The sequence below is a fragment of the Phodopus roborovskii genome, unplaced genomic scaffold, assembly GCF_943737965.1.
Source record: "Phodopus roborovskii unplaced genomic scaffold, PHOROB, whole genome shotgun sequence".
Lineage (NCBI taxonomy): Eukaryota > Metazoa > Chordata > Mammalia > Rodentia > Cricetidae > Phodopus > Phodopus roborovskii.
Window position 1 is genome coordinate 24,231,330 of NW_026126482.1, and position 144,179 is coordinate 24,375,508.

The window sequence follows — 144,179 nt, forward strand, 5'->3', positions numbered from 1 at the left end:
TAAAAAAAAAGGTAAATCTAACTGAGCCAGTCAATCTTTAGGCCAAAGGCTCAGGAAGGCAGGCTCATATTAAACCATGATAAGAATATAGGAGGAATAATTATGCAATTAATTAATAATAAGTAATGCCTTTAATCTCTGCCCTCTTATTAGTCCCTTAGGACTGCAGAGAGGCATACCCCTTCCTTCTATTCCTACCTCTTTTCTGAGTGTGCTTTCTTTAACACATTGAGTATTATGCTTTCTCTCAACCTCCTCTCTCCACCATGTGACTGCTTGTCTGCCACATGGCTGAACTTCATGCCAGCTTAACTCAAGTGACATGGCTTTCTTGCCTCCGAGTCTCTGTCTCCCTTCTCCAGGAAGCTGCAGAGATTTGCAGCTTGCCTGCTCTGGAGTTTTTCTGTTAAACTCTAATAAAATTGTCCTTGAACTTAAGGGTGGAAAAAAGTGGCTGAGCACAGAGCCTTCTGCTCACATGTGTCAAAGGAGATCGTCAGGAGCCAGCATGATGTGAGCAGTCGTCATGTTTTGCTTCCCCATAGATCCAACCAGCTAACCTTGGATTGAAAGCTCCAAAAATGTGAGCCCAAATAAACCTCTTCTCTTTATAATCAGATTGTCTGTGGTCTTGCTTATAGTATTGGAAAGCTGCTCAATACACCTTCTCACAGAGATAAGAACAAGGTACTAAGAGTTGGCTGGAAGCAGGGTAGATGTTGACACCCAAGTCTCCAGAGTTAAGCATGCAGTGTCAGAAGGGAGCATCTTCTGATAAGAATGAGTTTCTTGCTCATTTTCAATACTTAAATGCTGTTCTCATCTGTCAATGGAAAGTACCTTGCAGTGAGAGGAAGCTACAACTTAAGTTGATGAAGACCAATTGTATCGCCGTTTCCCTTGATCTCCTTAGAGGTTCTCTTTCTCTCAATTGCTATAGAATTAGAAATTTTTGTAGAAAGTGCAAGGAATCAGTGATGGGCCCACTGAATGAATGGAGTCCAGAGAATAATTTGAGGTGTGACCATCTTTCTTCTTGTTTGTAGTTAAATCACCCAGCTTTCTCATGATGCTCTTGATGGACCCCTTTGCTTCCTGGGATTGCTGGCTCCCTCTTCTCCTGTCTCCTCTCTGGGCCCCATTCTGCATTCCTGCATTTGTTTGTGGGTGGATTTGCTCTACATTGAGAATGTCAGGGCCTTCCTCTAGCCATGGGTCTGGCTTGGGATCACATTATTAGAAAGACGCTTTCTGTGTTCCATTGTTCTGAGGAAGTTGAGACCTCATTTCTTACATCCGTGACCTTGGGGCTTTCTTTTCTCCATAAGGAAAGGGCCCATTTTATGTCCCTTCTATGTCTAGTTCTTCAGCCTAAGCTGGGGCAGGTTCCACATCTGTGAGTGCACTTGTCGACTGGAAAACCATAGGAAGTCATTCAATCAACTCGGCTTTCCTACTTGCTAACTCAGTCGGGGACAAGGAAAGATCTCAATCCATCTTGTCATTAGTGTGTGTCGAGAAGAGTTGAAAAGGAAGCAGAAACTATTTGAAAATATGATTGGAAGAAAAGCTAGGTAGCTCTCATGTTGGCCTAGACCCCAGCTCCATCTATGTGATCATGGGTTAACAGTCCAAAAGTGCATACGTCTCAGGAGTGCAGAACTGTTGGGAATCTCAGAACTTGGCCCATGGTTGAAGTCTCTGCTTTCTTGCCACGTATCCTCATTTTCTCACTGTCCGTATGAGACACATTTTTCTTCTTTCACTTGATGTGCTATGTGTCAGCACTTTGAATTCCTCCACAACAGTCCGAACCCTTGACAGTGGAAAATACGCGGTCATGAACCAAGAACTAAACAATTGTCTAGTATTAGAGAGCCTGTGAATAATCATACATACACAGCTGAGCAGATCTCCACAATGTGTCCTCCAGCTGTGGGCACAAACCCTTGCTTCCATTGGGGGCTAGATACAAGGCCATGGCTTCAGCACCAGCACCCTGAACCTTTGGGACTAGACCAGAATGTTCACAGAGACAAGCACAAGACTGTCCACTACCAACTGCTGATTAAGTCTTCTGTAGATGCCAACAGCTCTTTTCCTCAGGGAATTAAGAGTGGCTTTTAAGAAAGACTTCTTTTCATCATGTCCTCTTTTTTTGCTCTCTCTAAACAATATACTCAAAGGCAAACTGAAGCCCAGAATCCCGGGATCTGTTTGAAAACACAGCTGATTTCTTCAGATCTCAGGACGTGGCTGCTGAATGTTGTGGAATGTTTCAGTCTTCTGGATCCTCTGTAGAGAGACAATTATGTATGTGGAGGTGTGTGTGTGAGAGGGAGGGAGAGAGAGAGAGAGAGAGAGAGAGAGAGAGAGAGAGTAGGTGTGTGTAGTGTTACTCCCTTGCTCAGCATCTTTGAGGCTTGGCTCGGTAGAACCATGAAGTGGGACCCAGATGTGAGACTGTTTGCTGACCACCTTTCCATGCAGGCTGCTCCTGAAGGTGAACTTCTGTTTGCTGCTGTGTTTGCTGCAATCAGATGTCAGGACAATGCAGACCCTGCAATTCAAGAGTCATAATTCATAGGGGGATGTGCTCCTCTTGTCTCTAGCACCCCAACTTTTGCAGTTGCATTTGCTAATCTAGAGCCTTCTATAGCTGATATTGATGTGAACAAGGGTGGATCGGGGTGAATTTTGTGAATGCTTTCATGAAACATTTTTAGACCATAACGGCCCATGTTTTTCCCCACTTCTACGGTGGGTGTGGAAGAGCTCTGTTCTGACTTTCACAGTGGGTGTGGAAGGGCTGTTCTGACTTCCACAGTGGGAATGAACTTGAGCCTGTAAACATCCCAGGGTACCACAGCTCATGTTCCCCCTTCTACATCTGCTGCTGTGGCTGCCTCCACAATCCTTGTATTTTAAAAGTCAATACCAAATTTTGATGGAAGGTCCATGCCTGGAGAGGGTGACATTTTTGGTGGAAACAAAGAAAACCTGATGTTCTAACTGCATTTATTTTTCTGGGCTTTTCTGTATTATTGCTTAAGGAGTTGGGTGTGCAGAAACCTTTAGAAAGACAAATCTGGGTGCTTTAACGGCATATGAGTGGATCTTCAAGTCATCCGTCCTCCAGCTTGTCTGTGTTTGAGAACTGTGAAGCCAAATAGAGCTATAAAAAGCATTTTACACTGTGGTCCCCCACAGCCAACCAGCATACCCTCCTGCCCTTCAGAGGTCTAGTGAGTCCTGGCTGCTGGGTTCCTGCAAGCCATCATAGCTCATTTTTGCATGCAAACTCGCAGCAGCAGCTCTCTCCGAAAAGAAAACACACTCAAGCCTCTGGGCCTGGCCTCTGTCTTCCAGGGCAGTTTCAGGCCTCTACTTGGCCAGTGCTTTTCCTTGGGTCTCCTCCCCAGGCTGCTGGTGTGGGCAGCTCAGGCCGGTAGCAGTGGGTACTTGAGCGTCAGTGGGGAGGGCTGGGTGGCTGCAATGTCTTCCCTGTCACCTTGCCCTGTTTTTCTCCTCTCCTGCCTTCTTGGCTTTTACCTCATTTCCTAACAGATTTCCACACTACAAGTTTAATTCAGGCCAAGAGAGCAGCCCTAAAAGGGGGTAGGGTGGGGGTCAGAACATACACTAATGAGGCTGGGCTCTAGTTCCCAGCAGATTCTCTTTGTGGATCTCTGCTGGCTCCTAGGAAGCCTTCCCACCCCCCCACCCCACCCCCGCCCGCTGCCACTTCCCACTGGGCCCAGAGCCCCAGGGAGGCTTGCCCCTTGCTCATCTCCACCCGGTTGGGAAAGCAGCCCCTTTGCTTTGCTTTCAACATGTCCACCTTTGTTACAAAACCAGAGGAGTTCAAATGCCAACTTTCCTGGGGGTTAATGGGACTCCAGTGCCCCCCAGAGGAGAGTTAGATGCAAAATATTATCAGATGCAAGGGGCTTCCACATCTAACAGGCATTTTTCATGGGGTGGGGGGTTTGTCCAAGATCACAGGTAGATAAATCTCCACTGTGCAAACAAGGAGAGTGATGTCCAAAGCACACAGGAGCCAGCCTCTGCTGGTGTGTCTGTGGGAGGGAGAGCTTGATGGGCACCTGGGGAGAACTTCCTGCTCACTTGCCTTCAGGCCTTCCTTGATGGACAGAACACAAAGAGGAGGAAGGATGGAAAGTCAGGGAATCAAATGACATGGGAACTGAAAGGCAAGCCTCACCCAGATCTTTCCCCAGCCTCAAGTCAAGAACTCCAGCACAATTAGCATTTAATGTGAGGACTGAGTACATAGAGAAGATGTTCCCTTTATGTATGTCATATTAAGTTTCAAAAAGACTGTTAAAATAGCCATAAATCATGCCTAAGGGCAATGTACATATGATCTCCAGTATAGGTCTACTCTTTTCTCAATTGCAAATCTGTACTTTTCTAGGACCCTCCCAAGATACCCCATTTTCAGTCTTTACTCTCTCGTGCAACCTTATTGCCCCATGGCTTGCTTTATTGGACTGCAACCCTATCCCAGGCACCTCCAGGGACTCCCTGTAATTTCATTATCTATGAGGGAGGAAAGGAGATAAAGGATCAATTTTGTAGTGGTTTGAAAGAAAATGGCCCCCCAAAGGGAGTGGAAGTATTAGAAAGTATGGCCTTGTGGAGTGGGTTTGGTCTTGTTGGAGGATGTCACTGTGGAGGCAAGCTTTGAGGTCCTGACACCCAGTGTCAGAGACCATTTCCTATTGCCTGCACAAGATGTAGACCTCTCAGTTACTTCACCAGCACCATGTCTGCCTGCATGCCACCATGTCAAACCACGATGATAACTGACTAAACCTCTAAACTGTAAGCCATCCCCAATTAAATGTTTTCCTATAAGAGTTACCGTGGTCATTTGTCTCTTCACAGCAATAGAAACCCTAATTAAGACAACATGAAATTGTTAAAAAATTCTCCCAACAGCAAGACTATGGAAGGGTTTAGTGATGATTCAGCTAGGTTGTCAGGGGGTCCCCTCCTGATAGCAATGTCCATAACTCTCAGTGGGCCCATATAGATTATCTCATCATTTGAAAAGGCCAAGTGGTATTGTTCTGTTCTTCATGAAGTTTTCACAGGAATCAGAAAGACCCTAAGAGTTATGGAATACACCCCTTCAGAAAACAATTTAGAATCTATTCCAACTGATTCCTTTGGTCAAGTGTGTGAGAGTGCAAGCAATAGAGATGAGCCCAACTCTAACTGCAGACAGAATAGAAAGCACTGGAAGGGAAGACTCCTTCATGGCTCTTGAGGACTCAATTACTCTGTCTCTGTTATTTTCTGTTTGCTGTTGAGCTGTAAGATAACTGGTTAGATAACAAGGCAATAGAGGTTTATTGGTTCACCATTTAGGAGTCCCATGACATGTAAGAACATAGAAAAGTAGCCAAACACACCCTTTATATGTAGGACATCATTCTGAGATAACTAACCTACTTATTCCTTTGATATGAGCACTGACCTATTCATGAGGTAGAACTCTCATGCCTTAAATACCCCTGAAAGGTCTCAATTCCTAATATTGTTACCATGGCAGTTGAGATCCACAGACATTATGGAGGAGATGTTCACACCATACCCATCACTAATTTTGCTAATGGCTTATAGCAAGAAAATAGGGGTATTATCTAAAAATATAACATCTGTTTTCACAGAATGCCCTTGCAAAAACATGAAGACTCCATTGCAGAATGGGCCGGGTCAACACAGTGCAAATGAATATCTTATAGAACATAACTGTGTACAGGACATCTAACCAAGGCAAGAACCTCCTGAAGTAAGAGACACTTGGAGATACTGTAAACAAAAGGAACATTGACTTTAATACATAAAAGCATAAAAAGTCCATTAAGTCTATCTCTCCTATGACTTTGTTGAAGGGACCATTCCTCTTATGTCCACACTAACATGCAAGAAGAGACAGCCAGCTCTACCTGTAGGTGCCCCACTGCTTTCCTGGTATACCAAAAGTAATGCGGCACATTGTTATCACTTTTTATTTCTGGCCATCTTCCCTAGGAATTCATAAGCCATATCTATGGTGAAGAATTTGGTAATTAATTATGTAAAGCTTGTGTCTGAAACTTTTCTATTTCTCATGACAGCCCCATGCTATGAGGCACAGTTTTCCGTTTAGCTGAACTAGTTGAACTTCTGAAAAAATATTCTCCACCTGGGCTGTTAGCATTCTTTGTGTCCCTAAAGGGTACAGTCTTGATGTCCCTGACTTCCTGCCTTGCGTATTTGTCCTTTTATGGTTGTCCTTGACCGTCTCATTGTTCATGCTCTTCTCAAAATCTCCAATGTATTAAACTTTCTTGTCAGACAAACAGTGACATGAATTATTATTATTTATGAAAGCTTGGCCTTGAGCTTAGACTTATTCCCTATTAGCTCTTATAACTTAAATTAACCTGGTTTTATTGATGTTTGTTCTGCCATGTGGCTTTTTACCTTTCTTTCCTTGTGTATGTCCAACTCCCTCTGTTTCACTGGCATCTCTCATATGCCTAGATTTATCTACCATGCCTCTCTCTCTCCCCTGAAGTCCTGCCTATTGTCTACTACCTAGCATTGTCCTCTCATCTAGAAAATGCTAATGCCAGGTCATTCTCTAGTCTAGAGGTAAATGAACAGATGTGTTCCATTTTGCTGACAGGGACTGAGTCTTATAGCAATTCTCTGCTCTAATGAGATGCAATGAGGAAATGAAGACAGAATAGTTATCTGGTATGGTTTCTGGATAAGAATTGTTCTTGTTGGTTATGGGAATATAAATTAGTCCAGCAACTATGGAAATTAGTATAAATCTTATAAAAAAAAAAAGGAAAACAAACTGAAAAATAGAACTACCAAATGATTTAGCTACACCAGTCCTGGATATGACCTAGAGGAATCTGAATCATCACACAAAGACTCTTGCACACCCATAATAATCAAATTATAGACTTATCCTAGTGCCTGTCAATGGACAAAGGAAATATAAAATACATATACATAGTTTTTAATTCAGTCATAACGAATGAAATTGTATTGTCTCTAGGAAAACAGGTGGGCTGGAAGATCTTTGTGTTAAATGAAATCACTAGACTCTGGAAGTCAAATGCTGCATGCTTTCTCTTGTATGTAGAACATACATGTAAAATGGGAGACACGAGAGAAGATGGTGGTTGTATTAGTGACTTTTATATCAGAGTGACAAAAGTTGTGACAGAGATAATGTTAGTGGAGGAAGATTTGTTTTGACTCATGGATTCTTAAGCATCACTCCATCATAACAGGGAAGATAGGGAGTGACCCGGTCTACAGTGGTAGAAGTCATATAGAGGTGGGCTTGGAAGCAGAGGGAATGCAACCAGAGCCAGAAATGCATATAACCTTCCAAAGTCCACTGGTAGGGATCTGCTTCTGCCAGTTGGACCCTACTTCTTATGGGTTCCACAGCCTTCCAACATAAGAGGGACTATTTGAATAGAGTAAGGGGGCCAATGGGGTGGAGAATGGGAGGTAAGAGAGCTTAATGGGCTTGTAAATATGATCTAAGTATACTAGAAATGTATGATAAATACATTATTTTGTATGAGCAGTATTCAATAATTTAAAAGTCTTTAAAATATTTGTCTCATCACACCATGAAGGGTGATTCTCGGGAATAAGGTAGTGCTGTTGAAACAGACCACAGGAGCACACTGTGAGCATGGTGGCCTGGGTCTTGGCTCTGGCTTCCCTGGAGCCCTTCGCTGGCTTAAACAGAATTTAATTCTAGAAGAGGCCCACTCTTGAATCAGCTTGGAAAATTACAAAACTGAAAGAAATAGGAAGAAGAAACCATTACAGCTCTGTCCTTCCAACGCTTGCTGTGGGCGTGTCCACCCCTAGCATGTGCTTGGCGTGTGACCCACTTCCTTTCCTCTGCATGGGCTGGCAAGCCAGTTGTTGGGAAAGAAGGAGGTCTGGCAGGCAGCAAGGCCAGCCAGGGGTGAGGCTCTGGGTGTGTGAGGATGGGCTGGCAAAGGGAGTTCTTTGGCATTTGCTTTCAAAATGAGGGCTTGGGATGAGCAGTGACTCAGTTGGCATGCTGTACCCACAGGCTCCATTTTTGCACACCCAACCATCTGTGGATTGAAAGTAAACAGAAAAAAAATTGCCTGTATACTAGACATGCAGTTTTTCCTTCGCCGGCTTTCATTGGACAGTATAGAGGTGATTTGAAGCAAATAAGAAGACATACTAGGTCGTAAGAGGATACAACACCACAAGCCCACATGCTTGTACACTTTGTGCATTGCCTGTGGGGCCAGAAGCAGGCACTGGATTCCCTGGAACTGGAGTTATAGCTGGTTATTAGCTGCCACGTGGGTGTTGGGAATCTAAGCAGAGTCCTCTGAAGAGCAGCCAATGCTCTTAACCATGGAGCCATCCCTCCAGCCCCAATTATGGAAGTTCTAATCAATCAGCCTTTGTAGAATGCTTAGGATAGGTATGCTTTCTTTCTGGGAACATGGGTTCATAGTGATAATAGAACACCTTTTTCTCTGTATGTCTTTAATGCTGTGTCTGTCTGTTTGTTTATTTGAGATAAGGTTCCCCTCTGTAGCTCAAGCTGATCTTGAACTTGCACCCCTTCCTCTCAAGTGTTGGGATTATCGGTGTCTATCACCATGTCCAGCTGTTCTATGTGTTTGACAAGGGTGGATATTTGGTGCTGGGAGCCATGTAACACTTTGGAGGGAGGGAGGGAGGAAGGAAAGAAGGAGAAAAGGAAAGAAAGGAAGGAAGGGAAGGAAGGAAGGAATAAAGAAAGGAAGGAAGGGAAGAATCAATTCCATCACACCTAGGATAAAGTTAACCCTGGAGTCTCAGTACTTCTCTGTGTTAATTCTTCATAGATTTCACTCACGGTCATTGAAGACAGACCTGGCAATGTGACCCCAGAAGCCATTGACTTTTCCATAGGCTGTAACAAGCAAATCCATGCAGATAATTCTATCAGCCTACAAATTTGCCTTCCTTAGACTTGATAAGCACCCACCTGTGCCAGGATTGCTTTAACACAGTGCATGGTACAAAGGCCTCTGGGAGTACTGCTCAGAGTGATTTTACAGACTCAAAGCCGGCCCTTCAAAGATTGTAGGAGCAGTCTGGTTACAACCCTATGTGTGGCCTAAATTGGCTGCTAGTGTCACAGCTGAGGAATTATTTATAGGTAACAAACACGTCTGGAAAATGCTAACACTCCAAATTGATAACACTGCTGTCAACATTAAGTGACTGCAGTTCTCAGAACCAGAGAGGTGCATGGCTGCGTGTGCCTGATGGAAGGTACCCAGCCTAGCCCTTCCATTGAGGAAGAAACAGGTGTGATTTGCTCACGATCAAGCAGTTACTGCTGCCCTGGGATTAGGTGTCCTCCCTTCTTACCCAGTGCCCTCTTGGCCCACCACTTCCTATTGTTCATCCGAAATTATTGCAGGTCCTCTGGCTGTGGGGCCTTTTAATTGGTTCATGTTCGTAGGACATCATCTTGAGGATAAGATTACACTTTTATTTTCCCTCATTTACTTCCCACTCCTCCCTGACCCACAAAGCTCCAACACTGTCAGTCACAGCCACTGAAACTCTGGTTGAAACCAGTCAGAAAGGCTTCCTGCCAAGTGACTTTTGGCCAGGCAGCATGATGGGCTGAGTACAAAGGAGAGCTTCCCTGGTTTTCTCGTGTATGTCCCACATCAGCCCTGAGCTAATTTGATCCAGCTCAAAAATGTGCCCCAGTTATTCCACAAATGCTTAGAAGGACCGGACGTCAGGTCTTGGAAAGGCAGGAGAGAGAATTGAGGCCAAAGCTCTCTAACTGTGCTCCGAAGAGCTCTAGAAGCTTCCTTGGGAGAGTCTTCCCTTCCACTCAGCGCCTAAGCCTAGGTGAGCTGGGAGATTGAGCAGACCCGTTCTATGCTTTGCACAGTTCTTTAACTGGCGCTCCATGCCAGAGCACTTGTGTGTGCTGAGCTTGAGGACAGACAATTAGTGACAGCTGCAGTTGTAACCCAGGGCTTCCATTTGAAGGGTACAAACAGTGGTTTATTCAGGCTGGGGGAGGGGTGGAGAGGGGAGAGACAGTGATCATCACCCTGTCTAGTTACAGGGGACACTTTGCTAGCCACACGATGGGCTGGAAGCCAGCTGTAGGTACTGCCCCTTAGTACTTTGCAGGGATGGCCTGTCCCCCCCCCCAAGAACCTGTGTTTTGGGCCCCACTGAGGCTGGAGCTTCAGAAAACACACTACACTATGGAGGCTGCTTAGCTGGCCAAGGAAAGGGACAAAATCAGCACCTACAGATCTGTACCATGTGCACAGAAAATATCTGCACTCATTCAGGGCAGATTATTCAGTTTGAAGAGTTATGGCTGCTGTTGCTGCTTCCTTCTCCTCCTCTTCCTCCTCCTCTTCCTCCTCCTCCTTCTCCTTTGCAAGTGGAAAGTAACACATTTTTTAAAAGATAATTTATTTCTATTTTATGTATGTGCGTTTGTGTTTTGGCTGCATGTATGTCTTTGTGGGGGTGTCAGAACCCCTGGAACTAGAGTTATAGACAGGTGTGAGCTGCCATGTGGATGCTAGGACTTGAACCTGAGTCTTCTGGAAGCACAGCCAGAATTCCTAACCTCTGAGCCTTCTCTCAAGTCCAGTTTGAAATGTTTCAAATGAAGTGGAATTTTGTTTGTTTTTTCCCCCCAGGAGCCTGAAGAAGCACTACCAAGTTTCAAAGAGAAGTGGCCAACAGGGCAATGTTGCTCTAAGAAGCAGGGCCATCCCCATTGGACATCCTCTTAACTCTGCATCTGCTATGTGAGGCATTATTTTGGATGGTAATAGGAGTTTAATTTTTCTTGAAGGCCCAGGAAATCAGGAGCTGCATGCAAACAAACGATGGCAAGGAGTTGAAACTCAGTTCAAACAAAAACAGAACTTGGGATTCTCCGTTTGGAAAATGTCTGGGTCCCCTCTGTGCCTGTTCTCCCGGGGACATAGTCTTTGTTAAGTATAGCTCCAGTCGCTTCCTTTTCAGGGTGTTGCGGTTCATGACTTGCAATGTTAGCCCTGCCTTCTGCTTGAAGTGGAAAATACTATTCATCTCGTTGCTCAGCTGCTGGGTGGATCCTGGAGCAGCTGTCCCTCGGGGACATGGGTGAGGCAGAGTGCTATGCCTGTGAATGCCAGTGATGGAGAGATAACAAATGTATCACAGAAAGAGGAGCCATCACAGACATCACAGTATCAACCTTCATCGGTATAAGACATTTTCAATTGCCTTTATCTTTTGAAGACCCCCCCCCCACCTCTCTCTCGAGTAACAGGAGTTCAGAAGCAATTTTGGGTCTTTTTAATCATGTGCTGGGGATTTTCATAAGAGTGTTCAGCTTCTAGTTACCTAAAACTTCCTCCTAAAAAGAGGGAGTCACTTGGAACAAACTGGACAGTGTACATGTTGAAAACCCTGAACCCACTGATGAGACTGATAGGTTAAACATGGGATTGGTGTCAACTCTTGCCAGGACCCCAGACACGTCATTCAGGGTGTGTTCCAGTTGCTGGATTCCATCGAGGGAAATATGGTACCTTCTGTCCTTCTGAATATTTATGTTTCAGCCTTAGGTAGGACCCCTGTCTATATCTCTTGCTCTTAGATACATACCTAAAAGTTGGTTGGTGACTTTAGCTTGCTCTTGTAAGCTGAATATTAAAGTTTATTCTCAAGACCTTTTCAGTTTTAGTGAGCTGTAAGATAAAATAGTAACCACCCTTCTGTGTCAAAACTAAACCCAAACTCTTTTTGAAAACATTTGACTCTAAATAGTAAAGTGAAGAAATTGTTTCAACAGGTAAAAAAGTTGTTTTCTTTTTTGTTTGTTTGTTTTTTGTTTTTGTTTTTTTTCAGGCACAAAAGTGATACATTAAAGCCTCATCATCACTTGGCATCTTCCTCCTTGACTTTGAATTATTGCTTATGGTTATATTTAACCTGCTTTAAAGGGGTAATTCTCTATATTTCACTTTTAAGTTTTATTTCTTTTTAGAGAGAAGGTCTTGCTGTGTAGTAGGGTTCCCCAGGGCTTGCTATGGAGACCAGGCTGGTTTTGAACTTCTAGTGTACTGTGGTCTCTGACTCATTGGTGCTGAGACTGTAGGTGTGTGTCACCATGTCCAACCTCTATATTACTTTCATTTATTCATTTTTATATCACTTTTGAAGAAGAGGAAAACACCTTCTTTTCTCAAGCATCTACATCTAAATAGTACTTAAATTCTTTTTCTTTTTCTTTTAATTTTACAGCATCTTAGAAAAACATGAAGCAAAGACTCTCTGGGCAGATCAGAGTCTTCTCTCATCTGAACGCTGGGACACTGTGGGCATTTGCCCTGGAGCAGGTCCTCAGGGTTTTTCTTACTTGGCATGCACCATTAGAGGGGCAGAGGGAAAACCACATTGCATTTTGATGGGTCCTGCATCCTCACTGCCTACCCTAAAGTGTTTTCATGGTGGAGGATTCCAGGGAGCATCCTGGAGCAGACAAAGCAGACTATCTACTCCGAGGAATAGATGCTAGCTGGCAGTGTTGCCATCCATGGACCACTCCTGATATTCTCCCCTTCTCTGTTGTTGGAGCAAGCTCAAGCATCGGCCAAAACAAATGATCCAGGGAGGAACCATGCTTTCATGGTGTGCTACACACCCGGGAAGGGTTTTCTGTTTGTTTTAGAAAGAGATTGAATCTCTGTCCTTTGGTGATGGGATCAGCGCTCCCTCTGTGTTTGATTTCTTTCTCTCTGGGAGAGCCATTTTAGATCACAGGATGGGTACTGTTGAAAAGAACATGCCAGAGCATCAGGGGATAGGCCTGGAACTCCAGGGACAGCAAGCATTCTTCATGCTCTCTTAAGAGCTTAGAGGTTTGGAACTGGTGGCAACTGGTAGTTTTCAGTGTTTGGTAAACAGCCAGGATCCGGAGCCCTGGGAACAGCCTTGCTCAGCTCTTTGTTTAAGTTTTGGGCTAGAGGCTCTGAGAAGTTGGTGCAAGGGAGGGAAATTAACAACCACTACTCATTCACAGCTGGGCAGCCAAGTGGGCAGCCCTGAAAGACCTGAGCAGACAGCAGAGAGAGAGGCCCCTGACCTGTCTTGGACCAACAGCTTTGAGAGGAGGGCACTCCCTCACCCCACCCCCCACTGCTCTGCATCTGCCTGGCCTCTGTCCAAAGATCTGTGCACACTGCAGTGTTGGTATGCTTTGGGTGAGGCTTGTGGCCATGGCAACAGGATGGGAGAGACCCAGTTCCTGGGAGTAAGAACTGTGGCCAAGATACAGATTGGGCAGGCAAGGGGTAGGGAGGGAAGGTCAAGGTTGGCTTTTCCTGAAGAATGGAGCCCTTCATTGTTGTGAACTGAGCTACTTCAGCCAGGGGCTACTAGTGGTCCATCTCAAGCCCCTCCTTTCTCCAAGCAGGTGTGGCTCAAGCCAAGAGTTTGTTAAACTCTGGTGAATGTGATCCACCTACTGATCTGCGGATTTCAGAGAGATTTAACCACTGATCTACTGACAGTATGAAACGAAGTCACATTTAAATATCCATGCACCTAATTCTTATTCAAGGTATTTCTTCACTCTAGGAAAAAGAGATGTTCTGTGCATGTGTGGCCTGTGATTGAAGCTCTGGGCTCATACTTAAGGAGCTGAGTTCTAATCCTAGCACTGACTCATCCTCCCATACTTGACTTCTCTGCACATTAACTTCCTCTTCTATGAAATGAAGGTGTTTGGTGTTGAGGACCAGCTCCAGTTCTGACCTTCTGAATCTATAGAGAATGGACTAAAGGACCAGAAGATAAGTCTGTTGTTAAAGATAAGTCAATAGATTTCCTTTTCAACTTTCCCATTCTTAACTTCTATTAGAGCAGTTTTAAGCTCCTACACAACTGAAAAGGAAATGCACAGAGATTTCCCACATAACCCTCATGCACACCCTCCCCCATTATTGCCATCCTAACAGAGTGGTCAATTTGTTACAACTGATAAACAGGTTGACAGACTGTGATCATGCAAAGGCCATAGTTTACAGCAGGGTTCCTATCCTGGTGGTGTTGATTCTATGTATGGGTCTGCAAAGAATGGATTAAGCTATGTATCCACCAGGGTTTAGTGGATAAGAGTGCTTGCAGCATAAGCATGAGGCTCTGAGTTCAAAACCCCAGTACAGGCATAAAAATCTGGATGTGGCTACATGCATGCCTATATCTTGTGTGGTGAGGAAGGGAAGATAGGATTGCTGGGGCTTGTTGGCCATCAGCCTAACTCCAGTTGCAGTGAAGGGACCTGATTCAAATGAATAAGGCAGAAAAAGATAAAGAGATGGATATCCAACATCATCTCCTGGTCTCTGCACATGAGTATAGGAACACACAGCAAAACATAGGCATGCACATACAACACACACACACACACACACACACACACACCATAAAAAAATTAAAAGAAAAAAAGATAAGTATCAACCACCATTAAATTCCCGTTTGTTCCTCTCTCCCTCTCCCTAAGCCTCTGGCCATCAGAGATCTTTCCTGTCTCCATGGTTTTGCCTCTTCCAGAACATCGTGTGGTTGGAATCATAGCGTGTGGCCTCTGCAGCTTGGCTTCAGATAACTTTCTATTTTGTTATTTTTTTTTTGCTTGTTTTGACACAGGGTCTCGCTGATCTGGAGCTCACTATGGAGCCCAGGCTGCCTTTGAATTTAGCAATCTTCCTGCCCAAGTGCTGGAATATAATCATGACCTAACATGCCCAGCCCACACAGTCTTCTTCCCTCCCACCCTTCTTACCCATCCTTTATTTCTCTTCTGATTCTTGCAGGTGTCACCTGCCATCACAACTCTCTGGTGGCCTTGTTTTGGGGCAATTGTAGCAACTTACTCTTCTTCTGCTTTCTTATCTGCTTATCCCCTAAATGTCCAGGACTCCTTAAGGTTTGATATTCTCCCATCCCCACTGGCCACTCATGGAAGTCTAAACTCCCAGGGCTCACGTCTTCTCCCTCAGTGATTATCATCACAGCCACAGAAGTTAATTATCATTTAAAACTGTCATCTCAATCCCTGTGCAAAAGAACCAGGTAGGAAATTTAAAAAGAAACAGCAAGATCAAGAAAATGATCCACACCTGGAGATTCTGATTCAAGGGCCTTGGGTGGGGCCTAGACATTGGTTCTTTTTAGTTCCCTAGATAGTCTAATGTGGAGTTGCCGCTTGCCTCCCGCTACCACACCCTAGGGGTGGGGGTAAGATGGCACAGAGTCAATGTCATGGACTCTGGGAGTCAGGCAAGTAGCAAAGCAGACTTGTTTACTTCGGGTGTTAGGCAGACCTTTATACCCCCTCCCAGGACCCAGGGGGGTGGGGTCATCTGGACTGATGTGTTGTCTCTCCTTCATTGGCTCAGGCCATCTGATGTCATGATATCCTCAGTCTCCAGGCTCTGCAGTGGGCTCCCAATTGGCTCATGGAGAAGTTGAGAATGCATATGCTCTGCTGGCTCCAGGTAGCTATTAGCCCCGCATGTGGAAAGTCACTGTTAAAGGAGAATCATTGTACTGTTACAGGTTGTATGTAGGGTGTCCTCTCCCTGTGACAGCAGAGATTAGAGATTATGTTCTTGTGTGCTGATGTGGTTGCCCTGTTGAGGCATGGCCCTAGCTGTGAGATAACTCCCTAAAGTAAGAGGACTTGAACATGGCCCTGTGAGCCCCAATTCCCAGTATTTAGGATTTTGTGTAATTTCCTCTCTTTAAGTCTGGGCTGCACTTAATGACTCACAGCTAACCAGCGGCATATGTTAGAATGGATGGGAAGTTACTTTCGAGATTTTGTGTCTTGTGCCTCTTGCTTGGCTTCAGGACCCCTTCCCCGGCTCTGAGGGACAACGGCTAACCATTAGGAACAGCTCTGTGGTAGGGAAGTGAGGTAGAGATGTCCTGAAGCTTGCCCACACCCGGGTGAATGAGTTGAAATTCACATGAGCTGCCCTCTGGTCCAGCCCTGTCCTGACTACAGCCCCAACCTATGCAGATTGCAGCCCTCATCAGAGTTCTCCAGCTTAACCACACCTAGATTCCTGACTCAGAGAAGCCATGATATGATAAATGTTTCTCACTTTGAAGCATTCCGTTTTGGGGGTTGTTATGGTCTGCTTGTAATGTCCTCCACAGGCTCATATGTTTGAAGACTTGGTTTCCAGCTGTTTGGAAGCTGTAGAACCTTTGAACAAAAAGCCCCAGCTGGTGGATGGGCTGGGAGGGAGCAGACCTTGACAGCTGCAGCTCAGTCTGCCCATCTCTGCATCCCGTTCAAGATGCGATGATGGGCCACCTTGAGCTCCTGCTGCCTGCCTCCCTTGTCCAGCTGGACTGTCTTCTGAAGTTAAACCCAAATCAACCTCTCCTCCTCTAAGGTGTCTTTGTCCCATGCTGTCACAGCCACAAGAAAAGTACCTAAAGTTACAGCAAAAGTAACTAATCCACTCCTGGGGGTGGGGGTGGCAATGACTTTTTAAAAGAGATTGCCTTCCTCCTGGAAGGGACTGACTAAATTTGAGCTGTGGTGGGTCTGAAATAATGCTTCCGGGAGTGACTGCTATAGAGTCAGTACCCAAGTTTCTGGGGCAAGGAAAGGGCAGGTGACCAATGAACAGCATCTTGTTGTTTAGGCCATTGTATATAGAGGTTCCAGGGCAGGGGGTAGGGTTTGGGAGGAGCTTTGTCAGGATGCTCATTATTTCAAACAGAAGCCTCTGGAAATAGTAGTAGGGGAGTATTCTGCAAGCTTTGGGTTGGTTTGACCATTTGCTTCTGTGGGGACCATGGGTAAGAAGACAAGCAAAGAGCTCAGGACTTGTATTCTTGTTTCTTCCTGTGTTTCCCTTTAAATGTTTTTGCTGGAGTTTTTTTTTTTTTTTGAGGGCAAGGCCTCTGGAACATGTCATTAGGAAATGGAGCAGCACCCATTTCCTAATGATGAGGTGAGCTGAATCGAGCCAGGTAGCCACCTACAAGCCACAGGCTGTTTCAGCTGGTTTTCTCAAGTTGCCTTTACCATAGGAGGACACAGAATCTTGAGAAACAGCCTCAGAAAAATATTTGCAAGGTTGTTTTGTTTGTTTGTTGTTCTTGTCCATTTCTTGAAAGTCAGTAGAATGTACTCATTGCCATATAAATGGAATTTCTTCCCTAAACCTGACCCAGCAAGGTGTTAATTGGTTGTTCCTGGGACTATGCCCCTCCTAGACAATGGGGACCACCTGCACATCCTGCTCCCCAACTCTGAGATTCCACCTCCGACCTTGCTTCTTCATCTTCCTTGGCTTCTCTGTCTCAACTTTCCTCCTAGCCTGGCAGACCTCTTTTGCCTTCACTTTGGTTGCTGCTAAGGGTGGCCCAAGGTCAAACACGTCAAATGCAACATCCCAGAACTCCAGCCATACCACTCTGGAGAGACTGGTCCTCTTGTGCAGACCGTATCTTCCTGGAGATAGAGTTCCAGTTCTACCTACCATTTCGGTTGAGTTCCATCCTCCTGGCTAGACCTCATGCCCTCACTAGACACTGCCCCTTCCCCCATCTAGGGCAATCTCTTTCCAGACTTCTGAAAACTTCTGACTCAGTTCCACCCTCCTGGCTAGGCCACACTCCATTTTCTAGGCTCTGCTGTCTTGGCTAGACCCCTTCCTCCAGGATGTACTTCACCTTCCTGGGCAGACCTGGTTACACTCATCCTTTCTGGATGGATACACAGACACACAGATAGACTTCACTTCGGGTTTTTTCCCCTAACAGCTTCCTGGTGGAGGAGTTTGGTCCAGGAAAGGTTTCAAAGTGATTCCCTCAGGGTCGTGCTTTCCAGCCATTTATGGCTCTCCTTGAGTACAGTGGTTCTCACACCCATGGGTTCTCTGTAGAGCATGAAGACAAGTATACTCTGAATCCACCCCCATGACTCCGGTCCACCCCAGTTCTACAGAATGCAGTCCCCCGGGAGGAGTTTGAGGATCTGCACTGCCACACTGTTAGCTACTCTGTTCACAGGGAGGCTTGAGAAGCACAGCTGTGGTTGGCCCAGGACCCAGCCCAGACCCCAGTGGCCATTAGGGACTTCTTCAGCCCTGTCTCCCATCATCGCCAAGCCTAACTTTCTCACTTAGAAGATTGAGGCCATCTGTTGAGAGCTGCCTGGATTTCCTGCCCCCACCCTCAACATTCTGCACATTTCCCAGTCTGCCTCCTTCTCTCTCTTTTCTTAGAAAATAAACATCTTCCCATGACTGGATTTCTACCCTCCTTGATCATCTCCTCTGGAACAATGACCCTCTTGATCCTCTGTACATTTTGGTCTTTTTCTCACCAATGGGTTTTTATTTTTCTTCCTTTTTTGATTTAAATTTTTTTTATTGGAACATATGTCTTTTCTTTCTTAAATCACAAAACATTTCCCAGTAACTTGGCTTCTCCCTCAAGCTGCCAGTTCTCCTACTTCCTTCTTCCTGAGTGTGTCTCATCTCTGTGTGGGCCTTAGCCTAGAACTTTCCCTTTCTAACCTCACAGGCAGGCCTGTACAATGCTGTACAAAACTTTTGCAATGAGCCTAGTAGAGTGCCGTGCAGCATCAGGCTAGAGGTCTTGCTCACAAAGTCGAAAGTTCTGGGCTTGCCCTCAGACGGGGTACTACAGGGATTTTGCTGTTGTAGACATTGCTGCTCAGACCCAAAGCTGTATCCTTAGAGACTCTTTACAAGCACATGCCATGTATCACTGTGTGTCTATCCACCAGCTTTCTGTTACCATCACAAAATACCTGAGCTGATGAATTTATAGGGAGCAAATGTTTATTTTGGTTCGTGATTTCAGTTTGTGATTACTTGGTCCTGCTGTCTTTGGGTCTATAGCAAAGCAGTGCAATGCAGCAGGGACATTTAGGGACTAATCTGCACATTGTCTAGTGACTAGGAAGCAAAAAAAGGAGACAGAAAGAGGATAAGATCCTAATGTCCCCTTCAAAGATACCTTGCCCCACCTGATAACTGCTTCTCACCAAATTACACCTCTTAAATACTACCAGGAGTCAGAGACCAAGCTGTCAATAAACTAGCCTCTTGGGTGACACAGATCAAAACCACAGCAATGTGAATAACTAAAGAGAATGGGAAAATGACTGTTCCACGTGGGTATGAAAGCTTCTGAGCCTGTGTCTTGTTAATTTCAGGAACTTCCCAAAACTTGGGAGTTGTCTAACCCCCATCTCTTGTCCCCTGCAAGGATTTTTCCCTCCAGGATGGAATATTGAAATGTAGAGAAAATTGCTATACAGGATGTTCCAATCTAATTATTTAGAGTTCTGGATAAGAAAGCTGTGAATTTCTTTGCACAGACTTCTATGTGAGAAGAACTAACAAGAGCTATGGGATATCTAGACCAATTCCACTTCCAGGTGCTCCCACCTATATCCACTAACACCATCAGCCTTTCCTTCTGTTTTTTTTTTTTTTTTTTCCTGAGACTGAATCTCACTGTGCATTCTTGGCTGGTCTGGAGCTTGTAGAGCAGGCTGGCCTTGAACCCACAGAGATCCATCTGTCTCAGCCTCCCAAGTGCTGGGATTAAATGTCTGTGCCACTACACCCAGCTTGGCATTTCTTGAAGGGCAGATGGACTCTCTGTGCCCTTGATCAGCCCTGCAGCTTAGCCTCCCCTCCCCCAACCTGCCTGTTGGCAAGCATCTTTGAGGCTTCTACAACACAGAATGAGAAATGATCTAGGAAACCCATGTCAATGATGACATCTTGCTTATTCTGATCAGGATTGCAGGTAAAAATTAAGATGTCCCAGTACCTTGAACTTTCCCTTGATGCTTCACACTTTCTTCCAAATGACCTTCTATTGTAGTTTCCTCTCTATGATCTACAGGGTGTGCTTTGGAGAATTCTTTGATAAAGACCCTTTAATCGACATCAGATTCTAGAATGAGAACAAGCAGAAAGGAAGGAGGCTGTCTGATTGATAATTTGGTGGGTGCAGAGTAGACTGTTGGGACAGGCAGAATCAGGAGTCTCTTATGTCATTCCACATGCATCCTATGAAACACCTGTTAATGAAGATTCAAAGAGAAGCTTAAGAGATGAAGAAACTTGGCTGAGAAATCTCAATAAATAAGCACCTCAAAAGAGTTATGGTTCTCCGGGTTGCCCTTACCATGACCTCACATAGAGCCATCAAATGTGTTCTTGCCATCATCTCTTGCATCTCTATGGGTATGTCTGCAAGATTAGACACCAGTGTACTTTACAGCTTACTTTTTTCAGTGTCTGTGGTATCTAGCACATTTCTTACTCATATTAAAGTAGGGCAAACATCATTGATTAATTCAGGAAAGCTATTTTTTGTGGATAGCAGAAAGGATTTTATTTCAAAAATGTATGGAAAAATTCACAGCTTGTGTGTAATGAACAGTGACTGATTGACTTAGAGTTATGAGTGGACAAGTGCTGGGTAACACATTTGCTAGGGAGAGTCAAGCAAATGTCTTCTTACCCCAAGACATAACTAATAACAGACCCAAGTAATGATTACACCAAAGCTCAACTTGGTGAATGGACTAATTTATTAGGGCTCCTTAGAGTAGCATCAGTGAGAGGTGACTCACAGGAACAGGGATAACTCCAAAGAAGCTGCATCATCAAAACGCCAACTCCAGCTTAGCTACAGACTCATAAAAGCTACATCCCTACAGCCATTGCTAGGATGTGCAGGCAGATTGACAGGACAGAACATCTCCCGGTAGTTCTCCTGATTGAGGAGCCCCCCTCCCCTAGCAGCTATCTATTGCTTCCGTAATGTTGGGAAGGGTCCTGTGTATCTTTTTGATTTCAAGAACTTCTCAACACTTGTGAGTTGTTTTAAGACACCCTTACCCTGACCTCCTGTCCCCTGCAAGGATTTTTCCCTCCAGGATGGAATATTGAAATTTAGAGGAAACAATAAGACATCCAAATCTAATGATTTCGAGTTCTGGGTAGACAAGATGTACTTACATATGTGTCTAATGTACTTTTGATGTGAAGATTCCTTCCTCATGACCAAGCACTCTCTTATCTCTTTCTGCCCTGGTCCAGGAAGCATCAGTTTGATAGTTAAATTGATAGTTCTTTAAGGTCAATAGTCCTTAATATAGTTCTCTCATGGGAACCTTCATGTTGATGGCTTGGAAATCCCGAGTGAGCTACTCAACCTTATTCCTAGGTCTTGCCACATTCAATCTATGCCTTCCTTCCACATCTTGCCTTCAAAGAGGCCCTGTGAGGAGTAATCAGGGAGATCCCACTTAGCAAAAAAAATGCCATCTCTTTTCCTACACAGCCTTCAACTTTGGGAGAGCATGATGCCACCTCATTTGTTATAACTTAGAGCACACTGGTCATAGTGGCTCATGATTTTCAGTACTGGGGAGACAGGCAGGTGAATCTTTGAGTTTGAGGCCAAAAATTCTGATAAAAAAAGTTGGCTAGAAACAAGTCAAGCTAATGCTGGATATGTATTTATTTGGGAGTTGAGTGGTAGGCCCCCAAAGATCAGTGAGTAAATAAATAAATAACAAGAAAAAAACCTATATTTTGGCATCCAACATCAGGCTTAAACCCATGATACTGTGTAGTCTGTCACTTTCTCTGTTTCTCTTGGTCCCTCTGGACCAGTTTCTCTCCACCTACCCAGTCTCAGCAGCCACTTATGAAATAACCACTCAGTGACTTTATATATATAATATATACATATATATTATATATATATAATTGGCCATTGGCTTAGGCTTCTTACTAACTGGCTCTCTTTTAATTGCTAACCCATTACTATTAATCTATGTACCACCACATAGCCTTGGCCCGGTGATACCCGGGCCTCTTCTTGAACCCTGAGATTAAGAGTCTCATGCTCTACTGACTGAGCTATCATTATTGCTGTTTATATAGTATCTTGACATTTGGGGAATTCCCAAGGGTTTCTATTGGTATCTTTTACTATGCTAGATCTTAGACCATAGCCCATGGAATTGATACAGAAGCTAACCAACTACTGAGTATGCTAATTGCAATTGTGTACTTAGGGCTCAGGGTTTGTCTACCACATGCTACTGGATCTAATAGGAGCATTATGAGCAGGACATTAGCCGTGATTCTATCTAGTGCCTGGCTTGGTGTATTCATTGTAATGTGGGGGTAGAGGGCCATAATGACACTTATGGCCTTCACGTGTCAATGTTAACTAAGACTGACCACTAGTTTGAGGTCTGTCTGAGTCCTCCCCTTTTCTGGTGACATGAGCGAATGTCCAACATTTACCTTTTGTATGAGGACTATTATAGGTTGATTTATGTTCTCCAGAAGATGATCCACTGAAACCCTTCTCCCCAGGACCTGTGAGTGGGGCTTCACTTGCAAACAGCCTTTGCAGCTATAATTAAGTGGAGATAAGGTCATCAGGGTGGATCCTGTTTCAGTTTGACTGTGTCTTTGCAAAATGGTGAAATATGGGCTGTTACCATAAAGGAAGCCATGTGAGCTATACAAGGCAAGACCCGAGGTTGCATTTTACTGAGAATGGAAAACATGGGCACTTTTTCTAGGGTTAGCCTTGGCCTGCCAGGGCTTTCAGACCTTGAAACATTCTTAGCACAATACAGAACTGGTGGTTTCCAAATGAAACGTTACTCTCTAGCAGAAGTTAGGTTTTTTGCCTGCCCTTTTCTCAAAAAATAAAACAAACAAACAAACAAACAAAAAACCCCACCTCTTTGTTAGGAATCCTAAGTATTTCCAGGGATTAACTGGCAGTTATGTTTAATGAGTATATTCCATGACTTCTGGGTATTCTGTTAGGATTTATTATCCAAATAGTACATCACAAATGTTGGGCCCATTGGAAAGACATTTTTTGATTTAGGAAAGTCAAGGGTGGAGGCTTTGGTAACCATGACAAAGAGAGCAAGGAGTTGGATGTGCATGTGTAGAAATAGAATGGGTGGGGAGATGGGTGTGTATGAAGGAGCTATGGGACAAGGGAAATGGTGTGTGCTCTTCCAAGGGTCCCAGTCCCATGGGTCATGGATCTGATAGAGGTGAAAGTCACAAACACCATGCCGTGACATTTAAGCCCTCTAAGATGAAGATGAAGGGATGAAGGGAATATTTTTTTCTGCTTCCCTTTACTAATTAGAATTGTATGGGGCATCTCTGGGCAGTCTGATGTCTACCAAGATACACTACACTCACACCAACACACTTGAATATACACATGCATATGCTGACATCAGTATTCGCAGTAGTGGGGTTGTGAAGAGGATAGAAATTCCTAGAATTCATAAAGCTCCAGGTTATTCCATGAATTAAAGCCTATGTGCTAATGTACAAGGTCTGATAGACATTATCTCATTGTTATATTTAAGATTTTCCTTCCTTCTTTTTTCCTTCTCCCTCACCCTCCCTTCCCTTTTCCTTCCTCCCTCCCTCCTTCTTTCCCTCCCTCTCCTCCCCCTTCTTCCCCTAATCCTTTTTCATTTTGAAGACAGTCTCATTGGCATGACCCTCCAGACTTTGTTCTTCCTTAGCTGTGCAAGTATTGTGGGTACAGGGATCCAGCAAAGATATTGCTAGCAGTGACGTCATTAACAGTGACGATTGTTGGAATCTGAAGATAATATTGATGGCTCATTTATATTTTTCTAAAGCTTACTGCATTTCCTTTGCAATAGCTCACCCCTAGAAATGTGTTCACATGAAGTAGAAGAAAGATACAGAAAAGAATTCTTAGCATTCACAAAAGTAGGCTTCTTGGAGGTTCTGATGTTATACAGTGATGGAAAGGCTGTAACACAAGTGGATCCTGTGATCAGCACAGTATTGTCTTCTCAAGTGGTCCCCATGACTGGTACAGACCTTATGCCTCACACCATCCTTGAATCTGTGTTGGGGCCTGGTCTGTACATGTGGAAAGAAAAGATGGTTTCTGCTTTATCAGAGAGCCTATCTGGACACAGAACAGGGTTCTCTCACATAGATGGGGAGCAACCATACTTCCAGAAACAGCTTCTCAGTGGCTCAAACAACCCATAACATTTTAACAATATAATGTGCCTTTCACCTTGGAATTTGGATCCCGTACATCACTCTGCTATGCATGTGCCAAGTGATTATGAGCTGGAGAGTAGGGCTCTGTATCATAGTGTCCCAAATGATCTTTGCTTTGCACAGTAGCCCACTACTGTAGAAAGGGCCATACAATTTGAAATCGTGGGGAACAATTTTACAAAGCAGTGAAGAAAATTATGAGTGACCTCATGAGAACTAAAAGTGACACTGTTCAAAATCTCTGTTAAAACAATAAAAATCCTCTCGCTGGTAGTTGTAAATATATATGGAAATAAAAGGAAGTAAATTAACCTTTAATAATCATTAGAGAAGTGGTTCTCAGCATGTGGGTCATGACTCCTTTGGGGTTGAACTACCCTTTCATGGGGTCACCTAAGAACACTAGAAAACACAGATATTTCCATTATGATTCCTAACAGTAGCAAAATTGCAGTTATGAAGTAGCAATGAAGGTAATGTTATGGCTGGGTGTCACTGCAGCATGAGGAACTGTATTAAAGGGTTACAGCATTAGGAAGGTTGAGAACCACTGCATGAGAGACATTAAAAAAGTAGTGACCCCTGCCCCAGAATCACTTTAGGCTTTATAATAACATATTATTTAACAGAACTTAGCATCATAACATACCAAAGACCCCTTAGGCCTTTTAGATTATGTTCCTGGTAGGATGCTTAGAGATGTCACACGGAAATATCCAAACGCCTGCCTCATTCACGTTCCCTTCCCTGGGAAGAGGAGCAATTGGATTTAAGGCATATGGAGAAGGATGAGCGCAGTAATCAAGTGTAGTGTTTTCCTTTCTTTCCCACCCTTTCCCTTTGCTCTTTCCCTTACCTTCCTTTCAATAGTGTCTCACTATGAAACCAAGCTAGACTCACAGTCCTGCTGCCTCAGGTCATAAACTGGGATTACAGAGAGAATTTGTGTTTATCTATAGTCAAAAGGGCATATGTATGTTATTCCTAGAATGGGTAGTGCACATCTAGACTCTAGATTATGTAATGTGTAATCTATAATGTACATCTGGACTCTGGCCCTATAGCCTCAGACATAGAGCAAGAGCTGGCAATAAATCCATTTTCTGAGCTAGCAGACACAGTAGAAGAAGACATTAACAGATACATCTATACTGGATTTTTTTTTCACCCGAATTTTCCCAATAAGCAGGTCGATAACCCTTAATCTGTACTGGTAATAATTTAGAGTTCTAATTGCAGAATTTTATCCAGTCCTTACTAACATGTATTTATTGCATGTGTTAATGGGGTAGGTGATGTTTCAGCACTTAGCACAATGCTGATCAGGTGACCAGGGCCATTCCCATTTCCCTGTTTATGTTTGGCACCCCTGAGCATTTTTCTTCTGGAGTCTGTAGCCTCTCATTGTGAGCTTTAGTCAGAGCACCAGGATGTATTCCTTCTCTGTAGCTGTGGTTTGCTATTCTTTCAATTCTTTGTGAAGACTTTATTGAGAATAAACTGAACAGCACCTTCCCCTCACCATAGAACTCATGGTAGGAACAGACCAATTAGCATCCCAGTGGCTTGGGGGATTGTCACATTCTTCTACATTTGGGTAAGCCAATAGCATTTTGTCCTTTGTGTTTTTAGTGCTGTGAAACAACCCCAGAACTCCATTAATGTGAGCTGCTGTGGCAGCATCTTTAGTCAGAGTCCTCTGGCTTCACTTCAGAATCCCACAAAAGACAGCCCCTTCGCTCTGGGGGTGGGGGGAAGGGGAGCTAGAAATCGTGAAATTCCATTTCACTCATTGTTCACTCCCAGTAGAATCAGAATCACTTTTCTCTTTGGCCACAATTTTTTCTTTAGATTTCCCATTTAAAAACAAAACCAAAAAGCCTCATGTGGATTTGCTATTTGGAGCCAAGAAGGGAGTATACACTTCTGTTTGCTGTCTGTGCATGAACTGGACGCTGACTGGTTATCAACAGACTTGGAAGGAAGCGTATGTGATGTGGTTGGTCACTGATCATGATCCATACCTATTGTTTATGTACTGATTTGTGGGCTAAGATGTGCGGCAGAATCTGTGACTGCTCGTGGCTAATGTGACTTCCTACATGGTCTCTCATTGGTGACCAGGTGCTCAGCTTTCCGCCTTGTCATGATATGGCCTGTCCATTGGAAATGAGCATCTCTGGTGTCCCTGTCTAAGTTTCCTCTTTTTAGCAGATTGCCACTCAAGTTGGCTCACAGGTCACCTTTGTGATATCATTTTAACAGAATTGCCCCTTCAAAGGCACAAATACAGCCACATTCTGAGGTTCCGGGAGATGGAATCTTAGTTAAGGTTTCTATTGCTGTGAAGAGACACCATGGTCATGGCAACTCTGAGAAAGAAAACATTTCATTGGGGTGGCTCACTTACAGTTTCATTATCAACATGGCGGGAAGCATGGCGGCATGCAGGCTCACATGGTGCTGGAGTAGTAGTTGTAAGTCCTACATCTTGCAGGCAACAGGGAGGCGACTGAGACACTGGGTGATTTCCTGAGCATAGGACACACTTCCTCCAAGGCTATACTCACTCCAACAAAGCCACACCTTCTAAGTGTGCCACACCCTATGAGATTATGGGGGACAATTACATTCGAACTACCCCAGAATCTACATAATGAGTTTTGAGGGTGGCACAGGTCAGGCCATAACTCTCAGTATGGAAACCTGGCACACACACTCCAAGGTGAATTATGATTTTAGACATGTGGAAGAAAGGGGAAGCGTGGGCGGTGTTGATATCCTGGCATCACGCTGACCCCACCCCCTGACAACTGACAGGGTACACACACCAGCGTTCAGGCAGATACTTAGACAGCTCAAAGAGCCCTGTGTTGTGTGGCTACTGCGTTTATGTGGCTGTGTAAGGACTGTGTAGGCATGTGCAAGCTTTCCCTTACATCTCTGTTCCTGGTGGGCCAACACCTACCTTCCCTTTGTTCCCTTTCCCCAATAAACTCCATGTGGGTCTTGTTGAGTTTCAGCTGCAGCAAACAATAGGCCTTAAAGCCAAGGGATGCAGGGACCTGCAGGATTGGTTAGAGTTACTGAACTCTGGTACTTTTCATCCATTACCTCAGGCCTAATACCAATGCTTGGGAGGATGATGCAGGGGATTGACAAAAATTCAAGGCCAATCTGGTTTACTCTGTTAGTTCTAGGCCACCCAGGGCTGCTTAATGAGATTCTGTCCCCTTCCCACCTAAAAGGTTGTGTCTATGAGCATACATCATAAGAAGCATTGAAGTGGCTGTTAAATATGGAGTAAGAAATAGATCTGTCATTTTTGTAAAGTGTAGATAAATATAAGTAGTAAAATAAGATTTTGTTTGGGGTTTCTAAACATGTGTACTGAGACCCAACCGCAAGAGCCAGAAGTTGAAACCCTTGAGTTCTTTCGAAAGACAAGTTTAAAAAGGGCTCCTTTAATTGCTGCTTGCAAAACAGTCCTCCCAAGGGGGGTGGGGAGGGGCTGGGCTTCCTTTAATGGTGTTCTGACCCTGTGTGCTGTTTGGGGAGCAGTGTCAACACTCCACTGTCAGGGTTCTCCAGGGTTGCACATAAAACAAGTGCTGACTGCGACTAGTATGGGAACAAAAGGACATTACCAGAAAGATGACCCAGGGATTGTATTCCTACATAGAGCTTTGATGATGTGTTGAATTAATCGGATTTCTATCACTGTAATGAAATACTTCATACACAGCTTTTCTGGTTTGTTTGTTAGTACTAAGGGTTGAACTCTGGACTTTAAACATCATATCATGTACCATATCCCTAGGTTTTCTCTCTTCCTCCTCCCTCTCCCTCTCCTCCTCCTTCTTCCTCCTTTTAATTTTGGAGACAAAGTCTCATTTAGTTATCCAAGCTGGCCTTGAACTCACTTTGCAGTTCAGCAGGTCTTGAAGTTTGGATCTTTCTGCCCCACATTTCCTAAACATCTGGGATTGCAGGTCTAAAAAGTCGCCTTGACTGAGATAAGGGCCTTAAAGAATACCGTTTGTTTTGGCTCAGATGTCACAGTCTGTGGTCCCCAGGCTTCATTGTTTTTAAGCCTGTGGAAAGTCATGATAAGGAGGCCATTCAACTCCTGACAGCCAAGTAGAGAAAGAGGGGGGGGGGGGGGAGGGGAGGGAGAGAGAAGGGAAGGGGGAGGAAGGAGAGGGGGAGGGAGAGGATCAGCCAGTGGTCCCAGTAGACCATCAAGGACACATCCACAAACCTAACTTCTACTCTATCTACCTTTCAAAAGTTTTAAAACTTTCTACAGCCTTGAAAGAGACTCAAGCTGCAAATGCAACCTGTAACATACAGGACTCTGGGAGACATTTAAGATCCAAACTCCAGTGTCTGCCTTGTGTTGTCTCAGATTCATGCCTTATCTCAGGCACAGGTTTGGCTGAGAGCGCCTCACTGAGCCCTGTTTACCAACCTGACACCCTTTCCATCACACAAAGGAAGCTAAGAGACCCCACATCCTCATCCTGGAATCAGGAGCCAAAAGGGTCTGGGGTCAGTAGCCAAGGGATGGATCCCCCTCCCCTTGTGGATCCCCCCCCTTGCCCCTCTGGCTGGTGATGCTAAGGTGCATAAGATAGGTTGCTTTGAACTCCCAGATGTCCCCAGACAGTCCTCGGTGGCCAATGTGACAAGTCACCTATGCCTCTGTTTCTCCTTGCTCTCGCTCGCTCGCCGTCCTGCCTTCCTGAGTTGATTGTCCATCCACTCTGTGGTAAAGCCTGTCTCAGGCAGACCGGGCAGGCTTGATCCTGCGTCTTTGGGCCCTCTAAATAGGAAAAAGATGTAATGGGATATTTTGGGGGGTACCGAAAAAGATGCAGATGCTCAAAGGGAAAGGATGCTGCTACCACAGTGGAGAAACAAACCAACATGGGCTAAAAATAGCGTGAGGAAAGGAAGGGGGAAGAGATGGATCGACTATATTTAAAACAGCAGAGAGCAATGGTGGAAAGCGGTCTCCCAGGAATATGGTTTGCTAAAGGGTGGGGTTGGTAGTTTGCCCACAATTATGCCTTAGTGGTACTTACTACTCCCTCTGCATTCCATCCATCAGCGCATGCAAAACAGTCACCCTCCCACATTCCTAGTTCTACAACACACTTGTAAAGGAGGTAAGACCTGTAGCTCCCATTACAGAGATGGGAAACCAAGGCGAAATGATTGGTTCATCTGCCAAAGCCATAAGAGAAAAATCTTGCTGAATTTGGGATTACACTTTGGGCTTCCCACCCTCTGTGGCTGAGGCTGTGGCCTGGCCCCACCTTTTACTGGATCTGACTCTGGGGCAGATGGTTTGCTAGGTTCCTGGAAGGCAGAGGTTTGCATTTGTACGCCTTGCAGTGGACTGGGGCATTTCACAAGACAGGAGGAGAAAGCTACAGTTGGCATGTCTGAGAAAGGGAGGGGAGAGAAGCTATGAGAGCAAGCTGCACTGGGGTGTGGTGGGTCGAGTTCCTGCCTTCTCCCTTCCCATGACTGGACTTGCCTCTGCCACAGAAGAAGCCGGTGACTCCATCATCAACAACAGAGGGCAGGACTCAGTCTTGTCCAAATACTGCTCTTTGAAACACCACCGTTCACAGTCAAATGCAAAAGATAACGAGATAACAATACTAAATTGCCCCCAATGTTTAAGCTGCTGTTTTCTATACATATTAGGGAAAAAGAGAACATAACTATCAAGACCATTCGGGCCCTCCCACCTGTGAAGCCCAGAGAACTAGACACAGGCAATGACGCCTGGCACTGCATTTGGAGTAGGGAATGTGGAGGGACCACAGTGTTCTTGGCATGTATTAATGACATTTGCATGCATTACTAACCCCTTATGACAGTCCTGTGAGACAGGTACTGGTGTCACCCATCCTCTATAGATGAGCAAGCAGGACTTCAGCAAAGTGAGCTGAGCTGAGTGTCATTGGGCAGCCCGCCCTAGCCTGTGCTGTTTCCACCCCCATGGAGAAGCCTCCCTGGCTTCTTAGCCATTGATGTTTAGCTTCCTGCACAGCCGACTCACCCTGCCTGTGAGCCAGAGATATCCTGGAGAGTCCTAGGCACGATGCTCTCAAATCATGGGTTTGTCTCTGATTCTTCCCACCTTTGATTATGGACGACAGGTTTTCCTCCCTTCCTAGAATTTGTCTTTGGGTTGCTGTCAATGTAGTGGAGGTAGAAAGCAAGAAGGAAGAATCTGTTGAACATGAGTGCTCAGTCTACTGAAGGTTTGAGGAATGCTTTCATGGTCTGAAGAATCCATATTGCTTTCAACCTGGTACTCTGTGACACAGCTGTAGCTGCTACTGGCCCTGAGAACATTAAAGCTCTGAGTGCTGGTGCCACAGGTTTGGAAGAAAATCCTGAAGAACATTCTGTAGCTCTTCAGCTTCGAATTTGCAGTCCTGTCTGTGGCTCCAAAATTCTGGGATCACTGTGGATCATTTTAACCAGGACACACACCCTTCTTAAAATCTCCAGGAAATGGCTGGGCATTGGTGGTATATGACTTAATCCCAGCATTTGGGAGGCAGAGGCAGGTGGATCTCTGTGAGTTTGAGCTAGTTCCAGGACAGGCTCCAAAGCAATAGAGAAACCCTGTCTCGAAAAACCAAAACCAAAACAAAACAAATCCCCAGGAAACTGTTAATGGCTCATAGACAGTGCAATGGCCTCTGGGAAGACATGGGTAAAAATTATCTTGAAGTGATTCAGCAGAGTTTGAATGTAAGGGCTTCAGTTATATTGTGCCCAGTTTGTTTAGCTGTATTTATTTCCCCTTTGTATGTGCAGAGAGTGGTATATAATTAACATTTTTCATAATCGAGGTCCAACGTGATTATTTATTTTGTGTATGTGCATGCATGGGTATGTGGGGGCACAGCACAGAGCGTGTGCAGAGGTCAGGGGACAGCTTGCAGGAATTGCTGCTACCCTTCTACCATATGAGGCTGGGAATCAAACCCAGGTCACCAAGCTAGGGGACAAGCACCTTTATCTGCTGAGAGCAGTCTCACCGTGGTCTCTGAAATGTTGAAAAGAAGAATCCTAAGCCCGAATGACGCCGTGTGACACACCTGTCTTTAGGGTCATCATTTCCCCTTCCTTGCACCTTCGGGAAATAATGGTATCTTACACAGATGGAGTTTTAGATTTCATGGAATGTAGTAGGATTTATGCCTTATGTTTCCATAGTTATCAATCTGTTTCTAATGTATTCATGGAAAAATATGGGCACCATCTTGCCATTAAGCTATTTTTTGAAACCTTGTGGAAAACTGCCAATGTTTTTGGCTAGCTAGCTAGGAAACACTCTTGCATGTGAGAGGGGATTGTCAGGGTATGTCTGTGGATATCTCTTTGATGAAGGCTTTGTTAAGCTACCATTATTCTAGAGTCAAAATAAGTACCCAAACAAGTAAATAACAGGGAGGCGATGAGAAAAACTAAAATTGTCGCTATTGCAAAATGTGCGACATAAGGAATGGCATTGGGGTAGCTTTTTCTTGCTTTGCATGTCAGGCTGGCCTGGAACTCAGGCTGACCTGGTTCATGAGTGCTGGGATGAGAGGCTCACACCACCATGCACAGCTTTGGTATGAGTTTCTTTTGTAAGAGCATTTATTTTTTGTTCCTGAGCCTGGACCATTTGCTGGCCTGGTGAGTGAATTATGATTGGTTTCTTTAGTTCTCTCCATTTGTCCCATGAGTATCCTTACACAATGTGTTTACTTTATCACTGGTGCTCCAGGTGTATATATGTGCACGACATTTGCTTTTAGAAAAACACTATTAGATCATAACGGTATTTCCGCCTGGACTTTCTTCCCCCAGACCTCGATTCCATGCAGCGTAAGTAAGTCTGAGCCTAAGAATCAGGCCCTGCTGACCTCATGGTGAGCTTAGGCTCTCGGCACATTCCGGAGAACAACCCGTCTTCCTCAAGAAAGGATCCAATCATTGGATTTGCAGCTTTACTTTGAGCAGCAGGTGTGACATTGGTGTCTGTCACGGTGGCTTTTCATTCTGTGGCTTCTGTGAGTTCCTGCCTCCCTCCTGATCTGAGCAGGACCCCTTCCTGCCTCCCAGTTAAAATGTTGTTTCATCCTTCCCTGTGTCTCCTGCTGCCCTGGAAGCCAACACTCCTCAGTGATGCTTATCCAAGTCAGCGGGGGACCTTTCTCTGATTACAATAAAAGGAAAGGCTTGCTGGGGGGGGCTGGAATTGGTCACCCCAGGAGCTGAATTTGAGAAGCTAAACTCCAGGGGTGCACTGATGTGTTTTCATGCAGAGAGAAAAGGGTGTCAGAAATTCTTGGCTGAAACAAAGAAGTCTTAGCAAGTCTTAGCAAAGGTGTGCAGGATGGGGGACAGACTCCAGGATGGGAAGGTAGCTGATTCCGGGCTAGGGGAGGGATGCTGCCTCTGTGTGCATGCGTGGGTGCATTTGTGTGTCTGTGTGTGGTATGTGCTTGTGTGTGAGTGTGTGTTCCTGTGTGTCTATGTGTCTCTCTCTCTCTGTGTGTGTAGTATTAGTGGCAATGGAATAGATTTAGGGCTTAAACGAGTGCCTACAAGACCTAATAAGATAAGAAATAAAACATTTTAGAAAATAATACAAGCATAAAATGGAAGTGAGAGTTAGAGACTCTGGGAGGCCCAATATTCTCCACCTCTTTTCTAAAGAAATCAGAAAGTCAGGGGATGTAGCTTGATGATAGTGTACTTGCCTACCCTATGCAAAACCTGGGCCCAACTCCTAGTCTCTCTCTCTCTCTCTCTCTCTCTCTCTCTCTCTCTCTCTCTCTCTCTCTCTCTCACTGCATCCAAGAATCAATAAAATGTTTTTTTCAAGGACAAATCTCTATGGCAGTTAAAAAAAAAAAAAGCCATTTGGTAAATACAGAGTAGTAACTACTTTAGGTGAAAATTAGAGGCAACGGTATGCTGAGGATCAAGATGCTTACACAGTTTGTAGCATTTTGGCCCAGGATCTTTTGGGGCACCATCCTAAACAAGTAACCAAAGTAACCAGTAATGCATAAGCCAACAGCAAGAGCTTCTGATGTGATGTGTTGGAATCTCACTCCTGTCAGACTCCAGGCAAAAAAGCCTGACTTGAATTTAATCAAGAGATTTACCTGAACTCAGACATAGTTTACAAAAAGACTGGTAGCAGTAACATTCAAGTTCAAGAGGACTGGAGAGATGCAGACAATAGATTCATTGTTTCACCCAGAAAAGGACACTCAGTAAAATTTAAGTGAGGCCTGACGTTTAGGTAATAGTCCCATATTAATGCTATTTTCTGATTTTGACATTGCTATGCTTTTGTTGTAACTTAATGTTTGGAGAACCTGTAAAAGGTACATAGGGATTCTTTGTATCATTACTGACAACCTCTTTTCTGATTCTCAAATTACAAAAACAGTTATCTACTGTTTTCTATCTGGCTCCAACATCATTTGGTGGCCAGTTTGTTCTGCCTCCTGACAAGTTTGCCAGTCAGGACTGCCATCTCTAATTAACATGCAAGGGAATGAGGAAATGGAGTTTCCAGAGCTTTCTCTGTTGTTCCAAACCCCAAAGCCAAGGCCCACTGGTGCTCCAGCTGCTTCCTTCCTGCAGGGGAGAGGGGAGCCTGAGTATACTCTAGGCTTCTCTCAGCACTCTTCATGACACACACTATCAGAGGCTCCATAGGAACGACCAAACGCCCAGACTCAAGGATAAAACGTGCTTGAGTTTTCATGGTCACTTCTAAGTTAAGTTAATGCGATCACGTGATGACTCCCCGCCCCCAATCCGGCATGCGTTTAACTTTGACTAGGTCTGGACACCTCACCATAGCTTCTCCAAAACTTCCCTGTCAGTGCTGCCCCGCAGCTGTTCTGCAGTGTTCCAGTTTGTGATAGCCATTCAAACGCCGTGAGACCTGTGTTTATTTGCGCAGGACAGCTGGGTGCTGCATCTGGGCAAGTGTCTGGATTAAACAGCTCAGGTCTCAGGAAAGTCGCTCTCACAGAATGGGCTATAAACTGCAGCATCCTTCCATCCGCTCTGCTTCCCGGAGTTGGGATCTGTATAGTGGCTGGATGGATGCTGCCCCTAGACACACCTTCCCACCAGCCCAGAGGAAGTCCAGAGTCTTTTCTCACTTTGCTTCCTGGAACAGACATGTAGCTACTGGGAAAATATTTGACAATCAAGCCATAGCTGGGAGGGTTCGACAACTGGAAAGGCACAAACATCCTTGATCTACAGGGTGAGGTTAGTTTCTGTTTGGGCTTGTGCTTTTGAAAGGAGGAAATGGTTTTCATAAGCATCAGATTAGATGCAGGAAATGTCCACAGGACAATGAGAAGCTAACGAGGCCGGAGTAACAGGATTTTGTCGTTGGTTACTATCGCCATCTCCTGGCAGAGTTTGAGAACTACAGGGCATTGAGGGTAAACTAAGCTTCCTTCTCCCAGCTTTCCATATGTTCAGAGCACGAAAGGGAAGTGGCAAGAATTGTTTTTCAAATAGAGTACTTACCAGCATCTTTCACTTATCCTTGAACTATAAACATAAGAATGAAGAAATTACAGCGGGCTTACCGAGGCAGCTTATTATATCTCTGCATTAGTTGCTTTGGTGACAAAAGCCAAGTTAGGGAAGAAAGGCTTTCTTTTCCTTCATCTTGAGGGTAGTAACGACAGAGCAAGAAAGGCTTGGGGGCAAGATCAGCTTTAGCTGGAGGCAACAGTGGCTGGAGGTAACTGGTGACCTCCTGTCCACAGTTAGGAGACAGAGAGAAGAGCGCTCAGCTGGCTCCAGCCCTGCCCCCTTTGTTTATGTTTTTTCAAGACAGGGTTTTCCTGTGTAGCAGCCCTGGCTGCCCTGGAACCCACCTCAGAGATCCACCTGCCTCTGCTTTCCAAGTGTTTGCACCATCCATTTTTTATTTGCCTTAGGCTGTCAGCTTGTGAGTTGGTGCTTCACATACATTTGGGTAGGTTCTCTCCTCTTAAGTTAAACCTCTCTGGAGGCCCTCAGCCATACATTTGCAGGTGTATGTCCTATGTGCTTCCAAATCCAGCAAGAGTGACCATCACACCTGCTACTCTCCTATATCCAAAGTAAGTGCTGGGCACACTCTGAATTTTCAAGACCTCTTAAAACAGTATAGGGAGATCTAGGAGTCATGTTGGAAAAATTAGTGCAAAAGTCAGGAATTGACTAAAAACTGCAGTATAAAATGGTATGTCTCTTTAGGCACACCTAAGGCAAGCAATGGAAATAATGTAAGATTTGGGATTGGTGGCCCCACAGATGTGAGGTGAAAGACCACTGACCAAAATCAGGGCCAAATTAATTAAATAGATCAAGCGTTATTTGTGTACACGGGCCCCAAAATGTAGGCTTCTTGTGCTCAGCACTGGGCATGGGGAGGAAAAGGTTTTTATAGCTCAGGTGTAGAGGGTTTCCAAATGGGGGATTTAGCTGGCAAATAAGCAGGGGTCACAGAAGCAGAACATAAGCATAATGAGTTGGTCATAACAACCTTCTGAAACAGAGGCATGATTGCAAGGTGGTCATATCAAGGTAGTCAGAGCTACCTTTCGAAATAAGCATGTTTGCCATTTCCTGGAACAGGCAGTACAGGACTATTCATAGTTAAGATTATAGGTGGAGCATAGCCCAATCCTTGAGAAATAAATTTAAGCATAAACAGGAATGGCTTCCAAACTCAAGATGGAGGCCGGCTGGCTTATCAGGACCTGCCCTCTTTATCGTTTGGTATTAGTTTTATACACTGGGCCATACTTACCTTCCAGGAATGTAAATTCTGTTAGGTAAAGGCTTAGTAGAGCAGACATCTCATACACATACCCTGGCAGACACGAAATGGCCTTTCCAGGTATTTCTTCCGTTTTGGGAAGGAATTGTGTTTTATATTTAACGGTTAAAGTGCTGCAATGAAGAGAAGAATTTCTGAACCGTGTTAGGGATACGGACACAGCTCCTTACTCTGCTTCCTTCTCACCTTCAACACACCTCAGGTTCGTCTCACAGGGCCACTATGGAATGACCTTGTAAGTCAGAGCTAACATTTTTATTACAGTAGCTGGCTCTCTGAAATGGGGGGGGGGGAATCAAAGTTTTATCTAGAGAGTCTGATGGTAAGTCAATCAAATGAAAAGCTGAGGACCAGTGATGGCGCTTACTGGTGGTGGAGCTTGTTTAGCCTCCCCTGGCCCTGAAAGAAAAAGAAGAGTTCACTTACCCAGAGCAATCACTGGAAGCTGGTATTTACTGTGCCTGTACCACCATGAAAGCGCTAGCAGATTCCCTCACGGACAGAGGGATACTCCTCCTAGTCAGACTTGAGGAGGTCTAGGAGAAAACAGCCCCCACCTCCCAACCTCAGCCAGGCTGAAAACATTGACTCTGTGGTTTGAGAGAGAGGGATGAAGGGGAGAAGGAAAGCAGCTTGATTAGAACTGTCAGTCAGGGCTGGAGAAAACCAACTCCCCCTACACTAATCCTTCTTGAAGCTCTTGGAGCTTAGGAATATAATAAACACAGCCGCCCTCAGTGTGGCTCGTCAGTCACCAAGCCCTGTGCTGTTTTCTTGGCCTGTGGTCCATCCAGGGGGATTTTCTGGAAAGATATGCTTATTCTTTGTGATGACTTTCAAAACATGCATTTAGCCAGCAAAGCATTTGGGTTGGGCACAAATCAGTGGCGGAGTGCTTGTCCAGAATGCACCAGAACCCTGGAAAAGCAATATAAAGTCAAGACAAAATCCAATTTGGTTATGTTGCTTATGAGGCATCAGCCAATGTGTGTGTGTGTGTGTGTGTGTGTGTGTTCAGTGCGTCAACCTGGGGTTATCAAGCTCTCAGAGGCTACTGTTTGGTTAACAACGCTGAGGAATGAGAAGCTGTGGGAGCCAGGAGTCTGGATCTAGTCGTCTCGGTTGCTTCTTCTGTCATCTTAGAAGAGTTCTTAGTCTGTGAGACTGTTTCCTCATCCTGAGTATGGACCTTAGACTATGAAGATTAAGTCTGAGGAGCACACAAAGCCTTGAGTGGTTAGTAGTGTAGGAGGCAGGCCATAAACACACAGCAACACTGTAGCGTGCAGTCATATCTGCTGTAACTGGTGTTACTTACAGGAGTGCCCAACCTCCATGCCTGTGCTAGCCAAAGTGGTGTCAGCTCCCAGCTGCCTGTGGCCACTGAGGCTGAAATGAGGCCAGACCAAAGTGACACGCGCTATAAATACAAAACACCTGAGGTCTCGGTATTTGGGAAGTGGAACCAGGAGGGCCAGGAGTTCAAGGCCATCCTTGCCTCCAAAGTGAGTTGGAGGTCAGCTTGAGCTACATAAGACCCTTCCACAAAGCAAAACAAAAGTGTCGAGTCAAAATACATAAAACTGGCTGGCTGTGATGGTGTGAGCCAGTACCTGTGAGGCAGAGGCAGGCAAAGTTCTGAGTTGGAGGCCAGCCTGCTCTACAGAGCAAGTTCCAGGGTAGCCAGGGCTACAGAGAGACCTGGGATTCTGTTTTTTAAACTTTTATAAAAAGATTTATTTTTATTTTGTGTACTTGATTGTTTGCCTGCTTGTATATATGTGCAGTGTGTGTGTGTGTGTGTGTGTGTGTGTGTGTGTGTGTGTGTGTGGCCAGCAGAGGCCAGAAGAGACCATCAAATCCCCTGGAACTGAAAGTCCCAGATGGCTGTAGCCTGCCACTTGGGTACTGTGAACTGAACCTGGGTCCTTTGTATGAGCAGCCTTAAAGTGCTGAGCCATCTCATACTGTCGTTTGAAATCTTAGTACAAAAACAAAAATGCAAAATAGCTTGCCAATGCTTTAGGAAAGTATTGATTGCATACTGGAGAAAACACTGTCTGCTTTCATGGCGCCCACTGGCTAGTGTCAAAGGGAGGGGGCTAAGCAGTTAGTTGCACACAATGACCATGGGCTAGAATAGAATGTAGCCGGAACTCTTGGCTGGGAAAAGAAATCTATTGATGGGTCAAAGAACAGTTTCCTAGAGAAGGCAAGGTCTCTTCTGAGACTTCCGGGACAGTAGCCAGGGGCAGAAGGGAAAAAGCACACCCTTGGCAAGGGAGCCGGCCACCAGTGCTGGGGTCCCCAAAGGAACTGTGTGCTGGGAGCTGCACATGGCTCAGTGACACTGCTAAGGACAAGAGTACTGGCCAGAAGCTGGAAAGAAAAGGAGATGTGTCAATCATGGAGGTTTAGAGACACTGGATGGGGGAGTCTCTATAGATCTTAAGCAGAGGACTGAGTGACTATGTTTGTGGCTTAGGGAGACCTCTCGGGTTAGATTGTAGCGTTCTTGTGAACTCAGTCCTGCGTCTGTCCTGTCCTGAAGCAGTTAGAAAATCTGGGCAGGATTGATGTCAATCAGCCACTCGAGGACTCTGGAAAGTACATAGTAGCAGACGGGCCAGGAAGAGATGATTTGAAATATTGACAAACCACCAGTGTGTCTCCATTTCCTTCTCCTCTAGGACTTTTCCTGGGTTTCATTAGAGCAACAACCCAGGAGGAGCATCTGGGGAGAGACAGATTGAGAAGTGTGATGAGTGGGAAAGGCGTTTCTGATATTAAAAAGGGTTGCAATCCCATCCGGAGAAAGGCTGAGGTGGCAGTAGGGACAGTGCTGACAACTCTGGCTTACAGCAGCTCAAAGTTCTGAGGAAGGAAAAACATCTGCTGGGATAGGAGGAACAGTGGTCCCCCGTGCATGGGAGGAACACTCATTGCTTTTAAAAATAATTCTTACGTTGTTTGGCCTCAGGTATGTGCTTGCATTCAGCAAATGTGCTGAAATGAGGTAGTCATGGTCCCACATTTCCATCTCGAGACTGGAAATGGTGAACCCCAAGGGACTCCCACTTGTGGCTGGGGCGGGGGCAACTCTGGGACGCAGCCTCATAAAGCAGGGTATTAACTCTTCCGTTCCTCATGCCTGGAGTTAATTCTACTCAGACTGCTGAAGACTTGGAGAAGCGAACTGTGGGCTAGACCATAGTCTGAGACCCACACTCACTGCAGGGTGTCTGGGCATGTGCAAACACCTTGGCTGTTGCCCTCTCATAGAAACCACTTGTAAATGGTATTGGCACTGAGATCCCATCTGTGGAAGGTTGATCAGAACTTGCAGTTTAGATCCAACATGGTCTGCTGAACAAAACAGTTTGCCTGCTGTGATAGAATTGAAAGAAAATGGCCCCTAAAGGGAGTGACACTGTTGGTAGGTGTGGTGGTGTTGCAGGAAGTGTGTCACTATGGAGGCGGGCTTTGAGGTCTCATTTATGCTCAAGCCACACCCAGTGTCTGAGATTACTCCTGTTGCCTGCACGATGTAGCTCTCTCAGCTCCCTCTCGAGCATCATGTCTTCTGCATGCTGCCGTGTCTCACCATGAGGACAATGGACTGAACCTCTAAGCGAGTCACCCCAATTAGATATTTTCCTTTATACGAGTTGCTGTGGTCATGGTGTCTCTTCAGAGCAGTAGAAACCCTAAGACACTGGCCTAAGTGAAAGCATCAACATGTTCCAAAGGGTTTAAATATTATCTAGGGTCCTGTGGCACAGTATTCAAAATAGTGACGGTCCAACATTTGTTAACACATAGCTTTCCTGGTCGAGGTGGGGGTTAGGGGGAGACTGTGAGAAATGCTAAGGCAGGGATGTTACAGAGTTGGATTTATCCAACAAAATTTTAGAGTTGTGATTAGAAAAAAGGTTCTTAGCAGTAGGGGCAAAGTTTCCTGAAACGAATGGAAAGATAGTCTCAGTGAAGAAAGGCCATACTAAAAGGGGGGGGGGGCAAGTGGCCATTTAAGGAGTGGAAAATTGCTGAATGGATTCCATAGAAACAGAAGAAAGACCCCGACTCAAAGGAACACACACACACACACACACACACACACACACACCTCAAAATAAAAAGCCCAGTCCAGTCACTCAGCTCTGCGGAGTGCATATCTGGCTGTTTGTGCCTTAATGCAAAGAAGATGTTCATGTAGGCTGTGCAACTTGCTGTTCTGGGTGGAAGAGGAGAAATGCAGTCTGTTTACACTGGGAGACAAGGGGTGAATCATTGGGAGGAAGGTGGTTGCAGTTCGTGCTTCAGAGGCAGAGAGTGGTGGTGGAGAGTGGAGAGGTAGCTCTGGCTTCCATCAGTTCTTGGCATCTCAGCGCTGATACTTCAGGAACTTGGTGAGCTGATTGTTAAATAGTAGTTCTGGATTGAGCACCATGCAATCTCTGGAGAGACTATTATTAGATTACCAGCATAACAATGGAGTCTGCTAAAAGAACACAAGACCATGTAGGGCATGGACCATGCAGTCCATGTTTACTGTTTAGAATACTGGACATTGTGGTGTATGAGGACTTATGCCATCGTAGGCATTCTATCCACAGGTGGATAGAAAATGAGCCTTCATTTTTATGAAATGCATGATTTACTTTGTGTGTGTGTGTGTGTGTGTGTGTGTGTGTGTGTAGGTAGGTACCATATCAGACAAACCCATTACTTTTCTGTGCCGGACTAGACATAGTCAAACTTACCTGGTATTGCTCTTACTTGATAGCAAAAATATTAAGTATTTTAATTGAATCATTAAAATCTCTTTTTCATTTAAAAAAATGTAGGCAGAGTCTTCGAAGAGTTCAGCTCTTCCTCTGGCTTGAAGCTGCCAGTACAATTGGTGAAAAACCAGAATGGCTTCCCATATGTCCACATGCCTCTTCCTGGTGCCTGCTACTTACGCAAGCAAAGAGACTTTGGATGTGATTAAAGTTGGGACCTTTGGATGTGCAGAGAATCCTGGGATACCCAGATGGGACTGCCATCATCATGAGGGTCCTTAGAGGTGAATGTGGGAACTAGAAGACATACAAGGGGGTTGACTGTGGCAAGAAGGCACAATGAGCTGCTACATTCTGAAGGTAGAGGAAGGGGTCGTGAGCCAAAAAGTATAGGTAGCCTTTAAGCAGCTGGCAAGGGCCAGTGCTTCCAGATGGTGCCAGTCCTACATGAGACCCGATTTTCATCCATTGAACCGATCTTGACTTTTTGATCTCTGGAACAAAAAGATGTTAAATTTGTGTTGAACAACTCATTGTGGTACTTTCTCACAGCAATGGCAGATAACTAACAAATAATGGGTGCTGTGGTTAAGACACAATTTTAGGCTGGTGTAGCACGAATTCTGGTTTATATTAATAATAAAAACCCTGAGACAGGTATTGGGGTTAAAGCTGAAGATCAAAGAAACAAAAACGGCCAGCCACTAGAGAGTTCTCATCTTTACCGATACTCAGACTGAAAGGGCAATCTTGTCTTCAGACTGTATCTGCAGACTGCATCTGTCTCCACCAAACCTCAGAGTGCACTGAGCTCCTGTCTCCTCCTGCTTTATATTTCCCTCTAGTACTGGGATTAAAGGTGAGGGATCCCAAGTGCTGAGATCACTTTTTATGAGCTCTGTTTCTCTTTAAGACGGGATCAACTTTGTGTAGCTCAGGGTGGCCTTGAATTGACAGAGATCCATCTGCCTCTGTCTCCCAAGTGCTGGGATTAAAGGCGTGTACCACCACTGCCTGGCATATATGTACTTTTAAAAGATATTATTTGTTCCCATCAGAGGTTACCTGGAAGCTTAGTTCCTGGTGCCATGGTGTGGAGAAGTGGTGGGGAAATCAGGAGGGAAATGGGGTTGTGAGCTCTCTCCTCATGGGTACCAGAATGTGTTATTGATTGGAAAAGTATGCCCCTGATTACTCTCTTCTGTATGTGCCCACTGGCCCGCCACACGAGGTCTTCACAAAAGGCCAAGCAAAGGCTAACTCCATGTTCTTGAACTTTCTTTTTCTATAATTTATTTATTGTTTTAAATTTTATTTTACATTCCAACCACATTTCTTCCTCCTGTTCCCCCTCACCCCCCCCCCACTAGCCCACCCCCACTCCACTTTTCCTCATGGGTAAGGGCTCCCATGAGGAGTCAACAAAATCTGATACAATAGCTTGGAGCAGGGTTGGGCCTCTCTCCCATGCCTTAAGGCTGAGCATGGCATCCCACCATAGGGAATGGACTCCAACAGTTCTTTCATAAACGTCAGCCAAGTAAATGTCTTTTCTTTTTAATTTTTCTCTACCAGCCCTGGTCTCAGGTTTTTCTGTTACACCAAGAGAAAAGAGAAGAGACATGCAATGTCATGTGCTTGTAGTTTGCCTATATCCTGGTGTCAGACTGGAAGGGCCCTTGCAGGCACTGCTCACGCAGTGTTCTTGGTCTCTTTTCATTGTGTACCTGGCTCAAGCCACACAGAAAGCAGCTTAATAAAGCAGCCCAGAGGAGATCGGAGTTCAGAGTGCTTGGTTATACTGTGTGTCAGCAGAAGGGCTGATGGATAATCCAGCCTGGCCATTCAGAACACACTGCCTCCCAAACTCTCTCTCTCTCTCTCTCTCTCTCACACACACACACACACCAGGGGTATAACAGCTACAGAATGCAGACCTGGTCTCAACACAGGCACACCTGGGCTCTTTGCTTCATCAGAAACATTTTTTTTCCGGGAGGAGTGTACCTTCTAAAGCCACCAATCTGACTTCAGTCCCAGTTAACAGGTAATTTACTTAACCTCTTTCAACCTTACCCCTCAAACAGGCTTTAATGAAGATAGTAGTTTGCACAGGGCAGTTACAACTTAGAAAGTACCTAGCCCAGTGCCTTCAAAAGCAAGCCAGAGGTAGTATTTTAGGAGGAATAGAAGAAATAAAGTGCTTCAGGTGAACGCAGGGCGGAGGTGCTTAGGTAGGAGAAAGCATCACTGTTAACGGCTCCTGGTGTTCGCTCATCTGAAACATTTTACTGGAACCAATTCATTTGCTTACAATTCATTTGTATCAGGGGTCATAGCACTTTCTTACTCTTCAAAGGATACACACCTACCTGCCTGTTCCATTGAGAGGCTTGAGTCCAAGCAGAGCCTTCCTTTTATAAAGAATAAATCATTTTGATAAAAAAATTAGAGAATGCACTTGAACAATTTTTTTGAAAAATATAGTCTAAACGCCTGCCGGGATTTCAGACTCAAAGAAATTTGAGACTAGTACAATTACAGACAGAAGGTTTGTAAAAAAAAAAAAAAAAAAGAGCAAGGACTGGGAGAGTCACAGCAGATGAGACAAAATCAGGAACCCATTTCCTTTTCTTGCCCTTCAAGGAAAAGAAATAAAGAAATGCAGATCAAATTTGCTCTTACTTAAAGAAATTAATATAAACATTTTAGCTCATAATACTCTACATTAAGATACAATATGTAGGATATAAAACTTTTCCTTTTAACTATTTTCAGGTGTTTGGTATTAACACATTCACAGTTGTGTGACTGTCCTGTCGTGGCTGTTCATCCCCAGAACTCTCTCATCTTTACACTTGCCTTTCTAGGCCTTTAGGGATGAGATACTGTGTGTTACAGACAAGCACTCTCTCCCACCAAGCTGGACCTCCAGCCCTATTCATTATTTATTATTACCTTCTAAATTTTGAGGCAGTGTCTCACAAAGTTGCCTGGGCTGGCTTTGAATGTGGGAGCTTCCAGCTTCAATTTCCAGATCACAGGGATTACAGGTGAGTGCCAGCATTTCCAGGTCCTCCTTTCTCCCATGATTCCCAGGGTTAGGCTGCCTTAAGGGAAAACCAAAGGAAGACTCAGATTACTGTGAACTTAGAACCAGGGGTTATTTTTATTACTTACTTAAGGAACTTCCAAAGAATGTAAGTTTTGTTTTCTTGAGGAATTTTAAGGGCTCAATTGTCTGTCACTGGATTTCAGATATTCTTTATCTGATAGGACCCCTAAAGGAGTATGAGATTTTTGGTTATCCTAAAGTAGTCTTGTTATCCATCTTTGTGACATAGTGAGTATAGGGATGCAGATCAGGAGGGACACGTGTAGAGCAATGTGTTAATAGAACGCCACAACAGAGGGGACAGGACCCAGGCTGTTGTCCCTTGGACATTCCTACTATGTTCATGATATGCTGTCTGAGCAACTGAGGGTAGTGGGTGGAAAGGTCACAAAGGCATTCTTCAGACACAAAGGTACCTGGGTTTGGCTACCTTGCTTCCCACAGAAGGCAAGCAGAGACCTGTAGCAGGCTTTTTTGGACTGTCAGCCCCCAAATTACAACACAGAGACTTACTGTTCATTATGAAAGCTCTGCCTATAGCCAAGGCTTGTCCTGTTAACTCTTATAACTTAAATTGATCCATTTCTATCATGTGTATGCTGCCATGTGACTTGGGGCTTTTACCTCTGCTTCTGTATTGCCACTTCTTGCCACCTCAGGCTGGTGACTTTCCCTTTCTTCTTCCCACAGCTCTCTTTGTCCAGAAGACTTTGCTATACCTCCTGCCTAGCTATTGGCCTTTTTATTAAACCAACCACAGTGACATATCTCTACACAGTGTAATAAAATATCTCACAACAGAGACCCATACCTCATTTCTGCTAAACTATGGTAGCATCCCTAGGGCTGCTACTGGAGGAAACCAGAGAGATGCTGCATATAAAGTTAGCTGTGTTTTGTCCCTCTGTGTGATACAAATTATCTGGTAAATATTTTTCTTGCGTTCTATCCTGAGTGATACAAATGTTCTGTCACTGTCCCTGTTTTTTTTTTTTTTTTTTTTGGTTGCTTGAGACAAGGCTTCTCTGTGTGCCCTGGGTGTCTTGGACCCTGGGTTCAATTCCTAGTACCCACATGGCAGCTCACAGCTGTCTTTAACTCCAGTTCCAGGAGATCTAACACCCTTATACAAATGCACATAAAATTAAAATAAATAAACTGTAAAGTTCCATCCTTGTCATATTCTTAAAATCAACTACTTGATAAATTATTCCAAATTTTCAATTTCTTCTTCTACCTCATAGATTGGATTGAAGTAAGTGGACAGGCTGTGGGCCCTGGCATGTGCTTTGGCTCAGAGTAGCAGAAGTCATAAGGTCTGAGGCTTAATGTCAGGAGGAGGAAGAAGGGACTCTATAACAGGAGTCTGTCTGTCTTAGAGCAGAGGGAAACGCAGCATCATGGGCACAGTGTGGGCATTTCAAGTGGATTTCCAGATGGCAGTAGAGGAGGATAGGAGGAGCTGATGGAGGAGTGGAGCACATGGGGAGGGAATGGAATCCTCATTCTGCTGGGGAGCCAAGGGGGGATGGGAACCCTGTTCAGCAGGGATGCTGGGACTTTGGATGTGCTTGTAGTATGTGGTTGTTGTGCAGATTCTTGAACAAGGGCGCCCTTTTAGCTGTTGCTGACCCACCTGTGTGCCATGACACACTACCTTTGCTATTCCTAGGAGCCTCATGTCATGGTAATAGTGATTCTTTTTTATTCTGCCCTTTAGTATCCTCTTCCCCATGCAGTTTGTGATGTGGACTGCCCTTCTGTATGCTGTAAATATGTGTCGATTTTATTGGTTGGTAAACAAACCTATTTTGGCCTGTGGCAGGGCAGAATATTGCGAGGCTGGAAATCCAAACACAGATAAGGAGAAAAAGAAGGCGAGGTTGGAGAGATGCCATATAGTCTCTCTGTAAGTAAGATGTCAGTATATTACCGGTAAGCCACATTGTGATACACAGATTAGTAAAAATGGGGTAATTTAATTGTGAGAGCTAGTCAATAATATGCCTGAGCCATTGACCAAACAATTAAAATTAATATTAAGCCCCTGAGTGTTGATTTGGGGACTGGTGGGTGGAAGAGAAACCTTCATTTACACAGTTGTTCAAGGTCTTGAAGCTCCTTGATGGTCAAGCCTCATTGCCAGTGTCTTTATTGGCAGCAACATGACACCCATGCACAGGCCTGGCTTACCCCTTCTCTTCTTTGTGTGGCCCTCACCCCAAGGTTCATGGAACACACATTACTCACTCACCTGTTAGTGGGTCCCCACAGAATAACGCATGTGCCTTAGCACCCTCTGAGTCTGCTGGGAAGGCCCAAGGAGTTGCAGGAAATCTGTCATTGCTCCACTGGGCAATTATGAAGGACAGTTTGGCCCAAAGAGTGGAGTTCTATTGGGGAATATGTGACCAGAATAAAGGGCGGGTTGTGTGCTCTCTTGGAAGGTGATGAACGGGCAGCGAGCCACAGAAGAAGTGACTGGTGGCTTGGTTAAAGTTTCCCATGCCCCTTGGGAATGAGGAAGCCATGGCGGTAACGTGGCAGTGTGGCACCTGGACCCGTAGCAGTGTAGCAGATTCATTCTGTCTTGTGAGTGTACTGCACAGGTTTCGCCTGTTAATACACTGTAACGTGAGACCCAATTGGTCTCCTTCAATGCCAAGGTTTGCTATTCAGTCTCTTACAGTAAGGAGGATACAGTAGCTGGAGTGACTCTGATGGCTGCAGAAGTATGAGGCTGCTTGCGCACATCTGGGTAGATCAGGGAGCAAAAATAAGACAAGAAGTAGGGGCAGGCTATAACCTCAAGGCCCATCCACCAGTGACCTAATTCCCCCAGGTATGCCCCACTTCTTAAAAATTTCAGACTCCCCAAACAGCTTTATCATCTGGAGACCATGTATGTGTCTAAGTACACAAGGCTGGGTTGATATTTAAATCTATTTCCTTAAGAGCAAAAAGATCAAGATAAGCAAAGAACTTAGTCACTTGTCATACAGTCAATCAGATTATAAAGAGAAAAAGGTTACTGTGGGCTCAATTTTGGGGGACATGCATGTACTAAACCAAAGCACATATTAATGGAAAGCTACATTAGGAAAGCTACATTTGAAAGTGGTAGAAGGCATCTTTCAGTTCCAAACTGAACAACTGCAGCTACATATAGACTAGAGGGAAAAATAACTCATTTTCAACGCCCATAATGCCCTGCCTGCCTGTTTCAGTGATGGAGAGGGTGGACAGAGGCACTGGCCTTGCTGACTGGGAAACATCCAGTTAGTTTACATCTGAGCCATAGCCACCCAGATGACAGGCAGCTGGTGTTATAATGAGGCTAAGAACCTTTGCCACCTCTCAGCAGCTATTTCTGGCTGTTAAGTAATTGTTAAACTGACAGTTGCTACATTTTGTTCTTACTGTCTTCAAGGTGTGTCTTTATTTGCAGGGAACAAATTGAATTAAAATATACACACACTTTTTTTCCCCCAAAGATCCTTTTGGCCTGGTTATGATATTTTCATTTGGGGGGAAACTACAATTTATCTTTTGGGGGAAAGCATTTCCTTTAAATATTTTGGAGAGCTCACTGACTCAGCCCATAACCCATGAAACATGCCACCACTCTTGGTCTAAGAAAGCTAGACACAGCATGCTTAGATAAAATAGTGATACATATGTATTACATATGTATGTCAGGTTGACAAGGGGTCAGTTGTGCTGGACAGTTTTTTTTTTTTTTTTTTTTTTTGTCAGTTTGACATAAGCTAGAATTATCTGAGAAGAGGGAATCTTAGTTGAGAAAATGCCTCTGCCATAGAAGATTAACCTGTAAGTAAGTCTGTGGGAACATTTTTTTTTTTTTTGATCACTCATTGGTAAAGGTGGGCCCAGCATACTGTGGGCAGTGCCACCCCTGGGCAGGTGGTCCTGGGTTGGATGAAAGAGCAATTGTGTAAGGAGTGCCCTTGCATTCTCTGATGACTTCCCTAGATGATGAACTGGGATCTGGAAGTGGAAAACAATAAACCATTTTTTCCCCCCAAGTTGCTTTGGGTCAGTGTTTTGTCATAGCAACAGAAAGCAACTAGGAAAGGCACAGCTCCTGAAATGTGGCTAACACCATATAAGAGGAGTGGCCTTTTGCTATTGTGGGATATTTGATCACTCTGTGTGAAGGTGTGTGTCACTGTCCTCCCTTGCCTGCTTAAGGCACCTTCTGATTGGTTTAATAAAGAGCAGCATGTCCAATAGCTAGGTAGGATAGGATAGGCAGGATTTCCAGGGAGAGAAAGAGGAACTGAGATGGGGAGGATCTGAGAGGCCAGGGATTCGTTGGGGAGCTGTGGAGGAAGTTGGATGTACAGTACTGAGGAGAGGTAATGAGCCATGTGGCAGTGCACAGATTAATAAAAACGGGTTAATTTATATTTTAAGAGCTAGTTGGGAAAAAGCCCAAATTTAGGCCAAGCTTTCATACTTATTAAGCAGTCTCCATGTTATTATTTGGGAGCTGGCAGTCCAAAGAAAGTCCGGCTACAATTTGCCATTATTTGGTGGCATCATGGAGGATAGGGATAAGATAGGAAGGTGATAGTAGGACATGAGGCATTACCTCTATCGGGGAGTACCTCTCTGGTACAATGATGATGTTGACTGGCATTCCAAGCACTGTTCTAAGGAATAGGTGCACCATCTTTTGAATCTTGGATATCTCCAAACACCCAAGAACAGTGTTGTTGGAAGGTAGTGGAGTCTTGTGGGGGAAAGGCAGGCCACTGGGCTTTCCATTGAGGATTACTGCTTTTCTTCTGGTTCCCAGCTGCCATAAGGTAAGCAGTGGCTTTGGTCATTCACCTCCATTGCAGTGCACTGGGTCAGCACAGAAACCAGAGCAATGGGACCAAGTGACCATGGGCTCAACCCCCCCTCCCCCGCCCCCAAACTGTGAAGCAATCGGGCCTTTTCTTTACCAAGTTCATTTTCTCAGGCAGTTTGTTGTCAGTGACAGAAAGTGACCAGCATGTATCTGTTCATCTTTACAGAGCATTTATTTATCATGGCTACACTTTAGACATACAGGTAGAAACAGAAGACACAGATCATCGCTCAATGAGCAGCGGAGGAAGAAGCATCCATGATCGCAGAAACTGCTGCACTCTCACACGCGTTCTCAACCTCAAATATCTTTTTAGCTGTGATTCAGGAGCAAGTCCTGGGGCATGTGACTTAGATAAGCCAACCAGTGCCGGTTCAAACTGATTGGCCTGATTGGTCATGTGACACAAGCCAGTCCAATCAGAGCAAAGAACAGTCTTCAAGGCAAATCGTCTCTTTCTGTGCCTGTGTTGAAAGGAGACTGTCTGAGGAAGAAGTCCACGTTCGGGCAGTCTTGAAGGGAAGCATGGAAGAGAAGTAAGTGAAAGGCTGACTATGGAAAACCCGGCTAACAGCCAAGTCCCCGGGTGTCCGGAGTTACAGGGGACAGCTAGTGTACCCCCACCCCCAACACATACACACACATTTTAGACACAGTGAGTGACTTCCGGGAAGAGGATCATACTGCTGGGCATTTTACCCAGATCCGTGCCTTAACTTTCCCAAGACTCTGCATTCCCTTAAAAGATACTTCAATAATATTCTATGCAGAGAGGTTGAAATTCCCCTCAAAGTATAAATATAGAAGGGCCCATAGGGACTACGGCAATGGCTGGAGATTGTGGTGATAGTGTAATCCTTTCCAAACTGGTTCTCTTTTTCATCTCAGAGGTTGGACAAACTCATGGAGTTTTCCATAGTGATTTGAAAATAGTAGCAACGTCTTTTTAGGAGAAGAGAAATAAACTTGAATTATTTGATAGGCAATCCAGGTCTTTTCCCTGCCCTCTGCCTTCCCTTACCACATCACCTAGATTTCTGGCTCTGGGTACCCACTTAAAAAGAAACTTCTTTATTTAAATAAAATATAATCACACTATCCCCTCTCAACCCTGGCCCCCCCAGCCTCAAACTTCTCTTTTCCGCCTCAAATTCATGGCCACTTTCTCTTCAATTACTAATTAATCGTTATTGTGTTGTTACATATATATGCAAAGAAATATATAAATGCCACCTGCCTGGTCTATTTAGTTTTGCTTGTTTGTATATATCTTTGTGACTGACCCCTTGGGATTGTATAACCATTTATGAGCATCATCCCTGGGGAATATTAGTATTTGATTTCTCTCGGCAGTCTTAATTGCTTGCAGCTCTTTATCTAGGGTCCCAGGAGAATTCCTCCATCACTGATAGCATGTCAACTGCTGTTGTCATTGATTGGGTCTTGATTAAGCAGCCATGATGTTGACATTTCATGGGTGTACCTTTGCTGTCGTATCTAGAAAACAATCTTGCAGCAGACTTCCTGGTCTTACAACTCTTACAGTCTTTCTGCCTGGTACTCTGGAGAGTTCCCTGTTCAGAGGTTGTGTTGTATATGTATCTGAATAAGAAGAGAGAGAGAAAAAAAAAAAAAAAAAAAAAAGGATATGACTGGTCCTAAGTATGGTGGAGGAGAAAGTTTATTGCAGAAAAAAAGGGAGACTATAGTCAGAGGCAGGCACACTCGGGAGAATCCAGAGTGAAATTAACCCGACTGAGCTGGCCATGTGAGGAGAGGGAGAGGGGAGAGGCAGACCAAGAGACCAAAAAAGAGGGTAGGTAACCAAATGGATGAATTATATAAGGAAGGGCATCTGGGGGAAAGGCAGCCCAGCCCCTGGGCTGGAGAAGTTTAGGGTAGGGGTCAGGGTGTGCCAGCCATACTCTGTAACTGGCAGGGACTGAAGGATGCAGGAGAACCTGGTGGCCAGGTCTGCTCTGATGTGTTAATGGACAACCTCAGCTGTTTTGAGACCTATCATCATCAGTTGGGGTGGGGCACTGCAGTCAGTCAGTCCTGTGGGGCGGGGCACTGCAGTCAATCAGTCCTGTGGGCGGGACACTGCAGCAGCTGTGGTTTCCCTCACAGTCTCTGTGTGCTGCAGAAGGCGACTTTTTGATGAGAAGTGGAGCTATGCCTACCTGGGAACTGCTTCTTAACACCACCCGCCTTCCACCACACAGCACATCACTGGTTTCCACCAGACTGAGTCTGGCTATTTCTCTTACCAGGTCTAACTGCAGTCTGTAAGAGACTCTCAAATTCTGGGATTTTTTTTTTCTTCTCAATTTTCAAAAATGGAACTCATGGTGAAAACAAAGGCGTTGGATAAGGCATTAGGAATATATATATATATATATATATATATATATATATATATACACACACACACACACACACATACATGTGGGGACAGAGGAACGTTTTCTCACAAATCATATTTTTAGTGAAACTGTATGTGTGTGAGTATATTCTCACAGTCATGCCGGGGTTCAGCTCTATGACTGATAGTCCTCATTTAACTCAAACATATATAATCTGAATGAATGTTTATGTCTCTGGCATTATGCTTGAATGTGTGTTCAAGCTCATGAGCACGTGTATACACACACACATACACACACACACACACACACACACACACACACACACACACACCACAGAGGCTGCCAGGTTCAAAACGGGGAAAGGGAAACTAATGGCTGGGATCTGCGATGCCTTTGGGAGGCTGAGACAGCTGTCCTTAGCTGGGACGGGTGAATAAGTTCACACTCTATTGAGTTGTTGGGGTCTTTTTTGTTTGTGTTTTTGTAAGTCAGTATAGGAATGTACTGAGAAAGGAATGAGACACATACCGGGAGTGAGAGGGAATGGAAGGATCAGAATGGTTGTGTAATTAGAGGCTTGCTCTTAGCCTGTCATGACTGTGTTTTCCTTGGGAGCATTATGGGCCCACACAGGGACACTGCTATCATTTTTTCCTGTTTTCACCTCTAAAGCACTACCTTACTGTGCATGTACAGCTGGCCATCCCAGGTGGTTTAGTGCCGACTGGCTGGCCGGCCATTCTCAGAGATTTAGTTATATACCTACAAGAATTCAAAGCAAACAACATGCTTTTGACTAGGAAACTTTTATCTCCTCTAATCTGACACAAAGACACTTTTATAGATGTTAAGAATGGGCAGGTGATAAGTCAACCCACCTACCTTTACCATGCAGTAGGAGGCACAGGGATCCTGCTAGGAGGAGATGGGAATGAAGCAGCTGCAAAATCTGCCAGCGACCTGCACATGCAAGAAATGGAAAGGTATGGCTTCCGGAGAGCCAGGGAGCAGGAAGTCAACTAACAGATACGGAAGGAGGGACATGTGAGTGACGTGAGTGAATGCACCCACAACTGGACACATGGCTTCTAAGCAGTTCAGGGGACTGGCAATTCTGAGGAGGTAGGGTATTGTGGATAAATAAGAATCTTGGAAAACGAACAGGCTGATGGCTATTTATTCGGGATGAAATCACTTACACCAGGAACAGATGACTGCCAGCAGGTTTCTATCCCAAGGATGCCTCCAGATGCTCTCTGTCTCAGACCAGGAAGCTAGAGAGTGAGCTGGGGTCTGGGACCCCAGACCTAGCTCCCCAGGTCATGCCGCTATCCCCACGCCCCAGTGGATGTGGTCAGTGCAACAGGTGCAGGTGTGTGTGTGTATGTGTATGTGTGTGTGTGTGTGTATCTCACAACAGTAGGGGGCAATGCCTTTTGTTTCTAAGTGTATCCCTAGACCATAGTACCTGATATGTAAAGTATTCAGCCTTATGTAATCGCCCAAATGAATGAACAAACAAGAATAAGTACCAGGTGCGCTGAGGGCAGGCTGAGGGCAGGCTTTGGGGATGCTAAGTTTGAATCTTGACTGTCCAGGAAAACCAATGAGTTAAAGCTTGGTCCCTAGAGAGGTGCTATTTAGAACTGATGCAGCCTTGAAGAGAAGGGGCCTACCAGAAGGTCTTCAGGTAACTGGAGTTATCGTCTTGAAGGGGATTATAGGATCCTGTCCTCCTTAATTCTGTTACATATTCTTGCCATAAAGTGACACTCCATCATAGGTTAAAGCATAAAGACCACAGTCACCAGCAGAAACTTCCAAAGCTGTGAGCCAAGCATCCATTCTCCTTTCTTCAATTAGTTGTAGGGATTTGCTACAGAGATGGAGGGCTGACAGACACAGAAGACGAAGGTAAAGAGTATGTGCATCAGTGGGAGGGTGACGTCACTCTTGGTGGGGTTTCATCAGCATCTCCCCGTCTTGGTCTTGAGGCCCAGGAACAGCACTGACACATTATCTTGGAGCTCTGATTTGAGGCAGGACATCATCCTCTTGGCTTTCTGAGAGCTACTTGTGCTGTGCCAGAGGCCAACACTTGGATCTCTTTAACCACAGACTGTACTAAAAGTCATTGAACAAGCCACAATGAACAGATGCCAGTGAGATTTTTTTTTTTAGATTTATTTATTTATTATGTATACAGTATTCTGCCTGCATGCATCTGCCTGCATGCCTGTGGGCCAGAAGAGGGTGCCAGATCTCACTACAGATGATTGTGAGGCACCATATGGTTGCTGGGAATTGAACTCAGGACCTCTGGAAGAGCAACAAGTGCTCTTAACCTCTGAGCCATCTCTCCAGCCCAATGTTTGTTTGTTTGTTTTTAAACTTTGGGCAACTGCAAGGAAGTGTCCTTAAGGAGCAGACAAGGATGTAAGTCTGATGAGATGTAATTACATAAGGAGAGCCATTACAAATGGCCTCAAGGCTACTTAGGGCCCTCAGAAACAGATAGTTTCAAAGGCTTTATTACATCTGTGGGGTCTGGGAACATCTGTTCTTGGGGCTAAGAATGGCAGAGGGACCCATGAGGAATTCCTTTGTAGAACCTCTCTTGGTCACCAGTGGTTCTTACAGGCAGCTGAGTCTGGGGACCTTGGCTTCCCCCGAGGCTGAGCTTGCTGTGCATTTTCTGGCAGGCCATGGTCAGGAGGAGATGACAGTAGCATTGGCACAAGCCACAGTAGCATGGTTTTCATTGTACAGTTCCAACAACACCTGGTATTCACCCTGCAAGGGACACAGGTAAAGCATTAGGCATTTGATCCACAATACAATCAACCACTTAATAAATACAGCCAGTTCCTTCTCCATTCAAGGACAGTGCCATATGTAAAAAGTTGTTTTTGTGCCAAACATGTTTAGACTTCTTTGTCTTGTTAAGATGCTTTGGACAGTCTAGTATAATGATCAACTTATATAATATCAATCATTGTAAGTTATCTAGAAATAATTAAAGTGAACCCAAGCATGAGCATAGGTTTTATTGCAAAGACTATGCTATTTTAAATAGGGATTTGAGAATCTTGTATTAAATGTTTTTCAGTTACAAAAATATATCTATCTCTGTTTTGATGTGTGTGTATATGTGTATTGGTATTGGCGTGTACATGCCACAGCTTATGGTTGTATATGTTGGGGGATGTCAAAGGACAACTTGTGGTTATTGGTTCTTTCCTTCCACCATGTGGGACCAATCCCAGGACAGAACTCAGATCATTAAGCACCTTTACTTGCTAGGCCATCTTTCTGGCAATATCTGTGGATTTTGGTGCTTGAGAGAGTCCTGGAACAGTTGTATTTATTGAGTACCTTATGTATGCCGGGCATGATTCCAGGTGCTGTAGATAAACTAGAACAACACAAACCAACTCCCTGCCCTGTATAGCTCGCATTTCCCTGGGAGAGATGAAAAGTTCCCAGGGTAAGGGACCTGCAGAGGCAGAATTTCTGCAGATTTTTCCACCCCCTTCTTGCAGAATGTTTATTCATGCAGGAAGGGGATGGAAAAGACAGCGAGGTTCAGTGGGACTGATGTTAGCTTGCAACTCTAAGTAGAACGATCAAAGAGAGTTTTGGAGAGAGAATTACCTTTAGGCAAAGACCTGAAAGAAATGCAAGAGAGTTCCATGTGACTGTAGGGCCGATGTCTCCATATCTGAGAAAGTGACAAGAACCAATGGGACTTCAGGGAGGAGGGAGAGAAAGGGAGCTTATAAGTCCACAGGAGGCCAGAGTCTCAGGGCTTGGCAGACACAATGGGGTCTTTGCTTCAAGTCTGAAAGTGACTCAGGTGTAACAGTTTTCTCAGACATGTTAGGGAGAACTCTCTGGCTGCTGTTTAAGAGTCTGGAAGTGCCATTAGCCTATAACACTTGAAGGAAGGGGCTCCAGATTATGAATGACAAGATACACATGTTTTTATATAAAGGGTGAACTTGTTCAGGGAACCTTTCTGAGGGCAGATGGAGACATGGGCTACATGATAGGGGGCCAGGGTAGGGGCAATGGACAGAGAGCAGTCTGTTTCTGGGGCTGAGGTGGGCACCAAAAGTGTGGGATAGAAGTATGTATCCATGTTCTTGGCAATTTATAGTCCAGGTTGTACCGAGAAAGTACCCATATGTTTTGGAAGACCAAAGGAGCCCCCACTTTTAATTCAGAAAAGAGCAGACACAGAAAAATATAAGATTATATGCAGGACTTTAACTTGGGTCAAGAGATAGTTGTGTTAAAAGGAAAATAAGCTGATCGAGAGGGCTTATTTATTCATTTATATTTATTTATTTATATTAATTAGCTGGTACTATCCTTTCTCAGCACAAAGAAATGATAACAATGGTTATGTCAATTATCCCGATCTGGTCAATATATACTCTGTATGTATCCTGAGATGTCACATTGAACTCTATAAATGTGCACAGTTATTATCCATCAATTAAAAGAAGTTTTACAATAGGGAGGTGGCTTAGTTGCTATAAAGTCTGATGGGCAGAATTTGTATCTCCAGAATATCTGCAAAAATCCAGAGGTAGCAGTGTGTCCCAAAAATCTAGTGCTGGGGGTTGAAGTGAGAGTGGAGAAAAGTTATAGGAGGACTTTTCTGTCCCACCAGGCAGTTCCCAAATAACTACACAGAGACTTATTATTAATTATAAATGCTTGGCAGATAGCTCAGTCTTGTTACTAAGTAGCTCTTACATTTTAAATTAATACATATTCCTTATCTACACTCTGTCACATGGTGGTACCTTTCTTTCAATGCAGCAAGTTCATTTCCTTGACTCCTGAGAGTCCTCTCTTCTTCTTCATTCTCTATTTTTTAAATTTTATTTATTAATTATGCATACAGTGTTCTGCCTGTAGGCTGGAAGAAGGCACCTGTTCTCATTACAGATGATTGTGAGCCATCATGTGGTTCCTGGGAATTGAACTCAGGACCTTTGGAAGAACAGCCAGTGCTCTTAACCTCTGAGCCATCTCTCCAGCCCTTCATTCTCTATTTTTGTCTGCAAGTCCTTCCTAATCTCTACCTGTTCAGCTATTGGCCAGGCAGCTCTTTTATTAACCAAGAAGTGTAATACACGTTTCCAGTAAGCAATGATTGTTCCACAGCAATAAGTGGATTCCTGAAGCCAGTCCAGCTAAATTGATGTGCTTAAGGTTCAGTGTGAGACTTTGTCTACAAAACTAAAGGTGCAGGGATGGCAAGATGGCTCAGTGGTAAGGGTGCTTGTTGCCAAGCCTGCTAATCTGAGTTTGATTTTCAGAACCTACATGGTGGAAGGAGAGAACTGACTCCTGCAAGTTGTCCTCTGAACTCTACACATGCACCATGACATGTGGCTGTAACACACACACACACACACACACACACACACACACACACAAATAAATGTGAAAAATAAAGATGGAATGAGATGGAGAAAATATATCCAATGGAGACCTCAGGTCTCTATACTCACACATACACATTCCTTTACACATTCATTTGCATGCACATGTGTACACACCTACCCTAACAAGTACATCACACACACACACACACACACACACACACACACACACACACAAATAAACACTTTTCAAGAAAGAAGAAAAATAATCAAGATACTGAAAAGTAAGTACTGAGTAGAAATGTTTTTTGGTTAAAGAGGAACCTCTATTAGTTCAGAGACCATCTCTGGGGGTCTCGGTGAAGGAGGGGATGTGAGTAGGCCCTTCATTAACATGTTCTCAACTAACTGCAAGCAGAGGTCTCTGTGTGGCCCCTGGATGTGAGCTGGAGGCCCTGGGCACACTGTGGCTGTTTGTGGCCAATGTGGTCAGCCCCTCTTGGGATCAAGGACCCAGCTATTCTTCTGGATAGGCCTGTGTGGAAACGATGTCTTCTGTTGGCTCTGCAGGGTGGGTGTGGGTAAGGAGCTTGCCAGGTGGCTGCTTCCCAGTTAGGGATTACAGAAGAGGAGGGGAAGGATCCAGCCTCCTGACTGTAAATCTGGCTTACATAGGAGCATATCTCTTGAAGAGCTGTTTATTGGTGGAAGACAGCAGGGAAGGAGTTCCCTGCAACACTGTAGATGACTACAACATGATGCCCACTTACAATGGTGGGAGATAAAAAAAGGACTCATAGGATCTATACTTTGCATTTTGAATTTTCATTTCTCCAGGCCAGTGCCACTCACTTCAAACCTCCTTCCATGATGAACAGTGTGGGTGAGTCACAGTGCCTGGCCATGAGAATACGTGGTCAAATGACAGGATTCTTCTGTCACCCATACGGTGAAGTGGTGATGTTTTTTTGTAGGCTGGGTGGAGTCAATGCATTTTCAACTTATGCTATTTTCAGCTCCTGCAGAGTTTCTGGTCTGTATCCCTGAGTTAAGATGAGGAACACCTATAATATATCTATATCTATATCTATGTCTATATCTATATCTATATCTATATCTATATCTATATCTATATCATCTATATCTATATCTATATCTATCTACCTATATATGTCTCTGAGGGTAAATTTCCTGTCAAAGAGCTTCTGTGACTTTAAGGCCCCGCCCTCTTGGTTTCATAGGAATTGCTAAGGGTAACTGATTTTAAAAAGCCAGCAAAGCAAAATGAAATCCAAGTGTTAGCAATTATTAGATCAGTCTCTAGTGGGGTATCAGAAGGAGAATGAGGAAAGAAAAAGCATTTAAGTAGCAACAATTTGAAGAAATGCTCCCTGGGAGAGTTCAGGCGTGTACACTAAGAGTGAGGGCAGATTGGGTTTCCCTGCCTGGCAGAAATCGTGTGTTTTGCAGAAGGGCCAGAGAAGATCACTGGAGAAGTCCTCCAGAGGGAGGACTGTAGACCCCTGGTATGAGTGGGGTTCCTATGGAGACCCAAGACTTAGGAGCTCATAGTATGAGACAGGAAGGAAACACTCAGCTGAAAGGAAGCTGAAGAGATTTCTCACGGAAGAGACTCCATGTCTCCCTCAGATCTCAAAAGACAGAAAAGAATCTGAAAGCTTAAATCCACATGTTTCTGAAACAATGTTATTTCATGGGGAATCCTCGTCTTAGCTTTGAGTCTTGAAGGTGAATGCACAGGATGGGCCATTTCGTTTACTTGGTGAGGCCTTGCTATAGCTTGAGTGTCCTCACTAAAAGTCTGTTGAAACTTAATCCCCAGCATGAGGTCAGAAGATGTGGGACCTGTTGGGACCTTTAAGGGGAATATGTCCTGTGAGTGGATTCGTTCATTCATTCATGGACTAATAGGTTGAAGAGCCAATGGGTTTTTCTCAGGAGTGAGTATGTTTTAAAAACCACTTTGACTCCTTTTGTCCCTAATGTGCTGTGCAGACTTAGGATGTTTCAAAGTCCTCAGCAGCAAGGAGATCCTCACCAGATGTTCCTCCTTTATCCTGGGCTAATTATACCTTTGTTCTTTTGTGTACATGTGTGTATGTGGTCATATTTGTGACATGCAGACATATGTGTATGTTGAATATGCATATATAATTGTATGTGCACATGCATATGGAGAACAAGGACAGTCATGGGTGTCACTCTTCATGTATTGTCTACGTTTTTCCTTTTTCATTTATTTGTTTGTTTATTTATTTATTTATTTTGAGTCAGGATCTCTCACTGATCTGAAACTTGCTAGGTTGGCTGGCCAGGAAATCTCAGGGGTCTGCTTGTTTCTACTTTTCCAGCATTTGGATTATAAGCATGTGCCACCTTACCTGACTTTTTAATGTGGGCTCTGGAGATCAAACTCAGGTCCTTCTTTTTGTAATGTGAGCACTTTCCCAGCAGAACTATCTCCCCTACTCCTGTCCTTTATACATTACACAGTAAACAGAAACAGACTAAAATCCCAGAAGACACAGTGAGACATTGAAGCCTTTGTGGGTTTGTTAACGGTCCTTTCTGCCAGAAGCTAGTTGCCTCCTTCACGTCCCAATGCAATTCTGGCATTATGGGGTCCCCACAATCACACTTCCAAACCTGTGGACAAGATGCTGGCATTTCAACTCTCAGTTGAGCTTGTTCTGGTTCACCCCCAAACCTTCAACAGAACACCAATACAACGCATCAAAAGGACAAAGGCAGCATGTTATGCATCCTAATTATGGCATGTGCTAACACTTTCAACTACTTAAGTTTATTTATCCTCCTCTTATTTTCCTCTTCTTCCTCGTCTTCATCTTCTTCCTTCTCTTCTTCCTCTTTTTTCTCCTCCAAGAGTTGAGGATCTATTCCTCGGTGCAATAATTACATAACAACACAAACCAGAAAATCAAAACCTTACCTGTGGAACATCAAGTCCAGGATTATTGACAGGGCCAGCATAGTATATCTGCTCTGAAAAATATATAAAGCATAGAAACAATGTGTTCATATCATTTGTGGCCATAGAGATGTAGATCAAGTCTGGGTAATAAATCAAGAGTAGCCATTGATATAAAAACTCTAATTTCCCAACTCCAAATGGATCTTCATTTATTTATGAACAATGGTCTCTGTCCATATGTTGCTTGTTTTCCAATGGAAACATCTAAACAGAGTGCTGCTTCCAGAGTAGAAATGCGGAGAGGAAGCATGAAGGTCATGGGAAACTGAGTGACTGAGTGGTCAAGAATCCACTGCTGTGTTGCAGGGACACAGGGTGAAACTCTGGAACCACCTGCTCTAATGGCTTGGCCAGCCATTTGCTCTTTATACTCAGTTGTGTTGTTCCTAAGATTGGTACTGTAATAAAAAACTAAGCCCACTTCCTAGGCCTGGAAGAATGAAGAGTTAATGAATGTAAAGCCTGAAGTGCAGCCTGTGGTAAACTTTTGCTACATCTGGGAAGAGGGGACTGCTGAGTTTTACAGGATGGTTGGCCAGAGGAGGTATCACCATGGTGATAACAACTGACTAAGTCCGGAGGAACAAGAAAGAGAATTTTAAAGCAATATCATAAAGACAAAGGTACTGATGTGTAAAAGCACATAAGAAAGCATAAAGCCTGAGATGGAGGTGGCTTGAGCAGCTGGGAAAATAGGAGTGCTATTCATTGAGATAGGGAGTCTGGAAGGAAAATGGGATGAAAGGGCTTGGTTTCTAGAATGACCAAAGAAAAGTTCTTTGGAATTTGGGGGGGGGGGAACTACAAATATTTGAGTCATTAACATGTAGCTAGTTCTAAAGTCATGAGGCAGGATGAAGCCTCAAGGCAGATAGAATTAGTAGACAGAGGAGTGGAGGCCAGAAGCCTCCGGGAGGCTTCCAGCATTCGGAAGTTGGGAGAAGGAAAGCCAGTCAAGAAAATGGCTGAATTGCAGAAGAGAAGGAATAAGTGGAGAGAGGAGGTTAAGAAGATGGGAGGGAAGGGATTCGCCCTGGAGAGAAACAGGCATAATAGACAGAATCTTGAAATCTCAGCAGGTATCCACTGGAATTGGGTGCATGCCTACAACATACATAAAGAGGAGAGCAGATGCAAACTAAGATCAGTGTAGTCTGATTTGTAAATTTGCTGGAGGATCAAGGCAGGGAGCCTGAATTTTTGTTTTTCTCGTTGGAAGTCACAGGCAGACCACCGAGGTGAAAGGCCTTGGGTGGTGAGAAGCAAAGGAAGTTATCACAGTGTTCCTTTTGAACAATGCAGAAAGGAATTCCTTGAGAAACAGCACATTTCCTAGGATGCGCTGAAGGCTTTGTTTTGAGGTTTGTGGTCAGGAACTCCAAGACAGCGTAGGTCCCAAGAGGACCATTGAGTAGCTTGCCTGTAGGCAAGCGTTGGGTTGTAGTCACTTTGTGTTTTTTCTCTTCTATAAACACTGTCTGTTGCTCCTTATTGCTGGAGGAATCACATCGTGTCTTGTCTACTATGCCTATTAGAAATAAGTCTAGCTGCGTTCAGGAGAGGTGAATTGCCAGCTGTCGTCTTCTGAAGACAAGAACAGCAAAGAATTCTGGTCCCTCACATAGAGGTGGTCATCTTACTGGTCATCATGCTACATCACTGAATTAAGAACAGTGAGTATTTTCAAAGTGCTGAAAGACCCATCTTTCTTCTGCCCCACTTCAGAAGCTTCCTACCTCAGTCACATGAAGAGCCAGATTTTCTTTAAAAATCTATTTTTAAAACAGACTAACTTCTTGTTTTTAGTTAGAATACAAAACAATGGGTTCCATGCTGACATTCCCCCCCCCCCCCGTTTATTTTTAGGCAAGGTCTTGTATAAGTTTGGGTGGTCTTAGGTTTACTAAGAGTCTAAGGAGGATCTTGAATTTCTGGTCCTCTTGCCTCAGCCTTCCAAGTAATGTGTGTCATCCCCAGATGACATGTCAATTTTCACATATGCATATGGTGGTAGGAGAATAAGGTGGAGAGGGGGGCTCTATAGACCATTCCTCACCAGGGCTACGTGGAAGAGACAGAGCATGTGTGAGAACATACATCCAAAAGCGGGGAAAGGTGAATACTATGTGGATGACTGTTAAGTCAGAATCTAGGGACCTGGGGCTAAGTTTGGGGTGTTTGCCTGCCTCTGTCTCTCTCCTTTTCTGTTTTATATTAAAACCAAATTTATGTGTGTCTTTCTGTATACACACATATCAGATCCTTGGAGCTGGAGTGACAGTCATTTGTAAGCTGCTCTATGTACTGGGAACCACATTCTGTTCCTGTGCTGAGTACCTTTAATCACTGAGCAATCTCTCCAGTCCTGAATTTCTTGTTAATTGACTGTCTCCATTTCTAAACTCTTGAAGCGTCCCTGGTCCAATTCTTTGTTTCTGGCTACAGGAATCTTGAAATCTCAGCAGGTAACCACTGGAATTGGGTGCATGCCTACAACATACATTATGGTACTTTGTTTATATCCACCCCTAAATCCTTCTCACCTGTCTTCCTGCTGGTCCCCTTCCACCCACTGTGTGGTTGGCCCCCTGTGGACATGCTCCATGCCCCCTTTACAGCTTTAGGGTGGCCCAGGGCAAATGACTTGAACTAGGAAGCAGAGGTGGGTGGAAGGCCCAGCTCTCTTGGTCACCAGCAAAGTGAGTGGGTAATCTTGCCACTCAGCTTGTGGACTCACAAAATAGAAAAACTTTTTTCAGCATCCAAGGAGGACTAGAGTCCTTGTCTGTAGCCTCATTGGTCAGAGTGTGGTCCCCAGGAAGGGTAGTGACAGTTGTCACTAGTTGATTATTAGTCACCTCAGAGAAGTGTCATCTGATGGGTTCTGACAGGTTCAGTGTCACTCACTTCTGGAAAGTCTCGAGTAGAAGCATTTGCTTTCCTTTTTCACATGTTCAGTTTCAAAGATGGACATGCACAACGGTGTGAAGAACACTGTTTAGATGATTTCTGCTCTTCTCGGATGCTCACTTAGTGCCCCAGGGTTTGCTAATTTGTGCTCTTCACTCTTAACAGGTCCTTCTCTGGGAGAAGTTTTCATTAAATTGGTTTTCTATGCTTCACACTTTCAACTGGAGCTTTTTTTTTGGGGGGGGGGAGGCATGAAGTTCCTGAGAATAGCTGCAAGTAATTCAGGGAAATGACTCTTTGTTGTGAACTAGATAAAACAACACCTAAAATTAAACTTTCATTCCTTCCCTTCTCAGGCCCTCTGCGTTTGTTTCTGAGACTCCTTTAATTAACATTCTCACACTCCATACTATAAAAAGATCCCCAGGATATTTGCACCCATTTCTTCCTTTCCCTCATTGAAATAATTTGCCTTTAATGGGCAGAGGATAGAAGAAATTCACTTCTGAAAATGTTTCTAAAATATCGACCTTTTTTCCTTATTAAAGAGAGTAAATTGATGTTAGTTCAATTGAACTTCATTTGATTGTCTTTTTTGTTGGGCCAGATATTGACATCATGCTTACTATGCAAATGCTGGACAGCTGAGTCCTGTTCCTACCCCAGAAACTCACTTCTACAGAATGGACTCGAAGTTCCCACAGGGTCTAGAAGACACAGTCTTGGGGTGAAGGCCTATGCCTTTCTCCTTCCTTTCATCACCCTTGGGAACCATGGCCTGCCCTTATCTCAGCAACTCTGTGCATGGTGTATCCAGTACTGGTCCTGCCTCTACAGTTTTCTTTCCAGTAATGACAGCGTGGGTGGATGTAAGCCCTTGTTAGATGAGTCTCACTGACCTCAGGGGGAAGCTAGTATAATGGGGCTAGCTCTCTGTTTCAAGCTCTTTAGTTCTGGCAGCCCTGGTTGCTCTGGTACAGTCCTTGGTAGGTCCAGTTAATTGCTCTATTCTGCCAAGCTGGCTAATTGTTCTGCATTTTTGTTCACAGAAACCAGGCAGAGGCTGGAGCATAGATGCTCCCAGAGTAGGGGGTGCTCCCAGAATGGAGGTGTTCCCAGAGTGGAGGTGTTCCCAGAATGGAGGTGCTCCCAGAGTAGAGGTGTTCCCAGAATGGAGGTGTTCCCAGAGTGGAGGTGTTCCCAGAGTGGCAGCATCTACATCCTTTCTCAGGCCTTGCAGGGACCTCACTGGAATTCCTTTCACCTTCCCAACATTTAAGCATCGCGATAGTGTTTTAACAATATGAAAATACATAGACTAACGATTATGATGCCAAGTTTATTAGTTTATGTAGAACAAGGGCTTATTATTTTTATGTGCTATGCTGGGGTTTGAACCTAGAGTTTTCCCCATGTTTAAGCAAGTGCTTGATCACAGAGCCACGCTCTCAGGCCTCATTTGTTTGTTTACTCAGCCTTTGGCTCAGGTGCTGAAGTCAGAGCATTTACTTTCTTCCTCAAAATGAATTAGATGTGCAATAGCTGGCCTTTTGGGTGTAGCTGTTGTTTTTGTATGGAACCCATGTCTGAATCTGCACTAGGCACTTCACCCAGCCCTGGTAGCACTTCCTTTCTGTGTTGGTTTCTAGGTACCCTTCCTCTTGCTCTGGCAGGCAGCTGTTTGCCACAGGTGGACTTCTGAAGCTGGAACAGTGAGCCTTAGGAAGCTACCTCTGGTTGCCTATATAGCCATTGTGAAGACACCCGTGTCGGCTAGTGTTTTGTCAACTGCAAACAAGTTACAGTCACATGGGGAAAAGCAACCCCATTTGAGTCAGGGCCTCCATCAGCTTGGCCTGTGGGAAAGTCTGTGGGATCATTTTCTTGATCAATGATTGATGTGGGAGGCCCTGGTCTACTGTTGACTGGATAGGTGGTCCTGGGGTGACAAGAAAGGTGGGTGAACACAAGCTTGGAGAGCAAGCCAGTAAGTAAACAGTGTCCCTCCATGACCTTTGCTTCAGTTCCTGCCTCCAGGTTCCTGCCCTGACCTCCCTCCATGATGGGCTATAAGCTCTAAGATGAGATAAACCCTTTCCTCTCCAAATTGCTTTCGATCTTGATGCTTATGGCAGTGATAGAAAGCAGACTCGCATAACATGCAAACATTCTTTTCTTTTGAGAAGCGCATGTCCATGTGAACTCCGTCCTTCCTGGTGCCTCTTTCCCAACACTGGTCCTTAAATCTAGAGTGTGCACTACCTCTGCTTAATAAACTTACTAACTTTCGTCACTCTGACCTTTTCTGAAATTCTTTTCTGTGTGCAGTCGAGGCCCTAGGTTTACCTGACTGGAGGTCCTTAAGGAAGTGGATGTGCACGCAGGAGTCTTATGAGTCAGGCTATGTGTGTCAGTGCTGGTCTGTTGCCTTGCAACTGCTGACATTTTGAAGCCCTTTCCTTCCTGCTGGGTCAGCAGGGCAAAATAGTTCTCCCAAGCTATAGCAAATGATTGACAAAGTGCATGTCCTAGACATTTAAGGCTAACCAGTGTAACCACATACTCCTAGTGTTCCCGCAGTAAGACACCTAAGGTCTACCCTGTCAGCACATTCCCAGTAAATAACAACAGGGCTGTGAAGTCTAGTTCCCATCAGATCTCAAGGTCCAAACTTGGTTTCCCGGCTATCAGTCTGGGGGTCCATTAGCTCCTCCTTACAGCTGCAAGTCTGTGCCTGTCATGGTCTAGAACTGGCTGGGTGAGTGGCCTTTGAACATGTCTATGATGAAGTTTCTACACCAAGTTAACTGAGGTGGCCGCCCTAAATGTGGGTGGCATGATTCTATGGTCTGGAATCTCTGACTGAAGCAGTAGGTGAATGCTGGCAAAGCACTGGCATGGCTTTGGTCTGCTTCTTGGCTGTGGGTATATTGTGGCCAGACACCTCTCCTTCCTCGCCATGATGCGCTGTGTCTCCTAAACAGCGAACCAAAAGAAATCCTCTTTCTGGTTGTTTTTGTTAAACTTTTGATCACAGCAGTGAAAAAAGTTAACTTTAACAATGCAGTGCCCTTGGACCAATGCCTTTCCTTTAATTCTTAGGGCCTAACTGGTAACTGTTCTCTCCTTTGTGAGTTGATGAATTCAAATTGTTTTTTTAACTTTTAGTTTCTTTTTCTTTTAAATTTAAATTTATTTTTTTCTTATTTTACATATTGATCCCAGTTCCCTCTCCTTCCCTCCCCCCCTCTTCCCCTTCCTCCCACGCCCTCCCTCCCATTACTCTCTTATCCCACCCCCCCCCCCCCCCAGGGAGGGTGATGCCTTCCAGGAGGGAGTAACAAAATCTGTCAAGTCATTTGGAGTAGGGACTAGGCCCTCCTTCCTGCCTCTAGGTTAAGGGAGTATCCCTCCATGGGGGACGTGCTCCAAATGACTTTTTGTGCATCAGGGATACATCCTGGCTCCACTGTCTGAGGTCCCTTAGACTGCTCAGGCCTTCTAACTGAGACCCATGTTCAGAGGGTCTGAGTGGGTTCAATGCTGGTTTCCCAGCTATCAGTCTGGGGGTCCATTAGCTCCTCCTTGTTCAGTTCAGCTGTCTGTATGTGTTTCTGCAGCCTGGTCTTGTCCTCCCTCTCTGCATCTGGATTCTAGTTCGGCTCAGTGTTTAGCTGTGGGTGTCTGCTTTTGTTTCCATCAGCTACTAGATGAGGATTCTATGGTGGTGGATAAGTTAGTCATCAATCTCATTATCAGGGAAGGGCATTTATGGAAGCCTTTCCACTGTTGCTCACTTTGTTAGTTGGGGTCAATCTTGTAGTTCTCTGGACATTTTTCTAGAGTCAGTTTTCTCTTCAAACCTATAATGGCTCCCTCTATTATACTCTCTCTCTCTCTCTCTCTCTCTCTCTCTCTCTCTCTCCTCTCTCATCTATTCTTTTAGTTTCTATATATAAAGGTAACCATGCCATATCTGTCCTTTGTCTGGCTTATTTCCCTTAGCACATTGTCCAATTGTCCCCTAGTTTTACCTATGGTGTTAAAAAAAAAAGATGGGGTTTCTTTCTTTTTTTTGTTTTATATTTATTTTATTTTATTTAATTTTATATAACAAGGGGTTTCTTTCTTTAAGGTGGAATAGCAGTCTACTGTGTAGTTGGATCATATGGCTTCATTCACCCGTTGATGTTCCTATTTCTTATCTACTTGAATATTGTTTTGAAGAAAGGAAACCCTTGCACATTCTTGGTGGGGGTATAGTACAACTACAGAGAAAAATAGGCGATGCCTTCAGACCCATGATCCAGCAGAGCTCTTCGCATGCAGGGGAGTGCATCTGAGAGAGCAGCCTTTGCTCTGCAAGGCTACAGAGGGATGGAGCCCGACAAAAACTAAGATAAGATGGTAGGAAAACCAAGAGAGAGGCCAAGGGCAGCGGAGCACATTGCCTGCCTCTGGAGGGAGAGGCAGGGAATGTGCTACTTCACTCTTGTGAGCTGTGAATAAAACCCTTTCCCTCTCCCTACCTCTGGGTATTTCCTGAGCCAAATCTAGACAAAGGCTGAGCAAGGCTTCTCCAGAACAGTACTTCATGCCAGCACCTCAGGATCTCTCCTCTCCTCTGCTCTCCTCTGCTCCCCTCCCCCTCCCCTCTCCTCCCCTCCCCTCCTCTCCTCTCCTCTCTGCTTTTCCACTCTCTTCTCCTCTCCTTTTCCTTCCCTGCTCTTCCCTGCCCTTCTTTTGCATCTGATCTCCTTCCCTTCTTTCCATTTCCCCCTTCCCTTCCCCCCCTCTCTCTCTGTATGCATGTGTATATGTGTTTGTGTGTTCACACATGTGTGAATACTAGGAATTAGACCAGGGATGATTTTTACCATTGTCTCGTAGAGTTCTGAGTTGTTTCAGTTTCATTTTTGAGAATTGGTGTTTTTCACCCGTGTACAGGTCTGTGTACCACTTGTGCCTAGTGCCTTGAGGCCAGACTGTGGGGATGGATTCCCTGTGACTGGAGTTACAGATGGCCCTGAGTCACCATATGGATGCTGGGCTGGGCATTGAACCTAGGCCCTCTGGGAGAGCACCTGCATTCTTGAGCCATTGCTCCATCCCGTTGTAATTTTATTTTGAAGGATACTCTGGGAGTTTCTGCTGCACATCTGCTTCAAGTCTCAGATGGGCCTGCAGGAGCCTCACCACATGCTTGCAGAGAGTATGTGGTGAGGGATAAATGGAGCAGAAATCCAGAGGCTGCAGGGGCCCTTTGGTGTCATGCCAGGTCAAGGGATTGCCACCTGGGCATAGGATTCTGTGTTAGAGATGACATGAAGAGCAGCCAAGAAATCAGTGATGTGAAACCTCAGAGGATGCCTTTGACTTAGGAGCCTCCTGACCTTGAGAAGGACAATCCTGAAAGACTGACTGAAATTCCCCCAAACTGGTGGTCAGATCCATGATACAGTGATGGCTAGCTTTTCCTCCTCCTTGAGTCCCCTACCCCCACCCTTGCTTAGTGTTAAGTTTCTGAGTCCCTCATTTCTGTATTTCCACAGGGAGGATACTGAATGCAGCATACATCCTGGTAGAAGGTACCTGTTTTGAATACAGTTTGTCTCCATCCAAACCCATGTGATGTCACAGGTATCGAGAGGCAGTGGGATCATTGAGATGTGTTTGGGTCCTATAGGATAACACTCTCATAGAGGATTAGTGCTCTGGCTCTATAGTTATCACAAGAGCAGGTTCACAGTAAAGCAGAGTGATACCTTTAATCTCCTCTTCCTGCTCCTAAGTCACGCTATAAAGCAGCATGAGGCCCTCAGCAGACATGGGCATCCTTATTTGGACTCTAGAACTATTGATCGAAACACACTTCTTTGCTTTATGAAGTACCTGGGCTCAGGATTCTGCTTTAGAACTAGAAAATAGGCCATGTCAGTGCCCTGTTTTCCTTGGGGAGGGTTGGGTTTATTTCATCTTATACTTCTAGTTAATGGTCCATCACTGAGGGAGTTAGGACAAGTACCCAACCTGGCCAGGAACCTGTAAGCAGGAACTAATGAGAGGCTGTGGAATAGTGCTGCTTACTGGATTGCTCCCTATAGTGTTTTCAGCCTGGTTTTTTTTTTTTTTTTTCTTCCCCTTTTCCACTACCTAAGACTACCTGTCTATGGGTGACACCGCCCACAGTGTTCTGGGCCTGCTCACATCAATTGTTAGTTTAGAAGATACTCCCAGGCTTGCCTACAGGTGTATCTTACAGTGGTGTTTTCTCAATTCAGGTGCCCTTCTCTCAGACGAGCTTTTGTCAAGTAGACAAAAAAAACTATGCAGCCCACACGCCAAGGCTACATTTGAACTAGTGCTGGCCCAACAAACTCAGCTGTTGATTCATTTGGAATTGGTTCTGATGATAGGCCATCCAGTCTACCGATTATGCTGGAAATAACCTGGAGCTGGTTCAATGAGTTTTAAGCTGAAAACCAGGAAGGAGAATTTCCATGTTCTGAATTTGTCATTGAATTCTCTGAACCTCATACTTTGGGAAAAGATGGTGGCAGATAGAGAGGGACACAGAGGTGAAGGTCTGTGCATAGGAGGGAATGAGTTGGGTGGGTGGCAGGATGGAAGCAGAAGGGTTAAAAACTTTGGAGGAATGGGGTACAGCCTCTATGTGTTTTCTATTCTTTTGCAGTTTTCATCCCTGAGTAGCAGCCTGCACAACAGCATCCAACAAATAGTGAGCTATCTAACAAGCTCAATTTGAAACTCGTGGACAATATTTGAAACTTCCCTGAGATGATTGTTTTTCTTAATAATAACATAAATTATTGTTCAATAATGAGAACATATTCACTTTTACTTCTGAATTCTTTTTGGTGATACTCAGATTATTATTTTTTTATTTTAAATTTTCTTTTTGAGACAGAGTGTCACTTATCTCCAGATGTTCTTGAATTTACCTTGTGGCTAAGAATGGCCTTGCGCTCCTGTTCTTCGTGTGTCCACCTTCCATGTGCTGGGGTTTCAGGTGTGTGCACACCTGACTTATGTCATGCTGGGGATCCATCCTAGAGCCTCGTGTAAGCTAGGAGTACATGTTATCAGCTGAGTTACACCCCTCCGCTAATGCCCAATGTTTTGTCTGACCCCACTGGCTGTGTGTAAAGTCATGTGCCCTGGGAATTCTTACTGTCTTCTTTTGTGAAGCCACAGTCCTACTTTAGAGCCCACAGCTTTACAGCAACAGTGGTTACTTTTCCTCTATATGAATTATTTTCATTTTGGCTCAGTAAGTTTGATTTTGATATCTTCCCCTACACATTCAGCCAGACTTCTGACCCCCTTATGGAATTCTACTACCTAGAGAAATCAAATGTTATTGGCAATTCAAAAACATTCACTGTGAAATTGCATTGGATCATTACAAAATTATCAAAAACGAATACTCCAGGGTTGAATCAATCATGGCCTTCTATTTACATCTCTCAAGTGATTTCAGAGACCAGTTCATCATCAATTTTCTTTTTAGATAGCAAGCTTTATTTTTGAACTAGGGATAGTTTCAACACATGAGTTACATCATTGACTTCAGGCCAAATTGTTTCTCTTCTGGGTAAGGAATATGGCAAACAGAGGTGGTTATGAGTTGAGAAGGGGTGACAGTAATGGCCCAGTGGGTTAAGGTTTTGATATGAAGCAATGATATCTTCCTAACCGAAAAACTCATATCTTGCCCTGAGCATGTGGGCAAATGTGTGATCTGGGGAGTTCTCAGTTGTTTGGTTTTCACAAGGTCATTTTAATCAAAAGCACATGGAGCTCAAGGTTTCCTTGGATTATACATAGCTACTTGGGCTCTTGACATGGCAAGCAGAAGTCAGAAAAAGTGCTGTTTTTCTCAGTATGTGTTACATAGGCAGCAGTGGTCACTCACAGATGTCTACATCCTGGTCTCTGGAGACTATGACTATGCCATTTCACATGGCCAAAGGGACTTTGCAAATGTAATTCAATTAGAACTTTGAGATGGAGAGATGGCCCTGAGTTACCTGGAGAGACTTGGTGCAACTAGAAGATGAGAAGGAGGAGGATGGGGGGCAGAAGAGAAGAAGCCATGTACAGGAAGCAGAGTGGAGAGTTGTGGCTGTGAGCCCAAGGAATGTAACAGTCCCAGTGACTGAAATGGGTAAGAGAGAGGTTTCCTCAAGCTTCTAAGGGCATACAGCTGACTCTTCCAACACTTTGGATCTAGATTTGTGGCATCCAGACCTCAAGAGAACAAATCAATGCTATGAATTCTGTTTTTTGTGACAACTCATTGCAGCAGCAGTAGGAAGGCTAATACAGTGGTGTTTGACTAAGAGTGGAGGATCCAGGTGGCCAGCTAGAAATGGGACCACAAGTGGTGGCTCTTTGGCATTTGTGCTTCCCCTAAAAGGTACTTTAGAGCCATGACAGAAGCATGTTCTAGGCTTTGAGCACAAGAGAAAATATTCAGGTTTCAACTGGACTGAGATTTCTAATGCAAACTATTCCAATGAGGTCAGGACAGACCATCACAAGCAATACAGAACCATATGAAGCAGTGGGTTGGATCTGCCCAATAGCACATTCTTTGAAGGTCCCATCAAATATGGCTGCCATCAGCCTTCTATGGCCATAAGAGCTCTCACTGTGACCAGTCCAACAGATGAGTTGGCTTTTTGTTTACTTAAATAGATGTTTTTCAAGACAGGGTTTCTCTGTGTATCTCTGGCTGTCCTAGAACTGACTCTATAGATCAGGCTGGCCTCAAACTCACAGAGACCTGCCTGCCTCTGACTCCCTGAGTGTTGGGATTAAAGGCTGCACCACCAATGCTCAGCTACTTAAATTTAATTTGCTTAAATAGAAACATTTCTTTTTTAAATAGCCACACATGTCTTGTTATTTCTCTAGACGATGAAATTCTGGATCAACACTAACAGGAATACAATGTGAATCACATGGGCTATTTAAGATTTTCTAGTGGCCACATTTTACAAAGGAAAATAAAACAAGTAAGATTAATGAAATATTACAACTTTTAGTATGTAACCAATATAAAAATGAGGTATTTACATTAATTTAATTCTTTTTTTTTTTTTGCACAAAGTTTTTAAAATCTAGTATGTGCTCTATATTTATAGCATGTCTCAGCTTGGACTGGTCCTGGTTCAAGGGCTTCACAGCCATGGTAGCTGGTGGCAAATGCACACTGGGAGTCATGGCTGAAAAAGAGGACCCTGTGAGTATTGAGGCTGATTTGCAACTTCCTCTCTCCTGGCAGGTCTGTTTTCCTTTGCTGCTCAAGTTCCGTGGGAGAGGTACCTAACTTCTGTGAATCTCAGAAAAGAGAATTCAGCTTGTTCATTATTTCCCTTTCCTCTTACCAACCTTTGCCTAGATTCTGTAGAATTTAAATACCACGCTCAAAATCCACCTTACCCATTGGTGCAGTGACTGGATTCCCAGGTAAAGTGAAAAGGATGTGGGGAAGAAAAGAAAAGGGCTTAATCTGCAGAAACCTGGGCGGGTCTGGCAAGAATGCCAACCTAAGCATTGAGGAGGTCTGCAGCAGGCCTGGGAAACTCTGAGTTCCTGCACAGCATAGCCCTGGGAATGTTTAGTTAGTTAAAATGCAAGTACCAGCAACCTTAGGGTCAGACTCGGCTCGAATGGAGGAAGGGAGAGTTGTTCCTAAATGATTATTGCGTGAAAATGTGAGTCACTGAGTTAGATTTATGGAATTTCATAACCAGCTAAGGCCTTGGAAAGAAGCTAAGCATTGTCTCAGAAAATTAAAATTGCTTCTGGTCCTAGGCCATCATTAGCCTTACTATATTGGTCTCAAACTAAACTAATTGGCTGATGTTAAAGGACAGTTTTAGCCCACAACTGGATCATTTGCAGCTGTACTTGACCTTGAGGATGGGGACAAAACATTAGATCCACACCGTCCCTTAACAAACAGGGTCTCTCCTTTCATTTTGTTTAACTGAGAGGAGTCTCCTTTTGCTTAGTCATTGCTCATACCCACTCTTTCGTGACCACTGTTCTGCATTTCAGGAGTAAAGTTGGTCTACTCATTCAATAAGGAGGCTATGGCCTTTGTTGATCCTCCATGAGTTTGCAGCAGTAGTGGCTGCCCAGGAAACCCAGAGCTACTTCAAGTCTACAGACTTGAATAAAACATGGAGAAAGGGTTGAAAGGCAGGCGATGTAAATGCAAATGCGTTCTTCCCAAGGCTTTGGGAAGGCCTAGGAGATTCTGCTTCACTAACCTCTGGGGAGAATGCAGGCTGGGACCAAAGGCATTTTTCCTGCTACCTGGTGCCTCGTTAAGATGCAGGCTTCCACTCTGAGGCTGATGATTCCCCAGGGACTTGGAACCCTGGCTTGGGAATCTCTCATTAGCTGCTTGAGTAGCTGCTGTGGGTAGTATTTTGAATGCCTACCCTAAAAGCAAGGTTTCACACACATTAGCCTACAACTTCCTTTGATCATCCAATGGGTTTAGTTACATTTTCCTTATTATATGGATAGGGAAATTGAGGCTCAGAAAGTATGTGGCTTGCTCAAGCTTACATAATTGTCAAGTAGTTAAATCTGTAGGATTGGCTCCAGAACCCATAAATGTGCACCAGGATAGTGGTCCTCAGGGTGTGGTTCCTAGACCAGCACCATCAGTTTCACAGCAAAGTTCTGCAAAGGCATTATTACATCATTCTTGCTCTTGAGATTAGCCTTTCACCCACAGTTCTGTAAGTAACCCTCCAAAATTTATTGGTTTACTAAGTTGGACTTTGATCTGGCATGGCTTCCTTATTTGAGGTGAGTACCCTCTCTCTAGACACAGGGTTACACAAGGCATGGCCCTTCTCAGAATTCTCTTCATGAGCTTGAAACTGCAGGGTGGCCCATCCTCTACAATTAAACACAGCCTCTAAGCAGAGCTGGTGCCTGTTCGGTAAGGAGGTAAGGAGAGCTGTTGGCTGAGTTTGGTTCCATTCTATCCTCCAGTAGCAAGACAGGGTGATGAGGCAGGGAGCAGAATGTTGTTCCAGAATAATATTGCTTTTGGTGACATGCTGTCTGCAGTTACAAAATGAGAGTGGGAACAAGGGTGGCAGGAGAGATTGTACAATTTCCTAGGTAGGTTCATCCATGGGAAGAGGAATGGAGACATCTTGTCACTTAGACTATTGAGAGGTTTGTTGAGGGTCAGGACAAGGAGAGGATGAGAATAAAGTGTGGGGAGTATCGGAGCAGAAAGCCTGCAGCAATAGAGTTTGCAGAGGCAGGTGGCCTCAAATGGCCCCAGAAGGCAGATGAGTGAACATTTAGCACAGGGGTGACATATTTCATAATTGAGGGTTCAAGTGGAGGTGCTTAATTTCCTCCCTCTGTTATGGCAGACATCGGTGACCAAATTCTCCAGCTTGCATTTGTTAAACAGGTGAATAATGAGGCATGTGGATGTGCTGTGCCTCTGACATGCTTTATGGAAGGTGTCAGGTTGTCAGCATAGATTAACACTCTTCAATGTCCTGCCCAGAAGGTAGGTTTTGGCCTTGTCTTTTACTATAGCAGTGCGGGTAGAAGGCATTTTACAGAGAGTGCTTAATGGGAATCTTTCTAAATCTAGGCAGTAAAGAGCTTGCATTCTCATCGATCACCCCTCTCTCACAGACCCAGGAAAGCAGCACGCCAAAAGGCAAGTGATGGAGGCACTAGGCAAGCAGATGGGTTCTGACCTGTGGATCTAGGTAGAAGGGTTAGGATGAATTTTGGATAGGTATAGACAGTGAAGCTGAGGTGTCTTAGAGGTTAATGGTACCCTAATGATCACCAGGTGCAGATGCTCCGTGAGAACCAGGACAGCAGGAAACACTCCCGAGACCCAAAGGAAAGGAGGACAAGTAGTCAGAAGAGAGCTCCTGGTGCACTTCCACTGTGGCCTTATTTGCATATGTAAAATCAGTAAGCACCATAGTCCAAGCCCTTAGCTGCTGTCAGGGCTAATATCTGCCCCAAGAGCAATATCATGCTTATATATAGTTCTCAGTGGATCTACTGGATATTGAAATTCTTGTAATTATGATGTATTTGCCATATTGGACAAACAATTAGAATAGGAAACTTGATTTATGCAGAAGATAAGCCAGAGAGCAATTATTTTCTATACTGAAGAACTGTTTGGGGACTTGGGATTTGGCTCTGTTGGTAGAGTGCTTGTGGAGCACACAAGAAGCCTGGGTTTGGTCCCTAGCACTGCATAAGCTGGGCATGGTGGCACATGCCTGTAGTCCCGGCACTCAGGCGTTAGAAGCAGAAGAATAAGTCCAGAGCCATCCTCAGCTATGCAGTGAGTGTGAGGCCATCTTGGAATACTTGAGAACTCACCTCAAATACAAACAAATAATAACCCGTTCAACAAACACCCTAGAAAACAACCAAAAACCTAAGAATTTGTCACCCTACAAGAAGTGTCCCTGTGATATTTCTTTCAACTTTACTGTTTAGGTTCCAAGCAGCAGGCCCCTCCCTTGGAGTTGCCTCAGTCCAGAGTCTGACCCCCAAAAGGCCACCATTGGAGGCTCCACCCACTGAGGGCATTGAAAGCCCCCACCTCTGGGTTCACCTTGTGGTTTTCTCCTTTCCCCCTAGGGCACCCAGGAATGCTTTGCCCAGATTAAAGCTGGATTAAACCTGGATTATTTATTATGTTTGATTGGCTTATTACTTCAGTGGCAGTGGGTTTCTAATAACTGGGGATTTTAAACTTGTCACCTAAGAGTTTACAACTAATGAGTTTAATACCCAAAATTGATTTTGTCCTGTAGCTTACAGGACAATGCCTGTAGCTTGCACAAAGTAGCATATGTTCCCATCTGTCATATTTCGGAATAGCTTTCAGTTGTGTAATTTTGATGAAAAGTGTCTTGACAGGGACAGAGGTCCCACGAATCCACAGCTCTTGTGGGTGAGCACTGTCTCCCACACCTCCCTAGGATTCTAACATGAGAGTGACATTATCAAGTCCTTTCATTGTCCAGTGTGTTGTGCATATCTATTAGAGATGTCCCAAAGGACTCCTTTATATGTATACAGATGTACTAAGTGCCTTTACATATGACCTTCATGCTTATCTTTCCCAGTTTTTAAGTTTTAATTTTAGTTGGTTTGGGGAATAAGTAGGTGCTTCAGAGTTCCATTCATTGTAACAAATATCTGAGCTAATCCTCTAAGAAAGAGAAAATACTTATTTGGGCTCAGGGTTTTAGAGGCTCAAGTCCATGATTAGGACTTGAGTGGGTCCTATTACTTTGGGCCTGAGAACACAACAGGAGCATGTTCAGAGCAAACCCATTTCACTCATAGCTAGGAAACCAGAGAAAGAAGAGAAATGGGGTTCCACACCTCCAATGACCTCATGTTAGACCCCACATCTGAATGGTTCTATCACATGCCAACAGCCCCACCCAAAGAACAGATCCTTCAAGGACATTTAAAGCAAACTTGTTACAACAGACACCCACGAATCAATTCATTCAACAGTGAGTTATTTCTAAAGCCAATTACTCACTTGGTGCTGTGAGATCAATGCCAATCTTGACTGATCTGGCTAGAATTCACAGATGTTTAGTCAGAACCAAGTTCAACAGTGATGTGCAAGTTATCATCAGGGGTGAAACAATCACACACTCATTTCCAGCAGAGAAACTTATTATTATATGGTCCTACCTACATAAAGATCATTTGTTGCCATGCTCCTTTGAATAATCTCTCCCAATTTTTTTATTTGTGTGGGAGTGTGATGTGAAGAAGGCCTCTTCCTATTTCCAAGCTAATTTAATTTCATGGTTATTAAGACCAATAATTACTTTTGGGCTCTATTTAACATGCCACTCTTTGTGTCTTGAGATGGGATATTCTAAGAAACTTATTGAATAGCAGTTACCCCACTGAGAGGAGACATGCATACACACATGCACATGCGTGTGCATGTACACACACACGCACACGCACACGCACACAGGAATTAAAAAGTCAGATTTGGAGGAGACTTCCTATGTCAGTTGGGTAAGGGGTTACCTTGTTGGTGCTCTCTGAAACCCTACCTCTTCTGTTAAAATAAAGCTAGGAAAAAGGAACAACACCACATAGCATTTTCTCCACTTATACTATCAAAATATTATACTTCTGGCTGTTAAACATGTGAGATTTACTTCTTCAGTTTCAGCTGGGCATCCTACAATTCAGCTCAGTTCTGACACTAATCCCATAGGTTAAGGGCTTGTTCCCACAAGACTGCATTTTCCCTTCACTTCAGATGCCAACCACAAGCAGTAGGCTCTTTCACTTTGAAATTGTGGCTGCAACCAAGGGATTCATCCAGGCCCTTTGTTTTGCTTGATAATTCACTAAAACAGCTTGTAGAACCCAGGAAAAACACTTGTTAACTTTTTCTGTTCATTCTGAAAGGTATTACAGAGGTTACAAGTGAACACACAAGACAGGCTATGTGGAAAGATGTGCAGAGTTTCCAGATCCATTCTAGGCCACCCCCCCAGGACCTGAACTCACACCTTAGGGATCACTTTGGAGTTGCCCCCCTACCCCCACCATGTGGACACGATTTGGAATTAACTCAATCCTCTATGCCTTATCAAGATGGAAGTGGGTGGGATGGGAGGTTCCTGGCTTGTAAAATGACTTTGCATTTCTGATGTCCAGCTACAGAGCCAACCAAGGCTAGTATCAGTAGAACAGATACTCATCACCCAAGAAAGTTCAAGGGGCTTAGTAGCTATGTCCATGACTAACATGAGACAGAAGTTTTCCATAGTCCCTCTGTGGCTCAGGATGTTACAAAGGTTTTAGGAATGACTGGGAACCAAGGACAGAGAATATATATTGTAAGATGAAGTATCACAGAAGCAGTAGCAAGGCTTCCGCACAGCGTGAGGTCAACAGAAGCAGTACATTGTTTAATACATATGACATTCTGGCACAGGTGCCTAGGGCAGTCAAGGGCTATGATAATGCTCACTGCTATCTGTGACTACTTCCTGAAGTGAAAGGAGTGCTTTTCAGCTATGGTGGGGATTGGCCTAACCTGGCTTAGTTCTGACTCCAGGGAATTTTATTCAGTTGTTTTGGAGTACAGTCTATGTGTTGGAATCCTCACCATTTTAAAGGTTGGTAACATAATATAATAAATATTATATAAATGTTATACTAGTTAATACATAGTATAATGATATCCATTGTAAATATATATCATATACAATGGTATTATATAATATAAATGCATATTTTATGATTATATTGTATATTAATGCTATATGTAATATATTTTATTATAGTTCTACTGGACAATGTTGCATTATATTACTACATATAATAATGCTATACAATACATATTATAATATATATGATATAATAACATGCAGCCCTGACCAGTAGAATTATAATGAACATCATACATGTACAATTTTGTTTTTAATTTTTTTACATTGATTGATTGATTGATTGTATGTGTGTCTACACATGTATGGACGTGTAGAGGCCACAGCACAGTTGTGGCAGTCGGAGGGACAACTTTCAGGAGTCAGTTTTTGTCTTCTACTGTGCAGGTTCCAGGAACCAAACTCAAGTCATCAAGCTTGGCAGAAAGTTCCTTTACCCACTGAGTCATCTCCCAGCCTCTAATTTTGTTTTTGAGAAGTCACATTTGAAAAACTATAGTAGTTTTCACAACAAGCTAACATTCTTATTAATAAACACAATACATTGATACACCTTACTTAACTCAGTCTTATGATTTGATTCTTAAATATTCCCCAAAGACCCATTCATTGAAGGTTCCTAGCCTGTGAGACTGTTGGAAGACAAACTTTTAGAAGGCAGAGCCTATGGAAGGATGGTAGGCCATTAGGGGTGTGTCTTTCAGGAGGATACTGGGATTACACCCCTTTCTTTTTTTTTTTTTTTTGTTTCTTGGTCACCATAAGGTCACCATAAGGTAAGTAGCTTTGCTCCATCACACTCTCAGCCCACACTCTCAGCCCCCAAACAGTGGAATCAACCACTATGGACTGAAGCCTCAGCAACTGTGAGCCTAAATAAACCCTTTCTCTTTTGAAGTTGATTATCTCAAGTACTGTGAGCAGTAATAGAAAATGACAAACATGCTGGCTATGTCCCAACATTACTTCAACATTGCTGTGTTTTGAATAATGTGCTGGGAATTAAATTTCTGAAGTAGTTTATGAATGGCATTTGGATGTGGGAGTCTTTGGGAGATGATTCGGATTGGGCGACATCACAGAAGTGGAACCTTTACAATGCAATTAGTGGTTTTGGAAGGAGGAGAAGCCCAGGCTATTTGTTTTGTTGTCCCATGTGGTACTTTCTGCTGTGTCCTGATGTAGCAGGAAGGCTCCGGCAAGATGCTGAAGAGTGGGATGTGGGTTTTCAGCCTCTAGAATCACAAGTCAAATAAACCTCTAGGTTCTGGCATCACTAAGCTGTAGAGCACTTGTATAGCACAAGCAAGGGTCTTGGTTCCATTCTAGCATTGCAAAGACAAATAAACAAACTTCAGCTCTTAAAAAGCAACCAGGTCTCAGATATTATGTTAGAGTCACAGAAAATGAAGGCAAACATCTATCAGTGATGGTGACATTATGCTTTTCTGTTATACTGTCTTTAAAAACTGGGCCTGTACTTTAGAAGCTCAGAATGGCATCTTTTCAGAGTCTCTGTAACAACATGTGCCTTATGATCCCAGCACAGGACAGTAGGGGTCTCACTAAAATATGAGCAAAATCAACATCTGCTAAGGTAACCATGATGAGTAACAATAACCAGAGCTAAGCTACCCAACAGCAGGACATTCTACCTATATGACAATCCATGAGTGTGGTGGGGATTTCTCCACTTTGCCTCTTTAAGGTTAGTAATTAGGAATGGTCATTAAGAGCATGCTGTCAATCCCACTTTAATTTTAAATATTGTTATTACACATATGCAGCTTGTCTCAAAGCCCAGAAAACAAATGAACCTATGTTACCCAAGCTAGAGAGTACATGGTATTGAAGATGTTTTGTGCTCTATCTCTGTCTCTCCAAGCTCAGAGCCTGCGTGAAAAGGTTCAGGGATCTCAGGGGAAAAGGACAATCCCCTGATTGTCTATCCAACTCTGATTCAAAACTTCATACAGATGCTCCTGGAAACAGTTGATTGTAGACAACAGCATCTGGATACATATAAATGTCACATTTATGCTGTGCTGTGGTTTGTTCAATGAGCAAAAAAAGATTAATGTACTTTAAAAATACTTATTGCCAAAAGCAGTGTGAAACACATATACAAAGTTAGCACATGCTGTTGGAGAAATGGTGCCAAGAGGCTTGCTGGTCAAGGGCTGTCAAGTCTTTAATTTGTTAAACACAGTTTCAGCCAAGTGCCATGACATGAGGTAGGATAAACTGAGGTGTGTCTGTGTTCAATTCCACACACCACTGAATCTGAACTGTGCTATGTCTCTCTTTGGACTTTCTTGGATTTTTGTTGGGGAGGAGAAATTATCCCCCCAAACACATAAGCAATGGGCAATCCTTGGCTTCAAGGGTTGTCACTTGACGTTTTACTCCAAAGTGCCTCTTGCCTTAGTAGCTGAGGTAGAGCAGAGGAGAAGAAAGCTACAGTTTATTCATTAATTTTTGCTCAAACTGACCCATTTGGTAGCTGCTGCTGCTTCTTTTTTTTTGGTTTGGAGAACAGCCAGAGAAATCCAATTTGCAAAGAGTGTGTGGTGAGTACCACACAGCAGCTGACTTGCAGATGGTGGCAGACTGTGTCTCCCACAGTGGACGGCAACTTTTCCCTCCTCTCTGCTGAGAAGAATTGCAAGGCCCCATGCCTGACATGAAGACAGCCACTTGTGCTTGGGTTTGATGACTCTGGGTCTCCCTGGTGTCTTTTGCTGCTTCTGATCATAGTGTTAATCACTGCAACTGCCCTTTTGCAGCAGGTTAAAAAACACAATGACCCAAGAAGCCTCTGGATTTTAAGATTTCACTTTTCTGGCTTATTTAATTTACATAATAATTTGTTCAGCATTTGTGTATTCCCTTATTTGGTTGTTTTATACTAAATAAAATTTCCTGGCAATTCCCCAAATGTGTGCCCCTCTGCTTGCCTCTGCAGTCATTGTCCCCATAGCAATAAGGAAAGTAAATGACTGTGGGCTGCCTGCCCAGCATTCAGATAAGTCCAAGGCAAGCTTTCTGAGCTGCTAAACAGATTTAGAGTCCTTAAACTGTTTGAGGGAACAGTATTTCTCCTGTTTTATTTATTAATTCCATTAAACCATGCACAGGGTAAATAGTAAGGTTTCCTTTATCTTGGAAGACCGAGACAATTTCCTCTATGTGAGGATTTGATGAGCCTCCTGTGTCTAGTCATGCAGACTCATCCTTACACAGTGCCATCTGATGTGAACTGGTGTCCTTGTATACAGTCTATCACCCGCCCTCACAAAATTCAGCAAAACAAGTGTACACTATCTCTTCACTCTGTGATACAGCTGTATCTGTCATGTCCACAGAAACAGAAAGCTAGAATATTCATGTCTTCAAGGAGTGCAGTCTCCCCTCTCTCTCTCTCTCTCTCTCTCTCTCTCTCTCTCTCTCTCTCTCTCTCTCTCACACACACACACACACACACACACACACCCCTGAAGCTGAGATGGGTCCATAGCAGAAATAGGAACCATGAATTATTGCCGATCACGAAACATTCAGTAATTTTTCCTATCCAACTGTACCCCCATGATGGTAATGGTTAATCGGCATTGCTGCCATCTGCTCCCCCACACAGTTCCCCCGTTTTGGCAATGACTGAGCAATTAATGTGGTTGGGTTTGGAGGAAGGATTCTTGGGTTAAGTTGGCATGGAAGACAACTAGGAGGCAGTGTAACAGACCAAGGGGACCACCCAAACATAGCGCCTGTTAACATACAGGCTGTAGTGGGAAAGTGGTAACCTTTTACTGAGATGCTAAAGGTCCATGAGGGGGATGGGACAGGATGTAACTGAAAAAGTGGGACAGTGAAGGAAGGTTATGATGCATGTTGCTCATTACAGAATATAGACTTTGGAATCAGCCTGTGTTTCAGTATCAGAGGAATGGATAAAGAAAGCAAGACTGATGCACAAAGGAATATTATTCAAATGTGAATATACATAGCTGAACACCTTGTTACAGGATCCAGATAACTTTAAGGCAGGCAGACAGGCAAGCAATTCTTTATTCAGTTCCCTAGTTTGTTCATGTTCTCAGAGGTGGAACACCAGGGAATGAATGACCTCATAAGCTTACCTACCATTTTGTTTATTCCTGTTCAATGGAAACACCACATGTGATAAATTTGAGCCATTTTTTTTTAAGCTTAGGTCAATAATGTTCTTGATGGCCGAAAACATCCTTGGTTCATCTTAGGTTCTCCAGAGTAGTTAGCACCAAGTAAAGGACTTAGTCACTGTGCAGCAGAAAGGGATGCATGGAGGAATGGAGCCAGGAAAAGATGGAGTGGACACAGAAGAGAGGAAGAAAGGGAGGAGGAAGAGACAGGATTGAAAGAATAGAGGGTGGAGTCTTCTAAATGTGGCCAGGAAGTTAGGGGCTAGCTTAGGCAACTTGTACAAGTAGAAAGGATTGGATGAAAAAGTCTTCAATGAAATACTTGAAAATCAAATTTAAGAAAACATAAAGTTCATTCATCACAATCAAATCAGCTTTACTTCAAGCCTGCAAGGATGGTTCAACATGTGTATATCAATATCGCTAAACACGTTGTAACAGGATTCGGATAACTTTAGTTAAGATAACTAAACTGTAGCACATTATATAGTGGACTCAAGGGTTCAAGGATAGAAATCATAGGGTATTTCAATAGATGCAGAAAAGGCTCTTGACAGAATCCAATATCCTTTCATGATAAGAGTCCTGGAGAAACTTGGAACAGAAGGGACATATTTTAAAATAATAAAGGCTATATATGACAAACTTACAGCCACCCTTTATATTAAATGGGAAAAACCTGAAGCATTTCTATTAAAATCAGGACAAGATACAGCATCCACTTTCTCCCCTTTTAAAATATAGCTATGGGAGTCTTGGCTAGAGCAGTAAGACAAGAGGCACTAATAAAAGAGACGTGACTAGAAAGGGCAGAAGTCAAACTGTCTCTATTTGCAGATGATATGATTCTATACCTGAGATCTCAAAGACTCTACTAGAACATTCTTCAGCCGATTAACACTGTCAAGTGGCAAGATATAAATTATTATACAAAAATCTGTTGCCCTCCTATCTACCAATGACAAACCTGCTGACAAAGAAATAGAGGAAGCCATCCGTTTACAAGAGCCATCATAAATGTGAGATATATGCAAGTAAACACAATGAAGGAAGTGATGGCCTCTATAATAAAGACATCGAAACACTAAAAAGGGGCCCATTTCTCAAGAGAGAAATTGAAGAAGACCCTGGAAGATGGAAAAACCTCTCATGCTTGTGAGTTGGAGGAATCAATATCATGAAAATGCCATCTTACCAGAGACCATCTAAAGACTCAATTAAGTCCCCACCAAAGTGCCAACATCATTCTTCCCAGACATTGCAAAAAAAAGTTTAAAGACTCAGTTTGAAACATAAAATTCTTAGATAGCTAAGGCAATCCCAAGTAAAGAGCAATGCTGGAAATAACCCAATTTAAAAATGGGGCACAGAACTGAACTGAGAATTTTCAAAAGATGAAAATACAAATGGCCAAGAAACAAGGAAGTGTTCAGTATCTTTAGTCATCAGGAAAATGCAAATCAAAACTACTTTGAGATTTCATCTTAACCAGCCAGAATGGCCAAGGTCAATAAAATAATGACAGCTCATGCTGGTGAGGATGTGGGAAAAGGGGAAATCTTATCCATTGCCGGCAGGTGTGTAGACTTGGACAAACACTATGGAATCAGTGTGACATTTCCTCCTGAAACTAGAAATACATCTTCCTCAAGATGCAGCTATCCATCCCACTCTTTGGTGTATACCCAAAGGACTCTATTGCGGTGTCAGGTGCGAGCAGTCAGAAAGGCTGGTGGCTTACCTCCTTTTCTTCTTCCACAGAAAGAGAACTTGGGCAGGTCATTCTCACAGATGGGGTAGGAGTAGTTCAGAATAGAAGAGCCTCTTGAGATAAGAGCTATGTCCAGAAACAGCTCTCTGATGTCCTCTCCTAGAAAGAAGTACAATTTCAGTACCATGTATCTGCCCTGCCAGGTCACTCAAGGCCCAATAGCTCTGTCTAAATGACCTTTACAGCCTTCGGCCTGATGCATGTGGAGGGGGGTAGGAGGATGTCTCTTATTGACAAAGCAGCATTTCTAGCTGAAGCTTTACCTGTTCTGGGTAAGGCAGCTTGAGGTAATATATTGTTCATGATCTAATAAAGCTTACCTGAAGGTCAGAGTGCAAAGCAGCCAGACTAGTTAGCCATAGAGGCAAGTCAGGGGCAGCACATGCCTTCAATCCCAGGGTTCAGGAGACAGAGGCAGATGGATCTCTGTGAGGTCAAGGCCACCCAGGGCTACATGAGAGCAAATCAGTTTAAAGGAGAAACAGAGTTCACATCTTAAATTCCAGCACTAGGGAGATGGAGACAGGAATGATATGGTTGGGCAGAGAAGAACATAAGGAAGGAAGAGATGGGATCTCCCAGAGAGCACTCTGGTTTTTGATGGAAAGTATAGCAGTCTGAGTGAGCAGAGAAGTCAGGTGCAGTCTGAGGACAGGATCGCCCCTTCAGTCTGAGCATTGGTAGAAGTGAGAATGCTCTAGTAGCTGGCTGCTTTGCTTTTCTGATCTTACTTTTATTAATCCATGCTGTAGCAGTTCATTGGCTACACTCCCCTCTTGATGCTCAGTGCTCTACCCATCAATGGGATGTCTACAAGCCTGGCTTTTAGAGTTCCTTTTTTCCACGGTGTAATTTATCCCCATAATAGGAGCAGGGCATGGCTGGATCTGCATATTCCCACTACTGTTGCCTGAGAGATACTGCAGATGGCTTCCTAGAGATTTTTAGCAAGCTTTGCTGGCAGCTTCATTTTTCTCTGGCCCTTTTCCCACTCCTTTGTTTTGTTTTTCACCCATTCTTCCCCCTCCCCCCAGCTTGGTTTCCTTCAGATTTCTTCAGATGCTGTGAAACCTGATATTGTTCAGAGTTCTAGAAAGACACAGTCATTTGAGATTCCTTCATTATCGAGAATGATTCTAGATGCTCAGTTACTGAATGTTTTTGCTCCGTTTTGAGAAAAACTGCTCTTAAAAAAGCAGGGATACTTTAGTAGCTCTGGTAGACATACTGGTTTACTCTAATGACATGGCAAAACAAGAAGCTACCAGGTAGTGTATGTCTCATAGCCTAGGCTGGGAAGAAAGATTTGGTACCTACATTCCCCCTCCCCCAAATTATAAGAACTTCCATTTGGCAAGCAAAATAATGTGAGTAATAGACCATGCTGTTAGTTATGGGGCACAGCAGATTTGTTTGTGGCAATGTAATGTGTAAGCCTCTTGTCTGTGTAACCACAAGACACACACTTCTTCTTTGCTGTTTATGGTGACCAGGGGCTGACGGTGTTAAGTGAGCACCTGGAGTCTCTTTAATACCAAAGCACAGCATTCCATGACTCTGAGGGATTGACCAGAGAGGGGATATGAGAGATGAAGGGTTGCAGTGCAGACTGCTGTGTTTGTCAATGCGAGTCACTGTGTATGCAGAGGAGGAGGCTCTGTTATGCTTTATGTCGCGGAATTCACATTACTTACTCAGAATAAGGCCAAATCTAATGTTGAGGTTTGGCGGGATATGCTTGGAACACTGGTCAATGGAAAGGCCAAAATCCTGTAAGGGATCTGCCAAAGAGGACACCAAGAGATTAGCTGTGAGCACACTGAACTCATCTGTGAGGGCGTCTGCCCTAATGGCTTTTGCAGGCCTCACTAAAGGGCCCCACACTTAAAAAGGCCTGTGACATTTCAGCAACTTCTCCCAGCCTGTCCGAAGTCACTGTCACCTTCACTCTGATGACATGTCTCAATCCACAGATAAGTTTATTGTTTACATTTTTTCATCTTTGCTCAAGTTCTTTGAGTCCTTGACCTTCATTTTGCTGACAGGAGATGTGTGTAGACATTCAGGTAAGATGTCCCTTTACAATCCTGGTTTATCTTATGCTACCCCATCCCATTCAACAGAATCCCTCCCCCCAATATTCTATTCTGTGCAAGGCATTACGCTAAACATTCAGGGGCTAGAGATAATGTATTTTACATGTAATTTTTGCTTTTTTAAACAGTCCCTTATGAACCAGAATAAAAAGCAAAAAGAGCCTACTGTCCCCCACCCCAAGCCATACTTCACATCCTGAGTCCATTTTGTGGACTACACACACACACACACACACACACACACACACACACACACATACACACACAGTACAAATCTCCAGCTTTCTGATTTGCTTGTATACTTTCTCTCATTTCACGTTTCGTTCTAATTCTTGCCTTTTGTGAAGCTTCCCCATAGTCTTGAAAATAGTTTTTTGCTTCTCTGAATTCATAAATTCTTCAAACTGTGTAAATATGTCTAAATCATCCTTCACTATCCATTCTAGGACCAAAATCCACAGGTGCCCAAGGTCTTGATATAAAATAGCATATTTTCATAGAACCTAAAGTGTACATGTGAGTGTCTACATGTATGTATGTATGTGTACCACATGGTACCTGTGGAGGACAGAATGAGGAGTTGGATCCTCTGGAACTGGAGTTGTAAACTGTCATGTGGGTGCTGGAAATTAAAAGTGGGCTTTTGATGAGTCGTGGCTTCAGTCTCCCTGTGCCAGGCAGTTTACATCTTTTCTAAGAGATGTAAGTGTGTTGCAATCGGGTGGTCCAAGGCAAATGCAGTGCGAATCATTGCTATACTGCGTTGTTCTGGAAACACTCACATGAATCTGAGGATGTGGCAACTGTGGCTATAGAAACCCATCTGTATTACTTGGTAATTTGCTCTGTGCCTTAACCTTACTTACAGCACCTAGTGTAAACTTAAGCTCCTTTAAGACAGGAGGTATTTTTGTGGTCATTTATTTTTCATTCCCTTTTCCATTCTGCTTCTCATTGGTCCTAAGGGAGGAAAGCCAACTTAAGCTTAGAATTTTATAAGAATTTTTGATGTATGTTTCCAGACTCCCCGATACTCAGCTTATCTGATAGACAGGTACCCCACAAATACACATAATGAATATGAGTATGGGTCATCTGTTAAGCTGTCCACATCTGAGCTGCAAATCCAGCCTTTGTAGTTTGCTTTGTGAGGCTGCCCCTCCGCAGACATTCCTCTGTTTGTTATATGTAGTCAGAGTGACATGGAGGCCAGAGCCAGGGTCTGGACTTGCTTTTCATCAGTTTCCAGCAGTGCTTGCTTCCAACATATGCTTCTCTAGCACCTTCCTGGAACCAGTCAGGCTCAGCTCTGTGTGTTCCCCAATCTATGCAAAAATAGTGCCTCAGAAGTGGTTACCTCTTCCCATTTCAGACCACAAGGTCTGTCTCCCAAGCACACAGATTTTCATCCTGCCAGCTTTTGCCCTTTGCTCTCCCAGCCCTCAAGGCGGCAACTCTTCTTCACTGTCGCTTGGCTTGTCTACTTTTTCAATTCAGTTAATTAGCAAATTCCCTATATTAAATTATTTATATTAAAATTAATTGATTAGTTATTAGTCCCTCTATAGGATCTAGACTGGTGGAATAAAGAACAATCTGAGAAATAGATATGGCTTTCTTCCTTTCATATATTGCAGCATATAGACTCAGAAATGTTGTATTAACTTAACTAGATCCCAACATAGAAAGGGCCCGAGGCAAGATATAAACTCAGCATTTACAAAGGCACAGACAAAACCCACTGCTGCTCAGTAAGTATTGTGCATTGTAATCAGTAAGTAAATCCTAGGAAATGTATGTTAATTTCATTTGTAGCACCGCCTGGGACATTTTCTGTGCAGGTATATGGCATTGGGTAAATTAGTTTCATACTTGCTTTTCTCTGTGAGTTCCTAGGCAAAGATCACCATCCACATACTGACCCAAGAGGTGATGCATCATTGTCTCTGATGCTTGTGATAGAAATGTGATAGAAATTTGCAGCTCCAGCCTGGCAAATCTAACACAGGTGTCCCTCTAATCAAACTCCTTCTGGTTTGCCTTCTAATCTTCTGAGGGAGATGGCCCTCCCCCTTCCCACGGTCACTTGACTTCTTCCTAAACATTTTCATGCTATCTTAGGACTTTTATTCAGGTTGGAAAACAATGTTGGGGAGGGAAGAGTCAATCGTTCCTGCTACACACTTAGCACTCAATATGGAAGAAAACAGAGGCCACCAGAACCATGGACATCTAGGAAAGTGCACCCTCAAAATTGTGCATTAATTTAAATTGCCATCCAAGGCAAAAAGAAAAAAGGTACATGTATTGTTCAGTTAGCAGTTACAGAATCCCAGGCAGTGCTTATCAATATTTTAAAGCTATACATAGGGAAAACTAAAAGGAGAAAGAAATAAAGCCTCTTCTTGGTCTTAGAAAAATAATTTTAATAAGAAACAAAGTCACAAAGGGATCAGTAGGTCGTTTGTCTCTTCTCTCTGAGGAAATGTATATGGAAACAGAAATATTAGTTTAAAAGTACTTAGGGATTTTCTGAGCTTCCCTGGCAATTTTATCGAGTTTATATGCGAAAGTGATGTTTTTGGATATAAGCATGCCTACAAACCTGTATGAAAAGGTGACGTCACCTCCTTCAGTCCCACCCTCATGTTCTTTCTTGTGTTTCCATTTGGGGATGTAGCATGCTCTGTGTTGTGCATTTTGCACATCCTGCCTTTCCTCTATTAGACATGGGCTCCCAGAACCAGGGGTGTCATGTCATATTATGCTAGCTCCTCAGTAACTGTTGCAAGTAAAATATTGACGGTTGTTTGGAATAATACCATTGAGAACCTTAAAGCAAAATAACTTAACCTCATCATTGTTGTCATTTAATCTCAGACAATCTTTTGTATCACAGGACGGCAATCAGCATCTCCAGTTGCTCTCCAGTGTGAGAAAGCATCCCTGTGACAATCCTAGTGTGACAGAAACTGCTGACACCCCCCCCACTCCGCCCCATAAAGTACTAATTTATCTCTAGTGAGGTGGCACTGTCTTAAAAAAGAAACCTTTGCAGGCAAGTTAAGGGGGGGGGGGTAAATGAAGCAGGAGAGGTGAGGTGGAGTCCTAGGGGCAAAAAGACTTAAGCAGGGAAAAATGTGGGAGCATGGGGGAAACCAGGGATGAAAGGAGGGACTAACCCAAAGGAAGAGGGTGTGAAGAGCCACGTGGAAGCCTACTCTCTCACAGCCCAACTTAAAAACATTAAGTAGAGGGAGAGTAGAACACGTGCGAGAAGAAAGAAGAGGGGAAGTACCTAGGGTTAAAGCATTAAGCAGGGATGGAGGAGGTGGTGAGAAAGAGGAGGGAGAGTGGGAAAACCAAAAACAAAACAAAGCAAAAATAACAAAAAAACCCAAAACAAAACTAAGGATGCATGAAGATGCCTCATAGAAATCCCTGGTTAGTAAGATAATTTCAAAATACAACCTGACAATGAAAGTTCAAGCAGAACACCTGCGTTGGTGGACAATGCTCCTGCAGAGAAGTGTAGATTTCACAAGGTTTAGGCCTGCCAGACAGTACAGGCCATTGCCATTGCCCTTGGTTATCCCTCTTGACTACATGGAAGGGCCCTACTGCTACTGACATCACACACTCTGGCTGCAAGACATAGAGAAATCAGTCTGCTGGAAAGTTTTCATAGTCCTAGAAAACACTAGAGGGACTGATGGAGAGAAAAGAAATTAGCATATCACCCAGTGCCGGAATTGATACTGAGCTGCCAGGTAAGATATGCTTACTAGTGTAATAGTGACATCACTGGTATGCAGTAACTAACCACTTTCTGATTGGATTTGAAGGCTGATCTACTGGGAAGGATTTCGTGCTTGGTCCTGTATCCCTTGTTGAAAGCCTGTGGCTGGGGAGATCATAGTCCCTGGTGCACAGCCAGTTCTTAGTATTTTACACCCATAGACTTAGGCTGCTGTCAACCCAGAGAGCTTCCTTTTGCAGTGATACCACGTTGGTAGGTTTCCTATGCGCCAATGGATGGCCCTCGTAGCATGTTTGGCTCACAAAGGCCAATGGTACCATATCCATCTTGGACATTCTAGTATATTTGTGGAACAAAATTGCAGGAACCAGTGGGGCTTAAAAGGAGTGATGTCTCAATGAATACCAGCTCCAGAGCCTTTCTCATGCCTTACACTCTTAGTTGTCTGTCATCTCTTGGGTCACATTGACTAGGGCGATGTCCCAGAAGCCAGCATCCTTGCTTTGGTACTTTCTGGCTAGTGTGTGTTTGGGGGAGATAGAGATTTCAACTGGAATAGATGGGAAGATATAAAAAAAACCTCTGGAAATGCAGTTCTTTAGCTGAGGATGATGGTGTGGGGGCATCCCTCTGGGCTTCTGGTTGCCTCTGTCTTAGGCGTCCAATGGATGTGTGTCATCAAGTCCTGGATTCTGTGTACTCCCTGAAGCCTCTGTGTTTCCTGATGGCTAGCTTGAGTCCACATAACTCACTCAAATTACTCCAGTGTTCTAGTTTCATCCTGTGACTGTGGTAAAGACTCTGACCAAAAGTAACATAGGAGAGAAAAGGGGTTTATTTGTCTTTGTTTGTTTGTTTTTTCTGTTTTTTTGAGACAGGGTTTCTCTGTATTATTTTGGAGCCTGTCCTGGAAATAGCTCTGTAGACTAGGCTCTCCTCGAACTCACAGAGATCCACCTGCTTCTGCCTCCTGAGTGCTGGGACTAAAGGTGTACCACAAACACCTGGCAAGGGGTTTATTTGTCTTACAGTTCCAGCTTACAGTCTATCCCAGAGGGAAAGTCAAGGCAGAAACTCAGCAGCTTTCCTATCTCTTCTTCATTTCTCTGCCTCTTTCTCTTTTTTGTCCACATGCCCTCTCCAGTGCTTATATTTGACTGCATTCTGAGACCTGAAACACCAACTTCCCACTAATGGATTTAACCTTTCTGTTCATTCTTACCTCACCTTAAGATCTGGTTTTGCTTCCTGCATGCACTGTTAGCAGAAAGCAGGCTGACACAGGAGAATGCTAATGCAAAGGCCAAGGATGCTAATGTGCTTGGCTACTTTCCAATAAATAAATCTGTGAAAGGTTTATATCCTACATAGTAAAAGTTTGATTATCTCCCTCCTGTGGTCTGCATCTTTATACCTGGCTCAACCACACCTCTCCAGGATGCCCAGGGTCCCTACTTTTCCCACAGCCTGTGTATATGTCTTTCTCATATCTTTATCATCCTTCATCAGTGTTGAAGTTAAGGCTATATTGTTCTTCCTTGGTGGCCCAGGATAGATCACTATAGAAGAGGATCAGTAAAAACTCGTACATTTACTTAAGCAGCGTGGGATTTTTTTTTTTTAACTCAACTGCACCATTCTCAAACATGAATTTTGTTGCAATGTCCAAAAGTTGGACACACTTGCTTTCAGGATGTAAGCTGTAACAGGTTAGGAACTGTGTTTTATTTATTCATATTCAGATAACCAGTGTCTATGTCAGTGGGCACACTTGAGAATATCATTGGTTGGGTATATAGATGAAAAGACAAGACAGTCAGTCAATTTGACAAGAGCAGGTGTTAGGCAATGGAGTTTTGTTTCGTTATCTTCTATTGGTGCTAGGGATTACAAGAGAGGCCTGGTTGTGAGGCCCCTGACAGCTATTTCTTTTACCAGTTTGGCTATCTAGAAAGCTTTGAGTGAATTAACTTTTCTTGAGAACAATGAGAATATTGACTTCAGAGCTTGAGATGGAGTTTCTGAGTGTACTTGAACAGCCAGTAGTTCAAGGTCAGATGTAGCAAATATTCCTCTGCATCTTTGATCATTCTTTCCCCAGATAATAACAGATCTTATTTAGACATTGTCCTTCAGGCTGGCTCATTACCAATTCCCTAAGCCCGTGTTTCTGTTTATGATTACAATCTAGTGTGTGTTGAAAGTTTCCTTTCTTGTGTGGTGGTTTTGACCCAGGGTCTTAATCCTCTTGTCTTGTTTCATAAGATATTGTGGGTCCACTGGTGATTGTGATGACATAAAGCTTGGGTCAGACACCAGTGCTAGAATTCATCCACAGCAACTCAAAGCCAACTTTCATCTTTTCTGTTTGTAAAGTTACTGTCTTGTCTGCATTCACCTTTTTAAATCCCCCACTTCAATGGACTATAGGATAAAAAGTAAGCATAGTGTGGGTGGATGTATTCTAGCTGTGTTTTCCTGGGCTCTTCTTTTTCCCACTTGTCAAATCTCATTATTAGAGACTAGCACAGCAAGGCTCCAGCGGATCACTTTCAAATAATAGTAGTTCTATTCCCATTCAAGTCTCTTCTCCCAGTGTCTCATAGGGAATCTACTCATTCAAAGTTGTACAGCCAATGCAGTTGCTTGTATTTTCAATTGAGACATGCAGGTGAGTCTTTGCATCAGATGTATTGAAAACAGCCTTAGCACCATCAAAGTGTATTGTAAGTGAATTGAGGGCTTAAGGACTCTAATGCTGTCCAGGCTGTTTGGCAATGCTGGTCAGTGTGCTTTTTTAGTGTCAAGGTGTGTTTGGGTTGCTAATGGAAAATTCTAGAACCTTTGCTAGTTTCCTTTTACTAATAAATGATATTCACTAGTAGTAGCCTTTTAATGACAGAAAAGGGGAGGAATATGTACAGCCCTTTTGGCCTTAGAATCTGCTCCCTCAGAATAACTGAAATTTGGCTTCTCCCAGCAGGGGAGGGAATGGTTGCATTATAATATAGTGGTCCCCCTTTTCCTGTAGTGTTGTTTTTAGTGGTTAATTACTGTCCAAAATTATTGAATGGAAAATGCCCCAGAGTGAACAATAGGTAATTTTCAAATTGGTATCATCCTGAATTCTGTGATGGAATGTCAAAACATTCCCTTTGGGGAGGGGTGTGAACTGACTCTTTCGTGTATCCACACTGTACACACAACCCACCGCTTAGCAATTCTCTTAGTTATAAAAACTACTTTCTCAGGATTGTAGTCTGTTGAAGTAGCCGTTATTTGACTTAATGATGATCTCAAAGCACAAGAGTAATAATCCTAAGAATTCAGACATGCCATAGAGAAGCTGTAAAGTACTTCTATGTGGAAAGATGAATGTTCTTAATGATCTTAATGCAGAAAGCAAATCACATGCCGAGGTGACTGAGATCTGCGTAAGAATGAAGTGTGTGTACACAGAATTAGCACTCTCCATTGCTTCACATCTACTGGAACATTCTGGAACATATCCCCTAACAAGAAGAAACCAAATAGGACGGCATTGGCATGATTCTGGTTCAGAATGCTCTCTCCCACCAAAGATGGCTGCCAAGTGGGCGTCCCTGTGAATATGTTGATGTCTGAGTCCTATTCAGCTAGTCTGACTTAATGTGTCTGGGTGCTGCCTCAGCACTGAGATTTTTAACAGTTCCCAGGTGATCCAATTGCCTATTTCATTTGAAAACCGCTGTTATAAGCCATATGGGTCTTTTTGCTAATCTCCTTGGTGTACAATCATATAGATATGTCTTAAGATATAACATGTTTCAGTGCAGATTCAAAGGTTAACACTGTAATAGATTCCTAGTACAGCTCTTTGTAAACCATTCTCCATGATTTGTAGAATTTATGAAGACTTGAGGAGCTTCATGTGGGCATTCCTCTCATCCAGATCACTGATTATCTATGCTTGGCTCCTTCTCTCCCTCTCTGTTCATCCTACTGATTTCTGTCTCTAGAGAGAGTGTTTCCTCTAGTCTCAATGTCTGGGAGCTCAAGCGAGACACAAGGCACTGGGGCTCTATCAGTTACCCAGGTGGTCTCTCCAGAATTTTCCAGAGAAAGGCACAGCTCTGCTTAAGTGAAATTCTTGCAAAAATTCTTGTACAAATTCTCTTTCTACTTTCTGAGCATCCACTTTGTACCAACGTCATACTAGCCATAAAAAGCCCTAACATGAGAAGTGCAGGAAGGGAGAAGACAGAATTGAAATGAGAAATAGTGAGACTCAATGGAGGGTGGTGGGTGATGGACCATGGGATGCATCTGTAAGAACTTTCCAGTGCAGGGAAGGTGGAGGAGCAGTGGAATTCCAGGAAAAAGGTAGTGGGAGGCTTGGGGGCTGGCAGAGCCAAACTGGAAAGGCGTAGGTCTTCTTCAAGTGTCCTGGGCTTTCACAGCTCATTAAGGCCTCCGAGTACAGAGCAACAACTTATAGGTAGTGTTTGCTTGGACAATGTATTAGTCAGTGTTCTCTAGAGTAACAGAACCCATAGAATGAATCTTCCTCTCTCTCTGTATATAAAGGGGGTTTATTAGAATAATTTACAGGCTGCAGTTCAGCTAATCCACAATGCTGGCTATAAATGGAAAGTTCAAGAATCCAAAAGCTGCTCAGTCCAGCTGGATGTCTCAGCTGGTCTTTAGTATATGCTGGAATCCCAAAAGAAGTGGGCTCCAATGCCAGTGAAGGAAGGGATGTGCTAGCAAGGCCAGAACAAGCAGGCCACGAGCAAAAGCTTCCTTTTTTTCTAAATCCTTATACAAACTTCCAGCAGAAGGTATGGCTCAGATTAAAGATGTGGCTTCCTGCCTCGAGATCCAGAAAAAAGGTGTGTGTCTTTCTACCTCAAAGGACTGGACTAGAAATAGATTCACCCACTTCAAGCCAAGAAAAAAATTCTCTCATAGGTGTGCCCTTCATTTCTGAGTTCTAGTTCATTCCATGTGTAGTTAATTTGTCAACCAATAACAGCCACCATAGACACTCACTGTTGTGTGATCTTAGGCAAGGTAGGGCACCAATGACATACTACTAGAGTGATTTCACTGAAGTTCTGCTTGATGAACTAATTAGTTTATTGAGCTTACTTAGATAACTTGTAGCCCTTATTTAGAGGGTTACAACCACATTCTGAAAAGTCTCACTCCAGCATAGATGGTGACTTTGTTATAGCAGCAGGAACTTCAAGGCAGTTAGCCTTTCACACTATGTGTGCTCTCACCTCCCAAGACCATGAAATCACATGTAGCTCAGCACTAGGTGGGAGGTGTAGGAAAGTAGTGGCTTGACTCTCAGGTGAGGGTCTACTGACCCTCCTCAACCTCCCCTACTCTGAAAGAAGGTCAGTATGATTGAACTCAGTCACTTGCATCGAGTCACAGCTGCTCTGATGAAGAGGGTAATGGCTGGTATACTTAGAGGACAACGATGTACAACACACAGGGACCATCAAGTTCCAAGAATTGCTTCCAGAGGAGTTCTGGAGGCCAAGTCACTTGGCCACTTCTTGTATACTACTGATAAATATATCAACAACTCATACTGGTTTTTGTTTTGTGGTTTCTATTTCTCTGGCATAAATGCCCATGAGTGGGATTTCTGGGTCATCTGGCGAGTATGTGTTCAATTCCCTTAGAAACCACCTAGCTACTTTCCACAGCAGCAGCGTCTGAAGCTCTCCTTGCATCGGGATTCCACAGGTGGGGTCCACTTGAAAGGAACTTGCTGGAGAAGTGGGCTCCAAGGGAGATGTTACAGGAGCCTTGTAGTCCAAGGTGTGCTTGAAAACTTCCATGCCCACTCAGCTCTTGAAGAGCCAGCACAAGACTGCCTCTGGGAAGCCACTGGCACCGCAGGAGTGGAGCTGCCAACTCTTCAGGGCACAGAACAAGGATGCCTATGGCAGCTGGCATCCATGCTTAGCCACTTCCAATCTTTCCAATGCTCTATTTAGGGCCCTGACACACTTTTGGCCTCACTCTGAGGAGGTCTGAAGCCTTAGTGTTAATTGTTAAGCTGTGTTTCCAAAGTGCTTCCAATCAAGGGACCAGCCCGATTTGCTTTCAGTTCTTTCTTTTTGTCCAGTAATGAATTGTCCATTACTATCTCCAATCCCCCAGCTGACCCATGGGAGAAAAAAGATCAATTTACACTTTTTCCAGGAAGCAGTCCTGTTGATGGCGATGACTCATAGTGAGAGGTTCCTTTTCTGTGTTAGCATTTCTCAGAGGGCCATTGAGGATGATTCTTGTAAACATGGTTGCCTCTGATTTAAGAGAAGAATGTCTCACCAAGAAACACCAGATTCAAGGAAAATCATAGCAGCAGACATCCATAGCTGATAATAGCCCCAAATCTCCCAGGTAATAGAATCCCAGGCTTCCTACAGCTGTAGTGCAGATTTCCAGAGGAGTTAAAGATGTCCATTGGGAATGCCTCTCAGGATATGGTGAACTGAAGTCAGGGGAAATGAATTCTTCCAGCATCTCTTACCTCAATGAAAACAAGTCAGACTGAATCCACCAGATGCCTGGCTCAGTCAGAGAACTGTCTTCCTTCCAGGAAGGAAAGTTGCTTCCCTGGGAAACGATCCTTGTTGATTGCATCTTACCATTGGTATAACAAAGTGCATGGAGAACAGGGTCCTAGGGGCAGGGTTTACAGAGGATTACAAGCGCCTGTGCTGGAGGATGGACAGAACAATTGCTGGAGGCCGTCCGTGCTTCTCTGCCAGCAAAGCAAGTTTTTACCAAGTAGAAGACTTATTTATCTGTCTCCCTTGTCAACAAATCTTGTCATTATTCATTCTCTTCCTCCTTACAGGATAAAGAAAAATAGTTCTGCTGAAAGATGACGTGGACAGGTAAAGAGCTGCCACAGAAAAGAAGGGGGGGGGGGAACTGAATCTCAGATGAACTGCAGAGAACTGTGTCCCATCAAATGACTGCAGACCCCAGCCCCACCCCTTTGAACACCCTACCTAGAAAATCACACAGTAGAAGCTGGAGATGAATTTGGCTTCACAGCTAAGTTGCAAGAAGCTGGGCAATGTTCTGTTGTTTCCTTAACATCATTTCTGAAACTGGATATTGTTCAGCCTTCTCGTGCCATCTGTTCATATGTTTTCAAGGCATAACTTAGAAACTGTTAGTATGTGTAGAATATCACTAGACAAGTCTTTATAGACAAGTCATTATAGCTAAATACCTTTGTCCTAGCTTCTGCTTAAAAGGAAAACAAAATGGAGAAAGCAAATTCCTGGGTCAGGAAGCATTTTCTAATGTAACAGACATGAATAGCACATTCATACAGAGCTTGGGGGGACAGAGAAAGGACAAAGGATTGTAAGTTTGAAGCAAGCTTGGGCTACATGGAAAGTTTCAGGCAGACCTGGGCCATATAAAGCCCTGTCTCAAACTAAAACAACAATAAAAGAAAAACAAAACAAAACAAAAAAACACTGATTTCACAGTAGTTTACAGGGACAATAGCTTGGGAAGTCTAAATGTACAACTGAGAGGGGAAGGATCAGTTGTAGCCTGTGCAGGTAATGACACATCTTGCAGTTGAGAAAGAATTACATTGGTGACACATGTTTGGTGTTCCCAGAAGAGTGTAATAAGTTAGTCTCCAGAGTGACATCAATTCAACTCTCACTCACTGCAGTGATTTGTTAACTAGATTTTTCTATGTGGACAGTCATAATGGAGGAATGTTATAAAATGTTTATATGCTCTGTTTGCCTCTCAAATGCATAAACATATTTCATCTCACTGTTCTGGTAGGGACCTTCAGTGGGGTGTTGGATATAGGTGATGGTGGACACTTTTGCCTTTTTTAAAAACATTTTTCAACAAAAAGCTTTTTGTTGTCTGCCATTAAATATGAATCCCACAGCAGAGTGGTAGCTTAGATTGATTTCTTTAGAAGACAGATAGATCATTTTAACAAGGCAATCTGGTATTCTTGGGCATTTTTTTTTAGAAATCTGATTAATTTGGTCAATTTTTATTTCTCATGATCCAACGTCCCCTCAGATCTGACTTCTTGGATTCATTGCTGGGGATGTGCTCCAGATTTTGTTTGTTCAAAACATCTTCGACTCTTTCTCATTATTGAGGGACATTCGAACTATATAGAAAATTCTAGACTGGAGGTTCTTTTCTTTCTTTTCCAGAGATACTGATAATACTATTTATACATCTGTCTTCGGCTTAATTATAATTTACTGTTAGGTAATTTGTTTCCTTTTGGCAGGCTATGGAGTACCTCTAATGAATCTATGAGGGGCCTGCTGTGTGTGCTGAACCTGAAAATGCACACTTTTCAGAGTTTCAGAAAAGAAGCCAAGGTTTTGCTTATAAATTGCCTTTTTCTTAGCTCTGTTTTAGTAGCTTGTGTTTTTGATCTCTTCATTCCTCTATGATGTATCCAGTAGCACACTTCTAACCTGGTCTGATAATGTCTCTCCAGCTATTTTAAAGCCCTGTTTTAACTTAGCTATTATTCTTTATTTCAGCAATTAAATATTCCATGCTAAGGGGCTTTATTTTGTCAAATCTCTTTGACGTTTATTGATACTGCATTTTTCTTCTCTCATATTCTGAAATTCCCACTTCTAATTCCTTAAACAATTATATTATTAGTTGTATCAGGTGTCTGTATTTCCAAATTCTAATACCTCTCAGGATATGTCTCTTGCATTTGAGTTTTCTGCCAACTATAATTTTTTTCCTTCTGTTTTTAGATTTTGGACTCTGAGCTCATGGAATCTTTAGTATGCCAGTGAAACATAAACTGAGGGTGTTTGTTTCTCTGCCAATACACTCCAGATGTTCCCAATCACAAACCACTTTAACTTCTGGGCCTTGGATTTCCTGCACCAGAAAGATAGTGCATATACATTTGGGCCCAAGCCTGTGTGTTAGCATATCTGCAACTGCTTGAGTATTTTCCCTAGCCACCTAGGAGAGTTAAACATATTTCCTTGTCAAGTAGTACTTTGCTTTTACTCTCTTAAAAATAATTTTTTTCTTTTTTGCTACTGCACTTAGAAGGTTGTATGTTCATGAAGGGTCAACTTTTAGTCTTGCGTGGTGCAGGTCACTGTTGCAAACTACCCCATAGTCATTGACATCTCAGTTCTAGTTTGTGGAAGGTGCCAATTCTCCGAGGTACTCAAAACTCCAGTAGCCTGTCTTAGCTCTGTTCATTTTTTTTTTTTGTATTTGTTTTGGCTTTGTATTAGACTTTGTTCCTGGAGAAGCCCTCCCATAGACCTTTCAATACAAGCTCAGCTATGCATTGAAAATGATTTATGTTCCATGGCATCCCTTATATCCAGCAAGACAGATTTCTGTGATAGCTTTCAGGAAATTGCCCATTCCACACAGCTCCCCACTGTAGATCATCGTTTTGGTGAATGATTCAATCTCTCTTTTACCACTGTCCTGTTCATTAACATATCCATGAGTGTTCAGTAATTTAGTGTGCAATTGAAATGTTCAAGGGCATTGTAGCAGAGTGCTACAGTCTAAATGCTAACCTTCAAGGCAGTGGTACTGGAAGGTGAGAACTCTAGGAGGTGGTCAGTCCTTCATGAGTGAGATTAGTTAGTATTTTATGAAAGATCCCCGAAGAAACTTGTATGTCTCTTCCACCTTCCACAGTGAGGGCAAAATCAAAAGGCAGCACCTATGAAGCTGAAATCAAACTCTTATCAGATGATAAATTTACCTTTACCTTGGATTCTTACCCATCATATCTACTTAACCAATATAATTCAATAAAATAAACATGCTATTGATACAATAGTGGCATGACTGTGATGGGGGTAACCATTTGATTTCTGATCAGGTTTGATAACCACTCCATAGAAAGGAGTCCATGCCCAATTGAGTAAATAAATTATAATCAAGCATTAAAGTTCTATTGTCCATAAGTTATCCAATCTAAGACATTTTGTTTTAGTAGCTTGAACAAACTAAAGCACATAGCATTTAATGCTGCCAAGGATTTCTTCCTGCAAGACTTTCTGTCTACACAGCTCTTGGTGTAGGAGTAATCATGTCTCATTAACATAGTTTATGTGGAACAGCTGGGAGCAAATGCCTCTGGGAATAGCTCTCAGGAGTTGACAAACCAATACCCCAGCTCTTCCAGTTTGGATGTGGCATTCTGAGGTATCATCCACAGGGTCTTCCTGAGGTTCTCAGTAGGACTGAAGTTCGTTTATCACAGTGATCACTTGGGTTGGCCTTATTTCTTTCATGTCTTACTTCTTCATTCTCATCCTGGGGTTTCCTAGGGACCATTTCTCAAACAAGCTTGTACTCAGTACCTTGTTTTAGCAGCCATTTCCAGAGAAGCCTTTAACATCAGCAATATTCAAGCCAATCCTTCTAGTTCATCTTGAGTATAGGCTGTACATTTTGTTCTAAAATAAGTCAGATGTGGTTCATCTCTAACACAATTCATGGGTTGCTTTCTTATTTTTTAAGAAATGTATGCATTCCAGGTTTCCAGGCAAGATGTACCCATTGGTGCAATAGTGACATAATTATGGACTAAACCAACTGATTTCTGATTGATTCAGAGGCCCCCTCCACAGGAAAGAATTCCTGCCTGCAACTGGAGACCTATTCCAAGGCCTACTACTTCTGTTTTGCTACATGGAAATGCTGTCTTGTAGAGATGTTAAGGTCCTGACAATTTATGAATTCACAACTTGAGTTGCCTGCATAAGGTCTGCACAATACTGAACCTTCAAACATTTGGTAATAGGGATGAGCTCAGGGGACAGAGTCCCACACAGGGGAGAAATTAGCAGTTGTGGACTGCTGGAAAAGTAATGATAGCTACTGGTGAATTATTCATGCTGCAGTAGATAGCTTTACAGCTGTGCCTATGGGAGCGTTTGTGGCTAAACCCAGTGGGTTATGAAGCAAGAACAAAAAGATGTGAAAATGGGACTTAGTGGGTAGAGAGAGAGAGAGTTGATGAGGATTGGCAGGGGTAAGAGAAGGTGGCTGAGTTAGACCAGAGTGTGTTATATACATGCATGAAGTTGCCAAAGAATAAATTAATTTTAAAAATTAAAGGAAAGAAAAGATATCTAGTGACATTTGTAAACATCAAGAAGCATTCTAGTATATTTGGGCCCAAATTAGTACTCAATGTAACTGGTTATTCCAGGTGCCCAGATGGGATGGAATGAGCTTGAACTCGGCAGGCTTGAACACTGGGCTATTGGGCTGGTGAGACTCATGCTAGCTGAACAAGGGGATGCGTAACTATTTTACATTTGGACCCCTTGCAGATTTATGTGGAGGCCAGCTTGATACAAAGGATGGTGTGATGGTCAAACTGACCTCAAGGTGTTCTTGGAGATGTTGGGCAGACCTCAGAGTTTGGGAGAGTTGCAGGGAGGGAGTGGACCCTTCCCTCTCTAGCAGATGCTGCAAATGGTGGCACTCAATGTTGTTTGTGGCTTTTGGGTGTGTTTTGTTGATCTTCATTGTGCTGAAAACCAGGCCAGTTTCCATACATACAATTATGGCATTGCATCTGAGGGTTAGGTCTTGGTTTCTTTTGAAAAATTAGGAAATACACATAGCTCTTAGGTAGAGTCGAACATCAGAGTCCCATTGGGGATGAGGCGAGTACCTGAGATTCCACATTGTCAATCACAATTAGCCTTCTCAATTAGTTACAGGTAAACCCCCTTTTATGACGTGCCAGAGCCTTATAAATTCATCAAATGTTGGAAAGGCTTGTAACACCCCTGACCTATCAACCCCCTGGATTAGCAACAGAGTGTACTGTAGAGTATCATTTTCCTCTACCTGTGGGCTGACTGGCAACTCACTGCTACTTCCCTTCATCTGGAAAAGGTATTTCATCCCATTATCTCTAGATCAGGAAAAGAGCAGAATTCATACTTTCATTCATCACATTATCATGTTGATGACCCTTGTCTTTCAGACCCTTAGCTCCACCTCTTCCAACAGAGGTGAAATATAGACGACCTATGGCTTAGCAGGAGAGCAGTTACCACTGCCTAGTTCTCCCTAGTGTTCTGTACTAGGCCATCCTTCCCAGCTTATGCTCCAGGAAGGAAGTCCCCTGAAAGCTAACCATCTGGGAAGTCCCCTGAAAGCTAGCCATCTGGTAACACTCACAGGCACCTCCTGCTCCCTCTGCTGACTGCTGCTCCCTCAGGCACAGGCTTGGTTGGACCCTTGATCCTTGCTTGCCAGTGTGCTCTCGTCAACCACTGGATCAAATAAACGAAGAAGGACTGACTTCTCTTCAGGCATGTTCTGAGACACTGACACTGTTTATTCAAGAATACCCTTTCATGTAGTTAAGGTTCAGTCTCTGTGTGAGGTGGAAAAGCCACTGCTGCCCCTGGAAAAGACTTTCTGTTCCATCCTACTCTGCTTGGATTCCAAACAGGTCAGTGGCGATCTGACCAGAACTTAGTCTCTCTCTTCGACTCTTCCACCTGGTGATTCAGACCCAAGGCGGATTGCCCCATTGGAGCGGGCGGTGGTGGAGCCATTTGTGTATTTGTCTGAGGGCTGAGGTTGGTTGTCTATAGCCAGTTCTTCCATATATGGCGAGATGAACAGAAGATGCAGGCCTTGTGGTCACCTTGTCAGGCTCAAGGGGCACAAGCCGCTGTAACAACTTTCACATACCTCCTCTCACACAGTATGTGTTTAAGTTGTTAGGCCCCCCAGAAGGTGCAGCCCTTCCCTTCTGATACTCTATGAAAAATACAGTAGTTGTTCAGCATCTGCAGTTTTATGTTTTACAGTTGGTTGCCACCATGAGCCAATAATATTAACGTGGGGGATTCCAGAAATGAACCATTTCTAAACTGGAGATTGTAAACTATTCAGAGCAGCACAATGAAGTCCCATGACACCCCTCTCTGTCCCACCCGTGTCCAGCATATCCACCCGGTACATGGGACTCACACATCAGTCACTTAGTAGCTATCTCAGCTATCTGTTTGGTTGTCAGAGCGCTTTGTGTTCAAATGACTGCCATCCTACTTTGTAATGGCCCTAAAGTGCAAGCATAGTGCTGGTAGCAATTTCATTAGGGTGTGTTGTTAAAATCATTTTATTATTAGTTGCCTGCTGTCACTTTTACTGGTCCTTTTTTAAAAATTAAACTTTCTTATGGGTATGTATATGTAAAAAAAAAAAGTCAAATATATGCTCATCACTGTATGACTTCAACCATCGACTTGGGGGTCTTAGAATGTGTCCTTCACGGCTAAAGGGGGAATAACACATGCTATTCCCATGTAATGACCATGGTTATAGCACTTTCACCCAGAGCTGAGTCCATGCATCATTTGCAACTGTAAAACTTCATATTTAATAGGGTCTTAGGCAAGAAGGGACCTGGGCAAACTGTCTTACAAGATGAGCTGCCTGGAAAGGAATATTTTGCTTTTTGGGGCCCTTGCTCTGGTCTTGATTTATGTGGTATCTCAGATCTGAAACTGGGCAAGTTCTCTTGGTGGTTTTCTCTTTGAAGAGGAAGCTGAGCTTGCCTAGGAGGGTTCTGTTGGGTTCTTCCTTTGACTGGCTTGGTGACCACTCTTAGAACATGCTGTCTTCTGGCTCAGAGGTTCCTCTTTTCAACAAGGGGTAGTTTAGATTGAATCTCCAAGGCTTTAGAGGGCCCGTCCTTATTCCAGTCCATAAGAGACCCTTTGCTTTGCCTATCAGAGGGCCTGGAAGGAGGGCTAACCCTCCCTGAAGAATGTCAAACTTGGGGGAAAATTATCATCAAGTGACAACTTTCCCACACTCCAATGTTTCTCCAACAGTCACAGACAGACTGCCAAAACCAATAGCTTTGCTCTTGGAGACACTGAGTTGACCTCTACAAGCTGCTCAGGTCCCTCATTGCATGTGGGGGCATGTTTCCCTCTCTTCCTGTCCACTGAGATTATGATGGAATAGACCAATGTCCTGCGTATCTGTCCTTCAGGCGTTCTAATGTGACATGACAGACCTATTAGAGACAGAGAATACCAGTCAGGAAGAACTGTGTAGTGACTCTTCCTTTGCTGACTGTGGCCAGTGGTGTTAATGACACAATAAAACTGCTGGGGCTGGATGAAATATGACACTGCTGTTTTGATCTCTCTGAGATCTCTTGTCTCATGGTTCTGTCTCTAGGAATTACTTAGCAGGCATGTTTGAGTGACAACAAAGACGGAAAAGAAACTGGGTCACATCCTAAGTGCTTCATGTTCATGAAACTTGTTCTCAGTTATTTGGAATTCAGAATGTCTTTATCCATCTGGACAGACCAGAGAGAACTACGAAGTTATCTCTATCTTTGTACATGAGTAGGAGTGAGGACAAAGAGTTGTGAATGAGCCAGACAGCCATGGAAAAAAATAGAAGGATGGATCAGCACAAGTGGTCCCATCTAAAAATCTAGTAGATGAGCTAAGGGTAAAATTTGTGGCAGAGTGCTTGTCTGGCACACACAAGGCTCTGGGTTCTTTCCCCAAGGCACACTTCCCCAAGGTCAACAGAACATTGGACTGTCACCAGCAATCACAGAATACACTAGCAGAAATACAACTCAATGCTAATCACAAGTCAGCTCTGTTTTATAAAGATGAACCTTAACCATGCAGAGAAACTCTCTGCTCCCTTTAAGTGACCCCCTGATTTTTTTGTTGAGATGTCTATAGCAGACATAAGCTTCCAGGCAGGGTAAGGAATCACAAAGCAATGACCTAGCAAACCACAGCCTGCTTTTCAAAGAGAAAGGGGCCAAGTGGAAGGAGCTTTGTGGGAAACAGGGTCTTCAGGTTGTGATAATGAGCATTAATGCCAAGGGAACTCAACCTGGTGACTGGCCAGCCACCAAGCCCAGAATCAACTGGGTGGTAAGTAAAAAATGCATATTCTTTGAGCTGGATCATTCTAGATACACAAATACTCAAATAACACGTGTCTACAACTACAGGGAAGTATAAGCCTTATAGATAAGGGTAATCAAGTTGCTGCCATGGTCTATACCCACAATACCAGTTGCTCAGGAAGCCGAGGCGGGAAGATCAAGAGATTGTAGTTACCCTGGGTAGCATTAGTGAGACTTCATACCGAATTTCAAAACACAAAAGGAAAGGAGAAAATGAATAGTGTCAATGCAAAGATGAAAAAGCTAGGCCCATAGAGCCAGTGCTTTGAAACAAGTTCAAGAAAAATAGCAGCAAACGTATTTTGTGATAGTTCTACACACTTTCTCTGCTATTCAATATTTTAAAGCAATCAGGACAAAATATTTTGTGTTTTACCAAACACTTAATGAGATTCTATTGATAAATTTGTGGATAATGTAAAAAATGTAAATGTAAATGTAAAAATTTGCTAAATGAGCAAAATGTTAGTGTAGCATCTGTGTAAGTCAAGTCACACTTACATGTTTAAAGGGACACGTTAAAACACTGTAAAAAGGACTACATTGTCACTAGCAGAGAAGCCATTTGGATAAGAAAGGCCTCAGCTATTGGGAAAGGGGTGGCACTCATGGCCATCACACAAAGGTGTCTCTGGGCACTCTATCCTCATGCTTTAGAGGAGAAGGGACTCCTGCTGCATGCTAACCTGTACATTGCTCTCTGTGCATTGCTTACTCATCAGCCTCATACACATGTGTGGACACTTGCTTCCTGGTTGACTGCTGCACACTTCCGGTGCCTGCTTGGTATTTCCAGTTCCCTAGCACAAAGCTACTGTATATAGATTCAGAGTTTGACCTTAGGAGGAATCCAGAGAAGGCCTAACACCAACCTAGAGTGCATGAAACAGTTTCTTCCCATACAGGGCCCTGCCCCTTGCTTGGGTCTTTAAGGGGCATCTGTTGTTCTGTCTCCTAGATGCTGCTGTCTAGAGTCAAGACAATGGCTGACAGCTGGAGTTCCTTCATCACTGTACAGACTGAGCTTGCAAAGGGGTTTTCATTGAAGGCCACTTTCTCAGACTCTGGTGTCCCAATGCCCCTGACCCCACTCCCAGGCCTGGAGGGAGCCATACCCAGGACCCATGCTGCCTATGGTGTTGGGGATGTGCTGACTGTGAAAACCAGATGCTGAGCTTGAGCCTTCCCCATCTCAGCCTCTCCCAGGAGTCTCCTCCCCAAACACCAACAGAGCCAGGTGTCTATGGGTATTTCATAAGGCTGGAAAGGCCACCAATTTCCTGCCCACTAAAGAGGCCTTTTTGGAACTGCAGACTTGGCTTTCTTCCCTCTGTCCGCTGAGTTACTTAGTATCTCCTTTTTAATGGGCACAGAAGAATTCACACCACCCTGCAGGCTTGGCATCTAAACGGTTTCCATGAAATGAAACCACTCCAGGGTCCCAGTGGTGGGCTTCCAGAAACTATCTACAGGGACTGCTCCCTTCCAGCATCTGCTCTGACTAGCTCTCAAAATGCAAAACCAAAAACCAACAACAACAAAACCCCCAAAACAAAAATACTTCATCTCATTACCAAACCTAGTCTATTTTCTAAGTCAACTTCCTGTTTTAAACTTTGTTCCAAGTAGTCTGCTGTTCAGTCTGCATCCTGCATGCCCAAACTCATCTCCCTGGGATTCATATTCTCTTTCTCTCTTTCTCTCTCCCTCTCCCCTTCTTCCTCCCTCCTTCCTTCTCTCTCGCTGCCTCTGTCTGCCTCTGCTTCTCTCTGTCTCTCTCTGTGTCTTTACCTCTCCCTCCCTCCCTTCTCTCTCTCTGCCTTTCTCTGTTTGCCTCTCTCTCTCTGCCCCCTCTCATCTCTCCTTTTCTCTTTCCATCTCTCAATACTTTCCTCAATTGCACAACGGCATAAACTAAGAGAGATTACTTTCTGGGCAGGATTTGAACGTGTTGCTAGATGATTATATGGCCTGAGATTCTTTCTGGTGTTATCATGTTGTTTCTTTGCTAGTGGTTTTGTAACTCTATTACTTCAGAATTTTCAGGTTCTGGGTAAAGCAGCCCCCCTTTCTTTATTCCTTTCCGCTCAGGGCACCTAAATATGCCTTGTTCACTGAGTTCTGGGGTAGGTCATTTGCAGTTTGCCCTCTATTCTATGGGGAATTTTGCCAGCATTGTTTTGCATTCTTAAAGCCTGATTAATTGTCCTGTTTGACTACCTTGATGGATTATGCAGGTGCACGGGCGTGATCAGATTCAGACTTTCATAATTAAGGGACATTTTGGAGGTCAGGTGAGTTGCCCACCCTGAAGCAAACTTCAACAACTTATAAATGCTATTTAGACAGATGTGAATGAGGCTGGTTGCCTCAGAGCAGTAGTTCTCACCCTGTGGGTAAAGACTCTTTTGGGAGTCAAGCAACCCTCTCACAAGGGTCAACCTCAGGTGTTGTTCTCCAGGTACAGTCCTTCTTCATCTATGAGGCAGTCTTTCATCTGGCTTGCCACTCATACCTGGGCTAGGCTGACACTCACACCTGGGCTAGGCTGACTGACACTCACACCTGGGCTAGGCTGACTGACACTCACACCTGGGCTAGGCTGACTGACACTCACACCTGGGCTAGGCTGACTGACACTCACACCTGGGCTAGGCTGGCTGACTGACACTCACACCTGGGCTAGGCTGACTGACACTCACACCTGGGCTAGGCTGACTGACACTCACACCTGGGCTAGGCTGACTGACACTCACACCTGGGCTAGGCTGACTGACACTCATTCCTGGGCTAGGCTGACTGACACTCACACCTGGGCTAGGCTGACTGACACTCCTGGGCTAGGCTGACTGACACTCACACCTGGGCTAGGCTGACTGACACTCACACCTGGGCTAGGCTGACTGACACTCACACCTGGGCTAGGCTGACTGACACTCACACCTGGGCTAGGCTGGCTGACTGACACTCACACCTGGGCTAGGCTGACTGACACTCACACCTGGGCTAGGCTGACTGACACTCACACCTGGGCTAGGCTGACTGACACTCACACCTGGGCTAGGCTGACTGACACTCATTCCTGGGCTAGGCTGACTGACACTCACACCTGGGCTAGGCTGACTGACACTCCTGGGCTAGGCTGACTGACACTCACACCTGGGCTAGGCTGACTGACACTCACACCTGGGCTAGGCTGACTGACACTCATTCCTGGGCTAGGCTGACTGACACTCACACCTGGGCTAGGCTGACTGACACTCATTCCTGGGCTAGGCTGACTGACACTCACACCTGGGCTAGGCTGACTGACACTCCTGGGCTAGGCTGACTGACACTCCTGGGCTAGGCTGACTGACACTCATTCCTGGGCTAGGCTGACTGACACTCACACCTGGGCTAGGCTGACTGACACTCCTGGGCTAGGCTGACTGACACTCATACCTGGACTAGGCTGACTGACACTCATTCCTAGGCTAGGCTGACTAATAATAAGCTCCGGGAATATATCTGCCTCTCCCTCTGCAGTACTGGGATTACGAGTACACATGTTTATGTGAGTTCTGGGCATTGGACCCAGGTCCTCATGGTCATATAGCAAGTGCTTCACTAGTTAAGCCATGTCCTCAGCCCCACTGCATTCTGTTTTAGTCAGTAGAGTGAAACTTGTAACATGACTGGGGACAGATACCCCAGCAATGAGGGCCTGAGGCCTAGAGTCTTCCCTAGCAGTTTGGATCAGATTTGCTGACTCCAGATCCTAGGTCCTTGTCTCCCACCTGTCCAATGTATATGTTTTGACTTTACTTGCTTCTGTTTCCCTTAGCTCAGGCTGCTGTGACAAGTTAACATAGATAGGGTTGCTTGAACAACAAACTTGCATTCTCAGAGTTCTCAAGTATTAACAGGTTTGAGACCAGAGTGCCCAGCAGGACTGGGTTCTTGGTGTGGGCGTCTGACTCTAGCGGGTCTCTTTGTTTAAAAAAAAAAAAAATCTCATTTTTTTGGGTTTTGCTTTCATGATCTAACTGCCTTAAAGAAACCCTGCCTGCTAATACCATCATCTTAGGAGTAGGATGTTACATATAAATTAAAACTTTATTATTAGTGTGTGTGTGTTTGCAAGTGTGCACATGTGAATGATGTGTGGTGGACATGAGTGTGGGCATGAGTGTGATACCGTATGTGAGGTCAGTGGAATCAGTTTTTCCTTCCACCACAACACAGATTCCAGGAATCAACTCAGGATACCAAGCTTGCAGACATCCCATTGGCTCTTAGCATATGATTTTTTTTGCCGGGAGGCACAAGCATGCTGTCCATAATACTGTCTCCTATTCTCTCACCCTGTGTCTTCTACAGCTATTGATCTCTCTCCTTGTCATAAGTATTTTAGTAATCTACATGGTCTCTTTGTGTGCTATAGGCTGCATATGAGAAAATATCCTAGTAGGCATGGGTGCCACATCCCTCGGCTTTTTAAAAATTTTATTTTATGAATTAATGTAGGAAGATCTCTGCATGTTCTTGCATTTTGATTTGAAAATACTGGCTTTTTTTTTCAGTTCTCTTACTTGAACAAGTTCAGACTTCTGCTTCTGAGAAAATTTTGCTTACTTTCTGTTTCTTTTTATTTTTTAGCTACTGTTGGTATTATTGTATTTTTGAGGTCAGGTCTCATATAGTCGTGTTGGCCTCAAAGTCTATGGAGTCAAGGATGACTTTGAACTTGCACAATCTCCAGCTTCCACCTCCTAAGTGTTAGGATTTGAGACGTGAGCCACCACACTTGGCGTCATGGTTTGTACCTAACATCAGAAACCACTTCTGATGGTCTCCCCTTCTCTTGAAGGATTTTTTTTTAAATGTTTCAGAAAACAATTTCTAGTTTAAAGTCTCCTCCTCTTGGAACTAAAACCACAAAATAAAACAAAAAGAGACAAACAAACCATGACCCTAGAACACCACAGTAGCTCTGTTTCTGGGCTCAGAGTTGGATCCCAGAAATCCCTGAGATACTAACACAGCCTCAAAATGTTGGCTGGAGTGTCACAGCAGGGAGCCTTTGACTGAGGTTGCTGTCCTGCAAACCAAGAAGCAGAGTGGGAGGCTATCTGTATATGGGAGTATACAGCCAGTCAGCCTCCCAAAGCTCGTGGCCTTTCAGAAGATAGAGTCAGTGCCATCCCTTAGGGTTCAACTTGTGTTTCTGCTGACCCCAGAGTACACCCATGGTCCCCTCAGTCTAAAGACCGCCGAATGGTTTTTGTGATGGTTATGATTTTCTTCCTGAACTGTCATGACTCCCAGCTACAAACCCTATTTCCAGCCATAGATATGTTCCATTGCAATATCCACCTCCCTACTAACTACCCAAGGGATCTTTCAGGAGCGGATGCTCCTCAAAACCAAAGACAAGCAACTCCCCTTGTCTGGGGCTCTGTCTCCATCTTGCCCATCATCGCTCAGTTCAATGATGCCATGCCTCTTTTGCCTTTATACACACTGAACTCTTCTCCATGCTCCTCCATGTCATTCTGCATGACAGCAAAACTCTGTACACCAGGGTTAGTAAGAGCAAGACTTTTGGGTTTAGAGAGACCAGTGATGGATGTGCTTTAATCCCACAAATATTTACTCAGTGTTGTGTCTTCTCTGTGCCTCTTGGGCATACTTTCCACAGTATTAGCTGGAGAGCCTTTACAAAGTTAGCTAACATCTCTAGTCCCATGTTTACATACTTATGAAGCAAGGATCATGTTAATGGAGCACTAAGCATGGTCCGTCACAACACACACACACACACACACACACACACACACACACACACACACAAACACAAACACACCCTTCAAGTAGGAGGTTTTGTTCAGCTACATTTATCATTCTTCATGTTTAAATTTATGTTAGATGATTCAAAGCTTGCTCTCTTCCAATCACGTGTCCCCTGTAACACCTGACACCTCCCTTTGAGACATCCCTTCCATAAAACATCACTCCTTTGGTTTCATTGGCTGATTCTCTCACTATTCCTGGATGGAGACCCCCATCTCCTCTGTTCCTTGTTCCAAGTGCCCAGGGTTTATCCCTGAGATTTAATTACTCTGTGGAGAAGGTCCATCTTCAGATGGCTGCACCATCACAGACAGTGAGGCAGCCCTTACACACCTGTTCCTTCCTCAACAGACCTGATTTTCTTGCCTCTTCTCCTGGCGAGTGAAAGGACACACGGGACTTGGCTGCAGTCTGAGGTGGCAACTGGGACACAGACTAGCCAATTACGTGAGACTGAATGACATGGAGAATCAAATCCCAACTAGTCCATGCATCTCAGGTCTTGCTAATATCATATCTTAACTGAACTTGTCACCAGAGGTCTAGGCTCTCACTAACGCTGAGAACAGCAAGCATGGCAAGGTTAGCATCCAACCTCACCATCCAACCAGTCATTCTCTTTTTCTTATTTTTAATTTTTATAATGCACTTCAATGTTCCCATTTAAAGGAATAAGCACATCCACAGAAATTACCCCAGAAACTAAACTGACCATCTGTGTCTCTCTGGTCAGGACCTTGGATGGCAGAAGTCAAGGTCACCTACTTGTTCAAGAGTTGCTCTCATAACTCTCGGCTTCTGGTAGGACCAACACGGGGGCTCAGTGTTTCCTTTCCACATTCTTTGCCCCATCTCCCTGTAGACTCTCAGGTTTCATGAAGCCTGCCCTTCCACAAGCCAGTTCTACTTGCCATTGAAAATGGATCCTAAGGCAACTTTCTCCCCACAGAGTCGTAACATCACAGAAGGAAAATGTCAAACTCAGACGGTGTAACTCACCTGCTCCTGAGTTCTGGCTGGTGGTGTCAATAGCAGAGCCCGCTCAGCTGAACTCTTCTCCAAACAGTGACACTGGGAACTAAGTTTCTAACTTATGTTTCAGGACACAGTCAGACCACAGCAACTCCCTTTGCTGTCTTGATTCCCAGGGATATCCTGGCACTGGATGCTACTTCTGAAGTGCTTGCTGTTTAATGGGTGGTACAGCACACACAGCAAGCATTCTGAAGGTGGCAGCTCAAGAACAGAGATCTTTTGACAAAAATGACTTGATGCTTACTCAGTTTGCATCCCTGGACACAATGGGTGCCCTGGAAAGTCAGGCCAGCTTCAGGATTTGGAAAGAAAATCTTGTTGGAAGATCATTTGTTCTTGGGGGAGCTGAGCCCTTAGACTGGGCTCTATATCTAGACTGTTAATCTTTATCATTTGTTATTTTCAGCAGACTGTCCTACTCTCCCTCTTCCTTCCTTCCTCATAGCTCCCAATAGTTGCCCATGGCCCTCGAAGACTCACTGCAGCTGAAAAATGTACTGGGCTGCTGCTAACCTCACCCCTCACCCATACCAACTCAGTGCTCATGCTGTCCGAACCTGCAGGCTTTAATTTCCCTGTAAACCCAAATGAAGGTTTCATAAGACCTTACCGCAACTCTGGTAGAGGACTTCCAAGCCCCCACTGCTGCAGGCCATGTGAGTGGGCCAAGCGTCCCCTCTGCCATGGCCACTGCTGCTGGGAGAAGTCAGCGTCCACACAAGGAGGGCAGCTGCAACACTGTTCATGGTGAGGGGTTGTGTGTGACCAATGCTAAGCAAGCCCAATAAAAAAAGGCCTCTAGGGCTCTTCCTTCCCCTCATGAGTTCTGGCTGGTGGTGCCAACAGTTTCACTTCTCAAATACTAGGCTCTGGGGAATTCAGTGTGAGAGGCCACAGGCAGAGAGTAAGGAGGGGCATTTGAATATGTTCCAGAGGGTCTCCGTTCACTTGAAATAGGGGTATGAGTGTGTGTGTGTGTGGGGGGGCTAGGTTGAAAGCCTACTTCCTGCTTTTGCAGGAAGAGGTATAGCATGGCTCCTCGAACAGTCTTCCTTAGTGTTACCCAGTGCAGACTTAAGCTCAGGAAAGATGAGCCTCAGGCCACCATGTGTTTTCCATCAGCATGTACATCATTGAAGGCTCCTGAAGTGAGACTCAGAGCTGGGTAAAGCCAGAAGGCACATTTGGCATTTTGAGGGTTGCATGTTAGCATTCGGAATCTGAAATGAGGCTTTTGTCCCATCTATATTGGCTTTCCTCTGGCTTTGATCCTGGTGTTGGGGTTAGGAGTCAGTAGTACATTGTCCAGCAGGAGAACAGGCCCTTTCCCTTGGAGCCTTGCAGAGCGTCTCTGAGTGTTCTCTCTCTCTCTCTCTCTCTCTCTCTCTCTCTCTCTCTCTCTCTCCCCCTCCCTCCCCCCTCTCTCTCTCTGTGTGCATGTGAGCTCAGAAGATAACTTCTGGGACTCAATTCTCTCCAGTCACTGTAGGTTCTGGGAATGGAACCCAGGTCACCAGGCTTATGAGATGAGTACTTTTACCTACTGAGTTTCATTGGCCCATGGCTTTCTCTAAGGCTAGTTTTACTGTTGGTCTCTGGTGGGATCACTGATGTCATTTCTCACAGACAAGATTTTTCCTTACATGGACTCTGGTTGTTCTGCTTCAGAACAGTACGTTTTCTTAATCTCAGCCCCCCATGCCCACTCTACATAGTTCACCAGATTCATGGCCAAGGCCAGCAGTGCTTCAGAGCAATAGGAAACACTGTTTCCTACGGCAGGAAGAGATGACATATATTCCATTGAGAATGTACAATATATTTTTAGAAGATTGCTCAATAAAATGTTATCTTCTTGCATGACAGATGGCATTTTTCCTTATAGGAAAAAGCAAACCTTCAAGTAGTCATGCTTCCTTGTTTTGTTCACTGAGGACCAGGACTTGACTTTGACTACTGGTGATGGCCCATCTGTTTCAGAAATCAACCCCAAATTATGTCATCTTGAGCTCTGTTATGGTTTGGATATTAACTGCCTCCTAGAGTTCCACATGCCAAGTGCTTGGTCACTAGCCTGTGGCACTGTTGAGAGGTAGTAGAACTTTTAAGTTAGACCATCAAGGATTGGCCTTCAAAGTGGATATTGGGACTCTTCCTTCTCCCCTTTTTTCTTTTGTTTCCAAGTTGCCAGTAGATGATCAGGTTTCTTCCACATGCAGCCCCGACATAACATGCTCCACTACAACCCACAAACAATGGAGCCAAGTGCCCATGCTTCAGAACCTCAGAAGCCGTGAAGGAAAACACACTTTTCTCCCCTTCATTTGCCTCAGGTATTCGGTCATAGTGATGGAAATCTGGCTATCACAAGTGTGGTGTTTTGAATAAGAATGACCCCTATAGGTTCATACATTTGACTGCTTAGCTACCAGGGAATGGAACTGTTTGAAAAGACTAGAAGGATCATGACATGAGGACTTGTTGGAGGAAGTGTGTCATTGGGGGTGGGCTTTGAGGTTTCAAAAGCCCAAGCCAAGCCTAGTGTCCCTCTCTCTCTCTACCTGTGGATAAGGATTTAGTTCTCAGCTACTTTTCTAGCATCATACCTGCTTGCCACTGTGCTCCCTGCCATGACGATAATGGACTAAATCTCTTAAACTGTTAGCAAGCCCCCAATTAAGTGCTTTCTTTTATGAGTTGCTTCGTTCACTATGTTTCTTCACAGCACAGCACAGAACAGTGACTAAGACAAAAAGGACAAGTTTTTAACTAGAAACTTTATGAAGACAACAAAAATTCTTCTGAGAACGTTCTGTTCCTTACTATAGAATAAGATTCGAATCATCTTATGATAGCTATTTAAAATATAGTTATGTATATGTAAATGGTAACTGAACATGCTGCCAGGCTCTGGTATCATCTCCCCCTTTAGCAAGTGGTGGCTAAAAAGGCTGTGTGTCTGCTCCTGCCTGTATTCCTCCTCTGCTTTTCGACGGTCCTTTCCTCTGTCTCCCACTATGCTCCTTTCATAGCGGTCATATTGGGAGTGATGCCTTCCTTTTCCCACAGGGTGAAAATAAGACCGCCTAACGATGGAGGATGGAGAGGAGACAGCAAAGAGTGGAAGGAGAAAGGGAGGCAAGGTGAACTGGGGAAGGGCGGCTGCTGAGTGGGCTGAAGCATCCTGTCTATGGGTGGGAAGAGCCAAAGATATCTAAGAACAGAGTCTAAGTCATAAGAGCTGACACAGGAGGGCTATGACTTCGAGGCCAGCCTGAGCTTTGTAATGAGATTCTTTCTCAAAACAATAACTGCACCCCTAACCAAACAATAACAGAGTATATTCTAATTTGTTTGCTGTGGAGTGTGAGAGGCTCCTCCAGATCAACTTACTTATCCAGAAATTCAGACCCCCCTGTGTGTGTGTGTGTGTGTATTTGTGCGCGCTCGTGCGTGCGCACACGCATGTGTGTTTAAAGGAAAGAGGTTCACCTTTTGCATCAGTTTACTGTGAAATTAGAGGTTATTGCCATGGGAAGCCAGCCCCTTGAGAAAGTGATGCAGTTTCAGTGTGGATGTTGTACTTCCTCAGGACAAGGAAGTTGGTTTGGATCAGTTTTAGCTCTCTCTTACATGCTGCTCTGAACACTAAGTCTGGTTTCAACAGTGCTTTCATTCTTATTTGTATTCGATGGTGCCCATCCACATCTAACTGGCTTAGGATACTTATTATAGTCCAGAACTGCACAACAATATATTGGTCAGCAATTGACTAGGTGTACAAAGGTGGCCAGTGGTAGCAGCCTTGTTCTTCTTGTGTTTATCACAACTCTTGCTTGTATTTTTTTTTTTTCTGTGCTAATTTAATCTTAAATTGCCTTGCTCACTGTGGCCCTGACAATCCACTGCTAATGTTGCCAGTAAAAGACCACATGAAGCAACTGGCCTAGAAAGCAAATTCAAAGTGATTAAGGACTACAGAGGTAGAAAGACAGAGGTCATTGCTTGCCACTTTGACAGGTGTCATTGCACAATGGGTATGAGCCTTAAAAGTAAAATAAAAGGAAACCATTAAAAGTCCTGTTTTACTAAGGCAATGAGGTTCACAGAAATGTAAAGAGGGCCTCTATCAGATATGGAGAAATATCCAGAGATTGGAGGAAAGTCAAACATGCGTTTATCCCATCATTATGACAGTCATGATCAACATAAGTTTATTTTCAGTGTTGCTATAAAAGCCTGGACTCAAGTGCAGATGTGAGTTTACTCTCGATTCTGAGTGACTGCCACGATTGGAAGAACTTCGTCCAGTGAGCAGAGTCTGGAGGACAATGCCAAGGCATTTTGGGAGGAAGTTTGGAAATGGCAGATCCTTTACTTAGTGGAATGAATCCTCAGTGCCATTCAGATCTGTGTAATGTCCTCTGTGATGTTCACACAGTGGCCCAGTGTTCCTTATGACATGTTTCTCAGAGCATGTTCCATTGCTAAGTGTCCATGACTGGATATCAAGAGTGTTTAACTTTCTTTGACCCTGACACATTTTCCCTGTGTTTCTGTCACCCCGTGGTAGGAAGAGACAGGCTTTTTAGACTTCTAGACTGAATGAAAGTGTAAATTGCTCTCATGTAAAGGTCAAGGGGACACCTTATTTCCTATGTAACACCATTTGCTACCATGCTGGTTAAGGTGGGTGTTTTACACTTATCCACACACCTTTTATTTGAAGGACTGACACCATCCTAGTTTGTCTCAAAGGAAGGTACAGAATGGCTCCTTTACTCTCTTGATGCCATAGATGCATATGTTAGACAGAAAGTTCAGAAACAATGGGGGAGAAAATTCCCGATTTGTCAACTTGCTTCCTATTCACTTGTTTTGCTAAGTATCTCCACAATACTAAGTATAGCTCCAAGCACCAAGAATACAGCAAAATATGGCCTTTATTTTTATAGCTACTTCTTAGTGGAAGTAACAACCACTTATTTGTTCCGTACAAACTTGCTTAATAGAGGAAAAAGAGGTATTATTTTTTTTATTTACATGGATTGATTCAGTGTGTGTGTAGGCACCTGCCCATATAGAAGTCATCCCACAGTCCCACCCTTGTGGAGGTCAGAAGAAAACCAGTGGTAGTTAGTTCTCCTCTTTCATTTGTGGCTCCTAGGGATCAAACTTGGGTTGTCATGCTTAATTCTAATCACCTTTAGCTGTGAGGCATCTCACTGGCCCTGTTTGGTTATTTGTTTATTTTAGGTGGGTGCTTACTAGAATTCACAATGGATCCCGGGCTGGCCTTTAACTCACAGCAGTTCTCTTGCCTCAGCCTCCCAAATGCTAGAACTGCAGGCATGAACTGCCATTCCCAGCTGGAAAAGAGATTTGAAGACTAAAGTAGGATTCTTTGACTGAACTTCCCTAAATATTTCATGTATATCTGCTGTGGCATATATACAATAAACTATAAAATTTTCCCAGCCAGTAGCTCATAAAGTTTTTTTTCCATTAACTATTTTCTTTAATGGATTAACCATAGCAGGCTTCTTTGAAATGTCAGCCTCTCCTCATTTGGTTATCGTTGCTACATTTATTATCATTATTAATGTCTAATTACTCCAGGGACATAATATGCAAAGTATTTTGTTTCTAAATGAATCTATAAATTCTATAACAAACTCTAAACAGAAATGAATTTTGTTTGAGGAATACATTTGCTATTCAAGGGAAGAGGTAAGCACTGTACATCAGCTAGATCAATTTCCCAATGATTTAAAGGGCAACACATTGCAGCATCTGATTAAAGCAGAAGAAATTACTCCAAGGTGCAGGGCGTGGAGGTCTCATTTGAAAAGACTGATAATTATTGAACTCTATAGCATGGGATAAATTAGCAACGTGTAGCTAAAACTCTGCCCAGCAAATTGAGAATGCTTTAAGGTTTGATCCTGATAAGACTGAAGCAGTTTTGGTAAGTTCAAGGAGGAACCCAGGGGATACTACAAGCATCATAAAGAGTGGGGAGATGGCTGAGACATGGCAAGTAATGCAGCAATGGTTCATACATGGCAGCTAGAACATGGGGCTTTGGCTTTTGTGCATGTCTCCAAATCTGGGAGGCTTCAGAACTTCTAGATATCACTATAGGATGTGTGCTTGCCACATTTAAGTCATCCCTCTGCACTGCATATGATGCTGGCTGGAAGACAGTAGCCAGAATAAAACAACTTCCTACCCCAACATCAGGCATGAGAAGCCCTCTTTCGAGTTGCTTGTCAGGGTTGTCCAAGAATCTTCCCAAACATTATAGGCTATTGGTATTGCTCTTGGCTGCACTGCAAAGATAGGAGGTGAGTCCCTATTGCTGAAAGCACCATACACTTCAGACATAGGACCCAGAGGGCCTGGACTACACCTAACCTGAAAGCCCCCTTCCTGAGGACTAGTTTTCATGGTACCAGATGGTTCCACGAAAGCATCAAAAAGGAGAGACGCAACAATGAACCACAATAATGGATAGCATGGTACTATAGATCCAAGCTATAGTGGTGGTACAAGTATCTTGACAGTAACCAATGACTCTCTAATTGGACTTAAGACCTGATTAACAAGAGGGAAGTCCATCACTGAGAGAAGTCAGGGCAGGAACCCAAGGCAGGAACTGAAGCAGAGGCCATAGAGGAATGCTGCTTACTGGCTTGCTCTCTAGACTCATGTTCAGCTACCTTTCTTATCTCCTGTGGCCACCTGCCTAGGTATAATACTGATTACAGTGGACTCTGCTTTCTCACATCAATTATTAATCAATAGATGATACACAGCTTTGCCTAGAGGCCAATGTGGTGGAGACCTTTCCTCAACTGAGGTTCCCTTTTCCCAGGTGATCCTAGTTCATGTCAACTTGACAAAACAATTAATCACCACAAATCTTTACTTATTCATATATTCTATTTTCTGTTTCTCCTTCTCATTAGTGTATGCTCACTGCCTAGTGCACAATAAGTAGTCAATAAAACATTTTAGATTGAGTGGATGAAATTCCAAGGTAGTGTGGCCCAACAAGCTTGTCTTTTGGCCAAGGCTGCTGGACTTCCAGATTCAACTGGCAATCATAAAAAGGGCAAGTCAAGGGGCTTCTCCTCTTCAAAGAGTCTGCAACACCCAAGAAATTAACAAAATGTAGGATCATCTTTTTCTAAAAGTAGGTCAGTTTCTTTTTTCTCGTTTTGTTTCTCATGCATTTGAGCTGAAGAACTTTTCAGGCAGGGAAGCCAAAGAAAGGAGGAAGGAAATACCAATAACCTCAATAACCAACAATCTCCATTGATGAGACTTGGTGAAATTCATTTGAATATGTTCACACACACAAAATTGTACTGCACAGCTTGCATTGACTACCTGTCCCCTTCCATTAGACAGTCTTAATGGCCATGTACTCTGCTGCTTGTGGACTTCATCTGTTTATATGTTGGACACTCAGCTAGCTGTCAATAGCAAAGATAACAGAAGCGAATGCTGAGGGGAATTTCTTTGTTATGTTTGAATTTAGCAGTGATTATTTCTTCAGAGCAAATTACTCAGAAATTTTTTGGTGAAAAGAATTACCAGATATTTAACAATCCCACAGCAGTTAGGTATTATTATTGATTTTTCTTTGGGCCATTTTAGTAGACAAACATTAGTGTCTCCTTATGTCTACGTTTCTTTCAGCTATAACACAAGTGAACGTCTTTTCACCATGTTGTGCTGGCCATTTGTTCGTATTTGTGCCTTTGTAAATTCTTGTGTATCGTCTATTTTTTTCGTCTTGTGTTAAATTCAAATGAAAGAAACGAAAGCTAGGAATTTAGACCACCATGAGAATGCCATCAGTAAGCACTATAGCCCCCACATCCTTCCTGCACAGTACTCCTCATCCCCGACAGACTGCTGTGGTCTGGTGTGAGCACAGAAAATCTTCAGGGATTTCCTTGAGACTCAGGTTTACTCAGAGGACAATGCCAACTGTCTGTAAAACACACAGTGCTTATCACACATTAAAAAAAAAAAAAAAAAAAAAAAAAAAGAATTCTGGAGGTGAGATGTGAGATGCTGTGTTTTCTTGGATCAACCCCGCTATTTGAACATGACCAACTGAGAAGTTGTATGGGGAAAGTTGACTTCTGCAGCAGCACTGGCCCAGCTGCTGCTCTTGTTGGTGAGCACAGTTTTGATGACCAGAAAACACTTACTTAGCGGCATGCAGTGCTTGGTCTCTCTGCAACCTCTGGGTGTTTGTTAAGAGCCTCTGGAGTCAGGTGACCAACTTGTTATTCTTGAACAAACAGTAACTATTGCTCAACAATTGCTTCTCCCATCCCCTCCCCCCAAAAGCCTCAAGAAGAGAGATGCTTATAAGGAAGAGGTTGCAAAGGTGGCGGAGTGAGACCTGTGTGGCTTCAGGCCTCACTGCTGACGGCGGCCGTGTGACCTGGGTAAGGCACAGATTGTTGTCTGCAACGCGAAACTTCGTTGTACAGCTTTCAGGCTCGAGTCAAGCGTATGGAGAGTATTTGTTGGCTATTTGGCACTAAAACCCTGGTAGCCCTTTATTGCAGTTTGAATGTGAAATGGCACCATGTGTTTGAGCAATTGGTTTCTATCTGGTGGCTTTGTTTTGTAGGAGACCGTGGAACCTTTAGAAGGTGGGCCTTTCACGGGAAGAAGTGGGTTACTGGGGGTGGGCCTTGAGGTTTTATAGCCCATCCCATTTCCGGCCCACTCCCGCTGTCCCTATAGTGATGGTTGTGCTCCTCCTCCTTAAACTGAAAGCCAAAACCAATCTTTACCTGCTTAAGTTGCTTCTGTCAGCTATTGGTCACAGCAATGAGAAAACTAACTAATGGCTCTGTCTTGCTTTTGTTTCTTGTGGCCGGGATAAAAAATGCAGTCATTAGAGAAAAAGGCTTACGTGGTAAATCAGGGGCTGGGTCACTGCATGAATGAGCACATTAAAAAACAAAAAAAGTATCAGTAAAGAAAAATATCAACAGAATTCTAACGCTTGTCAGGGCTGGACACACTTGAAAGGTTTAGGTTTCTTGATAAGCAAATGGTAAAAATTTCCTAAGGCAGATAAAGATAATATCCCCCCCCCCCATTCATTTTCAGAGTAAAATCCACAAATTTTGTGATACAATGCCTGGGTCAGATCTATGTTTGTGGTTTTATTCAAGAATCTTGCTATTTTTTTTCCCCCAAGGAGGAAAGATTTCACATTGCAATATAAAAGCTTAAGCAGCAACATTTTTATTTCCCCCTGATGCCCCCTACAGTTTTTGCTCTTGCATCATTGTCAAAATAGCCATTTAGTTAGACAACCAAAAATCATGTATGTGGCTTCCCAGCAGAGGCAAAGTGTGTTCTCGATGGTATCTGAATTGTAGTTCATCGTCCTTAGAGGTAGTTAATTGAACAACAACAACAAACCACAAATGCCCATTTTCACTTGGTTTTGATGTGGGTATTGTGTAATAACTTTGCTACAGCTAGGAAATATAAGTTTAGAGAATGAAGTCATTTGACCAAGGTTTTCTAATGGTAGAATTAAGATTCAAACCCAGGGATAATATTCAAACCATTCCCCCCCCCCCCGAAAAAGCGTCTCACTCTGTAGCACAGGCTGAATGGAACGCATTACAAAGCCCAGATTAGTGTCAAATTTTCATCAGTCCATCCACATCAGCCTCCCAAGTTCTGGGGTTACAGCTCTGACTCTTCACACTTAGCTTCCAAGGTGTACCCTTCACCATAGAACTCTCTTTTCCCAAGTGAATGAATGGACAAACAGATGAGCTACATAGAAAGGACTAAATGTGGGGGGAAATATTAGGTTCAGTTCCTTTCCCCCAGAACTGGCTACTCCAGCCTTCGTATCCAGCTTTTATCTATGCCCATTCCAGCTAGAGTTGATGAAAGATTAGTGGACCATACCTATATATTCTATTTCTCCTATCTGTTCTTTGCTTATTTTTTCTTCCCTGCCTTCTATATTTACATTTTATTTCTGAAGTATTTCATTTTTATCCCTGCCCTAGTTTCTTTTCTTCTTGCTGTGATTAAAAAAAAAATCCCAATAAAAGCAACCCAAGAGGAAGGGGTTCATTTCTTGTCTGTATCCTGGCAGGGAAGTCGGGGCAGTCAGAGCCTAGAACAGCTGGTCCTATTGCACCTCTGCTTAGGAACGGAGGGACAGGGAATGAATGGGGGCCAGTGATCCGTTTCCTTTCTCCATTTGGAAAGTCTAGGGTCCCAGTCAGGGAATGGTACCACTCCCAGTGGGAAGTCTTCGAACTTCAATGAACATAAGCAGGATAATCTTCAAAGGCAAGCTCAGAGGCCCATCTCCCAGGCGATTCCAGATGTTTTAAAGTTGGTAGTTGATACTAAACATCACTCCCCATTATTGCCTTATTGTTTTCTTAGGTATACTTCCTGATTGACATTTTCAGCTGTCATGGTGCTGACCAATGGAATAGCCATAAGTTATGTTAGAAATTGAAATGTGACCAAAAGGAATTGAGAGGGGATGACCAATGGCTTAGCCACGCTACGTTTAAAGAATTCATCTGAATAGGCTATAAAGTATTTCAATAGTGATCTTTTCCAAATGAATTGCATGTTGAAATAATAATATCCTGGGCATACTGGGCTAAGTAAAATATTATGCTAAAATTATTTTTAGCTATTTCTTTTATGCTTGTAACACGACTGCCAGAAGATGTGAAGTCCTACAGAACTCGAATTCATGGTTAACATTGCATTTTTATTGCGTACTTCTTCCTTAGGAATGACAGTATGCATCCATAAGAAACTTGAAATAGTGCATTCCCACTTATGCTCTTCTTATTCATCTGCACACATTATAGGGCCCAGGACCACCATCCCAGTGGTGGCACTGCCCACTGTGAGTTGGGCCCTCCCATCAATCAAGAAAACGCACTACAAGCCAATCTGATGGGGTCCAATCTGGTGGGGACCAATCTGATGGAGTCCAATTTGGTTAGGGCCAATCTGGTGGGATCATTTTCTGTACTAGGGTTCCCTCTCCCAAAATTACTTCAGCTTTGTCGAGATAACATAAAACTAGCCAGCACAAGTACCTAGGATAGGCAAATTTATGGAAACCAAATTTAAAGCTATGGCTACTAGAGGCTTAAAAGAGAAGCAGGGAGTTGTTTAACGTCACATTAACATTAAGCTTCTATTTGGGGTAAGAAAAAATTCTGGGAAAGTCTTTATCATTGTTACTAAACTATACACTGAAAATTAATGAAAAAAGAATACAAAATCAAATTTGTTTGAAAAAAATGACAGAGGAAAGGAAGGTCCAGACTATTATGACTAATTGTTTTTGTTTTTCCAAGCCAGGGTTTCTCTGTGTAGCTGTGGCTGACCTGGAACTTGCTCTGTAGACTAGGCTGGCCTTGAACTCACAGAGATCCTCCTGCCTGTGCCTTCTGTGTGCTGGGATGACAGGCGTTCTCTAGCACCACTTGGCTGTGACTGTATTTGTGATGGCAGAAAAGAGTATAAAAGTCCCAAGGAAAGAAAGATGTTTTCTCAGGATACTCAACACAGCTGGCAAACTCACCCTGGCATCTGCATTGCTTTTTTACTTTTGTTCCTTGCTCAGGTCTGATAATTGTGTTTCCTGCACATCTTTATATCTATAGGCAGGATTTTCAGACCTATTGCTAATCATCTCAGAAAGATATTGACTGGGGTGATGCCACCAGGGCCAGTTCATGGGAGCGCAGAGCCAAAAGTCACACCAGGCTGTATCTTGAATTTTATTACCCATAGATTATATTCATAATGTATATATTTTATGCTGAAACCTATTTATAACCTATCTATCACTGTATCTATCTGTGTATCTTTGTCTCATCTGTCATCTTCCTCTGTGTCTATGTTCTTCACAATTTGACGTTCTGTGACATGCAGTGAAAGGAGCATATGGGTTTTCTCCCTTTTCCTTCTCTGTGACCAATACTTGACAAAGCAGTTCAAGAACAGAAAGGTTTATTTTTGCTTCACAGTTTGAAGAGACCCAGCACACCCAGTGGGTAAGATTTAACAGCAGGTGCATGGAGTGGTTGCTCATACAGTATCCTCAAGCAGGAAGCAGAGAGCGCCCAATGCTAGGACCCAGCTCACTTTTTGTTTAGCCTATCACCTCAGCCCATGGGGCAGGGCCGTTCATGCTCATGAGGGGTCTTCCCTCCTCATTAAAGCATTTCTAGAAATGCCATGCCTGGCATGCCCTGGGGTGCATCTCCCTGATGATCCCTGATCCAGTCTAGCCCACAGTACAGAGTAATCACCATGGGGCACTTAGTATCGGCATCTTTCACAGTAATCCAGTTAGCACTTGTGCAACTCGAAAAGAAAATCCCAAAATAGAACTCAACTTGGTGCCAAGTAGAGATTGCCACTCTCATTTTAAATGTTACTTCCTCAAACCTTAAATAACATGCCCAGGAGCTTCAAAAGTCAACTTCCTGTTTCAATATCATCCTTTTTGACGTGTCTTTAACACTTTCTATGGAGAGAGGAAAATGCAGTGGCCGGTTTTCTTTGATTTTGTAGAAGGATGCTTTAACAGTTCCCAGCTGTGGTGAGTTGTCTTTAACAGATGTAAGGAATTAAAACCACTACATCAGAAAACACAGAAATAAACTAACATGTAAAGCTAAAATGCAAGATGTGGAAATTAAAACATATTTTCTTCTTAGAATAAAAGTACCTCTGTTCTGTGTTTGAACCTTCGCCAAAGATGGCAGTCCAGACACTTGGAGAAAGTAGATGACACATCCAGAAGGAGTTACTTGTACATTAATAGTTTAACACTAGACATGGCCATGACAGTATTTTATGGAGAGAAAGGCAGAGCCAATTCTTTGTGGATGGTCAGACACGAGTCTGTCACCTTTTTGATGGCTCTACCTTCTATCTCCTGGACTTACCCTCCCCAGGGACAGTGAAAGCCTGTTTCTATTGAATATTTTTGCCTAGAAAATCAGTTTCAACAAGGAATGAAAAGCTGAAGCAAACAGTTTCCTATAACCTTTAAGGAATAGCCTTCACATGTAAGAACTGAGGGCATCACTGTGCTCAAGCTGGAAACAGATTTTAAAATGTCACAGACAGCTGGGGAGTGATTCTTTCAAAGTTCCAGGCCTCAAATTACTTGTAAGCCTGGGAGAACAAGGAGAAAGAACCTGGACTCCAGCTGTTGAAGGAGAACTTGCTGCCTCCAAAAAGATTCCCTTTAAAAGGGGTCATTCCTGTTTCTATCTATGATGTTGTAAAATAGAGAGTTGGTCCTGGTCCCTGTTTCCTTACACATAGCTCCTAAAACCCTAGAGACCTTAGGAGTGGTGAGTGTGTTTTCTATGAAAGTAGATAACTGAAGGCTGGATACCTCTGATTATTTTCAGCATAGCTGATGAATGGTTTAGTTTAATTTTACCAGTAAGACCAATGTGGGAATAAAATGGGAGCTGATAGAAGGTAGATCACCAATAGTTAATGCCATCATAAAAGCCAAGTCCAAGTTGGAGATGGAATTCTCTGGACATCTGATCTTGTAGAAGTTTCTGGAGGGTGGCACAAAAGGAACAGACATGGAAACCCTATCTTCCATACCATTGCCTACACATCTCTTGTATCTGATTGCTCATCTGTAGATGTTCCAACATATGCCAGAACAATTGGATAAATATCTCTCTCCAAGTTCCTTGATCTGCACAGTAATAGTGCTCAAGCAGGGGATTGTGAGCTCTCTGATTTAGAGCCGGTGGATCAGAAGGAAAGTACACAGTGAGGGCTTTGGATGGAGGGCATGGTCTTTAAGATTAAAGCCTCAACCGGTAGATGTCTCCAAGTGAGACAGTCTGGTGTTCACTGGAGATTTGCTTGATTGGTACATGGAGGGAGCCCCACCCATCTGTCATGAGAAGTGCTGTGCTGAGTTGAGTGTTGGAAGATAGCAGTAGGAGAGAGCAGTTGGGTTTTGTCTTCTTCTACAGTAGCTCTGGTGGGCCTCTCTGTTGTTTTCCTGACTCTGATCATGTGTGGAGAGAGAAGGGGCTTGGGAAGATACAGCTTATGGGGAACCTGTGAAGGAAGCCTGGTAGCCAGAGGTGGACATCTTCCCTTCTCAAAGTCTACTATGCATGTTGTGAAGATGAACCCCTTTGTTTTCCCAGTGTTGTCTGAAAGTGATCTGAAGTAGTCCTTGAGAAAATAGGTACTTTCAGACTCAGAATTCTGCCATATCAGAACACACACACACACACACACACACACACACACACACACACACACACACACACACACCATCCACCACCACCCTGGCCTTTTGGCTCCGTCCCTTTTACGTTCTCTGTGCTTTCTTTTCAGTCCTGGGCTGGGTGACTTTGCATCTGAGATATCAAATTAGCTTCCAGGATGGTCTCTCTGCCTAGCTCAGTGGTTCTCAATTTTCCTAAAGTTGCTACCCTTTAAATAAGTTCCTCACATTGTAGTGATTCCCAACCATAAAATTATCTTCGTTGCTATTTCGTAATTGTAATTTTGCCTATGTTATTAATGGTAATGTAAGCATCTGTGTTTTCTGGTGGTCTTAGGCAACCCCAGTGAAAGGGTCACTCAACCCCACAAAGGTGTTGCAACCCACAGGTTGAGAACCACTGGCCCTAGTGTCTCTCTATCAAAGTCATATTCTGAATCACAAGGACAAGGTGCTCTGCATCCCACTATATAATGTCTCTGGACCTCATTGTCTCCCCACTCCCTTTGAATGTCTTCCTCTGTTCAAGGGGCTGCTATACTCCTTGTTCTGGCACTCACAGCTTAGAGCTCATTGCTCCAAAGTCATGGCTCACCCAGGTCATCCTGTCCACAGCATATGGCTTGCGGTCTCTTCCCTTTCCCAGTAGGGCATGTGATCTTCTACTCCTCATCCTGACTGTTCTTCCTATTTTTCTTTTCTCTGCTGAAGTTTCCATGAATCCTCCCAAACTGCACTGTGCACGACATTCTCTCTCCTCTGTGGTACCATCCTCTTTGCTCAGTGCTTAATAAAACTTGTGCTCTGTGTCGTAGCCATTCTTCTCTGTCTCTGAGTTATCATTCATTGAAGGACTGCCACTTGCAGAATCATCAGAGTACTCCCAGGATCAACACATTTGGGTTAATTAGGAGAGAGAAAGTGGGGTGTGGAAGGAGAGTGCTCTCCCAGATCCACCCCTCATCTCTCTCCTGATGCCTGTAGCTCAGCTAGGATAATTGCTTGATACTATTTGAATATAGGCTTTGCTGGCCATTTATTCTGTAATGAGTTTTTATTGAACCCATGTGTGTGTTGGGCACTGAGGCGCCTTAGTGAATAAAGAATCTCGTAAGTTCATTTTGTTTGTAGAAGCTTTATTTCAATTTGCTCCACAATCATTTGGGGCTGGGCAAGGCAAGCCCATGTTGGGTAGAGCCTAGAATGTTACAATTTATGAACTTAATTGTGTAAAATAAAATACAAAAGTACAAGAACAGTAAATATTTAAACTGTTAGGAATATATCATTAACCTTAAAAAATAATTATATTTAAAACACAGAGAAGTCCTGGTAATATTGCAAAATACATAAAGATCATATTTCATTCAGTTAGCAATCTGGTTTTGATGTTGTTTTTGTCACCTGGGTCTCTTTTTGCCTTTCTATTCTTCAGTTATCAGTCTTGTAGTATATTCTCAGGTAAGGGTTAGGAAGACAATTCAGTTTTATGGTGTTACTGATCAAATTGAACTATTATTATTATTGCTGACTTACAGAAAGGATGTCTTAGTTTCTCAATTAGTTATTAAGATCTTGGATTCTGGTGAAACTCGAGCCTAATCCATTGAATTTTATTCGTAAAGACTGTAAGGATCATAAACTTCCTTATATTCTTGTTAGTGTCTGAAATGCCATTGAGCTGGTAACACCGAGCAGCTGTCACCAAGACCCGCATGAAGTGGCTTCTTGGGCATTTTCTAGGTTACAGCCATTGTTGTCATGCTGGGTGTCAGATTCTCAGTCATTCTCCCCTCCATTTTGTTTATGGAATGCATCCTTCATGAAAGAATAATGTGTAACCCCAAAGCCTGGTCTTTACTTCCCTCCAAATGTCTTATTTTGCTTAGCTACTTACCACTTTGGTAAAAACAAAACAAACAAACAAACAAAAAAAAAAAACCAAAAAACCAAAAAACAAACAAACAAAAAAACCCCCCAAAACCTTTTCAAAAGATTTCTCTCTCTGCTCTAACTTGCTTCTCAATACCTAAATGTTTTCTACTTATTGAACTTCACACTTATGGTTTCTGATTATATTGTGTTAATTTTCAGCTCTATTTTCCCTTAGCTTTTATATACATCATTCATACATACATACATATTCCATTATCTTTATACAAAAGGAATAAAAAGGGTGTTTGCTTGTAATTGTTTTCCCTGAATCATCAGGTATATTTCTGATAGACTTCCAGTTTGACTACGCGCCTGCAAGAACTATCCCCCACTTACAATGATAAACATCTGTTCTCTGGAAATACTGCTCACAGCTCCCATTCAAATCCCAGGCTACTCCAGTGCTACGAAGTCTGGTGAGGTAGAAATATGGGAGACAATCCTAGCTCTAAGCTTTCTAGTCAGTGTCAAAAGGTCAACAGTGGGTGGGTGGGAGCATCCTTGGGACCATTTCCTATGTCAGGACTATAGACAGAGTGACTCTGTAAACCAAAGCATCCCCTACTTACACAGGGGAATTGAGTCTTAGTTCACCTTCCTGAAGTGTCCTTGGCTTTATCATATCACACACAAGTCTTAGCAGGGGCTCTGGCTTGGAGACCTGAAGGGACTGCATAAGAAATCTATCCATGGCGAAAGGCACATGTCAGTCCAAGGGCAATACTTCTCTAAATGTGATCTGTGGACCATTACCATCAGTATCACCTGAACCTTATGGGGCTTTGTCATCCACCTATGAGTCTGAACCAAGAAGGTCTTTAGAACCATTTAGTCCAAAACAGAGCAATACCAGCAGTACTGTCACTAAAGCAAATGAAAGGTAATACTATGAGCAATGTCTAGAGCTCTATGACTATGTCGTCTTCTCTCTGTGCTGTGAGAGTCTGACCATTTCCATCACTGGAGAATGATCCCATAGAATCCATGTCAACAGAGTGGATCCCTATCTGCAACTCTTTTCATCTAGCACCCAGTTATCATCTCAACCAGAGCTCTGTCAACATTACATATTTATGTGTGTATCTCTCCATTTATGAACTGTATGAATTCTACACTCCCTTATCATTTTTACTTGTAACAACAGAGCCAGAGTGTGAATTCACTACATTTCAGTTGTCAGGTAAGCAAGTATACAAAAAAATCATGTAAGTGAAATGCATAAAGACAAGCCACTCCTATTGTTTTCTTGTTTTTTTGACATAGGATCTCATGTAGCCCAGGCTGGCCTTGAACTTTTTATGTAGCTGAAGCTTACCTTGAACTCCTGACCCTCCAGTCTCTACTTTCCATGTGCTCAGGTCACATGTATGAACCACCATATCCAGCTTAAGATAAACTATTCTTCTCCGGGGATATAGAAATCTATATGCTGTTTCTTTTGTAATTCTTTTGTATGTTCATATTATCTCATATAAAAATACTGTAAATGTACTGTGAATCTCTGATTGGGGGGCAGTAAATCTACTTTCATTTGATGTGGATCTGTGGCCTTCTCTGAAGGGTAAATGGGAGACCTTCTGTTTACTGAAACAGCTAATTTGGAAACATATTTACCGAAATAATCTCTGTCTCTCTGTCCAGCCGTCTTTCTGAGCACAAACACCACAGTGTGCTTGAAATAAACATTGCAGGTGATGGAAAACACAGATGATAATGCTATTCACTCAATAACACCAAGATAAGAGCCAAATTATTCCACCTACTTAAGTCATTTTTATCCAGCTCATGGAAGGAGGGTAATTTAATTCCAGGAGATTGGAAGCATTGATTGAGCTGTGAGTCCCTAAGGCATTTATTAGACAAATGAGACCAATGAAAAAGAAATGTATTTTTCATCTTTAATTTCCATAAAAGATTTATAGCCAAGCTTGGAAGAACTGAGTTTTAAAATGCCACATTTCTTCCAAAAGTTGACACCCATGGAACACTCAGGCAAAGACACAAGAGAGAAAGTGAACAGAGATGGCCTTGGGTTTGAGGTGTGTCGTAACTTCTTGGACCTGCATCCTTTATTGCAAAGCTGAGACTGTAGGGATGAGGACAGCTGAGCCTTACCGCATCCAAGCTGCTCAGAACCTCCAATGTTAGTTAGAGCCATCAGTATAGGGTGTATCAGCATCACGTGACTTTTTTCTTCCAAAAAAAATAATTAAATTCAGTTTTAATAAATGTCTCAATTTGGGTTTTGTGGAGATGAGAATTGGAAGATAATTTGTCTCCATGTGTCAAGCTTTTCCTAGTGTCTAGCAATAAGGAATACCCTTAGTCTTCCCCTCACTCTTCCCCAGGCCCTGCGTATGATGATTTATTGCCTGCTGAGACCCTCCACCCATGCAATGCTCTCTGAATCCCAAGCTTACTCATATTCCTCTGCTTACACCAAAGGTGGGGCATCCTCTCTGAGAGTGTGGAACCAGCAGGGCCAGGGAAGAGAAGTTCATGATGCTAGTGCAGTTCTGAGTGCAGTGGGCAAACAGGGAAGAGATGTCCCATGTTCTTAGTCTTCCCTTCCAGAACGGGAAAGCACCATCCTTCATTTTGCTCCTGGGTCATCCCCTTCGCTGCTCCCCAAAGTTGAACAAGGGAGAAGACCCTGAAAGTGAGATTCCAGGCCAATGTAGCTGTGCTCACAGTAAGTGTACCTACCTTCAGTGGAACCCAAAGGCAGTATGGGTCTGTTCAGACAAGCTGAGGAGATGTCAACAAAAAATGGATTTCTAGAGTCATGAAGAATGGGTGTCAAGCCAAGCTCTGAATCTTAGAGGCTGTAGCTGGTCTCAATGGCTACCTTTACTTGTTTGGAAATGGAAAATAGTACAGATAGAGTTGTTACTGTTCATAATTCTATAAATGTGGCATTCTTCCCCCACGCCCTGCCCTAATCTGCTAAAGTTCACCCACTGTTCTCTTCTAAATCTATGATTGTAACCCATCAATCAATGGGTTTTTGGCTACTGGATCACTTTTAATTGTTTTCTCTGTCAGACCACCTTTGAGTTGAGTATTGGTACAACTGCTCATGCCACAAATATGTGACTTTTCAGACCCACAGGCCTTTTGTAGGCTGATGGGAAGAGTATGACAAGTGGGTGATTCCCATCTCTTTCCTCATGCTGAGATCTTGTTTGCTCTCAAAGAACATGGAGGGTATTTTATCCAGATGAGATGATGCAGAACCATTTTCTCTTTCTTCATCACTGAAACAGAGCACAGGAGTACCCTGAAAGAGAGCGGAGGGATTTAGAAGGGCAGGGGTGAGGTGGGACAACATAGGCAAAGGAATTTAAGGTTGCCTCCCAACTGATGTCCTGGCATTTCCCAAACCCCAGCCCAGCAAGAGGAGGTAGTCCAGGGAGGCCCATTGCTCTTCAAGTTGAACCAGAGATGCTCTGACTTTATCAGATGCATCAGGAAGGTGGGCAAGGAGTAGAGGAGTCCTAACAGCCATAGGCCACCAGGGAGAGCACTTTGTCAACAGGGGCTAGGAACTATGAGGCCAGAATGATAGGAATCTACCAGTATGAATCACATGGAGAAGATAAGAATGGAGGGGAAAGTGTGTGTGTGTGTGTGTGTGTGTGTGTGTGTGTGTGTGTGTGTGTGTGGCAGTACTTGGGGGGAATCTGTTGAACAACAAGAGATGAGTCAACAGTGGCATCATTGAATACAAGAAGAGAAATGGTGTGGCCAAAAAGAGGATTTAAGAAAATAATGGTTGAAAAGCTCCCCAAATATACTAAGTCATGGATCCAAGATAAGGAGGAAGCCTTATCTATGCCACACTATTTGGAACCTTAATATTTATTAGCATATCTTGATACTATTCTAAAATGGGCTTCAATATGACACTTCCATACATGTATATAATGCATTTAGATGGATTTACCCCCCTATTACCCTCTCTTGAAACTTTGAAAACAAAAGTCAAAGAGAGAAAACTGCCAAAAGCCATCAGACATGCTTATCCTCCCCAATGGGGGACACAGTTTTAATGGCATCTTGGTCAAAATTAGCAAGACAATGTTTTAATAGAAATATATTATTATAAAATTTAATGAACACTCAGAGAGAGAGATCAGTCCCTAAGATAGGTAAAACAACCTTGACAAATGAGGATAAAGGGTCTGGCAGCCAAGCTTACCATATAGGAGGTAATCACCCCAGGTGATATTGGTGGGAGGGCGCACCCACAGAAAAATGGGGACAGAATCACACAAACTGTCTGACAGCTTTTCAACAAAGAATTCAACAAAAGAAAGCTTTACAATGGTGTTGGGGAAGCTGGACACCAAGCAGCAAATTATTGAAATTTAAAATAAAATATTAAGAATGTTAAACTTCTGTCAAAATTTTTATGTAATTATTGGAGTATAGGGCTAGACAAGCAATTTTTAGATTTGCTGTCATGTAGTGATATTCACTTTGTCCGCACCTGTGGCACTGACCACACCCACTGGGGGTAGTGACAGGGGTGGATGTTACCTGGGGGAACTAGGTCTGAGGAGGGTACTCTGGGAGCACTCTCTTGCTTGCAGCACAGGGACAGAAGCGCATCCGGAGGCATCCTTGGGACCAGGAAACTGCTGGTGTTCATCTGTCTATGTTGTAAGTTATTTCTCCCTGAATAAACATCTATTCGGCCTATTTGTTTCTCCTGATCCTTATTAAACCGTGATACTATCAGAAGCACAACTCATCAAAGAAAAACTGGCATACTGTCCATCATCAAAACAAAGACTTAATTTGTGAAAATCTAGGTAGGGAATATAGCAATATCAGCTACGTGCCCACAGAAACACTTGTGAGCCACATAGCTAAAGATGAGTCAGGATCCAAGCACTGCACAGAATTACCACAACTCAATATACGAAAACCATTAGAAGCTGGGTACAGGACCTGAAGGACAAGTCTACCATGTAGTGTAGCTAGCGTAGAGCCAATAATTGGCTCTCAAAAAGTATTAGCCACTCAAATATTCATAGCAGGTTAATAGTCAGTCCTAAAATCACCCTAGATGCATGTGAGCAGGTAATAGTTAAACATCCTGAGGTGGTACACAGAAACTGAAACACCAGTAGGAAACCCCAAAGCATGCACTACTGATGTTTGCAGAGCCTTGTGGGAAGTTGTATGGCTCCATAAAGAAGTATTCTCAATGCAAACAACAACAGCAGAGCCAATTATGAGAAGCAACAGGACATTTATATGATGTTTGTATAACATTTGTAGAACATTAGCATATTAGTGTGATAAATTTCAGGAGTGGAGTAGGGTGACTGCCACTATTGCCTTGGGTTGGGGAGGGTGTACTTAGCAAGGGGAACAGGAGAGAGCCTATAGTGTGTGGGGATGGGGATGTTCAGTACTTTAACTGTTTAGATGGAGACAGGGATATATGAGTTGATAAAATGTACGAAAACACCACCCCCTACATATCACACTCACACCCAGAGAACAGTAACTAAAACTGAAGAAAACTAAATAAGATAAAGAGATTATATATTGACTGTCATATTATATTCTAGTTTTGAAAAAAATGTAGCCTTGGGGAAATTAGGTAAAATATTAGTAAAATTAAAATTTAATTATTCTTATTTTTATTGTATACATTACACATAAATATTTATTAAAATACACAAAATAAATATATAATAAATAACAATACACATAAATATTGATAAATATACAAAACTTATATATATATATATTTATTATATAACTGTTCTTAAAATTCTTTGTTAGTAATTAATTATTGATGAAGTAATTATTGGTTAGCATACTGACTTCTATTAATCTTTGTCTATCTGTGCATCTGAATCTACAATTATCTCAGCAGCGTTTTCATTCTGAAAATAAAGTGCCTACCCCCCTAGAAATGCTAAGTTTGGGAACTTTGAGAAGACTCCCATTTCTGCAAGGACACATCTGAGAGCCATTTTAGCAGCTTTCTTGGAATGGCTTTCCCAGGATGGCTTAGAGGTTGCCAGGCTGCATACTCCTGCTGACCAATATTAACTTCTGTTCTTTCCAAAAACAATAGAAAGAAAAAAATTCTTCTCATTTGGCTATATTGTCATTTAATCTCTACTTTTCTTTTTCTTTCTTTCTTTTTTTTTTTTTTTGTGAAAGGACAAAACAGACACTTCAGTAAACTGTGGAATATGCCAGAAAACATCAGGGAGATTCCCAGTGACAATTGTGCTGTGATGTAGATTTCCACAAGGGAGGCCAGTATTCTTTTAGGATATGGTGGGTTAACCAGGCTCCAGTGGTAAGCCACAGATGCAAAAGTATATGGACAGTATGAATTGTACTTGATAGTTTTTTTTTTTTAAGAATACAAAATTGGATGGGTAGGGAAAGGGGAAATGGAGAAGGAGTTGGGGGAGGAGAGTGAATATGATCAAATTGCAGTGCATGAAATTCTCTGAGAAGTAATGAAAAACAGGAAAAAAGGCTTGAATTTAAGGACACCATTGGAGAACCAGGTAAGGGATAACTTAGATACCCTTTGACACAGGCTCTGGTTCAGTCCAGATATAGATGGGACATGTTGGGGCAACCAAGGTTAGTCAAGGGTAGGGTTTCATTGACTGAGGTTGTCCTTGGCACCTGAGTTTTGTGTGAGCTATGGCATCAATTGATTGGACACAGAAAGACCCTGCAGTCCCAATGTAACTTCTATGGCAAAGGAGCAAAATGGCACTTGAAGTTCCTGGAGTGTTCTGCATGGATGGGAGGAACCCTTCCTCCAGTTGCATCAGCAATCCATTGGACTTTGGAGAGGGGCAGCTAATGAACACAAGGAAGTTCTTGAGCAATGCAGACAAGGTGGAGTTCATAGTTGCTGGCAATCTTGCATTGGGAAAGACTTAACAGCCAGCAGATGGATGGAGTGGAGTCCAAAGGTCAAAGAAAGGATGCAGATATAGAAAGGAGTATTTTTCTGTTCTGGAAAGCCATCAGCATTCTCAATATTTTTTGCTACATTCAGTAACAGCCACTCCAGGATGCTATTTTGGCCCTGGGAAACCAGATGGACCTGGTGAAGGGCAGAGGGGTAGTGGTGTGGAAGGGATCCTGTGAGTCACCCAGACTTTCCCAGGGAAGTGTTAGGAGAGATCCAGTGAAGGAAGCCTTAAAACTGGTGTTTTCTTCACAGTTCTTGGAGTAGCTGGCTGTGTCTGGTGCTGTGAATGTGGGCTGGAGTTTGGTGCCATTAAGTTGCATGAATCATAATTATCGTACTCTATGCTGAAAACTGAGACCAAGAAGTTCATGAACTTTTCTGCAAAAGTCTCTGGGACTACGTTCCGAAAGGAACCATGTTCTACCAAGTGCAAGAATAAGTCTTTTCAAAATGTGTCAGTGGCGGTCCCTGCCATCAGAATTGTTCCTGAGTTCTTGAGAAGTAGCATCACCCACAAAAGTAGAGCTAACTAAAGAAATGGGAGGCTGTGTTGCAGCCAGTGGACACTGCAGTAGACACAAGGGGTCCTTATATGTCCTCATCCAGAATTGTAGCTCCCGCGCTACAATCTGTTCCACTAATTGGGCAAAGGCCTAGAGATTTAAATAAAAGACAAGACAGCGGGCCATTCATTCAACAGGAATGCTGGAATGCCATATGCCAGTTTATTGAGGGGAAGGAGTGGGCTTATATACTGACTCAGCACAGTGGAAAACAACAGGGTCAAGAGTACAAGTTTTCAGGCTTAGCTCCTCCCCAGCAGATGTGTGTTAGCAAAACAGGAAGAGTACCAATAACAACTCTGGAGCAAGATGTTCCAGCCAACAGCTTCAGGCTTGCTCAAGGTGCCTCAGGGGTCCATGCAGGGCCCTATACAGAATGGCCAGAAAGGGGGACATAGTCTGTGGTATGGAAGAAGAGAGTGAGGAATTCTAGGAGGAATCAAAGATGGGTAACAGTAACAGCCACTCCAGGATGCTATTTTGGCCCTGGGAAACCAGATGGACCTGGTGAAGGGCAGAGGGGTAGTGGTGTGGAAGGGATCCTGTGAGTCACCCAGACTTTCCCAGGGAAGTGTTAGGAGAGATCCAGTGAAGGAAGCCTTAAAACTGGTGTTTTAAGGAGATGCCCAGATGGGTAACTCTGAACTTATTTGCAAACTCAATGGAGCAGCCAGAGATTTCTTTGGCTTCAAGTGACAGAAGCTAGCCTGGTGGCTTACACCAAATGCTTTTATTTTTTTCTATTGCAACTTGACATCTTAAGATATGTGAGTCCTAATAGCCTGTCTTTCTGCTTCTCCCTTCTAAGTTAATGCCTTTGGTTTTAAAAGTTTTAGCTAATGGTCACCCGTTGGCCATTTACTCCAGCTGAGAATGGGAGCAATGGAGCAGAGGACAAAGACATGCGGCCTTGGAGTCTGTCCTCTCAGGGAGTTTTTGTAGAAGTCCTCTCCAGAGACTTCTACATTCCCCCCAAGAAGTGTGCATAGTGACCTCGCTTGCACTAGCCAGACATACAGTGTCACCAAGGGTAAAACGGAGGCTCTACTGCCAAAGACAAGGAGACTGGAGGGATGTGGGGCAGGCAGGGATGTGCAAAGCTTATTGGGAGGCTGAAATTTGAATGGGACTGAAGTCTGCTATTGTTTCAGATTGCAACTGTTGTTTGTTAATGCATTAAATTTTAGTATCTTTTATTTACTTTTTGAGTGTTTGCAAGTGTGGGTGTATGTTGTGTGTGTTTGCAAGTGTGTGTGTGTGTGTGTGTGTGCGTGTGTATGTGGTGTCCAAGCATATGTGTGTGTGTGTACCACAGTGTGCATGTATGCCAGAGAAGCATTAGAGTCATAAGTTCATTCCTTCTACCATGTGGGTCCCAGAAGTTGAACTTGATTATCACCTTATCGCTCATCAGCAGACACCTTTACCTTCTGGACCATCTTGCCAGCCATTATTGGCTGAATTCTTGCCAGAATTATCATTAGTTCTTTGTAGATTTATTCTTTTTTTTTTTTAATGGCAAGAAGAGATACTGGATACAATGAATTATCAGAAGCTGGGAATGGCTATCACCATCCCTTTCTACTTCTGACTGGAATGCTGCCCAGAGGATGTGTGGTTTACTGCCCTTTAGTTTCAGGAAATGTGGACAAAGGCGCTGTCTTTTTTTTTTTTTTTTTTTTTTTTTTTTTTTTGTTGCTGTTGTTTTTCTTCTGAAACCCGATGCAGCCAAGGTTTAACTTAGATCTCTTCAGGGGCATTAATGGGGATGGAGACTTGTAAATGACCCCACGAATAAACATATTTCCTGGGTCTCTGAGCTTCTGTGACAGGGTTGTAACTTCCATGTTATGATTCCATGTGGCAAGCATGTTGTTACCAACTCTGTTCTGCTGGGGACGGTGGCTTCTGCCTGCACAATGACCAGCTACATCCCTGATCTATCAGGTTAGCATGTGTATGATACTTACCACTTCTCTTAATTATGGTGGTAATTAGCTACTTCTGTCTTCCATCCAGACAAACTGCTCCATCAACTGCTTGAAGAACACTTGTACTAACTATCCCGAGTCATCACTTCTATTTAATGGCCAAGGAAGTTATTATGACTTCCGTTTTGTAAATGTGCCTCCTTTCTCATGATAGTCTTCATTTTCCCCTGAGATCCTTTAGTGATTTTGGAATAAGGACTCCAATCCTTGCATTGTGTAGTGGAAGGTTTTCCAGCGTGTAGGCATCTTCAGTATACAGGAGAGACAAATAGCTTTGAATTAATCTATTATCTCATCCCCCGTGAGTCTTCTTTGATGGGTACCAGGTACTAGTTCTTGTGTAATAGCCCAGGGGTTCCTGAATAAGTCAGCAATACTACTGGGCTCAGAAAGCTAGTAGATGAGGGCTCTACTCTCTCTGCCTGGTCTGCTATACCCTTCAGTCTAATTTGTTATCTTTTGTGGAATTCTAGAGCAAACTACTGTTGGATCTGGATGCTCCTAATTCACCCCAAAGTATACATCCATTGATTTTTGTCAGCTTTGAAAGCTTTGTGCCAGTCAGATCTGCCCCGATGTCTTTCACCCTCACATCTATCCCATCCACAAATACTTTTGAATTTTTCTTTTGGACTTGTGTTCCAAACTCCAAACCATTATTCCAGTTCAAATTTCCTAGCTTCGCTATTGCATCAAATCTTTGTTAGTCTTCTCTCCCTATCCCTATGATCTCTCTCTTTTTAAAAGATTAATTTTCTATAAAATGCCTGAAGCAATTTTCCTAAAATGATTTTCAACACTGATTTTTAAAACTCTTCACAAATTTCTCCTAACCCCAGCTTTCTCTATTTATTTGACTGATTTATTTTGCTCCAGAGTTTATGTTTTTATTTTATTCATTTTATTTGCTGCTAGAGATTGAACCCAGGTCTTGCACACGCCAAGCTCATTCCCTCACATGGGCATCATCCCCAGCCAATGTCTTCGTCCCCCACAGCCACCCCAGAAGCTCTTGCCCAATTCTGTCTGCATATTGCTTGTTCTTTTCTATGTGCCAGGCTTTTCACCTGACACTTTCTTTATTCAATGTTCTATTCCAATCCAGTTACTCTAAAAAGACCATGACAGAGACATCTTCAGTTTATTTTTAAAGCTTGGCTTCAACACGTGTAGCATTTGGTGAGTATGTATTTGTTGATATATATTTATTCAGGTCTGTTAACTTTGCTTCCTCAATGGCTGTCCTTTGCCATATTGGGGAAATCAGAAGTGTTGTCCCTTTACTTTAAGTCTCATGTTGTACTCCAGTCTTAACACACTGGATATTCAGTCTTCGAATGATTGTTGTGGATGGATGCTTACAACATTTGGCTCTTTCTTCTGTCTAGTCCCAACCATAAAATTATTCTCATTACTACTTCAGAACTGTAATTTTGTTACTGTTATGAAATGTAATGTGAATGTTTGTGTTTTCTGATGGTCTTAGGTGACCCCTGTGAAAGGGTTGATTGATCCCCAAGTTGGTCAAGACCCACAGGTTGAAAACCACTGGTCTAGTCCTCTCCACCCACATTTCATTCTGATTCCTTTGGGAGTCATCTCAGTGGTGTTTGGGTGTGGGTTTAGTTATCTAAAATGTCAATTAACTTCTCACAGAGAAAAGATTCCTCGTGTGGCCACCATCTTATCTCCTCTGTTATGGATTAGATGTATCTTCATAAATTTGTGTGCCAGAATCTTCACTTTCCCCAAATAATTTCCCTTCCTAAAGGGAGGTCCTTTAGGAAATGATGCAGAGAATGGAGTCCCCTGGGGATATTGCTAGTGTTCTTACTGAAGAGACCCAATAGAGTAGTCTGCCTCCCAGAGAAGGGTCCTTATTTGAACTCAGCCATACTTGTACATGGCAGCACCAGGAGAAGCTACTTACAAGAAGAAGGAATTAGTGTGCTCTGTGACTTTGGGGAGCACAGCGTCACAGTGAGAAGACACGGAAGTGTTGTCGGCTCAGTCTGTGAGGCATAGGCTTCTCCACATGGTTCAGAACAGAAGGTAGAGGCAGGCAGAACCATCAAGGCCTCTCACAGCGCTCCTTTGCAGCTAGCTCCTGTGTCCCAAAGGTTTCACAATCCTCCAGGCAGAACCACCTCTTGGGGGCCAGGTATTTAAATACATGAGACTGTGGGGGCATTTCAGATTTGCATATGGTAGGAACTCAGTTTGTGGTACTTTGTTATTGAGCCCAAAGAGGCTGAGTACTCTCATATCAACCCTCTGAATATAAGATGTCTTAGAAGCCTATGCAAAAGAATGTGTGGAACTCAGCCTAAATCCATTATCAGTTTAGACACACCTGGCTATGAATTTATGGTAATAGATTAGTAAAATGACTTCCATTAATAGCACATATTAAAATATAATGAGAAAAAAAAAGACAAAAGAATCTTGTGCCAAGATAGGATCCATTATGTTTCAGTAACACACACATATGCCAACATCTCAAAGGTCTATGGCAACCACTCTGCATCTACTAAGTGGTGTGTAATTCTCAGGTTAAAAGCCCTGCCAGCGATAACTCAGCAACCCAAGATACTCTTGCTGTGAAGTACTCTCTTCTCAGCTGTCCTCATAGTTGGGAGGGCAGGGCCAGACTCCTAAGTGCTTTGATTCAGAAGGTACATTCATCACTTTCATTCATCATCTGTTGTTTTGGACAAGTCACTGGCCTTGCTGAACTCTAAGAGGGTGAATGTTTAGTAGGTAGCATCTGTGTCCAGGGACAGCTTTGCTCCAGTGGTTTGCCAGGGATTTCAAGTTTATCCAACAGTCTCAGAAAGGTTGATGCCCTGAAGCGATGTGCTCCAGAGAATCTTTCAGAAAGTGTCTGTGTTCTCAATTGCCCAGACCCCCAAATAACTGCACTTATATGAATTTGTGGTAGACAATCATGCCTAATTCTAGATGTGGTCGTATATAACTGTAATCCTAGGATTCTGTCGATGAAGGCAGGAGGATCACGAGTTTGAGGTCAGACTGGGATATATAGCAAGAACCCATCTCAAAGAAAAAAAACGCTGTATAAAGAGAATCATAATTAACTGTTGCTCAATCAACTCTCTATTCCACGAATAAGTCATGCTGCTCAGTACTGTCATCCATTGCTCTACCCTGACAGCAAAGACACTGTCATTTCATCATAACCGTAAGTTTGTGTACATGATGAATATTCTATGAGAAAGAGGGCTCTGGGGGAGGTCTTTCCCTACTTGTGATGGTAAAGTTTCTTATTGAATTTTATATGAAACAATATAAAATTTGTATAGGTGATTGACAACATTCAATTTTATATGTAAGGTGACGGACAAGGATGTATACATCATTGAGATAAGTTGTGCAACTCCAAATTATGGTGTTTCTGCTCTGTTTCCAGATTCCGTTTCCTATGTTAATTGTTCAGTTCTTTCTTTGAGGTTATTCCTTCAAACACATGAGTAACTATTCACATTGCTATTTCCCATTTCTCTCTTTTAAATTACTTACTTATTTTTATTTTATGTGAGTTGGTCTTTGCCTACATATATAGTCTGTGTGAGGATATCAGATCTTGGAGTTACAGTTATTAGCTGTCATGTGTGAAATGCTGTCTTTGCAGGGCTGCAATAGGAGCCAGCCGACTTGCCTGGCTCATACCTGAGAGGGGAAGTGTAGCTTGATAAAGGGTAGGTAAAGACAGAGACACAAGATAGGGTCAGTAAAGCAAATCCAGTCACTATTGAATGCCCTTAGTTTATTCTTCAACATTCCTAAGTACCCAGCCATGTGCATGCCTTGTCATATGCAGGTTGTAAGAGAACATCAGATCCCCTAGAACTAGAGTTACAGATGATTGTGAGCCACCATGTGGGTGCTGGAAATTGAACCCAGGTCTTCTAAAAGAACACAAAGTCCTCTTTCCCATGAAGCCATTCCTCCAGCCTTAATAGGATTAAAAAATTGCGATCATAGACCATTGTGCTTCTGGCAGGACCTTGCCAAGAAAGTTTAAGTGACTTCTATTCAGTGATGTGATAGACTCTGTGAACAGTGCCCACAGTGCCTTGAGTAGCAATCAGCTTCTGTGTGCTTTAGCCAGCCCAAGGCTATGAACTCTCGGAGATCCTGAACAATAGTGGAGAGTCCCAGGGAACAGTCTTCTACAAGCATTGGCTCCTAAAGCATGAGGGTGAGGGGAGCGTTATGCAGATTAAGATTTCTAGGAATACCATCTCCATTTTGTTTTTGCTTCTCATAACAACTCTGAGGTCCATGCTAAATCCCTCTCACTTTGAAATAGCTAGAGTGATTTCCATTTCCATGGTTGCTACTCTAGTAGACAGGGTTTTCAATTTGAATGAGGAGAATTCTCCTTGTATGGGCTGCTGAAATCCAGGTGCTGCGAATGAGAGGGTGTGGCGATATCTTGCTTGTATAAGTAAAGCCTGTCTGAGGGTCAGAGAATGGAACTTGCCACTAGCTAACCATAGAGGTCTGGAGGTCTGTCCAGACAGCCAGGAAGTGAGGTAGCTGTGGAAACAGTATATAAGCAGGGAGAGACAGGCTCTTGTCCTCTTGTCTGCTGAGGTGCTAAGGAGGTAAGGTATGGCCCGGGCTTGCTCCTTCTCTCTGATCTCTCAGCATTCTCTATATCTGACCCCAGGTTTTATTAGTTAGATCAATTAAGAACTCCATTTACAAGAGGGTCCAAAGAGCTGTACTCAGTCTACGAGCCTTGCCCTTGATTCAAACTCTGCTCGGCCATCTGAATTACTAAAAACTTTTGTTTTTACTATGTAGCCCAGGCTGGCCTTGAATCAGCAACCCCTCCACTTCGGTCTTCTGAGTGTTGGGGTTTCAGGTGTGCACCAACACACCAAGCCTTCCTAAAGACTAAAACAAAGGACCCCATTTGAGCACTATCATTTTATCTTGGCCCCTTCCTTCAAGTTGTGCAGCTGACTTTGCTTCATGGGCTGATTTTTTTTTTTCTTTGTTAAAAATTGTCAAATTTCTTTTCCTTTTTACTACATTTTCTGGGAAATGTATGGAAAGTTTTACTCTTTTTTAATCTTTCATTGTTACTAGCATTTAAATTTTTTCTATGACTTTCCCACCTTCTGAATATTTTTCTTGTGACACACACACACACACACACACACACACACACACACACACATTCAGTTGGTTTATCCATTTTCTGATAATGTTAGTGGCTTAGAGCCTCTTCTCCCCCACCCATGGTTTGCACATTGTCAATAGCTTATATTACAGGTAAAAGCAGATGCACTGGGTTTGGAAAAGACAAAAAAATTTTTTTTCCCTCCTCTGAAGTAAAAGGGAATACAAAGCCAGGGATGACACAAATACTTTAAGGTAGAGCAGACAACATTGAGGAAGCAGGGATGTCTGGGAAGTGGGAGGATTTGCATCTGAAATAGCCCAGTACCATACAGGCAAAAGCTAAAGAAGAGAAGGAAACAGATCTGCAATGCAGGAATCAGCACAGGCTCACAATACCACACTGCATTGCAGCCTCACCTGAAGCCTAACTGTGTAGCCAGCCTGCTCAGCCTTAGGTCACCTTTTCTACTTAGTCTTGGGTGGGATGAGGGGCAAGACAGGATGGTGCTTGCTGCCAGATGTTGGCTAGAGGTAAGGGAAGGGGCAAAGAGTAGAAAGACGCTGTGGAAGAAGCATAAGAAAACTGGCAGATGGACTTTCTATCCCGATATGCTTAAGGAGAGGAATAGAAGAGTGTCCTGGGGAGTCCGGGAGACCTTACTGAGAATTTGTCCCTGTGTGCTTCTAGGCAGTGTGAAGTCTGTTTTCAGTCCTGAAGCTTTTAAGAATGGGAGATCACACTGAACACAAACCAATTCTGCAGTTGAATTCGGGAGGGAGAAATATCTGGGGGATGGGCTGTCAACTGACCAACTTGGGTGGACCCGGGACAGATCATATAAGGAGTCCTGCTTCAAGGCTAGCAAAGCCATTGGCTCTTTTCACTTTGAACTCGATTAATTCTACAATGGAATGCAACGGAAGCATTTGTTTTAGGAAGAACCCTCGCTTACCTGATGATTCACCTGTGAATACAGCAAAACTCCAAACCCAAGGAATAAAAGCTCAGGGCAACATCAGTTCCAGTTCCATAGGGAGGACACCCCCTCCCACCTGAGAAATATTGCAGACCATGACATCATTCCTTCTGGTTCCCCCCGCATCTGCTCGCGCCTGTCGATCATACCACCAGATGGCGGTGTTGGCCTAAGATCTAGCATATTCCCCAGTCCTGGGAAAGCCTGACCTGAATACAAAACTTCCCTGATCACCACATTTGATTCCCCAGCAGAACAGCACAAAAACGCTGCGAATCCCAAAGAGGCCAACATGGCATCTCACCACATTACGTGGCCTGCAGGCCAGATATCTGTGCTTATTAAAGTGCGATTGCAAGGAAACAACTTCAAAATGCAGAGTTCAGGGGTCTTCCTTGTGGTGTCACTGCCGCACCCCCACCCTGCCCCTTCAGGTCTAGCAATCACGGACAGACCTGGAGCTTTCCTCCAGCCGCAGCGGCAGGCAGGGCTGGCAGTGTGATGCGGAGGTGGCAAGCTCTAGGGAACCCACGCAGCGTCTGTCTGTGCAGTGCCCAGATGGAAGGGGTTGGAGTGGCCTCCAGAAACCTATGACTCAGTAGCATTTCCCCAACTCTGGTCCATGTCACCCTCCCTGGACACCTCAGTTTGGTAGCTGTGGCTCCTAGG

General features: G+C 43.6%; 1 protein-coding gene across 1 annotated transcript; it reads right to left on the reverse strand.

Annotated features, from left to right (window-relative positions):
- Nucleotides 1-53,816: 53,816 nt before the first annotated feature.
- Nucleotides 53,817-112,371, reverse strand: Ly86 (lymphocyte antigen 86). The gene is made up of 5 exons (XM_051194435.1): nucleotides 112,196-112,371; nucleotides 85,547-85,633; nucleotides 83,823-83,951; nucleotides 59,674-59,726; nucleotides 53,817-54,096 (listed from the first exon to the last, which is right to left on the reverse strand). Exons 1-5 carry the CDS (start codon nucleotides 112,329-112,331, stop codon nucleotides 54,013-54,015), a joined length of 489 nt encoding a protein of 162 aa, XP_051050392.1. The 5' UTR covers nucleotides 112,332-112,371; the 3' UTR covers nucleotides 53,817-54,012.
- Nucleotides 112,372-144,179: the final 31,808 nt, after the last annotated feature.

Bases quoted from the DNA above. Each gene is read 5' to 3' on its own strand.
- Ly86 (XM_051194435.1), bottom strand. From the start codon at position 112,331: ATGAACAGTGTTGCAGCTGCCCTCCTTGTGTGGACGCTGACTTCTCCC. The intron at 83,952-85,546 runs GTAAGTAATGTG...ACTTCTTTCTAG, and splicing joins TAGATTTGGCCTTATTCTGA to GAGAGGACATCAGAGAGCTG. The intron at 54,097-59,673 runs GTAAGGTTTTGA...TGTCCCTTGCAG, and splicing joins CTGGACTTGATGTTCCACAG to GGTGAATACCAGGTGTTGTT.